Source organism: Ursus arctos, unplaced genomic scaffold (assembly GCF_023065955.2).
Source record: "Ursus arctos isolate Adak ecotype North America unplaced genomic scaffold, UrsArc2.0 scaffold_1, whole genome shotgun sequence".
In the NCBI taxonomy this organism is placed as follows: Eukaryota; Metazoa; Chordata; class Mammalia; order Carnivora; family Ursidae; genus Ursus; species Ursus arctos.
The window spans coordinates 12,606,501-12,749,185 of NW_026622763.1; the positions used below are offsets into that span (position 1 = coordinate 12,606,501).

A 142,685-nucleotide genomic window follows, 5' to 3' on the forward strand; every position below is an offset into this window, starting at 1 on the left:
CAGAGTATGGTGCTTTTGTGCACTTCCCTTTGTCCTTAGTCTTAACTTATTTCCAAAGTTGCTTGAATCAGCGCCTTTCCCCCATCTCTCCAGGGGGATTGTTCATTCATTTGCGATACAGTTAAATTCTCTCCTCACCATCAACATTCTTTCATAGGATCCCCTGTCCTCCTAATTTTTTTTTATGGGGGTGGAAGGGGCAGAGGGAGAGAAAGAGAGAGAGAATCTAAGCAGGCTCCCTGCTTAGCGTGGAGCCCAACATGGGGCTCCATCTCACTACCCTAAAATCTTGACCCAAGCTGAAATCAAGAGTCGGACACGTAACCAGCTGAGCCACTCTGGTGCCCCCGTCCTTCTAAATGGTTTTTAAAAATTTATATATATTAAGGTTCATTCTTTGTGCTGTGAAGTTCTGTGGATTCATTAGATGCATAAGATCGTGTATCCATCATCACGGTATCCCACTTTGAGGTGGCAAAACTCTTTAGTGATAGTTCTGCCACTTATTCAAGGATAGTTTCACCACTCTAAAAAACACCCTCTCCACTTCACCAATCCACCTCTCCCTCCACCGGTCTTTTTATTGTCTTCTAGAGACATTGTTACATATGTATAGAAGAGACAGGTTCTCTTCTATACATATGCTCCCAGAAAGAACTAGAAGCAACCCAAATGTCCACGGACCGGAGGATGGATAAGTACACTGAAGTATATATTCCAATAATGAAGTCTCATACAGCTGTGACCATGACATGAATCTTGTTACAGGTAACATGGGTGAATCTTGGAAAAGTAAGAGTACGTGAACAAACAAGTCCCACAGGACCTCAAATGCAAGCAAAACTAAACAATATAAAATAATAACCAGTGTTTTAAAACACAAACAAAAACACAGAATTTGGGATAATAATTACTCGGGGCAGAGGCAGAAGAAGGAGATGGGGGAGGGGGACAAAGGCGTAGAGGAAAGTAAGCCATGATGCTCTAGTTCTCGGGGGGGGGGGCGGTTCACAGCTATTCATCGTCGTATTATGATTTAAATTTGCACACTTGTGTACACACATATAGTATATGATTATACCATTAGTAAACATTTTTGAACTGACATGATAACACCTAATTCGTGGGATGCTGTGAGGCTTCAAAGAGAGAATGTCTGTGAAGAACTCATTTCCACAAATGATAACAATTGTGCTTATGATAAGCATTGTCACCTCCTCAGAAATCACTGTCAGTCACGTCAGCTCTCTGTTCGGGTCACCCCCCTGACCTTGAGTTAAGCCCAAGCCTGCGCCTTTCTTGGAGGTCACCAGCAGTGAGACGCTCAGTACTCGAAGCTCTCCACCGATGCCTCAAAAGCCAGACTCACGGATTTGGGGAGCCAGCAGTGAGGTTAGAGGTCATCTGCTATCACCTTTTATTTTGCACTTGAGGGAGAAGGGGTCTTAGAGAGGTTGAATGGCCTTCCTAAGACTACTCGAATCTTTTGTGAAGTAAGGTTAGTACGTCTGACCCAATACTGCAGATGTGGCAGAGCTGAATGGAGGTGGAGAGTAAAAAGAGGACAGATTAAGAGGGAAAGACCTCCATCTCCAAGTTTAGGATTTCTGATTTATTGGCTCATTCAGTGTGGGTCACTACAGCGGGGGACCGGGGACTTGCACGCAGCCTGTGGCTGGTGTAGTACGCAGGAGCGGCCACACGATGTCGCGAGAAGCCAGTATTTGGAGACGGGTCCGCTAGGGCTCCCGACCTCGCCAGCCCTCCAGTTCCCATCCCGCAGAAAGGATTTTACTGAGGCTCTGAGCCGCCTCCATTCAGGTCGCTAACAAAAGAAACTAAGGAGCAAATCCCCAAGATAGCTTCAGGAGGGAACGGATTTCCTAGACCAGGACTGCCGGATAGAAATTAAATGTGAGCCCTGTATGCCAGATATAGTCATATCATTTTAAATGTTTTCATAGCCACATTAAAAGAAAATTAAAAAGAAAAAAATGATATGAATTGTAATACTATATTTTATTTAGGCCAATATTCAAAATATTATTATGTCAACATATAATCAATACTTAAAAAGTTAATAAGATACTTTAAGTCTTTGAGACCTGGTGTGTGTCTTACTATGACACCACATCTTGGGTTGGACCAGCCATTTTTCCAGGGGTCAATGGCTACTCTAGGGCAGAGCACAAAGTCACGTGCGCCAGCTCTAGAAGCCCTTTACATATAATGAGGGGATATTGGGACCAAGTGCGAGGATGATTTATCAGCTAGTGCTGAGACAGCCTGGACTCCCCCAGAATCCTTGTCACCTGCTGGATAATGCCTGAAATTCCACCATCAGCTCCCTTTAAGCTTCAGATCCTTTAAACCCTAAATGTGACACACTCTTCTCCTTTTTCACTCACAGGGCAAAGACCTGGGATATGAGTTTACAGAAGGATGTGGGCTACAAGATCCTTCCTCCATGGGAAAGACTAAGAGAACAGAGAAAAAGTTTCTCTGGCCCAACAGAGATTTGTCATAGCAAAGAGAGTTCAAAGCCCTGTAACCCTCTCCCACCTCCCCACCCCCATTAGCCGCCCTGACTCCGCACTGGGAATGCTCAGGACAGCTGAATTTGCCAGGCTTCCCATCAAACTAGCTTCCCTGGGAGACATGCTGGAGGAAGGCCAGTCTACCTGTTCTCCCAGCCCTGGTGCCCTCAGCCCTTGTGTCACCCTGGACCCTCACACCCGGCCGGAGCATCTCATCTAGACATCCTGGAACAGTGTCCCCTGGACAGAAATAGGAATGTCTCCTGGAGCTATTGCCGCCCCCCCACCCCCCACCCCCAGACCCTGCAGGCTTGGAAGCATTTCTGTTTGGTGGTTTCTACAGATCTTTGACCCACTCCACTCTGTGGACTCCTGTGGAGAGGGGGAAGGTGAACCCAAACTCCCAGGCTATTGTGGGACCTGCTAACATGCTATTATCTGGAGAAAATGCTGAACATTTCAGATCTCAGAGCCAAATAGCCTACAGTGTGGAAACATCCGAATTTCTGGAGGGATTGGTTTTCAATGCCTGGCACTGTGTTGACAGCCCATGGAGAAGGTCAGGGAGAAGGTCTTGCCACCTCAGAAGAGAAGCCCCGTTTCCTGAATGGTCTGCTCAAGGCAGAGTGTTTTTGAAACTTAACCAAAATGATGAAATAAAATGCGTGGGGACCCACAGCTCACAGCGAGCACAGCACCCCGCATAGAATTCCAGATGTCAAATAAAGACTGGGAGTCCCGTGTGTGGTGTGTAGTGGTGGAAAGCGCCAGTACAGCTGGCCAAAGCTGCCATGCTCTGGGCAGCCTCCTGGGGCTGGAGCCGGGGGTGTCTTGCCACAGAGCCCCATCCTCTCCTTGCTTCTTCCCTGTAATCTAGAAGGGAGTGGGGGGCCCCCCTTGGTGTCCTCGGCTCCACCCCACACTCCCCTACCACCATCCCAGGGGAGTCAAAATGTCAAAAAAGTAAAACACAAATGTTGGCTATGAGATTCCTGGAGGATGGAATGTTTTCCGGTGAACAATATCTTCATAAAAACACACAGGCTGACTCCACAGCTGTTGTAAAAACTTATCTGCAACATCCAGTGTGTCTCACGGGGTGACTTAATCTGATTTGGAAACAGATTCAAACAGCTTCTTCATGAGGCAGCAGGAATCTCGGGCGGGGCCAAGTCTACCACCACCACCAAAACAAACTTGTTAACACGTTCCAAAGTGACGGTATGCATCTTAACTCAGCCCTTCTCCCCAAAGGTTCTCCCACCACCCAGCTCCCACTCCTGTGCAGGGATGACTGGGGGTGCAACCTCAACCCAGGAAATAAGCCAGGGGGTGGGGAAGGGACGCGGCTGCTCACTGTCCCACTGTCCTGGACGGTAGCTGTACCATCTAGCCTGGAAAGTGCCGCAGGCCTTGGGGGTTGCCTGAGAGGCTGGGAGTGTTCGTGGGAGAATCCTATTTTTGAATTGCCGGAATTGCCCATTCCCAAGGTCACATTTGGGAACCCGAGAGGGGTTTTGCATGCAGATTTTCCTCCTTATCCTAAGAAGCAGCCGGCAAGCTGGCGTGGCAGACGGAGCATTGACCGGAGATCAGTCTGCCTGCCTTGAACCTGAGGTGTGAATCTGCATGTCACACACTCACCATTTCTAGAACATGTATGAGGAAGCTGGGTCCCGTGGCACCAGGCTTCTCATGACACAGAGAAATAAAAAGCAAAGCTGTATTGGGACAGGAAAGAGCAAAATGCAAACTACAGAGTTTCTTTCGACTGTGCGTGTGTGTGTGTGTGTGTGTGTGTGTGTGCGCGCGCGCGCGTCTGACCTCATAAACCTCCTCAAAGTTTGACTGCCTCTCACGTAGCCTAAACCCCAAAGCCTAAGGCTGCCACAGTTGAAAACCATTCCTATGTGAGTGCCTTTTTAAAAAAGGGATTAGCTGGGAAACCACCTGTTTCTATATGATACTTAAAAAGGGTTACTTTTAAAGGCAAGGTGTTTTTGAGTCACTGAAGCCAAACTTAAACAAAACAAAGCATTTTGTTTTTAAAGGCAGACAAGAGGGGCTCCTGGGTGGCTCAGTCAGTTAAGTGTCTGACTCTTGATTTCTGCTCAGGTCCTGATCACAGGACTGTGAGATCGAGCCCCGGGTTAGGCTCATACGCTGCGCTTGGAGCCTGCTTAAGATTCTCTCTCTCCCTCTGCCCCTCTCTAAAAAAATGTAGACAAGAATTTGCTTCTTTTGAATAATAAATTTCAAAAGTCAGCCATACACTTCCCAAATGGGAAGGGGTGTGTCATCATGGAGCAGTAAAAGCCAAACCTCACACCAAATTGAGGAAGACCAGAAAAGGCAGCTGGAGAGACCCTAATTTGTAAGTACTGTCCCAGTCACGAAGAAATGAAATTAGGGCAAGTTCAAGGGTGAGGAGTGTCATTAAAGTATCTAGGTGATTGTACAAAACCCCTAAAAGGCCCAGTGATTTCTGGGGTGGAAATTCCCAAAAGCCTCCATCGTGACTCACTATAATTTGCTGCCCTCAAAGCCCCCACTGGTTTTGGCAAACATCAGGGCCCCAGAGTTCCAGGCCAGCGGTAGTGGTATCGGGGAAGCTTCCGTTGGGAGAAAATGGGGGTGAGGGATGGGTGGTGGCAAAATTGCCTTATAAGGAAACTGTAACTCCTGGGAAGGCCTGGTGTTTCATCAAACTAGAAAAATGTTGAAGGGAAGATCCGAGAGCCCCAGGCGCCTCCCACCCAGAGTTCAGGGAAAGAGGAGAGTGAGGGATGTGCGTCCCTAAGAGAACATTCTTCTCTTTAAATCCACCTAAAGGCTCCGCAGTGATGTCTTCACCAAGCTCTGGAAAACAGAGCACCCAGCTCACAAAGGTCAGACCTGGACATGAATGCAGGGTGGAGCCTCCTGGGGGTGGCCACTACCCCCCCCCCCCGCCCGCCCCGGGAATCTCAAATTCCCCACTTTAAAGGGGAGATGGGGGCTCCCATGTCCGAGAGCGCAGTAACTTAAGGACTCCCGCAGGCATTAACCCTGGTTTACCTCCCAGGTGATGGGGGCGTGGCCTGGAGTTCCCAGCTTCCACCTGGCCTTCTGAGCTGGGGCTCCACAACAGAAAGGATGGGCGTTCCCTGGGATTCTCGTAGACATGCACATTGGGGCTCAGAGCTGGGCTGTCTGGGATGTGCTTCCTGGCACATAATTACCACCATCAAGATTATTATTAGCATTAGGCATTTACATGACACTTAATATTTTCAAAGCATTGTACTGCCGTTTAATTAGTTTTTCCCTGCAACATTCCTGTCGAGTCCGCACTTGATAGCTGGGAGACTGACAGGGGGAAGAGAGAAATGCTGAAGGTTGATGAAGAAGAGGGGATGCTGCATAGTCACTTGCCTTTTATCCTCTCTGGTGACCCAGCCAGAATCGCCACCCCCTACTCCCTGCAAATTCTGCACCCCCACTCCCCAGGGCCCCACTATGAAGGTACCTGTACCCCCCAGGAGTGTGGTGGGGGTGGAATCTCTTGTATTTTGACTCAAGGTCCAGACATCTTTCAAAAAAAAATGCGTCAAGTTCAAGTTCACTCTTACTCAAAACTGCTGACACCCTTAGTCTCATTCCAAACCTCTCCATTAAAGCAAGTATAAAATCCCAAGGTGGTGATTCCCAACCCTAAGGCAGCCCTGATAGGAAGGCTTTTAGTATTTGACAAATCCGAATTCTAATTCGGTCTGTTAAAACAGAGGAGGGGCGCAGGCCGGCAAAGGCTGCCTCTTGATGGCATGGAGGCTTCTTTCCTGGCCCTGAGAGCCCCAGCAGGGCCTTGAGAAGCCATAGGTTCTACTTCAGAGACAATAAGTCCTTTTTTGGTACAAGGCCTCTCGTTCTGCTCTCCTGGTTAAAGGCAAAAGCTCAGGGGAAGTGAAAGGGGAGGGATGCAGCCAGGGTCAACCAAGGAAGGAGGACTGAAATCTCTGGTGCTTAGCTGGGGTTCCCACCACCCTGGGGGTAAGGTCAGCCCCTCCTCTCCGCACACCTGTGCTTTCCTAAAGCAAGCCAGGCATATGTTTCCAGAAGTTGGCCAGCGGGTGACCTGGGGTCAAGATCGGGGTGGAAACATTTATGTCTCCTGGCAATGCTGGTCCTACGTCCCCTCCTTCCTTCCCTAGCCCCACTCCCATCCTGGTCAAAGGTGCTCCATGGGACCTAGTGACGACCCATCCATGGACCGCCAGGACCTGGGAGTGAAGCCATCTCGATGGGTGACCACCCCGGCATGGTTGGGAAGCACTGGGTCCTCGAGGTTTTGCCACGGGCCTCAACCACCCCTGGGGCCCCCCTCTTATCCTCCCAAGACAGTGGAAGCTCGAGTCTGTGGAAGCTCGGAGACTTGTCTTTGTGGGACCCGAGTTCCATGCACATCCCAGCCAGGTCCTCGCCTGCTGCCCAGGGGCAAGTCTGAAAAAGTCTGGGCTTTGGCGACCCCCTAGTAGACGCCTAGACCAGCCCCTGAGCCTGGAAGCCGGCTCCTGGAGGCAGTAGCCGGGGCCTGGGGGCCTACCCAGACCAGCATTTCTGTCCCCGTTGCCCAGCGCAGGCAACCAAGGCCAAGCGGGCTTCTCCGCACTTTCCGCGGTCCCTGCCTTTGGGAGCACGTAGAAAGAATGCGGACAATACCAGCCAGGAGAGGCTGCGGCCTCCACATCGCTCTCCTACCGGGCCTTTCGGCCCGATGGAAGCCAAAGATCGTCTTCCCGAAGAAAGCCGAGGCTTTGGGATTCCAGTTCTATGTCCAGGACTGGGGCCCGCATGCAAGGCATGGGCTGGGGGCTCACCAGACGCAGTCAAACCCCTGCGGCTGGGGAGAGCTCGGCCGACTTCAGGGCTTGGGAGCGCTGTGGCCTCGCGTCTGTGAGATGGAAATTTGAATCCTTGTCCTCCTTGGTGCCTGCAGGGCAACTTCGAGAGGCCCCTGAGCCCCCCTTTCCTCTAGAGCTGGGGACAGATTGGGTTCTCCATTTCCAGCTTGCTAGCCCTTGGGCTAGTTTAGGACGATCTGTGCCTCAGTTTCCTCCTTTGTAAGCTGGAGAAGGTGGTATTACATACCCCAGTAGGTTACAGTAAAGACTGAATGAGCTAACCCAGATGGAGAGCTGACAGCCATGCCCAGAGCAAACCCGATAAATACTGGTTATCTGTTCTATCATCCTTCCCTTGCCTTTTGGAGGAAGTGCTCTTGCTTGCATTCTCTCTCTCTCTCTCTCTCTCCTTCCCTCTTCCCTCTTCCCATCCCTAACTTTTCCCCTCTCCCTCTCTCTCCCCATCTCCCCCCCCTTCCCACAGCTCTCCCCTTTGTAGACCCGTTCCATCAGAATGAAATGTTAGAAATGTTTAAAATAAATCCGTTCATTTTCCTATGTCAGTCCCACCACTGAAATTGGTCAGAGCAGTGCAAATTGGAGCTGACATTCGCCGGCCACTTTGCAGTTGGCTCTGGAAGTTTCCCGCCTCTTGGTCAGCTCCTGGCAACACATTTGCCCCCTGGGGTCTTGACCTTGATTCCTGAAGTCAGGGTTCCCTGGCCACCTGGGAGAGTCTGGAGGAGCTGCAGGATACATACAGAGTCCGCGCTGTTTCCCGGTCCCCACCGAGACAGTGTCCTCGCGCCCACCGCCGCTCAGCCCAGCTTCCCCCCAGGGCTCGCCACAGGCGGGTGTCCCGACTGTGCTAGGCCCGGGCCCGCAGCTCCCGATTTCTGATTTCCGAGGCTGGCCTGGCTTAGTGGGGAGGCAGTTGACCCCAGGACAGCTACACGGAGGCCAGAAGGCGCCAAGTTCGGAATTCCAGGAGTCAAGGCTGAGGGGCTGGGAAAGTGCCGTCACAAACTGTGTGAGTCCCCCAGGCACCAGGAACCAGAATCTCCAAACACCTGGCCACCAGTGGGACTGCAACTTCCCCGAGAGCGGGCGAAAAATCCCGAATCACACAGACCATTGGGACGTCAGGGACAGACCACCAACTAAGGCTTCAGAGCTCGGTTTGCATTCAGACTGCTGGTCACAGGACACATGATCGGACCTCCCGACCTCGATTTTTCCATCTTTAAAGAGGAACACTGACCCCAAGCCTGAATCCCAGTTGTGCAGGGGTTGTCAAGACGCTGAAATTCACCACCTCGAGGAGCCGGCAGTCCCAGAACGATTCCTGGACTCACCGACGGAAAGACCAGAAACGTCCTCTCCACTCGGAAAGCACAGGGTCCAGGGTTCAAAGTGGCAGCTCCTCTGATCGTCCCCGGGCGGGGAAGGGGGGGGGGGAGGACGGTGTTCTTATTCCCAGGGGAAGGGATGCGCGGCCTCCGCCCAGCTGCGGAGCTGCTTCGGGAGCTGAAGACCGGGTTAGCGGCCCGTCTGCTGCTCTGTCAGGCGCGGACCGGTTGGGACTGCCCAACCCGCCTAACTCGGCCCGGCGGCCCCACGCTTGGGCGCCAGGCCTTGCGGAAAGGACCCACCGCACGGAACCCGCGCTTTCCGCCAGCTGCGAAAACGTGAAACTCCGAGCGGAAGTTAGACGCGATCTCCCGGTAACTCGAGCAAAATATTGCCCCCCCCTCCGGTTTCCGCGCTTTATTAATTTCATGGAGAGTTCAAGGAGAAGTGATTTGAGGTTTTAGCTATCCTACATTGGTCGTAACGCTTGCCTTTTCTGCTCTCTGGGTACAGTCCATGAGGGAGCCTCTGGTTAGGGTCCAGTCCACTCGCGGCGGTGGGGGAGGACTCAAGAGTGCCCGTGGCCTCAGCCTTGTTTCCAGCCTCGGTTTTTCTTCGGTCCTCTCTTCCACACTGACCCAGATCCGGGGCCTGGGTCTTCTCTTCTAAGCCTTCCACATCAGCATCCATTACGTTCTCACTGGCCCCATGACACCGGTCCTCCTCATGGGTCCTCCCCAAGGCATTCACACTGCAAAGTGAACAAAGTTTTCTTGTTTTGTTGATTCTTTTTTAAAAAGGATTTTAGTAAATGGGCACTTCTCAAGATAATTCGGGCCAAGAAACATCCCGACCCCCATCAAATGAAATCCTTGGACAACAGAGAAAATAGTAATATAATCAAAGCAGCTATACATTAAATATGTATAAGAGATTAGGGTATAAATGGCGTATAAAGGTCCAGGATCTATTGAGAGTTAGAAATTGAAAGAAGATAAGACACAGGTATCTATCTACATTTACGGCTGAAATTCAATGCTAGACTCAGGGTCAGAGTTGAGAGGGGGTCAATCTAATCTAATTCCCTCAGTTTAGAATAAAGAAACAGGCTCAGAGAGGACGAGGGGCTGCTCAAGGTCACCTAGAAGACAGAGGGGCGAAGGAACCCAGTCCCTGACTCCCAACGCAGAGCCCACCCTACTGTGTGTGTCTCAGGCATTTTCTGCTTGCCGAATCACAGAGCAAAGAGCCCCTCGTGGGTTTTTTCTCTCCAGCTTTGACTTTCAGGAGGCGAAGCGATCCCAAGAAGGATCCCTTCCCGGAATCCCGTTGTCTTTCCTCGGTCAGGCATCGGCTGACAGCAAAGAAGCCAAGTTTCTTCCCCTCGGGTGGGGTACTGCAATCACAAACGTCTCTCTTGAGCACCACACAGCTGCAATTCTCCGAAAGCACCGACAGGTGGCGCGTTCCTCACAGGAAAACTGGCCGGGAATTCGCCAGCGCCTCTTCGACCCTGCTCCTAGCCCTAACCCCTCGCTGGCCTAGGGTCCCTGTCCCTAGAAAGGGGACAGCAAGGGGTGTAGCAGGGGGAGCTCAGGCTGGGTGCCGAGTGGTTTGAAAAGAAAATCCCTAGAAACCGTGATTCTAGCCTTGCGGCTCAGAGAGGCCTCACGCCCTGTCTAGGGGTCAATGAGCATTGGGTACAGAGGGCAAGGCTCTGCCCGCTCCGCCAGAGAAAACACCGGGACCCACTAGGGTCACCTCTAGGGGGCGTCATCCCCCCTCAACAAACTCGTCCATGCACCCGCTCATTCACGCATACTAGGCTGCCGCCTTTCTCAACCACCATCCCCGACTCCTGTCCTTCACCTATTTTTTTCTTTTATATTTGGAGGGTGGTGGGAGAATAGGGGGAAGAGGGGCGCTTTTTCGATTGCGACCATAATTGTCTGGGAGATGGGTTTCTTAATCTGCTCATCCATTATTGACTTCTCTAATATTTGGCTTTGCCCCTTTGATCACCAGAAGATCACATACTTGACTCCTTTGCATAACAATTTTGGGACAGGCGTCCTTAGCGCGGAGGGGAGGGACATGCATGGAATGGCTTTGGGTTAGGTTTTCTACCACCACGCCTCATTCCCCCCCTCCCCCGCAGGAAGTGAGGCCTGCTGAACCCCCATCCCTAACAGTACCATTCAAGCCTGGAAAGTTCTGAAGGTGAGTGGGGGGAAGAGGAAGCTGCTCACCCCTGCGTAGGGGGGTGGGGGGAACCATACGGCCTGGAGTGAGACCCTACCAAAGGAGGGACTGTGATCCTCCCCTTGCGTCCCACTGCATTCTCAACCCCAAGATATCCTGTCTTAGGCCCCCATTCCCCACCCCCCTCAACACACACATATTGGGGAGAGAGTGAACCTTACTTAGAGGTGAATGGAATGGGTTGGCAGCCAGGGAAAGGAGACCACTCTCCCTCATCTCATCCCTGCGCTCTCATCTGGGGTTTAGGCCACAGAACAAAAGTCAAACTTCCATGGCTCTGAGCTGGAATTGTCGAGCTCTGGGACAAGTGACAGCCTCTGCGGGACCTGACCTAGTCTATTCTTTCCTCTGGTTCTCAGTCGCAGCATCTGTGGAGTGGGCTTTGCGTCTATGCACTTCCTGAGGTCTCTTTGATCTTGACTTTGCCACGTGGTGCCCACCTCCCCCCAGTCAGGATTTAGGGCTTAGGACCTGCATAGGTGGGTCTTGGAGGGGAAGAGAAAACCAGTGGCTGTTTTAATCTATGTTTAAACAACAGCCTCCTCTGCCTTTGCATAGTTCCAATATGGGGGGGGGCTGCAGCGGGTGGGGAAGGGGGGTGGAAGGTGAACAGTTGGTTTGGGGTCAGAGCTCTCTGGTCCTTGCGACTTAATACACTGCACTTCCAAAGCCTCAGTAAAGGGAGTTGCTCTCATTCCCAGCTCGCACAAAAAACGCACACACGGAGACTATACGCATGGCCACGTATAGGCACGTACACCGGTGCAGAACCCATGCACACAACACTTGCACACATGAACATAGCGCAAGCACACACATGAGGATTAGCGGGACACTGAAAATGCACACAATCCTTCCGTACACACCCAGACACACATGCACACGCACTCACCTGGAGCCTCACGCACACAGAGTCACGTACAAACACACGCGCGAGCGGCGCACACTCTTCCCTCTCCCCTGTTTCTGCAGGAGCTAGCGGACAGGGAAGGTGGCCCGGGAAGGCCGCGGCATGGCAGTGACCCCTCCCTTCCCGCCTCACCCGCAAGGGATAGGGTCTGGGAAAGAAGGAGGTGGGGTGGGGTGGAGGTGGGGGGAGACACAAGGTTCTCGCCCCATTCCCTCTCCACTCCAGGCTCTTGAGACTTCCCTTCCCCGCCCGCTCCCCTTCCGGACTAAACTTTACCCTCCCTCGCCACCCTGCCAGCCTCCCGAAGCGCCGACCTCGGCTGGAGCCCGGAGCAAGTCCCGCATCCTCCCCGGGATGAGGGTCGGGAGGCTACGTCTCCGAGGACGAAAGGGGGGCGCGGCCTGGCTCGCGCCCTGGGGCCCACGGGAAGGGAGGCAGGAAGGCGCGAGCCAGGAGCCAGAGCAGCGAGAGCTGGGTGCGCGGACTTCTGCTTCCTTTACCCGGGTCGGTGGGAGAAGATCCCAGGGACACCTCTCACCCCTATGGGAGTCAAGGGAAGGAGAAGGAGGACAGTGTACTCGGGCAAACAGAAAGAACACGGTTTTTGGAGCTGCAGGGGTATTCATATGCAAAGGACTTGGATGCTGTGGTTTTTCCTCTTTTTTTCGAATTACTATCATTTTTTTGTCCCCAACTTTGAAGTTGGGTCTGGACCTCCCGGGGAGCATGGACTGAGCCAAGGGAGGGGGGCAGCAGAACCCAGAAGCCGCGCTGGCCCCTCCTCACTCGCTCCCACACTGGTACCCACCGGCGTGCACACGCTCGAGGCCAGTCGGTGTGGACTCCGACCGGCGCCGAGCAGGATCGAGGCGGGAGCCGCCACTTGGAAAGGTGGGGACTGGGGTGGGCTAGGGTCCCCCTCGGCCTGAGGGTGCCTGGGCTCAAGGGAACCTCTTAGGGAGGGGGAGGGGTGAGAGAAGATGAAAAGCAAAATAAAGGAGAGAAGAAAATTCCAGCGTAGACGCTGATTTCACTCCGGGTCTTATTATTTTTGTGGGGGAGGATAAACCATTAGCGTTTCAGTTTTGGTGTTTGGGTGGAATTCGGTGTAAGGAGAAAAGCCGCATGTCCGATTAAAGTGCAGAAAAAATATAGAGAGTGTGTGTGTGGTTGCCTTGTTTTGGGGAGACGTGAGCTCTAAAATCCTCAGCTCCAGGGGCCTGGTTAGCTGTGTGGGACAGCTCCTGAGTGGTTTGGGGATACAAAGGAGAAGGGGAAGGCTTTCCCCGTAGTTGGAGCCTGGGGGTCCTGCAACTCCTTCTCCAACATCGCCGCTCAGCCCTAACCCGGCTCATCAACCCGCCAGCAGCAACCAGTCTGGGGTTTGCGCGCTGGTGTCCAGGATGCCCGGCGCCGGCCCCGCAGGCAGTCGGCAGGGCTCAATAAGGAAACCAGGGCCCGGCGAGCCCTTTCCGAATCCTGACTACCGGTGCAGTTTACGAAATCACCGAAATGTTTCCCCCATTTCCCACAGTCAAGTGAAGAAAGGGCTTAATTTTTTCTTAATTTGATCAGGCTTGAGAGAAAAAAAAAATCCCCTAACAAAAACCCAAACCATTTCTAGAACAAAAACGGTCTGTCCTGTGAACTGCTTCCTCGGATAAAAGGGAGAAAACCCTGTGGGAAGGCAGAATGGTGGGGACATAAATCCAAATATTGAAATCCCCAAAGGGGACAACCTTCAACAGCAGGCACCTACCTTCCTCTCTTCCTTCCTTTTCCCTCCTTCCTTCCTTCCTTCCTTCCTTCCTTCCTTCCTTCCTTCCTTCCTAATTTCTAGGAACCTGGACATTTATGGGTGTATTTCATGCACATAGAAAAAAAATTCTCCCTGATTCCTCCCCCCTCCCCATCTTCTGGGCCATCTACAAACAAAGCTACCGCCCCAATTTCGAGAGTCAACAGAGCATTTTTATATTCCATGGTTTGCCTCCCACGCACCCCCCATCTCAGCTTTTGCCCTTCCCCCGCTTCCCCCAGTCCCACTCCAAGCTTCAGGCAGAACTGCTTAGGATCCCTAACCAATACCCAAGGAATCCCCCTGCACCCCCACCCCCCCCCCACATTATTATCGCTTCCAAATGAAGACCAAAACCAAGAGCGCTAATTGAATTAGTCTATTGAAAGGACTGTCAGGTACAATGACGTGGCTCGAGGCCCCACATTTCCCAAGGTCTATAGGCTTTGGGGACCTGCGATGTATAGTCTGACCTTCTGGCTCATAATAATACCGCGGCACTTGTAGCAGAAATCTCCTCGCATTCACTCCCAACAAAACCGCTGGTCACCCAGTCCCCGTAGGAAGGCTGCATGCTATTGTGTTGCGACAACTCATTCATGTCCCGCGCCACGAGGCCCCACCGCCATCTGATCTACACTCGAAATGCGATTACCACCGTGTGCATGCAACACGCTCGCACTCTCGGCCCATCGCGCACACGCCTGGCCAAGCTGCAAGGGTTTCTTTCACAATTCTCCTCACACCCATCCTCAAAAGAGAGGTGGAAGCAGGCAAGACCATGACATTTGTCTCTTCCTAAACGAAATCCAAAATTCTGCGGAAATGCAGGTTGGCGGGAGATCTCTGTTTTCGGAACAGCATGCACCCAAGCCCTCAGCACACACATTTCTCCGAGCCCAGCCGGCTGGTGGGGCAGACTCGGGCGCACACGCTCAAGTGTGCGTATACCAGCCTCCTTCCAAGCACACAAGTACACAGACACACAATCAGCGCTTTTATAGACTCCCTTTGTGGTTCTCACGTACACAAGCAAATAGACTCAAATACAGGCTTTGGCCCCCACAGCCATGGGCCACTCTGTGAATAGATAAGTGGTTTTGTAAGAATGGGAAGAGGAGGAACAAAGGTATAATTTCTCAGCCTTCACCTTGAAAAGCACTCATCAGTCTTCCTGCTTTAGGACCCTCAGACTTCTCTAGTACCCCCAAACACACAAACCTACTTTCTGTCTGTGTGGCCAGGTGCCTTTTGCTCAGTGGAAGCCTCTGTTAGCCTCGGAGAATGCAGAACATGGAGGAAATAGACTGGGACTGGGAGAAAGGCAATAGGATTGGGGTCTCTCTCTATCCTGTTTCCCCCACCCCCCCCACACCACCACCAGTGAAAGCCTCTTTGGGCCCCTTCCTTCCCTCAAGTGGGGAAATAAGCCATAGGGAATTCCCCCTCTTCGGCATTTAAAACAAAAAAAAAATATTTTTCCTTATTCTCCACTTGAACGTGGGCTGGGAATGGAAGCGGAGCTTGGGGACGATCTATTGCACAGATGTGGCTAGGTCAGGGGCCTTCTGTGGAGCCTCTTGCCCTGGGGAAACTGCACAACTCAGAACTTCAAGGCAATGGAAAGGGGCACTGGGTGTCTCCAAACTTCCATACCTTTGGCCCAGAAGCTAAGGGCGTTTGGAGAAAGGGACTCCATTCACTTCCTTGTAGATTTCCCTACCTGCTTCTGGTCAGTCTACCTCCTTGCCATCCCCACCTGGATATCTAACAAGTTGGAAGAAATTCCTTAATTCTCAAAAGCAGAAAGGAGTACCCCCAAACCCACAGCTGCACGAAGGTATTCAGACGTGCACACACATAGCTACATCCACAACCAACCCCTTTACCCACATACTCACAACTCACCCTGCCGGTAGTTCCTCACCCACACGCCCCGTCCTGAGCCCACTCCGAGTCCTCTGGACCCCCTCACACACCTATCTTGGCCAACATTTTCTCACTCTCAGCATACACACACCTCAGTTCCAGGCATGCTAGGACACCAACCCACTAGCATAGTATGTGCATTTTCAGGATGGAGAGGAGGGCGTGGGCCCGGGTGGGGGTCGTGGAGAGCTGACGGTGCTGGGTGCGGAGCATCCGGGGCGCAGGCCTGGCCTGGGGGAGGTGGGGGGGGGGACCAGGCAGCGCGCGGGAGCGCCGCCTAATCCAGCCGGAGCTCGTGGGCCGCGGGTGCATTTATCATCCCATTACTGTAACAAATCCGGGCTCCACTACATGAAAGGTAAAATGAATTACCGACGTTAAGCCGTCAATAAAGTCATTTCTGTAAATGGTGTCTCCAAAGGGCCGCCGCATTATTCAGCTGGCTTTATCAGCTGGCTGGAAATTACGTGGAAGAGCCGGGCCGCGCGGCGCGCGGGGCCGCTCACTTTGATTAAGCGTCTTGCCAGCGCGATGTGACAGAGCTTTTGACCAGGGTTTTATTCACAGGCCTGTGATGAACGCCAAGCTGATCAGGCGGAATGAAGAGTAATTAAAACCTATAAATTATCTTCCGCAGCCCTTCTCGAGGCGTCTCCTGCAGGCGAGATAAGGCGTCGAGACCCTATTTACGGCGCTGAAAGGGACCGCGGCGCACAAAAGCTACGCGGCTAAATAGGATATTGATAGTGTCCTAATTAGAATTTAATTAAGTACCCACGCTCGCTTGCGGGATAAAGATTTCAATTTTGCGAACTTAAATATAAATAAAATCCCACCCCCATTTCGGGGAGAAACGGTGGGGGCACCGGGAGATTTCGGGGAGCCCTTGGGTGTGGAACTGAAGAGGACCCGGTAGACTCCAAGGTGGGGTTGGGGGGCAGCTTGGGAGGGTTGAGGAGATCACGGTGGGCCTGCTTAGCTCAGCTCTCCCGAAAATGGTTCGGGCAGCCCCCAGGCCGCCGGGCAGGTCTAACCAGGATCTGTGAGAACCCGGGTATAGGAAGACGCTCGGCTGACCCGAAGATGCAGCCCGGAATCCGAACTCTCGCTCTCCACCAGCCCCTCTGAGAAACTTCGGCTTCTGCGGTGGTTTTGCCTTTTGCGGTTTTCGTTTTATTTTCCTCCTAATCCTCTGTGACTTTTCGGGGCACAAGGGAATTTTTTTGTATTGTCCTATAAGGCAATATCCCCGGAGACCCTTTCTCCGCCGTCCCAGTTAAGGATGGCGGTCAGGGAGAACAGGTTCGTTGGAGCTCCAAGCTAACACCCCTAAGAAGGCCTACGTTGCCGGAGCCTTTCTAGCCACTCTCCGGTACCCCAGACTTCAGGACACAGTCTCAGCCTGGTCCTCCCCAACAGCTGGTTAGACAAATCCTGCTGGTGTCCAGCATCTCACCTCCCCTCACCCCATCCTTGGAGACGGGAAAACTTTCAAGGTGCCTCGTCCAGGAAACAGCGAAAAAGAGCCCAGCGGAATGGAGACGGGTCTCCGTGAGCGTGGAATTGGCATGTGCCTCCGCGCTCCCCCAAAGCTTGGGAAGAACATGCAGGGCTAGAGCCAGAGGCCTCCAGGGAGTCGGGAGCAATTCCAGAGAGATCCGGGCAACCGGGATAAACTCGTTATCCACATCGTCAGCTGGCTAGGGCAAACACTTAGGGTGCAGTATTCTCATTTGTTTGATTTCACTTTGCAGGAAAATCTAACCGGAGGTTACCCCGAACCCAAAAGCCGTGCCTCGCGCACATCCGCACTCGGACTTGCTTAGCCCAGGGGCCCGCCCAGGACAACTCTACGATGCCCTGATGGCTTCGACTCTGGCGGCCAGGGAAAGGACAAGCGCCTGGCGCGACCGGCGCTCGGGCTCTCTCGCGCCCTCTGGGCTTGGCTTAATGGCGCCAGGACAGCTCCCGGGGGTTGTCGAAGGTCCGGACAGGGTAGGACAGGAATATGGATACTCCGGAAAGGACATGCAATGCAGCTGGCCGGTATGCAATGCAAAACCTACAAACAGACGGTGCTAGCTAGGCGCAGCTGGCCTCCGGAGTTTGCTGTTTATGAAAAAATAAACCGCTTCTCTGAAAGTAACCAACTCTAGGCTCTAGGTCTATTTCACATCTCTGACCCTCTTCGTCTCATCCCTCTCCCTACACACACACACACACACACACACACACACACACAGACACACACAGTGACATTTCACCCTTCATAGCAACAAGAAAAAGAAAATAAAAGGCTGTTTCTTAGGCATAGGGATGTAAAAGAGTCGAGGACCCTGCCTCCTGACCCTGTGCCCGGCGCGCACGCACCCATAATCCTGCATTTCTCCAACAAGTTGTTTATGGAGTTGCTTCTCTATTTGCCAACACCCCGAAATCCACCCCTCCCTGGTCTCCTTTGCCCCTTCCTCGGTCCTGGCTTGAAAGAGGGGGAGGGGCACGGGCGCGGGTGGGGGAGGGCGGGCCGGACGCGCGGGGCCCTTGCCGCGGCGCCCCCTCTCCGCCAGCGGCCGCCGCCCCCGGATTATTTATCCGCAAAGTCCCGCGCGCGCCCATTGGGCCGAGGCCCGGGTGTCAGCGCGAGTCCTGGCTCGCCATTGGCCCCGCACACGTGCGGCCTGACTCACGTGCTTCCGGTTTGAAGGCAAAAAGTGTGCCTGGGTGATTTTTTTTTTAAGCGAGAGAGTTTGTGCAAAGATCCGAGCTGTCAGAGATTTGAAAAAAAAAAAAAAAAGGCAGCCCCGGCGCTGGCGGAGACGCGCTCTCCCTGCAAAAAAAGCAAAGGCGATTAAAGGCGCTGCCAGCCTCGCGCTCTGGGCACAGCTGAGCGTGACACTCGGGGAAGTCAAACCCCTCACTACTGCCTAGGAAGATGGCTAGACTTTAAAGACTATTTTTTCCCTTTAAGAAAAAAAATTCTTGGAGCTTTTTTTCATTTTTCTTGCTTTCTTTTTTTCTTTTCTTTTTCTTTTTTTTTTCTTTTTGGCGTGGCTTATTCCCCATTTAAAACAAATCATTGAATCTGGTTGCAGAAAGAAAAAAAGAAATAGCCAAGTGTCTCCATATCTGGATGTCTACAAATTAGAGAGAGGGAGAGACAGCGAGATCTATCTGCTCGATAAGAGCGAGCGATCCAGGCCAGACGCCTGGGCTTTTTCTCCCGCACCCGCCCCGTGCCTTCGCTGGGGCTTCGCCGGCCTCCTTCCTCCGCACACCCCCACGGGCCGCTGGCAAAGTGGGGTGGGGAGCGAGGCGGGGGGGGCGGGGGCCGGCGCGGCGGCCGGGGCGGCGGGGCGGCCGAGCATGGAAGAACAGCAGCCGGAACCTAAAAGTCAGCGCGACTCGGGCCTCGGCGCGGCGGCGGTGGCGGCGGCCCCGGGCAGCCTGAGCCTGAGCCTGAGCCCCGGCGCCAGCGGCAGCAGCGGCAGCGATGGAGACAGCGTGCCGGTGTCCCCGCAGCCCGCGCCCCCCTCGCCGCCCGCGGCGCCCTGCCTGCCGCCCCTGGCCCACCACCCGCACCTCCCCCCGCACCCCCCGCCCCCGCCGCCGCCGCCGCCGCAGCATCTCGCGGCGCCTGCTCACCAGCCTCAGCCCGCGGCCCAGCTTCACCGCACCACCAACTTTTTCATCGACAACATCCTGAGGCCGGACTTCGGCTGCAAAAAGGAGCAGCCGCCGCCGCAGCTGCTGGTGGCGGCGGCGGCCGGAGGAGGCGCAGGAGGAGGCCGGGTGGAGCGTGACAGAGGCCAGACCGGCGCAGGTAGAGACCCTGTCCTCCCGCTGGGCACGCGGGCGCCGGGCGCCTCCTCGCTCCTGTGCGCTCCGGACGTGAACTGTGGCCCACCCGACGGCTCTCCGCCAGCCGCGGGCGGCGGTGCCGGTGCGTCTAAAGCCGGGAACCCGGCGGCGGCGGCGGCGGCGGCGGCCGTGGCAGCAGCGGCTGCGGCGGCAGCGGCCAAGCCTTCGGACAGCGGCGGCGGCAGCGGAGGCGGCGTGGGGAGCCCTAGTGCGCAGGGTGCCAAGTACCCGGAGCACGGCAACCCCGCCATCCTGCTTATGGGCTCAGCCAACGGCGGGCCCGTGGTCAAAACTGACTCGCAGCAGCCCCTCGTATGGCCCGCCTGGGTGTACTGCACGCGCTACTCGGATCGTCCGTCCTCCGGTGAGTACCCAACCCCGGGCTCCGCCATGTCTTTCGGCCCCGCGGACGCCCCCAGAACGCTCAGCCGCCGCCGTGCTGGGGAGAGCGGACCCGGCCTCGGATGCTCTCTTCTCTCACGCCGGCTTCCTCGTCCTCCTCCTCACCCCCGTCCCAGTCACAGCCGGGTGGGTCCCCAGTTCTGCGCTCCTGGCCTCCGTGGCTACCACACGAGAGGCTACAGCTCCTGGCACGGGAACCTCGAGTCTGGATCCTTCGGTTTTGAACTCCGAGGCCCTCGGGCCTTCTTTGTGTTTTACCTTTATTATCCTTAGAAAACACACAATCAGCCATTGATTTTTCTTCCAGGGAGAGGGGTGTTTAGAGCCCCGGGGGAAGGTGGGCCTAGTGATATGGGTCTGAAATCCCGCCAGCCAGGTCCTGCGGAGGCCGAAATGGAACAAGGCTCCGATCAGAGAAATAATCGTCACCTTATGTTCTTACAAACACAAACACCACCTCGATATTTTCTGAGGAGAGTTCATTTACAGAGAGATAGATTGGAGGGCACACAGAAAGAGAGAAAAGCCTTTGATCGCTGTGCCTCTTCCCCAGGCCGGGTAAGCTAGAGAGTCTGACCCGGGTGGGTAGAATCCAGGGAAAGATGGTAGCCAAAACTGTCGGTGCCCAGAGCCCCCGGCTCCTGGTTCTCAAGAGCTCACAGACAGTGGGAGTGGAGAGGAGACCGGTCCGGCTCGGGCCAGATCGCGGGGGCACAGGGTATGATCGGCAGCCTCCTCGGCAGCGTCTCCGTCGCAGGGCTTGCACATCCTCCCGGCCCTGCCCCTTCCTTTTCTCGCTCCTTTCTTCCCCGTATCTGCCAGTTAGCAGATTTCTGCCAGCTGTAGATTGTTTTTCTCGACTTCCTTCGGCCCTTTTCCCGCCTGTCCCTCGCGCTTGGAAACCCCGAGGCCGAGAGACCCTCGCTGGGACAGCCCTAGGCCTCAGGAGAGGAGGCTGGGGCCTGCCCTCCTCCCGGGGCGGCAGCGCCAGAGAGGCCGGTGGGCGCGGCGAGGAGGGCGGCAGGGGTTCTGGCCTACAATTGGTGTTCCGGGCACCCGGGTCCGATAGGAGGCCGGGCACAGCGTAGCCATGCGCCGCTCTACTCCGGCTGGTGTCTAGCCTCCCCACGGTTGCCGGCCGGGCGCGGATCGATGCGCGCTATCAGCCCCCGCCATCTCGAGCCCCGTTATTGACACGTCGGGCTCCCTGAACCTCCGAAAAGCTGCTTTGATTGACTCGCCTGATGGATAGAGTGATTGAGCTGTCAGGCTGTGCGGCTCAGGCTGGCCAGGAGGCTACGATTTTATTACAAGTGTCTGTGCCTCTGCACACACATACACAACAACACTCTCACCACGTCCCAGACGCACAACGTACAGCGGGGCCTTTTTGGAGATGTGCACATTTCCTGGGCCATCTCTGCCCGCTCAGCTAGTTACTAATCTAAACCAAGGCCGTCCTTCCTCCCCACCCCACCTCTCAGTCCTCTCTGCACTGAGCTTAGGAGTGGGCCTTGCCTTTGTTCTTGGCCAATTTCCCTCTTATGTGCCTGGGGAGGCAGCGTACTGGCTCCTCCTGCATGGGCAGTTCAGGGAGTTGAACCTCAACCCAGACCTGAGTCGCTGCAGTCAGCCAGGCCTGGGCTCTTTTGTCACAGGACAGCTGGTGACCCCAGGCGCTGGCCTGCCCCTGGAGCCAGCAGCCCAGCTTGTCACCTCTGTTCCTAGGTTTGGAGATGCTGGTGCAGACCCTTCTTTCTAGACAGTTTCAGATATTAAAAGGCCCGACAGGGACTTAACTTAGCTCAGGAATCTCCCATAACCACGACAGGGCCCACCAAGTAAATGCCGGAATACTTGGGTGTGAGGCTTACCGACAGAGCTGCAGGCTTTAAAGGCTGCCTCCTTTTTCCCCCTCCTCACCCCAGGGCTGGGCTCCATAGCTGCTCTCTTCCCAGACTAGGTTTTGGGAGAGACTTCACTTTCCTGGGGAGGTTTGCTGGGGCCTCTTCCCATATCCATCCTAGAGGCAAAGCACAGATTTCTGTCAGTATTGTCCCTCTGTCTCTCTCCCTCTGCTCATATTTTGCTCATGAATGGGGGAAGGATGGATGTAGTCTCCTTGCAAATGTCATAGATGGGCAGGGGAAGCAGGATCTGGCCTGTTTTTGTTATACAGGACTTTTCAATCCTGAAACTGTGGGTGATGTGTTCAAAAGAGAGAGAAGGGAGACCTTGCCTGTACAGCTGGGTGGAGGAATGGGAAGGGTCCTCTCTTTCTTACTGGCACCATCCAAGGAGCAAAGCAGAGAACCCTGGGGGCCAGGGTTATGCGGGTAAGGTGTGCGACTGGGTGAAAGCCTTGTTCCCCCTTCAGAGAAGGGGGTGGTCATTGTTTCCCTGGGACTCTAAAAAGGGCTTCGTGAAGCCAAAGAGAAGGGAGGAACAGAGAGAACATACACCAAAGACTTTGGATCTAGGCAAGCCCCTCACCATCCTCTCCCTATCCCCTTGTTTTCTGGGGTCAATAGCTACAAGCAGATGGGGTCTTATCGTAAGTGCTGGGTGTAGGAGCGCTTCTTGGGGTGGAAGGGAGGATGAGTTTGCGGCTGGCAATTCCCTCAGGGCAGTTCCACCCGGTGTCTTCACTGGGCCAGTCCTGAGCCTCTTTTTATTCCAGGGCCCTGAAGACAGCAGGCCCCTGACCTCCAACTCTGGGATCCACCGGATGGGGCTCCAAATGTCTCTCCATCTTGGATTATGGGATTTAAGCGTGGCACGCGGCTCTCTGGTTCCGAATTGGTGTGTGGGGTGCACGGACAACCTCGGCCAGTTTTCCTCCGCGGTCCTTCTGGCCCCCCAGAAGGGAAGTCTGCGACCCCAGCAGCCAGGCGATTGATCTCGGGGCTAGCCGGTGGGAGGGAGCCAGGGGCGCAGCAGGGCCTCCGCTATTGCCCCCGAAGCTCGGGGCGCGATCCCCGCTCGGCTCTGCAATTCTCACGGCTTCCTCTGCCCTCTCCCCCCGCCCCTCTGCCCTCCGTCCCCACCCCCACCCGGCCCTCTCCGCCGCTGCAGGTCCGCGCACCAGGAAGCTGAAGAAGAAGAAGAACGAGAAGGAGGACAAGCGGCCGCGGACGGCGTTCACGGCCGAGCAGCTGCAGAGACTCAAGGCGGAGTTCCAGGCGAACCGCTACATCACGGAGCAGCGGCGGCAGACCCTGGCCCAGGAGCTCAGCCTCAACGAGTCCCAGATCAAGATCTGGTTCCAGAACAAGCGCGCCAAGATCAAGAAAGCCACGGGCATCAAGAACGGCCTGGCGCTGCACCTCATGGCGCAGGGACTGTACAACCACTCCACCACCACGGTCCAGGACAAAGACGAGAGCGAGTAGCCGCCCGCCGGCTGGGGCCGCGCGGTCCGGCCGCCGCGCCCGCGCCCCCTCCTGGCATCGCCACCGCCGCCGCCGCCTGGCCGGCCCCACGCCAGGGGAGAAAGAATCCGCGCACAGGAGGGAGGGAGCAACAGGGAAGAGAGAGAGAGATTCTCAGAATGGAGAGTCACGTTTGAAGGAAACATTTTTAAAAAGGGAGAAAGACTCGGACAGGTGCTATCGAAAAATAAGATCTATTCTCTATTCACAGTATAAGGGGCGAAACTGCGAACTCCTTAAAGCTCTATCTAGCCAAACCGCTTACGACCTTGTATATATTTAATTTCAGGTAAGGAAAAGAAATATGTGTAGCGATCTCTATTTGCTGGACTTTTTATTAATCTCCTTTATTATTATTGTTATAATTATTATAATTATTATAATTATTTTATCCCCCACCTCCGCCTCGCTGCCCCCGGCCCAGTTTCGTTTTCGTTGCCTTTTTCTTTTGAATGTTGTTGCTTCTCCGGTGCCTCCCGCCCCGCATTGCTGGCCCTCCTTTCTCTGGGACTTTTCTTTGTGTGCGTGAGAGTGTGTTTCCTCGCGTGTCTGCCCTTCGCCTCTCCCCCACCTCCCAAGCCCCTTCTGTCGGTCTGTCTGTCCTGCTCCCCTTTCGTTTTCCGGAGACTTGTTGAGAAATACGACCCCACAGACTGCGAGACTGAACCGCCGCTACAAGCCAAAGATTTTATTATGTTCAGAAACCTGTAGTCTGAAATAAAGTGTACACTGTGCTCACGAGCCGCTGGCGGCCCTCCTCCTTGCGGGCTCGGGAAGGGCGTGGGCGCAGGGCACACGAGGGCCCCGCGCGCACCGCGCACGCACCGGGCGGCGAGCCCCGGGCTGCCCGGCCGGCCTTCCGATCACCGCACAACGAATACCCGGGGCAAGACGAGCGCGCGGCGGTAGAGGCGGCCCAGAGCCGGCTAGGCCCGGCTTTGGAGCGTGCGGAGGCCCACGCCTGGTCTCCGGTGGCGTCCCAAGGAGCCCAAAGGCAAAGAAAAAAAACAAAACCCAGTCCTGACTTCGGAAACACTGCCGGGGCTGTCCGGCTGCTCCCTGTGCCCGGCCAGGCCCAGCCTGGCTTTGGCCTCCTCTGGTTCAACCTGCTTCGCTCCTCGCTTCGGCCTGCACCTTTCCCTTTTCTTTCCTTCCTCCTCTCACAACCCAGTGCGGGGTTTGCTTGCGGTTTTCCCCTCCAGAAGCGGAAGGCCTTCCCAAGGCCGGGCGGAGGTGAGGGGCTGCCTCCAGTTCAGAGCTGCCCACTCCGGCGAGGGCGCTCTACAGCGGGCCTCTGGGCCTGGCCCCTCGGCCGCCTGGACTTCACCGCTCTTGGTTCGGAGAAGTGATTCCGTTGGCGAAGCGCAGGTGGAGGGTGGCACGGGGAGCCTCTCCCGGCCGGGATCTCCTGGTTCCGCATAAGGGAGAAGAGGCCCGGATGCTGGGAAGCGATGCAAAGCGGCAGCTCGGTCTGCTGCTGGGATCATTTGGGGGCCGGAATTCCCACGTGGGCGCAGGCCTGCCTCATCCAGAACCTAAACCTAAGCGGGGTCACTCTCGGAATGCCAACAAAGCCTTGCTTCCTGATTGAGGGGGGAGGGGGCACAGACACAAGTCTTCGGAACCCTCAGGACACGTGGACTTCCCCGAGGGAAATGTATGCACTCTAGCCCCTGACCCTGAGGCCTTCCCCCTCCTGGGCAGGCCCCGGGCCCCCTACTTTCAGGGACTAGGAGGAGGAACGGGAGGTCCCTCCTCAAGAGGTATCACCTCCCTTTTGTTCAGGTTTTGTTTTTTCATGGTAAATCCTCCTTTCCTCCTTTCTTCCTGTCTTCTGAAAAATGTGTGTATGTTCCTGTCCGTGTGTGGCTAGATATGTAGGTGTCCTTGCACACTTGTGTGCATATGTGATCACGTGCAAATGTACATGCATCTGAGGAGCTACCTGGTTTTGTGTGTCCCTGCATGTGTGAGTATTGTGCTCACTGGGTGTTCCTTTCTCTGTAATTAGATGCACACTTGGATGTTTGTGAGCTCGCGGTGTGTGTACATGTGTTCATTGGTGTTTGCACACCAGAATGCTTGCAGGTGTGTTTGTGGGGCTCACGCATGCATGGGAACTCTGTTTCTGTGTTCTTCCCTTGAGCTTCTCTCCTGTTGTTTTTGCAGGATTGACTTTGTGAGAAGTGAGAATGGTCATTCTGCCTCTTTCCTAGAAAAAACTTCTGGCTGATTTGGGGCCTCTATCTGGGGAAGTGACAGGGCTAGTACGCTCTGAGTCCCTGCTCAAAAGTTTGGGGGGCTGAGGTTCAATGGCCTGGAGTCGGAGAGTGTATTTGAGATTGCCATGGGTTCCCAACTTTATTGCAGTAAATCTTTTTCCTCCCCTTCATGCTTTCTTGGGGTGCATAGACTAACCTCTGCACACGATGGGTGCTTAACCACTCTGAGTGAAGAGTGGGAAGCAGAGGCCAGGGCTCTTCCCTGGGTTGGCCCCAATGAATGGTTTTCTTGTGGTTGGAAGTACATCCTTTGCCTTCCTTGGTGGGGGAAGGGGGGCCGGGATCTTCAAGCTCTCCAGGGCTTCAAGTTAGAGGGTTTGATACTTGGAGCCCAGAGTCCTCTTCTCCTCATCCACTTAGCTCAGAACATCAGGAAGGGTCCTGGCCACATCCAGATGTGGTGTTGGGGGCACTCTGCTCTACAGAGAACCTGATCATTTGAGTGCCTGGAAATGGGGCTACCCTTTCTTTGCCCTTCTTCACTGTGGCCCTTAGGGTCCCTAAGCCCCTCAAGACCACCAGATCTAGAGGCTGGGGCAGGGGCCAAGGCGAGCAGCGACTCCAGGAGCCATCCTGTTCCTTAAAGCTCTTCTTCACCACTCTCAGGAGGTCAAAGCAAGAGCTCTTCCCCTCAACCCTGGGGGAGAAAGAGGAGGTGATTACCCATCCCCAAGATTCTATTAGTGAAGCTTATAGATGTATCATTACTATGTAATTTGATTTCTTCCCCATATCTCCGTTTATCTTCCAACCACTACGGGCGAAGAGAATTTTCTTCTTTGTTCAGAGGAGGAAACTGAAGCTCGAAGACTTACGTATTTGGTCCACGCCTCTTCTGTGGCCGCGTGTCACCTCTACTCTTAACAACTGCCTCGACCTCAGGAATCTGGCCCAGGCCCTGACTTTCCTACCTTCTTGCTTTCATCCCCATTTTCCCTTCTTCCTGATTGGGGCTGAGGAGAGAGGAAGAGGACTCTGGTCAAACCTCTTTCTTGTTCCCCCTCTAAAAAAAGAAAGTAGTAATAATCATACACAGGCATTGATTTCTCTGATTTATGGGGCTGGCTTAGTGAGCCGCCTGTGTATTAAAAAGTCTGAGGTTGCACTGAAATAAATAGTGGAGTGTGCTATCCCAACTTCCTCATTTTCTACCTTTAAAAGAAAAAAAAAAAAGGTCGGATTGAACCATAAACTTAAATCTTCCTCAGCCCAGAAGGAAATACACACTAGCTGAGTCTAAACAGTATCGATCCCTGGCTCTTTCTGAGGGCAAAGGTCTCTGTTTCCTTGCTCAAAATTCTTGCTCCTTCAGTAGGGTCAGGGGTAGGCTGCAGATGGAGGAGGAGATATTGGGGTGTGTGGGGCTGCCTGGTATGTCTGTACAAGCTTCTGTGTTTGTGGGTTGTACTGTGAGGGAGCATTTATATAGGGGTGGCATTAAGCCCTTTCCCACCAGGCTTGGGAGGTGGAAGTGTGTGCTCGGTGTGTGTGGATGCCAATAGTGACTGGTGTTTGTGTGTGCACATATGGCCAATCCTCAGGCCCCCTAGGCTGGGCTGCCCAGGGCACACAGAGGGAGTGGCCTGCTACCCTGCCCCCTACCTGGCTCCCACTGCCCCTGGTGACCTATGGCAGGATTTTCAGAGATGATCTCACCAGGGAGGTCGCTGTGTCCCAGTCTCCCCCTACCCTAACTCCCCCATCCAATGCCCTCAGTAAAAGGCCTACTTGCAGGGGCAGGGGTGAGCCTTGGCTGACTCCTAGAGGCCAGAGGCCATGGCCAGGGGTGGAGAGGCCCTGGCCAGACTCCTTACCCCGGATGAAGGTGTCCGCTGTGGTTCTCTAGAGGGGTCATCAGCTCCTTCAATGGTTAGCCCAGATTTTCCTTTTTGTGCTGGAGAAAACCCATTCCTCTGGCACTTGAGGCTGCCTTCCGCTAAGCACAGACACAGGCAGGGGGCGGGGAGGGGCAGGGAGGCCTGGCAGCCGCCCTCTCTTAGCCTCTCCTCACCTCAGGGTGGGTTCAGAATGGAGTGTTCCCTCTGGGGGAGGCAGCAGTGTATGCTCCATCCCTCTGCACCCCGCCAGGACTTTGCTCTTCTCCCACTTTGAGCTCAGGTGAGAGGGCTACTCTCCTGTGGCAACTTGTGGAAAGGGACAGGGCTGGAGACTCTTCCAACCCCCACTCCTCCCCCAAATGCTTTAGGCCAGTCTTTTAATGAAGTCCCATTGTTGGAGGGGGTCCTCAGGGATTCTGGAATAAAAAGGTTTCATTTCACAGGCGGGTTGGGGGGGTTGGGGGAGGGTGCGGGGGGGGGGGGAGAGTCCAGAGAGAGCAAGTACCTCATTCAAAAGCACACAGCAAGTGAGAGGCCACCCCCACCCCCAGCTTTCCTAGGAGTCCAGTGTCCTGCCTAGTGAGCCGCTGAGTGGGTAGAGTTACTGCACAGCTGGCCACGCCGCACACGTGCACATGCTTCGCACATCAGAGAGCACAAGCGTGCATTCACCCGTGTGTGTGCATGTACACTCACGTAGAATCTGTGACCATATACAAATAAATGTGCATGAGCTGATGCATGGAGGTGTGTTCCCAGTGAGCACAGGGACATTGCCTGTGTAGAAGCTTCTGGCACACATTTATGCATGGTCCAGGAATACACATACTGGTATCCAACACATATCTTCCTGCCCCTTCCATGGAGGCCACCAGGGAGAACTGGGATGGAGGTGGGTGGGTTGTTTGGGTCAGGGCCAGGAAGGCTGGAATCAGGGCAGCCAGGGGAGTGATGGGGTAGCCCCTTCTCTCTCCCAGGAGGCAGTTGGGTCCAGGTGACTCTAAGCTCAGACACAAGACACACAGGTCCAGCTCTCTCCGGCTTTACAGTGTACCCTGCACCTTCCCAGGTTCACCTCCTGGGGGAATAGCAGGCCTGGAGCAGGAGGGGCCAAAGTTCCTAAAAACTGATTTCTCAGAGAGCTTGGTAAGTCCTGGGCCATTACAATTTGCTCCTTGGATTTGCTTCTAAATGCAGTCCAGGCTGAGGTGTCACTGGAGGTGGAACTCTGGAATTCTCGCCACAGATAGGCGGGTGGGTTGCTTTGGGGACATTTGCGAAGATTTCAGGCCACAGTAATGGAAGACTCTGGGTATAGGTGGGTCTGAAGAAAAGCTGGGATTTTCTGCGGGTGTGTAGGCACACACATCTTATCCTGAAAAGAGAACTAGTATCAATCACTCCAGACTGGGCTCTTGGTGGTAGGAAGGAGGTGGGTACTAGGAAGGAGGGAGAGTGGGGGTGGGATGGGAGGAGGGGGTAGGAGTGCTGTGTAGAGTTGGTGGTGAGCACAAGCATCCCCCCTCCTCCACTTTGCTGGGGGATGGGGTAAAACTCAGGAAGGCTTTTAGGGACTAACCAGCACCGGCAGATTTCTCCCTGCGCCCCTGCCAGCACGCAAGCGCACTGGAGAGTGTTTGGAAGCGCCCTCAGGGGTGCACTCATCCTCCCCAGGCCTGAGGACCCTACAGCCAGCGCCAGAGGAACACAATTACAGCGCAGAGGGAGAGGGAGACCCCTGCAGGCAAGACGGAAGGAGTCCCAGGAAGAGAGGGACCCACAAGTATTTAAAATTTGGCCACAAGGGCTGCAAGAGTGGGTAGGGCCCTGACGGAGACCAACCAAGTCAGGCAGAAAGACTCCCAGTTCTGCCATCTGATAAGGCTGACACAATGGGAAACTTGACCGATAAAGCTCTGCAGCTGCTTGGCAGCCTGGACAGCCTGGGGAGAAGCCACCATGAGTAGTCCCCATGTCTCCAAGCTGAAGGTAATTAGATGCTGAAGAAAACAAAGCAAGTCCCAGAAGCCACCTCAGCAGATCTCTCCCTGTCCGCTCCCCTTCACTTCCAATGAGCAGGACTTGTCCATTGGACAGGATGGAGACAGTTCAGAAGGGACTTCCAGAAATGTAAAACTAATAATAACATAATCATTATTTATTGCTAGCTCACACTGAGAGCTATTTGGCATAATTTACCTCATTCGACCTCATACGTTTTTTTGAGTTGGATAGTATCACTCCCATTTTACAGATAAGAAAAGTGAGGTCCAGGGTCGTCTTGCCAAGGTCACACCAAACCGCATTAAAACTTACACTGTAATAATGCATCGTGAGACTACCAGACTGATTCGCCTTGGCACCTGGCAGTATCAAGTCTCCACCATACGGAGACTTTGGCACAGGGTAGGGAGACGTAGAGGCTTGGGTTCAGGGATAGTGTCTGTCTTTTGAAATCTCAAGTAGGAGTGGTCCTCAACCCCCACCTCCCCACCCTGCACTCCTCCCCACTCCAAGCTGGTAAGTCAGGGCTGAACTCTTGCTCTCGCACCCCACTCCACCCAGGGCTGAGATTAGGTTCCCGGCGGTTCTGTCTTCTCCCCATTCAGAGGACCCCCTCCCTCCACAGTCGGCAGTGTCTGCCTGCCTCCTTCCTTTCCCACCTGCGCCCGGGCGGGTGGGGGCGGAAGCAGCCCGCCCCAGCCAGGCGTCTCCGACTTTGGCCTTGCTCCCCCCGGGCGGAGCGGCCTGCGCCCTGAGCGCAGGGCGCCTCGCAGATGCACTTCCGGTCAGCGCGGCCCAGGCCACAGGCCCCGAACGCCCCGAGCCCCCTCTGTCGAGTGGCGTGTTGGAGGTGGGAACGTATCTGGGGCTCGCCTTCCCTCCAGGCACTGCGAAACCCTAATTCTGCTCTCCCGGCTCGGACCGCGGCTCCTGAACCTCCGCTCGTTGGAGACGCGAAGGGAAGGGTCACTCCGGCCACGTCCTCGCCTCCGACCTCCGTGCAGGCGACAGGGACCCGCGCTCCTGCCGCGGCCTCTCCCCCGCCCCACTGGGTTCCCCCAAGCGACTGTTCTTTGTGCAGTTTCGATTTGCGTCTAGGCCGGGTTCGCGTTCCTTTCTGTCGTTTTCTATGGGCTTCCCAGCCCGAGTTCCTCCGCGTCCTTTGCTCCAAGGTTTCCGTTTTCCGCTCCGGAGGCCACCCTCTTGCGGCCACCCTCTCCGGCCTCCGCTGCGGGTGTGCCCGGGCGTCCCCGGGCTCCCCGCCTTCATTCTCCTCTCTCTCGCCCTGCTCAGCTTCCAAGTTCGCTCCCCGCTGCTGCGAGGGAGGCCGGCGCGTTCCGACCTTCCTGTCCTCCTCCCCCGGCCGGCGCGAGGGACCAGCACTGACCTTGCAGGCGGCCACGCTGCCCCCCCCCATATTCTCCTGTCACCCTCGCCCCTCCCTGACTCGATGGCTCCCAAGTCGTGGCCACTGGTGGCAGGGGAGTGGGGATGGCGCCCTTCCCCCGGCAGTAACGCGCAACGGCTAGCAATCTTGGCTGCACACGCCGTGGCTCCGAGCGGCCGGGCCTGGGGTCAAACCAGGGAGGAGGAGGGGTGGACCTCCAGGCTGGGAGATCCGACTTTATTTTTGTTGCTTCAACTTGTCCTGAACGGTTAGACGAGGCGCGCTCGCGCGCACACACACCGCGGGGAGTCCAAACCTCGCTGGCTCCACTAGCTGGCTGGACCCGCCCGCTCAGCGCCTTGCGCGCCCTTGGCCCGCCAGAAGGCCCCGGCGTCAGAGGGCTCCGGCGCCTGCCTCCGCCGTGCGTACTCGGGGTGGCCCTGGCCCCAGAAGGGCCGTCAGCTGAATTTTCCTGGACTAGGTGAGCGCCTTCCGAAATCCGCCAGGCGGGATCCTTTTTAGGGCCGAGAAAAAGTTGCAAGTAGCAGCCCAATTCCCTGCTGCCTCTTTCTTCAGTAAAGCTAGCACCTTCAGGGCCCAGACATTTGCCCACCTTCCCTCTCCTCTTCTGGAGATAATTTGGCCAAGTCACTTCCCTATGCACAGCTGCGGTTTCCCGCTCGGGTTCACTGTTTATTTGGAATTTCTTTAAAACCAGCGGCGCCAAATTGCCCTCGCTCTGCGTCTTCTCTGGGCGGGCCTCCGCCCAGGCCTTTCGGAGCTTCCAGAAGGGCGCGGTCGGGCAAGGAAGGCGCGCGCGAGAGGCCTGGGCCTAGCTGGGACGCGTCCTTCGATCCTTCGCTCGATTTCCCACGCCTGGTTCCCCCCACTGATTGAGCTCCGGCCTTCACCGCGGGCCACCTCACTTCGGGCTCCGACCCAGTGGCGTCTCATTAGGCGGAAGCCAGGGGGAATCGGGATGTAGATCCCCCGGAGAGGACGTCTGGACCCATTTCCACCCTCATCAGACCTCGAGTTCCTTATCTATTGTCTGAAATGCCCTCACAGGCCCGAGCTCATTGGCGGTGCGTATCTAGTGTGTCGTGGTTTGGCAATGGCAGGGAAGTGAGGGGCCCAGGGTGCTGGGTGAGTGTTGGGGGAGGGGAGAATTTGAAGGCTATAGTTTCCCCGAGGCCAGTTTCATTCAGTTAAAGTAAAGGAAGTTCCCTTTGCGGAATAAAACTTTTGGGGCTCTCCAACCCGGCAGGACCTGGGGGTGCGGTATGGGGAAAGGAGGCACTGTGTGTTGTGCACCCTGCGTGCAAACTTTGGCCCCAAACAGAAGCAGCCACCAAGTGAAAGTAGGCAGAGATGTCCGGGGCCAGAGAAGGCACCACCACGGCTGACGTTCCGGCGTCCAGTGCGGGGGAAGAAGCCACCGCTGCTCGCAACCGTGACCTGGGCGAGGCGGAGGTCTCATCGAATCTGCTCATTTGCCTTTGTCCGGGACAAGCCTCGATCTCTTCCTCCCTGGACTCCCGCAGCCCCTCAGTTACCCCGGGGAGCGTTGTTTGTACCACTGCCCTCCTCTTCGGAGAGCTGCCCGCATTTGGATTTGGCCCACCAATCCGAGCAGTTCAAGGCCCGCCTGGCGAGGCGCTGCGCGCGGTCCTCCCTCTAGCTTCCTGGGCTGGGGTGGGGGACCCCCTTCTCCCCTAGAGACCCTCTAGAGCCAGAGTGTTGATGATCATTACTTTAAATTAAAAGTCCCTTTTTTCCTTCCCGTCTAAGCCTCAACTTAGTTTCAGAGAATGAAGCGTGAAAGCTCTTTTATGGAGATTACCGATGCTTCATTTATTCCCGCAAATGGCAAACACGGCCCGGGAAAAACCGAGCGAGCGAGCTCCTTGTCTCGGATCCCCAGCCGTCTCCGTGTTCACAAGCTCACTTGGCTGTGAGACGGGCTTCGGGGAAAGCCCCTGCAGTGGGCTTACCTGGGGAAGGGAAGAGCTCCTCTGCTGGGTCTGTGGCAGCCGTCTCCCGCTGATGGGATAAGGACCTAGCTACAAACCCCTGACTTGAGAGCTGAGGGATTTGGGACCAGGGAAAGTGTGTGTGTGTGTGTGTGTGTGTGTGTGTGTGTGAGGTGTCCAGTGTGTTACCCCTGAGGATCCCTGAGGTATGGAATTTATGCCTGATCCGGAGGTGCTGCTTGTCCTGCCTGCCTGGATTTCTCTTCCATTTCCTTTTGACAGTAGGATTGGGGGTGCATTGCAGGAGAGAACCAGGAGACCCATGTGCTGCTTCCTGACCTCATTTCTCGTTCCCATTCCAACCCTACACCAGCCTTTGTGACCTTCTCCATGCTGGGCCAAGTGGTTGTGTCCATAGTGACAGCTCTCTGGCCACAGTTTTATTTTGGTACATATGCACAGCCCCAAGGGCAGGCAGTCCCTTCTGGAAAGGGTGGGTCATTGTGGAAATGGATCCAGAGCCTTTTAACCTTTGATTATACAAAACTCACCTAGTGACCTGGTGGTTGTGTCCTCCCTAATCAGGAGTCCTTTGGTCATTTCACAAAGGACAGTTGGAAAGAAGGAAGGAGAAAGCCTCCAGGAGAAAAACGACAGCGAGTTCTTATTTTGAGACAGAACAGGAAAGTTTGAAGAGGGAAAAGTATATGCTCCTGGAAGGAGAATTTCCCGAGTTCAGGCTGAAATTCCTTTGTGACACAGTGTTATTAACTCCAGCACAGTGGCGTCTCCACATTCCGGCTAGCCCATGCTGGGAGCCCCTCTGACACAAAAGCTATTGTTTGTGGGGGGGAGGTGTGGACAACCAGGAGGGGCCATCAGCCCTTCCTCCTCTCACCTTACCCAGCTCACAGGTTGCAAGGAAAGTGACAGTGCTGCTTTTGTTTTAGAAGGGCTTGGTTTTTTGTTTTTTGTTTTTGTTTTTTCAAGAAGGTAGCCTATGGAAGTGGGAGAGTGGGAGCTGCCCTTCAGTGTCAGTGGACCAGGCTGAAAAAAAAAATGCACTTTTCCTTAGCTCGTAACTTGTCTATAGCTTGCCTGGGAGTCAGGCCTATGTAGGTGCCTTTTCTGCGCTTAGTGGATGATGGCTTTTATACCACAGAGGTCCTCAGTGGCCGAGAGGGGCAGTCTAAATGGGTTTTGAGAGCAAGGTCACCCCACAGAGCCTACGGAGTTTCCATGCAGAGGGGGAAGGCGAGGCTCCCTAGGTGGGGCCGAGGTGCCACATGAAATGTATGTGAACACACCACACTGAGGCGGGAAAGGAGGAAAGAGGGCTTGCTGCTTGCATGAACAGTTGCCAACTTTCATTAATTGCTCAGTCACTTTAATGTGAAAGCACATACCAAAATGCTCTAGTGCCCATTCTGGATTAATGGCCTGCAAAATTAGACGAGGAGGGGGCCAAAGTGAAAGTGGAGGTGTTCAGGACTATTCAACCCTTCTTTCACATCCAGAGGGCTTTTTGGGTGGTTTTGGTTTTTCTCCCCCCTGCAGAAAAATGCCTGAGGTGGTGGTCAGTAAATTGAAAACTTAAAACAAAAGGTATTCCTTCGTGAACAGAGGTGGAAGTCTAATGATGACAAGCATCAGAGGGAAAACCTTCTGTTGTGTCCTGATCAATTATTCAGTCACTCAGCCTGGCCTCCACCGAGTGCCCGTGATACACAGAAGTGGGCACCAGTAGGGACGGCTGCCTTATGTTCTAGGTGCTAGTTTTGGTGTGCAATAGCCCAGGTTTTCCCGTTAGCCAAATGGGTTCCGGAAGGCTATGCCTGGGTGTTTGGAATATTGTAAACAGAATCGGAGCCCATCTCTTAACTTCAGGAATGTCAGAGACAATACCTCTGGGATCGTTTTTAAACTTACAACCTGTGAAATAGAAAACAAAGTCAAGGGGAGCCTACCTTAGTTTTCGATGTCCGTAGCTTCAGGGGGGAAAAAATGCTTCCCTACTTCTCCCACATCGAATCTGTTCAGGATAGTAGAATATACCACAGATTTACAGAATTGAGAAGTTATGTTTGCTTTTCCTTGATACTTTTTCTTCTTATCCTTGTATTTGTTCGTGGGTGCTGTCGATACATGTGTCGGCATTTTGGATGGGTTTGCCTGGGAATTGTGTTTGCATGGAGCAGTGTCAACGAGCCTTTTAGGCTTTGGGTTTGGAATGGGGTAGTTAGGGCTGGAATGCAGGGTGACTCTGCATTCTGGTTGTCAAATGAAGTAGAGAAACCCGGAGGGGCATCCCTGAAACGGCTCCGGGTCTATTTTGGGGTACTGTTCCTCAGAGTGATTACCAAGGCACATATTTTCATCATCATAAACATCACATTTCCAAATGGGCAAAACTGGGGCAGAAATTTGAAACATCTTGCTGGGGCCATTCTATGCTTAAGAGCTTGCCGTGAGTTCACTGTTGCAGGCCTAGCCCTTGAAGTATACATTCTTGGGATTCTAGGGCTCTTTCTGGGATTCTTTTAGGCACAGTCTATACATGTAAACCAGTTTGAGTAAAAATGACGCAGTGAAATAGGAGTTGGTTGAACAAACAGCAGTGGGGTTCTTTAAACTGCTTCCCCTGCCCCCTTGCCCAGGCTGAGCTGTGGGTGAAGAGCAGGCCTGTGGCCAGTCTTCCTACCAAGTGTACCGTGTGCCCCCAACTTCCCGGGGTTTAATAGGGTGTAGGTAGGGGATAGACTGGGGGGACTACACCCAGAATTAATTCCCTTTTGAAATCAAGTGAATTTACCCCAAGTAAATACCTTTCATACAATCAGAGGATGATGAATCCCAGGGGCAGGAATTCAGAGCTGGCCTTTGAGTCAAAAGATGACGCACGTCTCCTTGGTGTTCAGGTTTGGAACTCAAATCCTAGGCCCTTGAAAAGTGTGTGTGTGTTTCCTCCAAGAGGTTGTGGGACCTACACAGAGGCTGCCCTTGAGTACTTCCACGTCAAGGAAGGTCCCTTTTTTTTCTTATTAATTTCTATAGTTAAGGACCTTAGAAAAGAGATGGCTCTGTGTACTTTTCCTCGGGAACACTAGACAGTGAGCTGTCAGCCTCTCTGTGGGGCAAAGGATTTAATATGCACCGAGGTGGGACGCCAACGATCAAACAGAGTGAGTTCCAGAACCACCCAGGATCAAGACGCAAAAAGGCTCCCTTGGATGTCTGACTCCTTATCTTTGGCGTCAGGACGAACGAGTCATCCCAAGTTTTCCCAAACTTACCTGGAGTCTCATCTCTGACATTGTGACAGGCAGATGCCAGAGTGGAAATGGAAGTTGAGGCCACTGTTTGACCATCTCAGCTGTTGTTTATTTATTTTCCTGTGTGGGAGGGAGTGAAGAGATTACAAGAGGAGAGGATTTCTGGAAATCTTTAACGGTAGACATAAGGCTGATCTTTTTTTAAAAAATGGAGTTTGCCGTTTAATAAATAAAACTGCACGTGTCAATCTGGGAAATGTGACGTGTGTTTGAGTGGATAAAAGATTCATGAGGCGTCAAATCATGGGATGTGCTGGCTGCAGCTTCGTTCCGTGTCTTGAGTCACATTCCGAAGAAGGCAGGTCTCTCCCCTCAGGTAACTCCGGGGCAGGCCTCAGCCTCCTAGGCCTTCGTGAGGGGGAGGAGCCGGCCAGACTCCTGGGTCCACGGTCACGTTTGTCTACCAAGTGCCTGTCCTTACTCCCCAGTCCAAGTAGTAGGAAACGCAGCCTAATGACTTCATGGGGAAAAGAGTGGAGGGGTGCCCTTGGGCTTTTGGCACTCGATTTTCTTTCTATCGCGACGTGTGTCTGAATGGTGGGAACTTTCTATCTGGAAGAGAATTATTTCCGTGCACAATTGTCTGTCCTGCTAGGAAAGTTATGGCTGCCCTATAAAAGGGGACTGCCGGTCTTCCTTTGTCCTAGGTTGGGAAGGCCTCCTGGTCAATAAATACATATTAATCATGTAAAAGGATTGACATGCAAATGAAGGGCACCATTGACAGGCCCTGGATGGAAGAGGGGAAGCCCTTCCGCAGCTGTGGTCCTGGCCGAGGAAGCCAGGGCTGCACCAGGCTCTTTGCTGGGCGTTTTCTAGAGGGTGAAACACCCTTTGCTAATAGTTACGTGAAAGAGTTAATTGAGCTGGAGATTGCTTTAGGATCTTTTGCTCGCATCCTTCTTAGTTTTGCCAAATCTCCAGGTTTGTGTTTTTTATTGTTTTGTTTTGTGCGTGGTTTTTTGTTTTGTTTTGTTTTGTAATTTAAGTCTGGCAGTGGGCAGGCCACCCTTTGGATCGCTGTGTCTCTGGGCCCAACTGGAAGTCTCCAAAGGTACTTTGTTCTTCTGATCAAAGAAAAGTTCAACCCAACAGAGAAGCGGTTAAAAGCTTAGCTGATTTTTTTGAGGAATGCTTGATATTGCAGGAATAATTATTAGTTGTCATTATGAATTACGGCTTATAAAATAGCATGTTGTACATTGTGTAGGTTTCTTCACAGAGCACAAAAGACAGTACAAAATAACCTTGCTACAGGCAGGACTAAGCTTTGATTCAGATTTTCCTACGTGCATGACACCTGTGGGCATGTTCAGTTCACAGCGATGATTTTCAGGATACATATGACCACTAAAGAATATGATTTGGTGTCAGGATAGGTACAGAAAATCTTTTGCTCTAAAGACAAAACAAAAGGCAGTATGATATACTAGCAAGTCTTTGAGGTGCATATAATTGCTTTATCCCTTATGAATTATTAGAATATAAGAAAATATCTTAGCTCCTCTGAAAGACTCAGTTATTCTATACACTGAAAGCGAAGTGAAGAGTATTCGAACAAATGGATGGTCTCACTTTGATTTTCCTCCTTTAAGGGTGCGGGATGTTTAAGGAGTGGGCAATTGAAATTTATATGATTTAGGCTCAGAGTTATGCCTAGAAGCACTTGTCAGCCAAAATGTACGTGTTCAGTAACTTTGGAATTGGACCACAAAGCAGATTTTGCTGATATTCCTGCTCAGGCCATAGGTGTCAAAATGGGCCTTAGTTTGGTAAAGACAGTGGATGTCTGCGGGTTTTGGCAAGTCAGGGCCTGGGAATCGTTCCCGGGGAGCCATGTGCATGGGCCTGCTTGCTGTCTTTCTTTTGTGGTCTGTGTCTAGTCTTATCTGGCGCTCTGCAACGGAGTAACAGGTCTCGCCACACCAACTGGAGGAAACAAGTGGGAATTAGATGGTCTTCCTCTCCTGGTGGGAAGCACTCGCCTCCCTGTCTTGTGGATTACATGTATCTGAGGATGACTGGGGGACCCAGCTCCTTCTGTGTTTTGGGGCTTTATGAGTACTCAGACTAGGATACTGACTTGTCAAAAACATTTGCGTTTTCTTCTTTAAATAAATTCACGAAACTGTTTTGTGAGGGGGCTTGTCAGCTCTGAAAATCCACACCCAGTTTAAAATCAAGCACCAAGTCTCCACAATTCTCACTATGGACATAATATGCTCTAGTGTGCCCTGCTAATGTTTATCTAGATTCTGGAAGAATCGAACGTTACCTAGAATTCGAACCTGGCGAACATGTTGTCTGTTGAATTACTGCGTGCGTGCGTGTTTGCGTGTGTGTAAAAAAAGTAGCTACCGCCAGAGATAAATTATTTAACATGATTTTCCTGTATTGTGGAGAGGCAGGCTGAGCCTCCGTTTTTGGATTATGATTTGTATTATGAAATGCTTATCAAATGTTTTCCAAAGATTAGTTTAATTTTAATTAAATAAACCTTTCTCAAGAGGAGGCTCCCAACTATTTCTTGTACCCAGAGGCTAACGTACTTGTTGGTTTTAATTATTTTCTGCTGTTACCCAAACTGCTTTGGGTACTCCCGCCCAATTAAATCAAAGGCGCAGGTTCCTTATACACAATATGTTTAATATTTAATTTTAATTAAATTAATTAAATTGTTTATTTAATTTTATGTGCATTATTGTGCATAGAATGATGCAAAATTCATGATAGGAAGAGTTAGGGTGGGGAGGTGAATCAGAGAGCTTTCAAACAAGCTAATTACGGAGCTTAAAGGAAACTTCCCTTCATTTCCAGGGAAACATCCTTCCCAGAACCTGAACTCTCTCTCCCAACGGTCCATGACTGCGGCCACGGTGGATGCGGGTCTGTTGGCCTCTTTCATCCCTTGGAGCTCGCCTTGCAATTTGCAGCTGCGGCAGCTGCTCGGCAGAGGACAGGGTATGTGCGGGCATGGACACGCTGCTGTCTCACGGCTCATGCTCGAGTGACATTTCTTCCTTTGCTCAATAAGGGGCCACCAGCACCGTGCTCCTGGAAAGGACCATTTTCTCCCAAAGACACAGGCAAAACTTCCAGAAATGTCTTCCCACTCAGGAAGGGCCCGTTCGCATGGCTTGAGCTGCCGGATCCAGGCCAGTGCTTCCAAGCGTGGAGGCCTGCGAGGGGGCTCACCTTAAGCTTGGGAGCAGTTCCTTTAAGGGAGGGGGCCGTTGGGGCTTGGCTCAGTTGCATCTTTAGGGCATGGTTTTTCAGGAATGTTTCCGCCTGCACTGTGCTAGGCTTAACTGTCTCTCGCTGGAGTGCTTAGTTCCCAGGAAATCTGATTTAACAGACGGAGAAAATAGAGACCCCGAAGCCCCCAGATTTCTCTCTCGTCTGAGTCGTTTCTAAAACAAGGGGTTCTGGAATAAAAAGTTTGAAGTGCCGGAGTTAAAGGAGCCCGCTGAATTTTGAGGCATTTTATTATCTCTTTTTCCTATTTCGCCGACTTAACAAATAATGACATTATCACCATCGTGGCCTGGCCCTTGGGGCACCTGAGCCAAATTTTCCAAACTTGACCTCACGAGGTGACGCATTCACTGAACGTCTTTTCACTTTGGGATTTTGCACATCTGGGCCACGGTTGACTATTTATATTTACAGAATTCCTCACTCTATAGATTTTTTTTTTTTTTGGGTGGAAGGGGATGGTTTCTTTTTTTGGAGCCTTCTGTTCATTGAGACTCATTAGCGGTATGTAGTGAAATATAACCTTTAACGTAATTTGCTCAGCCACTGGGAGAAAAAAAGGAGAGGAAAAAATAAATGGAAAGAAGGAAGAAAGTGAGAAAGGAGAAAGAGAGAACTGGTCCTCATAGGTGAAGCTGTTTCGATTCTAACTAACCACCTTACTTGAGAGTGGGGTGCTAAAAATAAACTCTCTTTCTCTTCTTTGCTATTGTTTGTTTGCCCCCCCTCCCCCAAGGCTGGTTTTGTTTCAGCAGATTAAATATTATCATAAAAGTAGCTGATGATGCAGGAAATTAAAAATCAGGTTGTGGAATATTTCGCAGAAGCCTTTTTATATGTACGGCACCTACCCAGATGGGGCAAACATTCGTTTTAAACCGAAAGCATTTGTCAGGATGAATTTTTGCTTCAAATTCGGGAACTACTGAGGAGCGCAGTTAGCCTGAATGGAAAATAAAAGTGGAAAAAAGAGTAAAAAAAAAAAAGTAAAATGTGAGTTTAGAGGGAAATTAACATCGGCTCACTGGGCATAGAAAAAAGAACGTCCTCACTCTCCATTTATGCTGCACATCTGTAAGCTTCAAGACATTTTTAGTGTAAAGCACAAACCTGTGTGGTTACAAGGCTGGTATCTGAGGGCAGACGCCATCGAATTTGTGGGACGCTGCCGTGTCACCACGTTTCGCATCAAATTATGAATTAAACAAGAAGAATGAATAACAAATTAGGATTCGCCTAAGCTTAGCTTTGTGCAGTGGGACAATGAAAATTTATTTGAATTCTATTCCTTGATGAGGTTACAGATTTTCTCCCAACAGAAGATACCCATTAATGCTGTGGAGACAATTATTGGAAGTTCATTTTCTGCGCCCATCTTAGAAACCTCTTCATGCAGGCAGGAAAGTCCTGTGCAGATTTCGATTTTGGATAAGCCCCTGCCCTGTGGAACTTTTCCTTTGCACCTCTTGATGAGGAAGCATTTGTTAGAAATATTTTGGAGGCGATAGCAGAATGAACAGCGCTGTGTTGTGTGTCTGTGTGGGAACGCCAGCGTGTAGGGAAACAATTGTTAAAGACGTTGGCTTTTAAGAGCCCTACGCCAGGCTAAGAAATGATAGGCTTCTGACAGCTGGACCGTTTGTGAAAAAAGAAAGAAAGAAAGAGAGACCATAATTTCCAAAGCTGACTGCGCTTTTAAAAGTACAGTCAACTCTCTTCCTCCTCACCTAACTGGAACGGGGAAATAATGTGTTGTGACCCTGGCTAATGCCTTCACCACATGCTGAAATTGGGGCGAAGAAAGGGAAGGTGGCTGGAATGCTCACGAGGGAGCAGACACGCAGACAAGTGAGATATAGTGGGAGCAATGTCTTGTGTTGCTGGATGTGAGAAAACTTTTCAAGCCCTTAATGGAACCCATATGCATCATCATTCCAAGCTGATTAAAGAGGCTAAATAGATAGACATATAAGATAGACATAAAAATATCAGCTGCTCACATACCGAGGGTATTTGGGGTGACCGCTGGTTCTTTGCTGCCTGAGCGGATGTTACACCTAAGGGATGTTGCCTTATTATTATTATTATTATTTTTATTTTTTTATTTTTTTATTTTTAAGCAACTTTTTTTACCTTTGAAGAGTTTTGGGTTCGCAGGAAAGGGATTAGAGACTATTGCCTCTTTGTATGGTTCTTGTAATCATTACAAGTTTGCCTCTTACTGAGTTCATTCTCAAGAGCCAGGTTTCTTGCTGAGGTTAGAGCTGATGCGGTTTGTGCGCCTCCGTTACAGCTCCCGTCTCCCTTGAAGAAGGTGCACCGGGCTTCTTTGCACGCAACATGTGTGTAGAAAATAAAATGACAGTGAAGCGTGTGCAAATAGCCGGTGGCTTAAAACAATAGCCAGGTTTCATCAAAGGAACAGCTTTGCCTGGACTGTTTTCAAGGAAGTGCCCCTGTGGTCTCACCTCTCCTCCCTTCCAGCCCGTCTGCTTCTGTAGACACGGTCCCTGCTAGCTTGCTGTGTCTTTCTCTGTGTCACCTTTGAGATCTGACCATAACTGGGGCAGAAGCTGACGGCTCCCCTCTTCCCCCCGCCGCCCGCTACCTTCCCTTCCAAGTCCAAGGCCTATCTGATGCCCCTACCCTCGTATTTCTGCTCTGGGGCCTCGAGCAGTAAGCAGGTAATTTATTATGTTAGGTTTTGTCTCTTAATTTCAAAAGTGGGGGGCCAGGGAGGTAGGGAGTGAGTGAGTGGTGTGTAACCCCTCTTGGAAATCAATCACCAAAGTCCCACCTCAGAGGTCTTAAAAATCTCCTATTGACTCCCTCCTCCCGCTGACTGCCTCACCCTCTCCCTGCCGCCATCCCAACGTGCTAATCACATTCAGGCCAAAGGCAGGACTGGGCTACCTGGCCGCAGCCCAGAGGACATTTTATTTTATTTACAGATGAGCTGTTAACCCCTGAAATATGGATTCATCTGGAAGCCGTGTCACAAGGAAGGCTAGCCCGCTAGGGCAGCTCCAGCCCAGAGCTGCGGCCGTACTCACCCTAATTAGCTGTGTCATTCAGAACAGAGCCCACAAGCCAGCAGGCCAGGAGGGCTGGGGGGCGCCTGGACCCCTCCCAGCCTTGCCACCTGAGGCAACATGGAAACATGTGTGCAGCCCAAGGCCTGGCCTCGGAGTGGGTTCCACTCAGGCTCTGGTGGGATCTCTGCTTTCGTTCACCAAGTGGGTTCCAAGGTGATGATCTCACCCCTGGGTTTATATGCTTCCGTGTATTTATAAATAACAGTTGACGTCTCTGAAGCACGACTTTGAACGGATATGTCCTTCTCCCCACAATAGTGTGACCGCTCATAATCTTTGAAGAGCATCTCTTTCAGAATGACCTTTATGAGTTAGTGTACAAATCACATATTCACACACATGCCCTGTCACAGACAAATACAAACAGTTTTGTGATTTTATATCCAGACCTCACTCTTGCTCAAAATGGCTTTTCCCAGCCTGATCACTCACCTTATTCATCAGACTTGGCTCAACAGGACTTTTGACTCTTTACCAAACTCACATCTTCCTCGAAGCAAGAAACTTCTCTATCACTGGGGATTTTCGAAAGAGTGTGCCACGTGCCCCGACACACTTCCAGAAGAGTTCTTAGGGGTTTTAAGCATGGCAGTTGTAATTGGAATAAACTTACGAGTCCCTGGGTATCTCTTGGAAGGTGGCAAAATACACACTGGATGTGAACGTTTTGGGTTGGTGACAATTCCATTCCCAAAACTATGTAACCAGCAGAACGGCCGTACTTCAACCCACCCCACCCCACCCCACCAAGCCAGCCTGGACCTTGCTCCACTGGTCGCTGGAGAACTATTAAATATTTGTTTGAATTTCAAGCAGGGTAGGACTGGTTCTTCAGATCTGAGGCCTAGTTTTAAAGACACAGTAAAATGTTTGGTGTAGGAGAACCTGGTAATGGTATGTCTTTAGCAAACTCTATTTGCATCTTTAAGACTTTTCTCCGGTAATATAGATGTGCGGATAACAATGACGTATAAAAATTCATTAGCCATGAAGCATGTTCTGAGACTGCGTTGTTGGTGAGGGAAGACCTAATCTTTAGCAAGTATGTTTCTTTGTTTCCATTCATTTCTTTTTTTTTTTTAAAGATTTTATTTATTTATTTGACACAGAGAGAGACAGCCAGGGAGAGAGGGAACACAAGCAGGGGGAGTGGGAGAGGAAGAAGCAGGCTCCCAGCGGAGGAGCCTGATGTGGGGCTCGATCCCATAACACCGGGATCACGCCCTGAGCCGAAGGCAGATGCCCAACCGCTGTGCCACCCAGGCGCCCCTGTTTCCATTCATTTCTTACATATATATGTTATATGCCTATATTTTGTATGTAATATGTATCTATTGTACGCAGCCCTGGGATGCCCCACCCTTTCTCCTAGGACACCGGAAGAGGGCTAATTAGGAGGGCATCTACGCTGGTAGATCTGAACCTGTGGCATAGATAAAGCAAAGGCTCCTAAAACAATTTGAGAGGAGGTAATTTGATATTTGACATTTCCTGATAACTAAATTCCCGCTTAGGCCATTTTATTTTGGATTATGTTTGTGGGCACTCTAACCCAGCCAGCGCATGATGGAGCCCGATGCTCAGCGCCTATAGGGGGGCATCCGGAGTCAAAGAGAGCCCCAGGGGCCGAGGGGAAGGGCGGGAGTGCCTGCGTAGAAAGGCTGAGGCTTGGCGTCAAGGACTCCCTGCAGGAGGCGTGGAGCATGGGGCAACTTCTCTGGCAGTCTTGACCACTACCCCCAGGAGGCCAGGCTTTGCTTTCCAGCACAGAACACAGTGCTGGGGTCAGGAGGCCAGCTTCGGCCTCCAGCTGTGCGATCTTAAGTAGGACTCTTGTCATCTCTGGATGGGAGCCTAGCATTTGCAAGATAAAATGATCCGATTAGCTCAGCAGCTCCCTACTTGAGGTCTTTGACAGGTGTATCCTGGGGTAGTGGGACCTATAGTAAGTCCCGGTGTTTTCGGTGTTTTCAGGCGGCTGCTGGAAGAACTTCCGTCCTCCACTTGCTAAGGCTGCTTTGGCCAACCACACTTGACATTTCCTAGCTTTGGGCTGGAGGTAGGGCAGCTCCTTCTGCTCACAGATGCTGTTTCATGCTGACCCGGAGCTCTGGCTGCCAGTTACATGTGTCTTTGGTTAATAAAAATGGGAAAATAAATGTATGGTTATTCAATAAATATTCAAAAATCAATAACACTTATACCTGGGATATTGTTGGCTCTTAATAAATGGTAGTCATCATCATTATTAATATTATTCTAGCTTACCTGGTTGGCAAGAGCTTTTAAAATGCAGACCCTAACAGGGACATTCATGGGGAGACAGTTGGGAGCCCAGGGGGCTGGCTTCCAGACCTTTCCAGGAAATAAAATGGGCTCAGGTTCTGCTGGCTGCAGGCTCCTGGTGTAGGAGGGTAGGGTGAGCACACGAGGCCTGGCGATCCCAAGGCACCGAATCCCAAGGAACAAAGTCTCCAGCCCTGTTTCACATAGAACCCACCCTTTTCCCCAGCTCCTTCTTAGTCCTGAGCTGACCCCGACTGCTGCGTGGACCGGCAGTCCAGCTCCGGGGGGCAGAGTCTCGAGACTGAACCTCAACAGTCTTTGAGGCTGGCTGCCTGACCCTTTGCTAACTACGGGTTACATGCTCTGATGAGAATAGGGATGGGGTCAGGGAGAGACAAGATTTACAAGGGGCGGTTTTCTTCCTCGGCGGTTTTCTTCCTCAGCGAGTTTCACATCTCCTTCTTGTCGAGGTGATGCAATTCAGAGTACAATTGCTAAACTGCTTTCATAGAATTTTATGCCACACATTATAATAACTACAATTTATTGACTGCTTCCTATATGCCCAAGCCTCTCTGGGATATTTGCATATATATTATCTCACTGACTTTTTAGACCAGCCTTTAGGGTGTATCAGTATTTCCATTTGACAATTTCAGACACTGAGGCTCGGAGAGGTTAAGTGATTTGCCCAAGATTACACAGCTCGACAGTGGCAGGGCTGGGACTTAAAGCCCAAGCTCTTTCCAAATATTAGACATTTGTTGCAATCTGATGAAATATCCCACAGTGTGAAGGAGACAAACATTAGCAAGTTTCTGAAGAGTCACAGAGTGAGAGGTAATCCAGAAATGCTTCCGGGGTGAAGAGAGTTGCTTTTGTTTTTGTTTTTTAGAAGAGAGTTTTGAGTTGGCTCTTGAAGGAGAAAGGGAACAGGGAACAGGGAATGGAAGGGTAGACTGAGCTGGGGGCCGCGTGTGTGTAGGAGAGACGGGGGAGCTGGGATGCTGGTTTTGAGGTGATGGCAGAAGGCTGAGCCTCTCTGAGGGTCAGATTGAGAGTGATGCCACCATGGTTGCCGATTTGGGGACAGGTGACATGGTTGGACACCTGTCTCTTTCCCACGACTTTGGCTCTGCCTCTCTCTCTGGCGACCAGGGACCTCTCTGCCCACTGGTGGCAAGGGCTTCTCTGGCACTCCTGCTCTGCGGACAGCAGGCAGATTCCAGGAAAAATTGGCCAGGGATTTACTTTTCTGCCCCCTTCCCTTCTCCCTTCCACCCTTCCTCCTCTTCTCCCTCTCTTTTCTCCTCCCTCTTTCCGTCCCTCCCTTCCCTCCTCCCTTCCTCTCTCCCTCCCTTTTTTTTCTCTTTCCCTCTTAATATTTACTTTTTAAGACCAGCATTTAAGCAAGAATAAAACTTAATGAGAACGACCACTCATAGCGTAGCTCTACCACCCCACCACTCCAAACCGCAATTTTTTACTTTTCTCCAGCGCTTTCTAGCTCCTCTCCATTTGTTCCCATCATACTGACAGTAGTAAACACTGGGTAGATACAAGCTTTTATTTCGTTTGATGTTGATATCAGAATCTTTTTTTCCCTATATTGTCTTTGTGATCACAAAATTATCAATGGTTGCCTGTATCCCACGGACCCAGGGGTGCCCTGATGGACGGAAGCCTCTCACCATGGCTGCATTTCTAGTTGTTTCTTTTTTGGGGGGGCTCCTTTATTGCTGCTCTTGTCACCGAGGGACCCATGAGGTGGGCAGGGACTGTGGGAGCAGAACACAGAGGGGTTGGGCTGCCAGCAGGGGTGGGGGGGGCAGGACAGGCAATAAGTCAACTGACAGAGATTCCTTGGGGGTACATGTGGCTGGGGGAAGGCAGGAGAATGGGGTGGCTCTGCCAGGGTGGCTGATGTTTATTTCTTGCAACTACTATGAGGATTGAACGTATGCATGTTTGCAAAGTGTTTAGCATTCAGTAAACATTAGTTCCCTTACTGCTGTTTCCTTCCCTTCTCCTTCAGATGGTTTTGAACAACTCGGTGGTGTTGATGATGGACAGCTATCTCTGTATAAGGAGGCTTTGGCTGTGGGCCTGGCAAAATGATGGTCAACCCATTCATTCAACAGATGTTTGCAGAGCACCTGCTATGCTCCAGAATGTGGGCCTGAATGAGACGGGCAAGACCTCTGCCAACATAGACCTTACAGCCTCGTCGGAGAGACAACCAATGAACAGGTAAACACAAAGATAAGCATTTCCCAGAATGTTTACATTCGAAGGTCAGTGGTGGCAGCTGAATTTTATATGGAAGGGTCTGGAGGGCTATTTGGTTGGAAAGCAGGGCTAGAGGGTCTGCCTCAAAATGGTTTATTCTTAAGTTGGGAGTTTATTTGGATGCGTCTTTGGGAGTGAGCCATTTAGGATTTTACGGGAGGAAGAAGCTGGTGTAGGCTTTCCCCAAAGCCCATCCTCTTGTGCCAACACTGTTGAGGGGATAATTAATGTTTGAGCCAAATTCTGCACAATGAGAAGGAATCAGCACATGAAGTTCTGGGGGAAGAGGTGTGTGGCCCAGGCCAGCACTCAGGGAGGTGTGGGAAGAGGGGGCAGGGTATGCGGGGTGGGGGGACGGCTCCGGGAGGCTGAGCAGGCAAGGCCTGTGGACCAAGGCACAGGTTGCTAGGGTTTGATTTCCAGTGCCGGAAGTCACTGCAAGGCTCTCAGCAGGGCTGGGGTGCCCTGGTCGGATGCAGGGAGTAGACATTTAGACATTAAAAAATATTGTAGATGAAGCGGTAAGTATGAACGGCAGACCCAGGCGTGATCAGGCCTATCTGGGCATGTGACACGTGCTGGGTCCTGCCGGCTGAAATAGAAGGTGAACTGGGTGCTGTGGCCAACGAGACGCTCAGAAGAGCCGCCACAGTTGCGATGTTTCTGTGACTGTGAGGCCAAGGGGAGGCCTGGGGAGGAATCTGGAAGAAGTCTGGGTGGGGGACAGTGTCCACGGTGTGGGGGATAGGAAGGCTGGGGCCATGGTGCGTGGGGGGTCCGCTGGGTATCGGATGCCTCCCCTTTTCCTCCTGATGTGGCTCCCCTGATCAATGACTGTGTTCATGGACCCGCCAGGCCTCAGGCTGGCTCAGCTTCTCCCTGGGCATTCGTGAGCTTCCTTGGGTTCCGAGGGCCTGGCCGCGTTTGCTTCTCTCAGGAGTCCTCTCTATCCCCTGCTGCCGCCAACTGTAGACCCATGTCTACGGGGAACACGGATCGTTGTGATTCTCATGATTTTTCCGGAGCGAGTGCATGTCTATCAGCTCCCCTGTGTACACGTATCCAGACATTTCTGATCACACCCACTTGTGTGGCTTCTTGGAGCCACACAGATCCTCTGACGTGTATCACCCCACACGTGGGCCCGATCCGCCAGGCCCTAGCAACCCACAGATGTTTGTGGACATTCGTGGACCTGCCACACAGCAACCCACCTCATCTGTTGGATTCACACCCAAACTCCCAGCACAAAAGCTGCACCAGCAGAAGATTCTTGGTAGGAGCAGGTCTGGGTATCATGCGCCGTCCGCGAGGCTCAAAATGCAAATTCCGTAGACAGGTGACTCTGAAACTGCTTCAGGACCCCTTAGTGAGTCATGAAATCAATTCACAGGGTTGCAACTAACTTCCAGAAAAAGTGCAGTAGATAAATTTGAGTGGAATAGGATGGGAAATAGGTGTCGGTCTGTCCTACGTAGTGTAATGTAATGTGAGCTTTTTTTCAAATGTGTATTAGGTGCATGGATTGCAGTGTAATTTTTTGTTTGTACTGTGACTTGTGGCAGAAAACGGTTGAAAGGCTCTACGAAACTTTCTTTCTTCGTCTAGCACTGTGATGGGCAGTACAAGAAGCCCTTTCCCCTCCCCTGCCCTCCGGAGATGCTGGCTAGTGGGATCCTGAGCCCCCGCAGGGCTCGGTGATGTGGCCTAGTTGTGCCCTGACCCAGCGTGGGTAGAGGGGTGAGGCTGGGAGCTGAGATGTTGTCTGGTGGGTTGGCTGAGAAAGAAGCCAGGAGATGCTTAGAAACCTGAATGGGCAGGACGAGTGGAGGGGTTGGTGGTGGCAGAGGGGTCAGCAGTGACAGAGGCTGAGGCTCCAGCCAGGTGTGGGTGTGGGGTGGTTGGGGTTGGGAATGCAGGTGGAGGACAGACTTGTCTTCTGTGAAGGTGGGTAGTGAGATTTGTCACCATTCTATTGAGTATGGGTGGCAAGGGAGACTTTCAGTCGGCCACAGCCATGGCGGTCCTGGGTAGGGCCTGGGAGACAGTATGGGTCAGAGGTGCAGGTTTGGGGTCTGTTGCACGGGTGGGAGCAAAAGTGGGCTCCAGGGGTGCAGGGGGTCAAGAAGAGGCCCAGGAGAGAGCCCTGAGAACCACTTCCATGCAAGGAAGGACCAGAGGCAGGGACACTTTGATGGGGGTGGGGTAGGGAGAGGCCATTCTAGAAGCCACGGGGCAAGTTCCAGGGAAGAGGCACGGCCCGCTGTGTCCCAGGCATCACTGAGCAGAGGATCTAACCAGAGTGGAGACCTGAAACAACCAGAGAGCTGCTGGGGGCTGAACTTCATGCTGCCAGCTCAGTGAGCCAGTGGTCCCTGAGGCCTGCCAGAACTTTTCTCAATGTGTCGTCATGAAGAGCCGGAGAGGAAGAGAGTGAGGTTGGGACAGGGTGCAGGTAGAGCTGCACTGTCAAGCTGGCCACGCCACTGGCCTCCCTTCCTCTTGGCCGCTGAGTGACACAGTCTCCTACAGCAGCAAGGGACTTCGGGAGACATGAGTTCTAACTCTGGCCATCAGGAGCTCCCCTCACTCTCCATAGGCCTCATTTCTTTTTTTTTTTTTTTAAAGATTTTATTTATTTATTCGACAGAGATAGAGACAGCCAGTGAGAGAGGGAACACAAGCAGGGGGAGTGGGAGAGGAAGAAGCAGGCTCCCAGCAGAAGAGCCTGATGTGGGGCTCGATCCCCCAACGCCGGGATCACGCCCTGAGCTGAAGGCAGACGCTTAACTGCTGTGCCACCCAGGCGCCCCTATAGGCCTCATTTCTTGACTGAAAAATGAATGGGATATCACCAGAATCAGCTCTGACTTCTCTAAAATTCTTTAAGGCCATCTGTGCAATGGGGTCGATCATCCTTGCCCTTCCTCCTTCACAGGAGGAATGCTTTTGAGAATCGTCAAGAACCACCAGAGCAAGGGTGTTAAGACTATAGTCATCATTCTGGATATTTACCCAAAGAAAATGCATACACTAATTTGAAAAGATACACGCACCTCTGTGTTTTCAGCAGCATTATGTATAATAGACAAGATACGGAAGCAGCCCAAGTATCCATCACTAGGTGAATGGATTAAGAAAGATGTGGTATATATACACAATGGAATATTACTCAGCCATAAAAAAGAATGAAATCTTGCCATTTGCAAAACACGGACGGATCTACAGGGTATTATGGTAAGAGAAGTAAGTCAGACGGGGCGCCTGGGTGGCACAGTCAGGTGAGCATCCGACTCTTGGTTTCAGCTCGGGTCGTGATCTTGGGGTCATGGGATTAAGTCAGGCTCTGTGCTCAGCCTGGAGTCTGCTTGCGACTCTCTCTCTCTCTCCCTCTCTGCCCTGCCCCCTGCACGCATGCTCTCTCTCTCTCTCCCAAATAAATAAATCTTTAAAAAAAAGGAAATAAGTCAGACAGAGAAAGACAAACATCATATGATTTCACTTATAGTGAAGCCTAAAAAGCAAAACAAATGAATAAGTACACAAACAAACAACGAAAATAGAAACAGACTCGTAACTATAGAGAACACACCAATGGTTGCCGGAGGGGAGGGGTGTTGGGCATGCGGAAAATAGGTGAAGAGGATTAACAGATCCAGACTTTTAATTATGAAATAAATAAGCCACAATGATGAGAAGCACAGCGTAGGGAATACCGCCTATAATATTGTTGTAACTTTGTGTGGTGACGGATGGTAACTAGACTTACGGTGCTGAGCATTTCATAACGTATGTAAGTATTGAATCAGTATGTGGTATGCCTGTATATTTGATATCATATATCAACTATACTTCAATTAGAGATTTTGAAAAGGGTTACGGTTGTTAACAATTAGATTTAAAAGGGCCCTCAGCGGCCTGAGGTCGCCAAGTAACTGTCAGATCCCTCAATTTCTTTCTCCTTCCTCTCCATCTCCCTACCTGTTTGACGCTGTATTCTCAAAATTGTGCACAGTGGTTGGTAAAAATGGGGGGATAGGAGGAACTGAGGCAGGAACTTATTAACCTAGTGAGTAATTGTTGGGCATGGACTGGGTGCAGGTCTCTGTTAGATGCTGGGGTTACCATGGAGACCAGGATACAGGACTGGCCGCGAAGGCTTCCCGCTGCTTGCACTGTAGCTTTTCAAACCCGGATTCCATGCGTCCCATGCTAGACCCACCTCTCTCAAAGCTTCACGGAGGCCACCTGGGCATGTGTCTGTTCAAAAAACTCCATAGGGGATTTAGTTGCACTTGGAAAGGTGAGGACCAACCACTGAGTTGGGAAGTCGCGAAGCAGCTCCCTGAGATGGAGTGGTAAGTGCTAGAAGAGAGTGGGGTCGTGAGTGCTGGGACAGAGTGCTAAGGAACCCCAGAGCAGGGGTATGTGAACATAGTTGTAGTCAGGGAAGACTCCCTGAAGGAGATGCTGCCAGGAAGAGGGAATAGCAGGCGCGAAGGCACGGAAGCTTTAAATGGATGGCCATATGCTGCCTTAAAGGTTTCTTCACATAAACGGCACAGTCTAGCTTACAGGTATACCTCATAGGCAAGCCCACCTGTGACCCTGAGAAAGTCCCATTGCAGACCCTTTCCTTTTCACAACTCGGGCTGGCTTCCGTCGTGAGGCTGGATGTGTTCGCTGGGGGAGCCCGTTCCTGTTAATAATGGGTTTATGCAAATAAGGGTAGCAGCCATATTAAACCCCACCAGGGTGAGAGGCTTTGCTCAGATTTCACCAGGATCAGGCAGGAACAAATGGGTGGATTTACCAAGGCCTCATTATGCGTAGGTCTGTTCTCCATTGTTGCTAGCTATGGTAAAGAAAACATTATTCCCGTCATCTTAACAGTTCAGAGAGATGGAGTGACTTGCCCAAGGTCACACAGCAAGCGAGTGCAGCATGAGGATTTGGGTCTAATCCTATTTGGGCACACAGTGAGGTGGCTAAGAGTGTGGTAGCTAGATTGCCTGGGCTTGAATCCTCATCCGTGTTTCTGTGGGATCTCAGGGCAATTTCCTTCAGCTCTGGGCTCAGTTTCCTCATCTTTAAGAAGGCGAGGCTGACAGAGCCTTCTGGTAGGGCTGTGGTGAGGACTGAATGAGCAGCCCCTGCACATAGCGGGTGCCCAGTCAGTGGTACTGAGAATGCCCCAATGCTGGTGGCAGTCACGCCCACTCTCAAGTCTGGGCTCCTGTCCCATCACACCCAGGGAACAGGTACGAGGGACTCAGATTTGGCAGTGCCCAGACTGCCTACCAGATCTGACATTCCGGAATGGGTTGTGAGGCTCAGTTTCTGGAAACCCAGCTGAAGTCCTTGGATAACGTGCCTGGAGGCAGGTGGATTGCCCCTTTCGACCTTCCTGAGCACCCAGTTTGCTCGACTTGGCAGAGGCCGGTGCAGGGACAGAAGCCTCCCTGTCTCGTCTGGGATGGTGTTGGTCAGCTCCTGTCGGGAGGCTGGGCTGCCTTTTAGGGCTCTGGGGCAAACTATGCATGTCAGAGTAAAATGGGTTGTTCTGGAGAGGGCTCTGGCCTACCTGCGCCAGCAGCAGCCAGGAGAGAGAGAGAGCAAGAGAAAACTCTGGAAGTAGCCGATTTTCCGCAAGTACTCGGCTTTAATGCCCTTTGGATGAAATTTCTAAAGGGCCTGTGTGCAGGGGCAGGCACCGTGGCAGGGCGCAGGGCTGTCAGAGGCTGCCAGGGCATGGCTGCGGGGCAGGTGGAGGCCTGCCAAGCAGGACTGCAGCCCAGGCCAGGGCCGGGGGGGGGGGTGCTGGGGAGGAATTTCTATGCAAATGAGCCTGACAGATGCAGATGCAGGTGGGGTGTGTGTGTGTGTGTGTGTGCACGCACCATGATGGTGACCACACTCAGAAGGGCGCATCCTGGAAGCCTCATGAAGCTGTGCGAGAAGAAAGCCAGAGACAAAGGGCTGGGAGGAACAATGCCAGTGCAGATGGGCAAGAGTCCGAGCCCAGGCCTGGGGCCTGCTGCTTCCAAGACCCCCAGCTCGGGGCCCACTGGAGGTGGGAGGGGGCGGTGGCCCCAGGGCAGGATGGCCATCAGGGTTGGGACACTCCTGACAGGGCTTCTATGCCGTGGCAGAAGTGAAAGACGCCGCCTGCATCTCTCCTGTTGGTCGACTGAGGTGGAGAGTTGGGGCAGTTATCTAGAAAATGTTATCTGAATCCATTGTGAAAGTCAAGGGGCTTCCCAAGTAGGCCCAAGTCATCCTGGCGGTGTGGCCGCAATGATTATTTTCCTCAGCCAATTCAAAATAGTAATGGTTTGCCGTCAGGCCCTGTGGGGGCCTTGAGTATCTTCAGGACCTGCTGACGTAGGGGAGGCACTCAGGGAGAGGATATTGAAGAGAAAAAAGAGGAACTTGAGTGCCAGGCGGGCTGAAGAACCTTCCACGTGCTATGAGGAACACCAAGCCACATAGCAGATGAGGGCCTCACGGCCAGAGAGCCAGAGCTCACCCAAGCACCCCAACACAGCCGTGATGATTTTCCATGATCAATAAGGACGATGGCCACCGTTAATAGTTGTGAGCATCTGCTATGTGCAAGACTGTCCTCGGTTCCTTACACAGATTAAGTCATTTAACTCCTGTGAGAATATGAGGTAGGTGGAATTGTGAAGCCCCTTTGACTAACCTGACAACCGAGGCACGGGAGTTCAAATTATGAGTGTGAGATCCCAGAGTGAGGGTTGATCCTGTCGGGAAGATATGATGGGCGCCATTTTGTAGCTGAGGAAAATGAAGCCCAGAGAGGCCAAGGTATCCAGGATCACTCAGATGTATGCAGGACCCCACACTTGGCTGGCCGGTACCTGCACGGGCAGAGGCCTGCCTGTGGCATGTGTAGACCTTTGGCTGCATTCATGCTGTGTGCGAGCTGTTGCCCCAACCCAGGCCTTTTGACCTGAAATAGGCATTTTCTTCTGGTCCTTCATGCCTGGGGACCCTCAGATACCCTGAATGCCCCCAGGTCCTCCGGACCTCCTGGGCTGCTGGCAGGCTGGGGCCTGCCCTGCCTGCACAGGAGCACATTTGCCCAGCCATTCAACTTTCTCAAGTGCTCCCGGGCTGAGGGTGGAGCTGGACTTCAGGGCTTCCCGGGAGAGACCTGGGGTCTGCACTCAGCACAGCACAAGCCTCCACAGCTAGAGCAGCTGGACTGTCTGATATCCTCTTGCTGGACCCTGTTGAGGGCCTCAGACATCATCAGTGGCTTGTAAACATTTGGGGCCAAGATCCCTTTGTTTAAATAACACTTATTCAAAAGTTTCATAAGACAACGGTGGCGCTGGGCTGGCTGAGGATGGTGAGCCCCCTGCAGCCTGGAGGCTGGCCTTGTCTGGACGCTGTGCAGGCCATGCCTCAGGGCCCCCTGGGTTCCTTGGAGCACATGGGAACCCCCGTGAAACAGGCGCTTTCTGACGTCCCGTCTAGTCCTAACTCTGCCCTTGTGGAGAAGCTTGAACGTGCAGCAAGACCATCTCTTTGGGGTCCAGGCCTGTTTCTGGTCTGTGTTGGTGAGTGGACAAGGCAGGAAGCAGAGAGAAAGGACAAAGGCTTCTGGGTCCCTCTGGCCTTCATCCCACTCAGCTAGTGCAGTTGTGGGTTTGGGGTGAACACACTCGCGTTTTCATCTCATCACTTACAGTTCCTAGCTGGGTGACCTCGGATAAATCATTCCATGCATGCAAGCCTGTTTCCTCTCCCTCGAATGGGTGCTGGGTTTGAGTCATGCAACGCCCGCGATCCCTTGGCCTGGCTTGCGTGGCTACAGCGCGGCTCTCCAGGGGTGTTTGGGTCCGGCTCTGGCAGGCACGCGATGTCAAGCCTGGACCCAGGTTTTACTTCTGGCAAAACTGGGAGGTGCTCTGGGCTCCTCCCTTCTTTCAGCTGCCCCTCTTCTTCCTGCTCCCCTTTGATGCCACCAGCAAAGCTGTCTTGGTTGTGACATTCCCTGGCCCGACAGCTTGTCTTGTCAAGGTCACGCACTCTTTGGGTCTCCCAAGGTGAACATCAGCAAGCCTGCTACACCGGGCTCTTCTCCCAGGCAGCACCGTGAATTTTGTCCACTAGAACTTGGCTGTGTTCTCCTGGCTGCCTGCCTGGGGGCACGGGCCTGCTCATTTCTCTGCCCTCAGCACCCAGCCCCAGCCCAGGGCATTTCAAACAGTCCATTTTAATGGAGTATTGGGCTAGAATGGTCTTCCTTCTTTCTGATCCAAAAGCGTGATCCTAAAGATAGAAATGACTGGCCAGCTCTGGGGGTGTAAAAGAAGGTTCCCTTTTGCAAAGACCCTAACGCCCTTTAAATTATGTAAAAGGTCTATGTGACAGGCCTTTGCTGTGAGGCCCGAGGGGGAGGATTTGCTGTTTTGTTGGGGAGGCACGTTTTCGACCTCAGAAAATGTCAGTCGAAGCTGTGGATTAGGGCAGGAGGGAGAAAAGGACTTGTTAGACCCAGACCAGGACCTTCTTTGAGAGACTGGAGAGGAATTCTTTGACTAAAACAAGCCATTCTCAATGCCAGGGAAGGAGTTCTTTGTCTCCGTGGTAGCCAGAGAAGATGTAGGATGGATGCCAGGAAGAAATACAAATTTCCCAGGGGAGGACGCAGACCAGCTGAAGGAAATCAGCATTTGTCCAGAAAGCCATGCTGGCAGTACCCAAGGCCAGCCCGGCTGCCACCGTCCGGATCCTTTGGAGCCTCTTACCTGGCCCAACGCCCCTGAGTCTGGGGTGCTTGTATTATCCCGGTAGTGGAACATAAACGTGTGTGTTTTCCTGCACAATGACAGTTCTCGCAGTGTGGGTCTAAATAGTGGCTCCAAAGGCAGAGCCAGGGGGCTTCAGGGATATCCATGTGGAAGGTGATGTTTCGGAGGCTTTGGCAGGAAGGCTGAAGTTAAATGCTGCTTGCGGTAACCCAGACTCCCGTCTGCTTTGTGCCGTCAAGGCCACAGGGTGTTGGGTCTGAATTCGTCCCCCTGCCTGGTTGCCCTGTGGAGGTGGTGGGAGAGGCTCCCCCAAAAGGTGGGGGACAAGAATCTGTGGCTCGGGGCAGTCAAGACCCTTGTGCCAAGGGGAAGCTTCTCACATCTGCTTCCAGAAGCAGTGCCCGCTAGGAGAGTGGACAGCAAGACCCTTGGCCCAGGGGCATCTCTGATTCAGAAGCCAGAGCTGAACAGAGTTTATACAGCAACTAGTCTAACCCCTTCATCCTACAGGCCAGGAAAGCGATCTGGAGGTGCTGAATGACTGGCCATTGGAATTTCAGTGGGCGTTGTGAACCTCTCCCATCCCTTAGAATAGCGCCAGCATCCCCACGCATCACCGTGTTTATTAAGTAACCATAGTTTGGGACAGGGTTGGAACGAGAATCCAGGCCATAAAGAAAAGGCCACTAAGGAAAAACAAACAAACAAACAACAACAAAACTAATGCCATAAGCAAAATGAAGTGAAAAACTGGGGGGATGGGGCGCCTGGGTGGCGCAGTCCTTGGGCGTCTGCCTTCGGCTCAGGGCGTGATCCCGGCGCTCTGGGATCGAGCCCCACATCAGGCTCCTCCGCTGGGAGCCTGCTTCTTCCTCTCCCACTCCCCCTGTTTGTGTTCCCTCTCTCGCTGGCTGTCTCTCTCTCTGTCAAATAAATAAATAAAATATTAAAAAAAAAAAAAGAAAGAAAAACTGGGGGGAATGTTTGCAACTCATCATACGAGGAAAGAGTGAGTTTCTTTATTATGTAAGGAGCCATTCTAAATTAGTAAGAAAAGAACCAACAACTCAACAGAAAATTTATCTGGGCATAGACATCATTTACAGTAAGGAGGTTCAAATGGCTCTTAAAACGTTTGCAGAGTTGCTCTACTTGGTGCATAATAGCAGAAAGGTACATTTAAAATATGAGATACTGCTTTTTTACCCATCCAGTTGGCAAAGATCGAAAAGGTCCGCATCACCTAGTGCCGGCCTGGGCTGTGGGGAAAGAGACAACTGTTGTATGATGTTGTTGGCAGTATAAATTGATAAAATTTCTGTGAGCAGTAATTTGATAATAACTCTCAAAATGAAAAATGCACTGTCCCTTTCACCTCCAGGGGTCTTTCCTAGAAATGCGTTAGCACACGTGCTAAGTGAACAGACACAAGGCCTATCGGTGAAATGCTGGCAACAGCTCTAACAAAGGAGTTAGAGTCAAATAATTAAGAACCACAGAGGACTTCTTAGATACATTACGGTATATCCAGTTAATAAAATATTACACAGCCATTTAAAAAAAATGAACCAGTGCTCTGGTTGGAGATGGAATAATCCCAAATGCATATTGTTATGTGAAAAAAGTAATGCTGGAATACGTGCAACCATTGCATGAATGGTAATATGTGTGTACGTGTGTGCGCGCCCACGTAGGTGCCTACGTATTTGAAACTACTGTGTGAATCACAGATTCTCTTTGGAAGGATACACACACAAAACAGCAGTGGTGACCTCTGGGAAGGGCAAGTGCCTGGCTCTCAGCACAGGTCTTGGCTGAGCACGAGTCTGGAAGAGGGTGGAGGGATATTTTACGCTCTTTTGTCTCTTTTGAATTTCATATCACGTGCGTCTATTCCTGGTTTAAAAAACCACGACAAACATTTAATTCAGCTATGGAAGATTCGGAAAGGAGGGTCTCGGGGCCAGTGTTACCTATCATGGCAATTGCACCTGGCTGACTGTGGCCTTGGCGAGGCACAGGCTGGAGAATGAGGCTGTGTCGGGGACAGATTCAGCTGTGGGCCAGAGGAGGCCTGGGGTGGGGCGGAACGAGACTCTCTCAGAAGGTCTGGGGACCCCCCCAATACACTGGAATCAAAATGGAGTGTTTGAAATGCCAGTGATCTTGCAAACAAATGGCTAGTTGGGTCAAATGGCAGGCCCATTTCCAAGTGTCTGTCTGACTTTTGTTCCTCCCCGTCCCGGCGGGGTAAGGTCTGCGAGGATAGGGACGGTTGGGTAGCCTTTTGCAGGGCCTGGGGTGACCTGCAGGGACCTGCCTGAGTAGTGTTGAGTGCCAGTCTGCAGATACAAGACCGGTGATGAAGTCAGCAGGCTTTTGAGCTCAGTGGGTATTATCTGTATTCTCTGAGGTAAGATCTGCCCTGGGAACAGGTGGCAGAGCAGAAAGAACACGGCATTTGGAATCACACTGACCTGGCTTTGGGTGTGGACTCTACGAACATGAGGATTATAGTGTTAACTTAATTAAACAAGGGGACTCTAATGGCATTGCGACCTACAGAAGGAAACGAACATCTAAGCCTGTAAATGTCTCAAGGTTACGAAATCAAAACGCGAAGGACAACCAATCAGAGACAGCCAACGAGGTGTTTGGCTCTAGCCAATCAAAGAGTTTCCTTTCTTTGTTCTGGCGTTTTCTCTTGATCAATCTTTCTCCGAGCTCCTGGAGACAGAGCACTCCTAACCACTTTTGGTTTTGGTGCTGCCCCATGTGAATCCATTGTCGCTCTAATCATCTGTTAGACATTTTAATGTGCCTTGGTTTATCTTCTAACAATAGATCAGAGCACGAGCCTGAAGCTTTCTGGGTCTCCGCTGCTCCTCAGCAAAGTGGGGATGACCTCCCCTCCGCAGGGCTGTCATTAAGTCTGATGTGAGTGAGAATGCAGCACGGAGTCTCAACGCCTCCCAGAGCCCCATGTGACCCTAGTGCAGGTGACACTCTCAGACCATGGCAGATGGCTACATTAATTCATGGGCTCTAGGCAGGTGTCCTAGGTTTAGATCCTGGTTGTGCAAATTATAAGCTGTGAGATTTCGGATAAATTACTTAACCTCTCTGTGTTGCATAACCTGTAAAATTGGGATAATAATCGTACCTAGTTCATCTAGAGTTGTTGTCAGCATAAAAAGTGAGAGATAACTTGTGCCATAAAGCACATAACACCGAGCCTGACTTGGAGTCAACAGTCAAGACTAGTAGCAATCATTCTTATTATTAGTGTTATTTAGGAACAACTGGATACATCTAGTCAGTCAATGACTGATCTTAAAAGTTTAGCTATCAGGGGAGCCTGGGTGGCTCAGTCAGTTAGGCATCTGACTCTTGATTTCGGCTCAGGTTAAGATTTCATGGGTTGGATTATCAGGTTGAACTTTCTCTGTTTTTGAACACACAGTGGGGATGCTGGAATTGGCATCTCCAGTGTGGGCAGCTTACATTTTCCAGAGAGATACAGATCAGGCAAATGGACAAAACACACCCAGTTAGACTCACCATGAAACTGCTTCCCATCTGGCAGGGCCCATGTGGGACCAGGTCAGGGAGGAGTCACGAAGGGGCTTATTTCAAAGAAATAAAAAATGCGGAGCCCAGCCATGTAGTTCCGGGAGAAACGGGAGCGTTTGGAGGGGTCTTTGGAAACGGAAGTGAAATTCACAAGACCTTGGTGGAGGGTAGAGGCAGTGTCTGCATCATGAGGGAAGCCGGATTTTTTCTGAGGTTCTGAGTACAAGGAAAAGGGTGGCCATGTTTGGGAAGCTGCAGTGTTTCTGTCTGTCTTTCCAGGAAAGAAACCTTATGGGGGGTGGTGGTGGTGAGGGAAGGCTAGTAGAGGCAGGAAACCACTAGACAGAACGAGAAGGCTAGTAGAGGCAGGAAACCACTAGCCTACACTGGAAAGATGTAGGCTATCGCACAGGTTCGAGAAACTGGCTTTGAGGGGGCTTAGCATAGCGAGGAACTCCAAAGCGGTACAAGGACACAGTGGAACCGATTATTGAAGTCATGTCAGAATGGAGATTTGTTAGAGGGATTTAATAGCAACAATAATTCACGAGGCGCCTCCTCCCACATTAGATGACACATCCCAGCAGCACCAGTAATGAGAAGCACCAGTGATCGGGAGGTGAGGCTAGTGGGAGGGAAGAGGGCTCAATGCAGGGTACACATATTAACTTATAAAATAAGCCAAGCAACACATCCTACAGAAAGGATACCTGGACCTCGCTAGGGCCTCCTGCTTCCCCAACATTTTATTAGAAGTTTGTGTAATTGACTGCTTTTTGATTCAGGAGTTTAAGGTAGTGTTTTTCCATCCTATGGCTGGGCCAAGCTGAAACTCAAGGTGGGGGGAGACTGCTGCTCTCCACCGCTTCGAATGGAATGTTTTTGAGAGAGAAGCATGCCCCCCCCCCCCCCCCGCCCCGTCGGGTTTTACGCTGATCTCACTTAGGAGATCACTTCCACCATGATGTGTTTGCTAGGATAGCATATGGGGCTCTGAAACAGGCTTACCCCAGCGTCTGATTGCTCCCTGGCTATGCTCTACTGAATGAGAGTATAATCCCAGGCCACTTTGGGGGAGCTGCGCTGGGCCCCACCTCCGGTCCACAGGAAAACCTAGGACAGGGGATATCCCGCCAAAGCCCTCCCTGGCCACCTTCAATCATTCCAGAAGCACCATGGAATCTCAGCGCCCTTAGCACAACGAGAGAAGAAATCGAAACAGGATCTAGGTCCAAGCTGTTACTTAATTACGATTATTATTTTTCATTTCACCACCAGGAAATTTCAACCCCAGGATGGCCGAAAGCAGAAGGCCGCACACCCTGGAGTCGGAAACCTATTTTGTAAGCACTTCCTCACAGCCTCCCAAAGTTTAAATATTAATTTGCCTGTAATTGGCGGAGAAAACAAACAGGCAAATTAAAAACGCGACAAAGCTGACTTTCTCCTTCCTCTGAGCTCCCTCCCTTTTCATTTCACTGCCGCCTAGAACGGGATATAAAACAATGGGACCCCGAGCTGGGTGGAATTCTAAGCCCGGGCTTGCCTTAAAGCTACAATATGGATTTAATTTATATGCAAATGCAAGCAATAAAAAGGCAGACACTGTAGAAATTATAGGGTTCCCCCCCTCCTTTTCTTAGGAGATGCTCAAACCCTTTCTCTCCTCTTCCCACTAAGACCTAATTATTATTGGTTCCTGCTCCCTTCCCCTCTCCTCCTGCCCACTCTGGGTAAACTGGGCCTTTTAAGAAAAGCAATGGAAGATTGGGAATAAGAGAAGGAGCATCAGGATAATTTCACAGTCTGATTCCCCACCCCCACTTGGGTTTTTTTTTTTTTTTTTTTTTTTTTTTTGGCCTGCCGGGCCCTCCTGTTGGCCAGTAGGACGCAAAACTGATCAAAGCCAGCCGGAAGCCTTAAGTAGGCCAAAATGGGGCTAAAGTATGCTAATAGAGGAGCTAAATATACTTTAATCCTGTTATAATACAAGGTAACTTGGAGGCAGGGAAAGGCCCCGATGGCTTTGGCAGGGGGCGGAGGGGGGCTGGGGACCCCTGTGAACCCTGAATAGAAGTTGCTTCCTATTCTTTCTCTGGCTGGGGGTGGGGCGGGGGCCTTCTTCCTCAGATGCCCACAGCAGCCCCGCCTGTCCCGTTTACTGAGTGTCAACAGTTGGGTGAGCAAGACTTCCCAGCCCTTAGATCAGTACTCTGTGACCCTCCACATGGAGACCGCACCATTCAGCCAAGCCTTCCAGCTGTTGCCTGAAGGATGAAGGGTTTTGTTTTGTTTTTTTTTTCAAAGTAGGGCATGGCTTAGGAGAACACTAGGCAACAGTTTTAAATTATGTCCTTACCACCACCCAGCTTGCCCTGCAGATCTGGGGCGGGGGGTGGGTCGGTGCAAGGCCCGGCGTGTTTAGCCTGGTGAAGAGCGACACCGACACCCAAATACAGTTTGGGCAGCGCGGAGCAGGCCTGGGACGGGAACCAGGCTCTCTGGCCACCTTCAGAGCCGGCTTCCACCAGACTAGCCTTGATTTTACAGAGGAGACCGGGAGTGGAAGTTGCTTTGGTAACACTCGCTGCAGAGCGAGCTTGTGGTACTCTGTTTCCCATCTCTCCCTGGGCCCTGGGCCTTGGGGGCTCATTCCAGAATCAGGGATGCATTTCCTGGGCCGGGTCTCCCTTTGGAAGAAATGGGGTCCAGGGCCCCCCCACTCCCAAGGATCTCAGAGGACACCGATGCAGTTTTGTGGCCTCTAACTGCCGCCTGGTATCAGAAGATTGAAAACAAAGGTCGCATTGAGGCCTACCTCCCACCGTGCGGCTGGGAGCCTGAAGGGTGGGCTGGGGAGGAGGCCAACGGTCCCAGATACCTCTCTGTTAAGTACAAATTACCTAGTGGATATATTAAGTCATAATGGTGTATTTTGTGTCTGACTTAGTTTCGTGAGACCGCCAGGGCATCCTCCCAAATGCTGAGTGCGTGACACGTGCAGACAAAAAGAATTCAGTCCCGACAGAGTATATTTGGTTTGAATTCAGGCCCAGCTTCCCCTTTTCTTTCTTTCTTTCTTTCTTCCTTTCTTTCTTTCTTTCTTTCTTTCTTTCTTTCTTTCTTTCTTTCTTTCTTTCTTTCTTTCTTCCTCTCTCTTCCTCTCTCTCCCTCCCTCCTTTCTTCCTTCCTTCTTCTTTCTTTTCTTTTTATTCCTTCTCTTTTTCACTCAGTCGCTCTTAGTCTCCGCCTTCCTCCCTGCACCCCGCCCCTCCTCAAGTCCCCACCTCCATGCTGTAAGCGGCAGAACGCTTCTGACACACTGTGCCTTGGGAGCATTGGCTTATGAAGTCGGCCAGGACATGTATGAATGATTCTGTCCTGAAAACCTGGCCCTGAACAAAGAGATCATTTCTATACCCGCCCCTCCCCCAACCCTGCCCCCACCAGGACTCCATATCCTGGTCTGTAAGGTGAGGGGTTGTACCAGGTGTTCCCTGAGCTTCCTGAAGCCTCTGACAGTCCAGGAGGCTATGGGTCCCCAATCCCTGCTGCACGTGTACCAGAGTCTGGAATGGCTGGTGACACAGGAGGTGCAGAGTGTGCGTGCAGGGTTGACACTTCGAATGCATCAGCCGGATGTTGCAGGAAGGGCCTTGTGCACCAGGGTCGCCCAGTGCAAAGAGAACCCACAGACAACTTAAGAGAGACTAATTTTTGATCCTGGCTGAACCACTTCCTGGCATTGAGATTTGGGGCAAATTCTTAAACTCTCCACACTTGAGTTTCTTAATCTTCAAAATGTGGGTAAGACTCTCTATTTCTTGGGGTTTTGAGGATCTCATGAGCTGATACCTGTGACATGATAAATAGGGGCCTTAGAACATGGTAAGTACCTCTTGAAAGTTACCTCTTACTACTCCAAGATGTAGAATGTCGCTACTCCCGTGTTACCAGAGGAAAAGTCCCTTTTTGCCCTTTTAAGGTTTCAGCAAGGGTCAAATGCATAATCTGCCTGGAGCTAGTTCGGTTGTGCTCCCATCGTGTTTTCCTGCCAAGTGCAAGGGCTTCAGTGTTGCTCAGATCTGGCTTCAGGGTGCACGCTGAGGTCCTTGGTCCTGAGGTGGGTCTAAGGCTCTCCTCTCACATTCTCCTTCTCTTTGGTTCTGCTTTTCCTCTCACATATCTTCCTGGAGTCCTGGCGTATGGCCTCGATGAGCATACAGAGAAAATACAAACTATTTGCAAATGTCCCATCTGGCCAATACTTTCTATTTCTCGCTTGAGTAGAACCCCCGCCCCCACCCCCAACAACGAATTTTGAGGCCTGAGTCATCACTTCTGTTTTTGCAACAACTCATACACTGGTTTTAATTATACGGTGCTTGTCCAAATAAACAACCCTGCCGAAAGAGAAAACAACCTCTGATTTTTGTTGAATTAAGTGAGTCCAATCCCAGCACCATGATCGCTGACGAGTCAGTGACCGAAGGCTTCTAGTGCTGTCCTTGTGCTCCTACCTGCCCTCCCTGCACGGTAGCAACCAGGACATAGGGAACCAGCCCAGGGGGATGACAAGAAAAACCCCAAAACGGAACTTCAAGATGGGGCTCCAGATGCCAGCTGAAATTCAGGAGTTATTTTGGTAGCAGTTTTGCCAGGGGAAAAATATGCAAAGATCTCTGTCTCCATCATAAACAAGCACAATATTATTCTGACTACAGTATGACCCACGAAACGTCCTCCTTTCGACTTCCAGATGGAACGCTGTCGCCCGTGTACGAATAGTGGCAGCCGATTTCTGAGCAATTCCTCTTCTTCCTTTATTTAAACGCTTTATGTCCCACACATTCATTAACATTTCCCTGCATGTCTCATTATTATCTCATCAAACATTTATTATTACTTCAAGATAGATAATTAAAATTTTATACAGTTATTCTCTCTGTGTGACAATCCCATGGATTTCGGATCTCCCCACCCTCCCCAGAACTCATCTGCACCCTCACAATCGGGTCGTAAAACTCATGAACTTTCAATTCACTGTGCAGAAAGCAGGGGAACAAAATCTAAAATTCATTTTGAATGGGAGTTTCGTTTCCTGAATAATGACTCAGTTACGGCAGTTGTGAAGAAATCAGAGAAAGGTCTCTCAGGACAGTCCTCGCTCTTCATCAAATAAATAACCGGTCTCCATCGATAACAATACGAGGTAGACAAACAATGTCCGTGAGTGATTTTTAAGGCCAGAAGTGGATTTGGTAGAAGCGAGGACTCCCAGACAGCAAATGCAATAAACTCCCAAAGATTAGCAAAGAATTACTGTCTTTCCAGGATGCATATTACATTTAGGATTAAGAAATTTTGGTATGGATTATATATTACACATATTGCCCAGAGCACAGAAGTATCGAATTCATTGCAACCAGGGTGAGATATTTTTTTTCACTGGAATTTAAGAATGTAGGTTGGGTTTTCGGCTACTTACAGCTCGGAAGAGAATTTCCGGGTGGGAGGAACGTCCAGCCTTAACAAGCCCTTGGCCTCTTGCTTTTCATGTGCCGTTTCCCTGCCTAGACCCGAGCCCAGGCAGAAAAGTCATCTGAGACCAAACCCGGCCCTGAGGGGCTTGACATGCAATTTCTGAAATTGCTTGAATTTGGTTTTGGAGCTATAAATCTTACTGTTGTACCGAAAAATAATCAGTGCCAACCTCCAGGAAATTCAAACTGTCTCGCATTTCTTCTTTAAATATGCAATCCGGGAAGATGTCGGTTTAGTCTGTCCAGTTAATTAAACAGGTTTGCACTACTTAATTTGGGAAAAACACGAAGGCTCTTCTTTCATTGCCTATCACCCCGATCCAAAGAAGGAGGACTGAATGGGTTGGGGACCCATCTCCTCTAAACTTTTTAAAAGCGTGGTTTGAAAAGCATCCCTTGGCAAGCAACCATTTTCCCCACTTTGGGGCTTTTCACACATAGCTGCTTCATATTTCAGCATCGCTCACAGGAGATCGTTCGCTCTGCTCTCCTGCGGCTTGGTGGCAGAGCAGACGGGGCAGGGCAACCCAAGGTTCTGAGTTGGGGAGTAAGCCGGAGGGCTCGTCTTTTTAATAGGCACTCAGGCTATTTAGCCCTTGTGTGTGGATACGTAGGTCTGCCCTGGGACGCATGCCCTGGGACACACGGCCAATGCCATTGCTGGCCTCCCATCGATGCCCACGTACTGACGCTAAGTCTCTTCCTTCTCCCCGGCCGTCCACATGTTCCTAGTCAGTGGCAACCGCACAACTCAGCTGCAAGAATTTATTAACGCATAAAACAGGCCTGGCATGTAGAGAAAGAATGGTCCTTGCCTTCAGGGAACTTTAATTCATTAATTTTTGTTGTGCTTTTCCCGTGTGCTGAGCAAATAAAAACAGTTAGTGCACAATACGGACCCTCCCTGACTTATGATGGTTCAGTTTAAGATTTTTAAACTTTCTGATGGTGTGAAAGTGAGACCCATCCAAGCAGAAGCTGTATTTTGAATTTCAATCTTTTCCGGGGTGAGGCGGTGCTCTCTTGTGGGGCTGGGCAGGGCAGGGCAGCGAGCCTCAGCTCCCGCGCAGCCAGGCGATCCCCAGGACAAACAACAGATACACTTACAACTACTCTGGACCCCGAGATAGCCATTCTGTTTCTCACTTTCAGTAAGGTATCCAATCAATTACGTGGGATGTTCAGGCCTTTTTTAGAAAATAAGCTATGTGTTAGATGATTTTGCCCTGCAGAAGGCTAACATAAGTGTTCCGAGCACACTTAAGCTGGGTGAGACTAAGCTGTGATGTTTGGTAGGTGAGGTATAGAAATATGTTTTCGACTTAACAGTATTTTCAGCTCGGGAGGGGTTTATTGGGATGTAACTACACTGTAAGATCGAGGAAGCTCTGTACAGGCAGAATACAATTTGGTCTCACACTTTGGGTAGCGATGGTGATCCTAAGAGGTCTGAGGAAGGGTTTGGGGTGGCTTCGGGATGGGGTCTTGTGTATTATCTGAGTGTCCCTTGGGTTGCCCAAGGTGTGAGGCTTCTTTGGGTGGGTGGGTGGGGAGGCACAAGGGAGGTATCTGCCCTCAAAATCTTGATTTTTGATTAGGAAGGTAAGCACGAAAATTTGTTAGTGTCTCGTGAGGTCATTGTCACAGTGTACCTGTGAGGTTGGGTGTTGCCTTGTCACTGTCTCGGAGAGGGGGACAGTGAGTCCCAGGATGGTTTTTAGGCTGTGGCTAAAACTGAGTGACCCAACTCCCTCCTTCAGAGCTTGGGAGGGGCACGCAGAGCACTGTGTTTCGGGTCTGTCTGGGGCAAGGATCATGTTTAGTTGGTCTGCGCACACCTGCACATGACTTCAGTAAGGATGGGTCGACTGGAAGAACAGCTCTCTCATTAGGATGGGGGCTGGCGGAGCAGCGTGCAGCGTCATCTGTGACAAGGACAGACCAGCAAACAGCAGGATAACCTAACACCAGCCCCGTGCGCAGTTTTTATTCTGCGTTTCTCCTTCATTGTCTCCCAGCTGAGGCAGTATTGACCAGTCAGTGAGAAATGCGCTCCTTTGCGTGCCCAGACACAACCTAACATCAAGCAAATCTGAGCTCACCCTCACCCCTAGCCCCGTTAAATTGGTTTGATCAGCCTGGTGGCCTGGAATGTCTGAAGTCTTGCAAAAGACACAGGCATGTTTGTTGGTGGGTCTCACATACACTCCCAAATTTGACATAACTCAACAGTTGCAAGCCTATCTCTGTCTGCTTCTTGCGCCGCCCCTGTCCCGCTGCCCAGCCCCCACCATCCTTGCCACCAGCATAGCAGAGGGAATATATCAGATTGACCCTTTTATTTGTTATTTGTTATTTTTAAGGTTTTATTTGTTTATTTGAGAGAGAGAGAGAGAGAGAGAACCCAAGCAGGGAGGAGGGGCAGAGGGTGAGGAGAAGCAGACTCCCCGCTGAGCAGGGAGCCTGACTGGGACAGGGGGTGGGGGGGCTCGATCCCAGGATCCTGGGACTGTGACCTGAGCCTAAGGCAGATGCTTAACCAACTGAGCCACGCAGGCGCCCCAGATTGACTCTTTTAAACATCATTTAATCCCGAACAAAATCCTGATTTTAATGGTGGACTGAGCGTCTGCGTCTTAGACAAGTCAAGAGTGCTACAGAAAGGCAAGTTGGGGTCGAGGGGCAGTCTGTCTTAGGAGCAAGTAGGGCTGGTCTGGACTCAAAAACCCAAAGGTGTGACTTTGGACAAGTCATTGAACCGCTCTTGAATTTCTGTGTCCTTTTTGGAAACGAAGGCTAATAGGGGTTGCCATGGGGGCAAAGTGAATTAGTCTGTGCAGAGCAGTTTGCTTGGTGCTTGGGATGGAGGGGGCGCCCCATTGAGGGTAGCTATTACTATTTGGATTTCCAGCTCCTACATACATCCAATGCATGTTCATCCAGCATTCTCGACCAAGAACACCTCACCGTCCCATTACTTACTAGATCCTGACATCCTCTGGCACCGTGACAAAGGTCTGGAAGAGGGGTGAAGGTTGTCTCAAACAAGGCCAGGCAAGTATTTCCAAAGATTGAAGGGGCCAGGTCAGGAGGCAGTAGAGAGCGGTGGGGTCTGTGGCAAGCCTCAAAGGGTGGTTGTGACTCTGCTCTAGCCAATGCCAGGTATAAATGTGGGCCAAAGCCCCAGAGTTTTCAAAGAAGGCCAGCTTTTTTTTTTCTTTTAGTGTGAAATTAGTTGGTAACTGCTTAACATCTTTTGAAAATATGGTTCAGGCCAACTCTGCGTGGGCCAAACCAAACAAGCCGGTGGGCCAGATGCAGGCCTGCAGGGTGTGATGTCTGGCTCAGAAAGCCTGCCTTCTTCTGGAGAGGCTTGAGGCAAGGTGGAGCCCAGAAAGGCAGAAGCTACTAGACACTTCATCTTGTGTGAAGTGCTGTGAAAGTCTAGGCCAGCTCTCCTAAGAACGTGGAGACCGTTAAATGAGTGTCTAGCACAGTGTGTGGCAGCTGATAGGATTCCATGTTGTTAGGGTTATATGTTCTATGGAGCATATTTCCCCAGGGTCACTTAGATGCGTGATAGCTTTGGGGGCTGTGTCAATTCAATTTTCAGCCCCCGTTTCAGAGTTAATGTCATTTATACAATCTTAGGGGTATCATTATGGTTTTCTGGGTACAATCCATCTCTCTTAATACATTTTGCATTCTTATTTGCTGTTGATATAATTATCCCTGAGGCATTTTAGTACTAGAGGGGCCTTTAGAAATAACCTAGTTCCACCTCCCTATGTCACAGAAAAGGAGCCCCGACATTCCAGAGAAGTTGAGTGGCTTACCCGAGGTGCCACCAGAAGGCTCTTGGATTTCTGCCTTGGTTCTGGATGGATCTGAGATTCCAGTTCTATCTTTGCCTAGTCCGGGGCCAGGCCAAGCGCTTGTCCGACAACGACCAGATGGGAAACATCACCCTGTCTGGGTCTGGGGACCCAGTGGGTGGTTCACACTACTAGTCATGACCTGAGTAATGGGGCCTGACCCACGGGGGGATTAGAAATTGGGGGTGAGAGGGAAGGAAGGGGAGCTGGTAGAAAGGGTATGGAGGGGAATTGCAGCCCTGGAAAGAAAGGGTCTCTGACTCTTGAAAGTCCCCAACTCCCTGACCCAGCTTGATTTTTCTCCACCTCCTCATATTCCACACCGTGTGACGATGTATTATCTGCATTGTCCGTCTCCTTCCAGTAGAATGTAAGGTCCATGAGGGAAGAGTGCTTTATTTTGGTTGCTGCTTATCCTCCATGTTCAGCACAGGGCCTGGAGCAGAGCTGGCACCTACGGTGTTTGTTGAATGAATAATAGTGGCAATGTGCACACACACGAGAGTGGTCATATGTGTCTCCATCCTTCATGCATGGAAGGGAAGGGAGAAGTCACAGCTCCATGTATCCCTGAGGTGGCTTAGGCAACTTGCTCGCAGTGACACTGCTAGGAAGTTCTTGGTAGCCCAGACCCAGAAATCAGTCCCCCGATTTGAAGCTTGGGGTTCCGTCCCCTCATCACTGCGTGTATAAATTCCACAGTCTGGACAATACAACTCTGACCGCCGCTTCTGTGCTTCTGGGTGGAAAGGAAGCTTTGAGCTAAAAGCTTGCAATTTAAGAAAAAAAAATCATCAGAGATTCATGGATAGAGTATCATATTGCTCTGGCTTGGAGTAGCTGATACCGAGACGGAGCTTCTCATGTCGAAATAAAAACGATCCCACTTTTATCCCCAAAACTTTGTCTGAGGTCACGCTCCAGATGGAAGGCAGGAAGTGTTTTCTGAATTGAGGAAATGAGGTGAAAGCCTGAATCCCAAACCTGGCACCCAGACTTGGAGAGCTCCCAGGAAATCAGAGGGCTCATCCCATTCATAGAATTATGGACTCACAGGGCTTAGAACTGAATGGACCTTAGAAATACCATCTGGCCCTATGTTTCCCAAAGAGTGGTGCATATAGTCCTGCTAACAAGAACATAAGCATTTTGAATTTTAATAGTTACATTTTTATTTTAATGTGCAGTAGACAGAAATAACTATTTCATCCGTACCTGATTTCAGAGGACTGTTTAGGATAAAGCTGGTAGAAAAGTGAGTTATTAAAAAAGAAGTATTAGGTTTACTTTTGAAAAAATGGCAAAAATCCTGTTGGCATGTGAATGCCTGAAGCTTGGGAAACTTAATTTTGTAGTGAAGGAACAAAGACCCGGTAATATCCTTCACAAGGTCATTAAACAAACTGGTGGTGAAGCCATGATTTGAGTCCGGCTCCCCGGCCAATGGCATTCTCCGGAGGGGTAGCATCTACCCAGGCTCCCCAACTACCATATTCATCCTTTCCTGTCTACTGCGGCTCCGTCATCCTTCCACTCAACAAATGTTTCCTGGGCAGCCACGACCAGATACTGGGTGGGATAGAGAAGCCGTGGGAGGATTACGTCATTCTCTCTGTCCCCACGGAGCTTTCTGTCTGTCCGTCCGTGCAGCGGGGCACTCACGTGAATCAGGAGTGAATGCCATGCACTTTTGATCATACATCCTCAGTCCTCCGTTATGATCACTTATTTATCAACCAGATGCATCTCTTTCTGAACTAGTGTTACATTCAGGATACAACCTACACAAAAGAAACTGTAAGTGTGCTAAAAATAGCACGAGTGGCACTTTAATATTTTAAGTTATTTGATTTATCAGAAGGACAAAAGAAACTAAATATAAAAAAAAGGAATACAAAGGACACCACTATAGAAGCAGAAGTGGATGAGATAAAGGTATATTAAATAAGACTTCTTGTTTTTCAAAAAATTATTTTTATTTGTTAGTGTCAAGGAAGACTTCTGTCTTCACTCAGAATTGTTATTAGCTTTAGCAAAATATATTTGAATATGTTTTAATGTTGGTTTAACCCTTTATAAGGGACCATTGGATTCAAAGTTCTGGTTCGAAGTTCAGTTTTATTTTATTTCTTTATTTTTTTAAGGCTTAGTCTTAATGATTGTCAGGCTGAAAAAAAGAATCTTTACAAAGACGCAGAGATCCAAATGGAAGAAATGCAATGCTGGCTGTGCTTACTAAATCAAGATGCTCATTTAAAAAAAATTCCACCCAGCAATTACACAAAGGTTTTTATCGAAATTCATCTAGTCAGCTAGTCAGTTTCCATCTTCCTTAATGTCAATTCTTGTAAGCTAATCAAAAGTTATATTTTTAACAAATGGGTTCAAGATCCACTGATGCTCCTCTTTGGGAAAATTTTTAAGTAGGTTAGGAATTGTTTCCAAGTTTTTAAAGAGTGCAGATATGAGGGCTTTTTCACGAAAAGGTATTATGTGTATTATCTCAGAGAAAAAAATCACAAAATGATGGAAACATTTTCAAACATCCGTGCGCACTAGACCTTGACAAAACAGCTATTTATCACTTGTTTAAAAATACTACTTCTACCTGGAAAGGATATGTTTTTAAAAAACTAAGAATATTCCAGCTGTTATACTACAATAGCTAGTTTTATTACGGAAAACTCCAGCGAATTTAGAACACGTATTATTCTGTACAAGAAAAATGCATTACTCGTGTTAAAATTGATGACCTTGTAAAAAAAGATTTACTTATTTATTAGAGAGAGAGAGAGAGCGAGCACAAGCGGGGGAGGGGCACATGGAAAAGGAGAGAGAGAATCTCAAGCAGACTCCTCGCCAAGCACAGAGCCCAACCTGGGGGCTCGATCCCACGACCCTGAGATCATGACTTGAGCCAAAATCAAGAGTCAGAAGCTTAATCGACTTGAGCCACCTAGATGCCCCAAAATCGATCATCTTTTAAAAAAATAGTTTGCCGTGACAAAACCTACAGTCCTTGTACGGTACAAGAGATTTTCATGGTCACTCCACATCATATTACAAAGTGTTGTAAACATTCTACTACTTAAGTTAATGTAATCCATAGCTCCCACATGAACTGCATGTGTCAGGAGATTCTGAGACAGTCAGAGGAGTGAGAAGGCCACTCTCATCCCTATCATATTGCAGACCAGCCACAGTCCCCTCTAAGTTCCCCACCTACCACGTGACTTATGAGGCTCTGACTTAATGACCCGGCGAGGGGAATGGATGCGAAATTCTGAATTCTGTATTTGTAAATTTGTGCTACTTTTTAGACACATAATAAACACAAGTAGAATTTCTTACTTGTTCTCCACACATCCTACACTGGAGGTGACTAAATTGGAGAAAGATCCAGAATGGTCCGCATTACACAATTACGTGGCATAGACTTTAAGGCAGGTGGGCTGAGATGTCAGGTAGGCATCATCGAGGGGGTTGGCACAGGCTGGGCACTGGATGAGTGAGGTGACTTGGAAGTGGGAGAGGAGCTGATCGGGGTCCACGTGGCAGGCAGGACACCCCGGGCAGCCTTCTGCGAAGGTGTGGGCTCCCCTTTGCGCTTGCCTCTTAGCAGAGACTGACAGGCTGACCCGAAGCCAGGAAGCTGGCCTCCTCTGAACGAGAGTAAGCTGGAGCAGCACGATATGGGGTTGGGGGGTTGGTGGCTGGGGTTGGTGCTCCTCTGATTCCTGGTGGAACCACAGGGTCCAGTCTGTCTGCCCGCCACTGCCCATCCCCATCCATGTTCACTGTATCGTGGCTTCTTGGGAACAGTCCAGCCACCCTGACCAGGCCAATGCATAATTCCTTCAGAAGCCATCGCTCTGAGACTCTTTTGTCCACATTTGGCACCTTAAGGTTGGCCAACCCTGAACACAGCAGCTCCCAAAGATATCAGCCCTTAAAGTGAAGGATCTGAAATGGTAGGGCACAGTAACGTAAAGACATTTCCTGCCATGCTTCCTAAAAACCACGGCCAGATGCTCCGCCGTTGGCCATGGAGGGACTCCCTCCATATGGGTGGCTGTAGAGGGGCCAAGAACTCTGTCCCTTGTCCGGGCCCTGGGACTCAGCGTGCCCTCGAGCCCTCCTGCTAATTCCCACCACCACTTTGGGTTTAGGGGGTACTGCTCCTCCTTCTTTCATTCTTTGACCCAAACTTAGAAAATACCTTCCTTTCCTGATCCCCTAACAAGGTCAGAAGGTTCAAGGTTCAAGGCTCTGTAAGTTTCACGTAGCCAATTTAAATCCCTCCTCTGTTTGCAGGTCTGAGGAATAAACTTCAGAGGACCTGGCTCATAGGTGTAATTATCTTCATGGGTGCATAACTCCTTAGCACTCACCACCCAGGAAATACGTCTAGACTCCTCGATTCCTCAAAGTCCAAGTTCAAGGCAGTGAATGAAGCCCTAGAGGTTGAGAAAGACACATGGCCAGTCTTGTTGGTCTCATGCCAGCCTTCTGGGTTTTTGTTTTCTCTCTGGGGTTCCTTGTCTTTCTTGAAAGACGATGCCATTTCCCCATGCTGAGCGTGGCCATCCATAAAGATTTTGCTTATCTCTTTGAGCTTGTAGACCATTAACTAATTAATTCAGCTAACAAATATTTATTTTCTACCGTGTGCCTGGCTCTGGGAGAAATGCTGAATATCCCACGGTGGGGGACACTGGCATGGTCTCTGTTCTCCATGAGCTTACAGGCCAGTGGGGCGCGGGGTGAGGGGAGCTCATGTGAAACACATGACCATACAAATGAGTGTATGGGGGCGCCTGGGTGGCACAGCGGTTAAGCGTCTGCCTTCAGCTCAGGGCGTAATCCCGGCGTTATGGGATTGAGCCCCACGTCAGGCTCCTTTGCTATGAGCCTGCTTCTTCCTCTCCCACTCCCCCTGCTTCTGTTCCCTCTCTCACGGGCAGGCTGTCTCTCTCTCTGTCAAATAAATAAATAAAAAATAAAAAAGCCAAAAAAAAATGAGTGTATGATTACCAGTAGGATCAGAGCTACAAATGAAAAATCTGGGATCTACAGCAGAGGATAATAGCTGTAATGGGTGGGGACTGACGTTAGGAGGGCTTTGAGCTGAGGCTGGAAGGAGACAGTGGAGGAGGAAGAAGGTAGCGGACAGAGGGAAAATGTGTGAGAGAATCTGCAGTCAGAGAAGTTTGGCTCAGTCAGAGACTCAGCAGCCGATCCGTGTGGCTGAGCCAGGAGTGGTTCCCCAGGAAGCTGGAGAGGCGGGCAGGGGCAAAATCACAACTGGTCTTGTGGGCGGTGGCAGTGACTCTGGACCTCATCTTAAAAGTGGAGAGCCACTAAAAGTCTTAAGCCCAGGGAATGCCATGATCTGACTATGTTAAGAAGTTTACCCCGGCCAGCTGGATCGAGGGGAAGAAATAAGACAAGGTTAAGAGACCGGAGGCTGTTGAAAGCTATTGATAATGGTAGATAAGATCATGGAGGATCTTAGAATAAGATGAAGACAATGGGAGAAGGGCATCTCAGTGGTATCCTGAAACCAGCTAAGGTGACTGTATTTACACCATAGAAATTAGTGAATGATATGAACCAGGGCTTTCTTTTCCCTGGAGAACTGGTTGTTAAACTTTTACCAGTACACCACTGCTTATGAATAACCTCTGTTTTACTAGCAAGTGGCTAAGGACTCAATCCCTGAGCGTGTCATGTGGCTGCCCGCCAGACAGCCTCCTGGCCTCCGCTGGCAATGAGTCAGTCCTTGAGCTGCCATCATCCTGGGCTGCATGTGGCCAGGCAGTGCACACGCATTTTGAATACACTGTGATTCAAATTCAGCCAACATTAATAAGCTCCCCTATCCGCCAGGGACAGTGATTAGCACAGAGGGCCACGGAGATGAACTTCACTCTTTCTTCCCTAAATGAGGAGAGATGATCCTGTCCTTAGGAAACAGAGTGTCAGGCCTGCATGGTAAATTCAGAAATGAAGTGCGAGTAGTATTCTCTGGAAGGTCTGGGAGAAGAAGGATTCATTCCAACTGAGGGGATATAGCAATGAGAGTGAGGCACTCGGGATGGGCCTTGAAGAATGAATAGGTTTTCAGCAAGAAGAGGAAGAGAGAGGAGAATTCCTGCCTGGGAATCAGCATAAGCAAAGGCCCAGAAGCAGGGAAGTGTGAGGTATATTTAGGGACTAACAACGTGTCAGTATTAAACGGGAACATTCAATGTGTGGGTGTGTGTGTGTATGTGTGTGTGTGTGAGTGTGTTGGTGGGAGGGAGTCTTAAATGTCATGGCGAGGCATTCTGATGTTGTTTGCAGGCAGTGGGGAAGCAGAGAAGGTTCTGGGCATTGACTCAGGCAGGCAGCAGTATGGCTGGGGGGTGAGGGGTGGACCTCCATCAGGGAGACTGTTCCGTAATGCCATTTGGTTCCCGCATCCCCATCTGTGCTCCAGCATTCCACAATGTGCTGGGGACCTTCTGTTCTGCCAGTCTCAATGCCGTTCTGGTCTCCGTTAATGGCCCTGACACACATACCATGCTCAGGCCCACCTGGCTGGCTCCAGTCAACACTGCACCGATGCCAAACTCAGATGGTGGACCTCTGGGTCACAACCTCGGGACCCCCAGAAGGTGGCGCTGTTCAGGCCTTCTGGTGCCTTGGACCACCGTGATGCCACACCATGACATGCAATGACATAGATCCCTGGTAGGCTGTCCCAAATGACCATTTTTCAATGTCCCTCCTCTCTGATTCCCAGAGAGGCAGAGGACTCAGTGTACCTACCAGCCACACAGACGCAGGAGAAAGAGCTCGGCGAACTGGGCTGGTTATTTCACCTCTGTGAGCATCAGTGTTGTCAACCATGAAAAGGAGGGTAGTAACACCAACCACAGACTTGTGAGGACTGAGGGTCACAGCATCTGGAAATGAGGTTGAGAGTTTATTGTTGGGCCGACCCAGGTGCGAACCCAGCTGTGTGACTTGGCCACACTGTTTTGCACCCTTAGACTCCAGTTTCCTTAAACAATGGCAGTGATCACTTTCTTATAAGATGGTTTTAAAGATCCAATGTGTGGGGCACCTGGGTGGCTCAGTCATTAAGCATCTGCCTTTGGCTCAGGGCATGATCCTGGAGTCCTGGGATTGAGTCCCACATCGGGCTCCTCTGCTGAGAGCCTGCTTCTTCCTCTCCCACTCCCCCTGCCTGTGTTCCCTCTCTTGCTGGCTGTCTCTCTCTGTCAAATAAATAAATAAAATCTTTAAAAAAATAAAAATAAAATAAAGATCCAATGCGATACTGTTTGTAAGTGCTGGGTACATAGTGGTCAATCAATGGTGGCTGCCATCGTGGTGTTGTTTGTGTTAAAGGGCTTCATCGAGTGGCCTGGCATGGAGCAGGTGCTTAGTGGACAGAAATTCTGGCCTGGCCTATCAGACCACCAGAGTCCAGATCCTTCACTTGGCTAATGTTTGACACTGGTCCCCGCAGATGGGACAGGCCACGTGGAGTGGCAGCAGACGGAAGGGGGAGGCTGGGGTACTGGTGTTGCTTTCCTTGGGAGCTCTGCCTCCTGGAGGCATGGAGAGGGTGTGATGCCTGGGCTGGTTCCTTGAGGCTGGATGGGACTGCGTTCAGCATGGCACATGCGTTTGGCATAGAGAAGGACACTCAGTGCACCCCAGACAATGAAATGCTCCAGAGCATCCTGGGAGCACTGGCCCCACCTTGTCATGTTCCCGCCAACAGTGAGGAAACCGCATGGTCTGTTGGACAGATCCTCCTTCCCATATAATGGCAAAGACCCTCCCCTTGACCAGACTTTAGTCAGGCTCCTTGAGCCATCTTTTTGACTAGGCCTTGTCCTCAGGCCCTGTCTTTGGCCTGCTAAGTGTCATTGTAGCAAGACTCCTTCCAGGTTAGTTGAGAGGGAATACCCCACCCTCGAAATCTGGTCAGACTCCTCATCACCACCCCCAACCCCCTGATATGTGATCCCCGTGGCCTCTGACCAGGCTCTGACCTCACCCATCCACCCAAAGTGATTGCTGAAAGGTGGTTGGCGGGATCCTGGCCGAGCCTGGTTCTCATCATGGCCTGGCCTGGGTTCTGTGGATGGGCCCACATGGCCCTGGTGCAAGCAGCTTCTAGGCTCTCTTGTGGGATCCAGTGTTGTTATGTTCAGTTCCCACTGGCTGGGACTGTGGGATGGTCTTCTCCGGTGTTAACACTCTGACCCCAGACCCTTGAAGATCTAGCTTCTGCCCAACACTCGTCTCCACCAGGCCCCAAACCATCCCCAGGCTCATTGCACCACCCCCCCCATGCTGAATAAGACTGCAGTCCCCTACACTTTATGCTTTCATCTGTGCCGTCGGCCTGAATTGTTCTTCCTCCTCTTTGTCTGGCTAAATCCTACCTACCCTTCAATCTTCAACCAAGGGACCACCTCCATTAGGCCTCTCTCCTGACCCCATTCTCTTTCTACCTAGCCCAGGCTAGCACAGGCACACCCTCGCAGGTCCCCAGTACCTGGACTCCCTCTACTGAGACACGGATTTTGTTGTAGTGTCCTCATCTTCACATGAACTATTGCCCAGAGAACACCTCGGACCCTGCCCAGGTGCATAGCTCAGGTCTGTTGAATGAATGGAAGTGCCCAGCTGACCCTGAGATGCCTTCTTTTCTTCCTTCTCTGCTTATGTTTCATAGTCCCAGACACCTGCCTTTCTATTCTATTTCTGGAGCCTTGAGTCTACCTGTGAACCCATGAGGCTGATTGGCCTTGAACTTAGCAGGAAAGAGGGAGGGAGAGGCAGTGCGCCAAGTCTAACTTCTTGCCTTCATGTTGGCTAATGTCCAAGCCACCCAGGCAGATGGTCCCCTTATCTCATTTTAAACAAGGAGAAGGCACCTCATTCCCTCCTCTGCAATAATCATCCTTGACATAAATCCAAGCCACTATTGCTCTTACTTAACATGCCCACTTACTCTTTTTGTTCCAGCTCCAAACTCCTTCGCCAGGCTCCCAGGACTTCCCAGTCTGCCTAACCCTGACTAACCCTTCTCTCATCCACCGTGTACTCCCCTGACCCCCAGTTCACCTCTTCCCCCACATTTCCTGGGACTTTGCACATACTGTTCCTTTCACAAGGAATGCCCTTCCCTCTCTTCCCTGACGCGTCCTCCTCCCCAAGACCTGGTTTGTTTGATGCTTCCTCTAGTTCCCATGAAATTAGCCACTCCCTCTTCAGGGTCCCCGTAAAACCCCGAGTCATAGGCTGAAGACCCCAGTGCCTGAATTTTGCTTTAGTTGTTTGCCCCTACTTTACTCTCACTAGAGACTATGACGATGCCTGACTTTTACTTGCTCCCTCTTGCCTCTCCCATCCCTCCAGCCTCGGAGACATGTCTGATCCACAGTAGGTCCTTCATCAGCACTTGGTCTGATGGGAATTTCTTTGCTAGTTCCATCTGGCCACCCAGGTCCTTGTTCCATAACGACGTGCTCCCCAGTGTGCTGCCCACAGCCCAGCAGCATAGACATCATCCATCACTCAGGATCTGCGTTGAATGAGATCCTCAGGGATGCACCCACACCCTTAAACTTGAGAACCACTAGCCGAACGTTCGGAGTTCCTTGTGTCTGACCCACATCTTCACTGCTTGGAGCTGACCGCCGGGCCAAAACCCCACGGCGTTGGCCCTCTCTCTTCCCAGGGGCTTGAGAATGTTGCCTTGCACCTTTGCATGTCCTCAAGCAGAATAAATGAGAGCAGCGCTCCTAATGTGCCAACCAGCAGGTTCCTCTCTTCTAATCCAGTCCAGATGGTTTTGGTGACTCCCTTTCTGGAATGTAAAAATAACACTATTACCAACCCCTCCTCCTAGTAGCCTTTTCTCTGTAGCCAAGTTAATTCCAAATAGAACATCTGGAAATTCTATTTTGTTGCCTAATTTAAACCAGACTAAAACCAATCTGCATAAAAGTTTATGAACTTTCTGGGGCCTCACACCTTATATTTCCCCATCTGCAGAAGCCTGTAATTTGGAGGCCAGAAATAGGAAGGATTTGGGCTATCTCTTTCTCTAGCCCTGGGGGAGAGGGTTTGCGGCTTTGTGTATTAGGGTGGAGAGGCGGGCTGGAGGTGCAGTGGGTGGGGTAGAGGGAGAGGCCGAGGAGGGAAATGGATAGAGCTGTGCTTTCTTGGGCAAAAATAAATCTGCATGTAGATTAAAGGCCCTTTAACTTTATGCTGAGGTGGTGGGTGGCAGGAGGGACTGGGGGAGGAGGGGATGCCAGGTGGGGGAAGAAAAATGGAGTGTCAGGCAATGTGAGAGGGGAACGGGGAAGGAGGCATGCATCACCGAGAATAAACTTCGAGGAGAATTTCAGCAGCTGCCCATTGGAGCCAAAGGCCCAGGACTTGAGACGAGGCTAATAGGGTTCTGGAGTTTGTTATTAGTTTGACTGGGGACCCACAGGCTGACTGAGTGGAGGGGGCAGCCCAGAACTGCAGGCAGGGAGGAGCCTTCATCAGTCTGGATAGGGAGTGGGCAGTAAAATCAACTCTTGATATTTTAAGCAAGAGTCAATAGAATCCCCACATGCTGGCATACTTTTTTTTTTTTTCGGTAGAAATTGACCAGATGACTCTAAAAATTTATGTGGGATAGCAAAGCATCCATACTAGCCCAACAATTTTTATTTATTTATATATTTTTAAAGATTTTATTTATTTAAGAGAGAGAGAACATGAGCAGGGGGGAGGGGCAGTGGGAGAGGGAGCAGCAGACTCCCCATTGAGAAGGGAGCCCATGCAGGGATTGATCCCAGGACACTGGGATCATGATCTGAGCCGAAGGCAGCCGCTTAACCGACTGAGCTCCCCAGGCGCCCCTAGCCTAACAATTTTTAAAAAGCAGAAAGAAGTTAGAGGACTCCTGTAACTCAATTTCAAGATTTACTGTAAATCTACAGGAATCAAGGCAGTGTGGTGTTAAAGAAGGGATAGACGTATTGATGATTTGAGTGGGAAGAAACCTAATGGAGGGAATTAGATGCTTACAAAAGTGTTGCAAGGGCAGGGGGAGTAGGCAGGGTCTAGGCTGGGCGTCCAGGATCAAGTCCCAGAATATGGTTCTGCACAACCCATCCCCGGGAAAGTGATGACCTCGGAGGCCACCACGGGGTCCCTGTGATCCAGGAGTCAGGAAGCTGGGCTCAGGGGGCTGCCTCTGCCACCCCACGTTCTCTTGAGACCCAGAAACCTGAAAAGGGGACGCTGGAATGCTGCTGGAGAAATTCCTTGCTCGTCATGATTTTTCTTGTTGGCAGGCGAGACAGGGAAGGGGAGAGAAAAAATACCCAAAGGAGACTCCATTTCATGCCTGCCTTCCAGACCTTGGCGGTGCCCCATCGCATCGAGCACGCTGGCTGTAAAGGACTCTGGGAAATGTATTTCTATGCTTTCCAGTCTCTGTAGTCTTGCGAGTTGCTCAAGAAGTGGGAAGCAAAGGGGATTGAGAAACTAACCCGTAGCAGCCACCTCCCTTCTGGGTGCTAGAGCTCCTGCTGACGCTGTTCACGCGTACGTTCTCCAGCCGTCATCTGATCTTCTGATGGGCAGAGCTTCGTGCTAGTGCCGGAGCTGCAGGATTGTACAGAACAGAGATCCGAGAAACGTCTTAGCTAACACGCACCGGCACGATGATGGAAGCTTGCATGGATTACCTGGTCAATCTTTATGAAGCCCTGGTGAGATAGACTCTCTTAATTCTCCTTACCCCCCGCCCATTATAGATGGAGAAACTGAGGCTAGAACAGACACATGACTCACAAAATGTCACAGAGCTAGTCAGTGGCAGACTAGGGGTTTGAACTCAGCTCATCTAATCCTGAAGCTCTTTCCTTTCTGTACCTTTCCCACTGAGCTGCCTCAAAAATATACATCTGCAAGACCTTACAAAGGTTGGAAGGAAAAGAATGCCCAGCACCCATGGGTGAGACCTGTTGTAGGTGAGACCTGTCCCAACAGGTCTCACCCTGACTGAAGTTCCAAAGGATGGAATGGGGAGGCCACAGGAATTGCCCTTCACGTCCTGCTTCCCACTGAGGAGGAGGAGGAAGAGGAGGTCCCTGCCCTCCTCTGTGAGGTCATTAACCTTTCCTGAAACTGCTTTATAGGTCTGGTTGCTATACAGTCACTTGGGTGTTACGGGTGCAATTAACTGTTCAACATGGCGGGTGCACTGAGTTAAACTGCATTTCCCCCAATGATGTGTCCGAGTCCTAAACTCTGGTAGCTGTGAACGTCATGTGTTTGGAAACAGGGTCTTTGCAGATGTACTTAAGGTACGATCTCAGGATGAGATCATCCTGGGTTAGAGTGGGTCCTAAATCCAATGACCAGTGTCCTGATAAGAGACCGTTTGTGAGGAGACACAGGAAGAAGGCCACGTGAAGATGGAAGCAGAGGTTGGAGGGATATGGCCACAAGCCTTGGACACCAGCAGCCACTGGAAGCTAGAGGAGGCTGGGAAGGATTGTGCCCTGAGCCTTTGGACGGGGTGTGGCCCTGCGGACACCTTGACTTCAGATTCCACCCTCCAGAGCCATGAGAAAATAAATTTGTTGTTTTAACCCCTCAGTTGTGATTATTTGTTACGACAGTCTGAGGATGTTAATACGACAGGTAAAGTAAAGCTCCCTTTCATGGGAGAAATTCCCGACCTTCAATTGGGTCTTCCTTCTAGAATTTACAGTTGGTTTGCAGACACTCTGACTTTCATCTTTACAGACTGAGCATTCATTTGCTTTTCAAGTGTGTATGTGTCTATGTTTTTTTAACAATCTTTTCTCTCTGTCTTTGAACTTCTTTCTAAATCTCTCTTGTTATGCCAGGTCCTATACTTTCTAGGGGCTGCGAGGAAGAATGGCAAAGCATGGGCTTTCGAGTCAGACAGCTGTGGGTTTAAGTGCTGACTTTGCTGGGGGACCTTGGGCAAGGTGCTTAACCTCTCTGGGCTTTATTTACCTCACTGTAAAATATCACACCTCACCTCATAAGATGGGCGGATGAGGTCATGTGCCTGACATGGTGTTCTGCAAATAGAAGTTCTCATTCTTTTCCCTTTTCCTTTAAGACCAAAGAAAGTCAAGACCCTCTTTGAGGCAGCTTTCTCTGAGAAACCTTAGCCCCAGAGTCCTAGCCCAGCCATGAGGTGCGGCGTCCTTGCTGACTGTATCATCAATCCGGCCTCGTGTATATACCGCGTGTGCTGTCCCCTCAGGTACACAGACCTCCCCCCCCACCCCTCCTGTCCCTGGGCGAGCCGTCCTAGGGCTTCCACCTCTGCCTCCTCTCTCGTGGCTTCCGTCAGCATCTCGCACAGGGCAGGCCACACAGAAGGAGCCACGTGGAAGTTTTACCCCGGAGTGGATGCCGGGGAACCTCTGCCCAGCCATTGGGAATGCTGTATCTTTATCCTCCTGAACCGTTTCCTGAGAGTGACCGTGTGAAAACTCCACCTGGAAATAATTAAGTAGAAACGGGGTGCCCTGGGGAGTGGCACAGCATCGAAATGGGGAAGGTCGTCTCTAAATGGAGTAGAAGCTCATTAGTTCTTCTCTCTCTTGCAAACACAATAATTCCTAAAAAAAAAAAAGGGCAAAAGAAAAAACCTGTCACTTTTGCCCCATTTCTCAGTGGCTTCTGCACAGCCTCACTGAAGGGAAGCCTCATTACGAAGACTTTATTAAGCTTGCAAAACAGACGAGGAAGTGCAGCGAGAAGCATACAGAGCTAAACTTGCCAAAATAAATGAACAAAGCACATCCTGATGCCTGGGCCCCTCGGGAACGTAAGCCCAGGAGACCTCACAGACTATTAGGATGCAACTTTATTAACTTCACTCGGGCATGTGGCAGTTAGCCCGGGGGCAGCTCCAGCAGCTCGTGGCCGCAGTGCTGGCTCCAAGTTCACGTCCTCCTAGGTCCTGGCCGGCCACTGGCTGCCCGTTCTTGAGACTGGTGGGCCGCTGCAGCCCTCTTGCTCCTCTTGCTGCGAGGCCCCGGGGTCAGCGGCTCTGTCCTGGGGCATCCTTTGCTAAGAGAAGCTTCTCAGTAGCCAATGCATCTCTAGCCAAGGAGATAAGAAGGAGGAGAGTGGCTGGGAGAAGCGGGAGGAGGGAAGCTGGCCAGGGATGACCATAGTTTGCCCAGTTACAATGGGCATATTCCTGTCACACCAGATTGCTCACCCATTACGCCACCCCACCCCAAACTTCTCCCTCTTTGCAAACAGATGGACAGGTGTGTGACCCTAGGACCCCTTTCCCTGTGGGAGAGTCCCTGGGGAAGTCACTTCAGCTCTGAGCCCCAAGGTTCTCATCTGTGAAATGGGGTTGAGAGCACTACCCACCTGGCGGGATGGTCCTAACTTCGAGGATGTGCATGAATGCCAGCCCCGCAGCTAGTAAGTAGTGGGCACCTGCCTGTCCCTTCTCCTCCCCTCCTCCTGTCCCATAAGGATGACAGAAGTGCTCTTCCAGGAGCTGCTTTGGGCAGGGGGAACATGGTGCACAGATGGGGATCTGGCTGGATGAGGCATTGTTGGCCTTGACCTCTCTCTATAGGCTGGCCAGCCCTGAGTTCATCTAAACCCTTTTCAAAGCATCTTCTAGCTTTAGCTTGTGTTTCTTGGGAGGATTGTGTGGTCCCTGTTGTCCTGAAACACACTTGTTCTTGCCTTTAGGATTCCCTCCTTTGTGGGAAGATGCCAGTGTGGGAAGAGGACTAGAAGGTCCTGAAACTTCCAGCCCCTGAAGCCTCCTGTGTCTCTCTGGAACCCTTGGATTTGGGCTGCAATGGACCAAAGACAGTCGAAAGAGGGCCATAGATCAATCCCACCAGGGCAAGCTGGCAGGAGGAGGTTCCCCACAACCACCCATCTGGGTGGGCAGAGTTAGGGGGTCCATAGAGGTAGCTAACATGGAGGTTAAGAGGGGCTTTTGCTCTCCAAATGGTGGAGGGTCAGCTCCCAGCTTCAATTATTTCTTTTGGGAGATTCATGGCAAGTCCCTTCATTCTCTAAGCTTCAGTTGCTCCATTGGTAACATGGAAATAGTGATGCAATCCAATGAGATAGAGTGCCCAGCGCTACACACTTTGCTGTTTTAGTTTTAGTGTTTATTTTTTAATCAGGAGGAAGACATAGTGGTTTGCTGATGTGATCTTGCTCTGGTTGGCTCTGCCGACTGGGGGGCAGTTGACACGAATAAGAGATTTCTACGACAGGAAGGCTAGTAGGGAGAGAGACAGATCATTAGTAACATACACTGGGTGATGCGTGAGTAAGGAAGCACGATTAACATGCAGGGGGAGGGGGTGTGTGATTCTGTCTTATGGACGAGGGTTTGGAGATGGCTTGACAAAGGGGGCAGCAGGTGTGTTGAGCCCAGCCGGGTGGTGGCAGACCAGACAGGGGAAGCACATTCCATGATATCTTGCCACTGTTTGCACAATGCCCCCTGCCCGTGGGAGCCTCCAGTCTAGGCGAGGAGAGAGTAAGGCAGGGATGGGGCTGGGGGATCATGGAGAGGGAACACTACGTCTGGCCTTGCCTGGGTGCTCAGTGACTTGGCTCCAGTCTCAGGTTCCTGGGAGAAGTCTCGTTCTGCCTAAGGTCTTGTTTCCTTATCTAAGGGAAGGGCTGAGCTTCATTCTAGTTCTGAAGTTCTAGGTCCAAGGGGTCATTAGTTCCCAGAAATAAATTCAGGGAGTGGTCACAATCTCAGAACGAAGAGGGGGCAGGTGAGGACATCACCACCAGGGGTGGAAAAGTGAGGGCTTTGGGTCCTCCAGAGGACAGGGGTGCCTGGAAGCTGCAGGCAGATGGCAAATCTGGGGCTGCTGTCCAGGACTCCTGATTCAATGGCTCATTTCTCTTTATGACACATTAGCTACCTTTAGGCATATGATATGGCTTCGTCACTCCAGATTTTCTGAAAAAAATATTTCAACTCCTATTCACCTCTTTGATGGGTGTCATCTCACACCATATAAAACCACAGAGTGAGATGTGTGCTGGGGCGTGGGACAATCAGGGCAGGCCTGGGCAAGGCATTTTAGAGCAAGCGATTGGAGATGGGGGAGGGGTGGGTAGTTAAAGCTCGAAGAACCGTCAGGTCAGTCTAAAAACGGGAGGATGATTTCTCGCTGGGTCCTGACAAAGGCTTCACAGAATGCTACATTGGTGGGATGTAAACTTGGGAGGCCCTGAACTCATTCACCTCAAGGATGGCAAATCCGTGGCACCCAATTCACAACTGCTATTTGCACCCATGGCAGGCATCATTAATCGATCACAGCACTCTTTCCTAGTGAGCCAGGATGCAACCTCAGAATCCCTTTCCACGTAGTGTCTGGGTAGCCACTGTCAGCCTTTAAGTTGGTTCATGGCAGTCCTGGGGTTAGAACTCTGTTCTCTGATCTCATCACCTGCCAGCTGTCACCTGGCAGTTGAGTACCAGCCGTGTATTCTTTCCCATGTCATTCGTTCTTGTTCTGCCTTCATGGACGGCTGGTTTCACTGATGGCTTCCCAAGCGCCTTTAAGCCCAATTTTGGGGAATTTGCTCTCACCCCCACGCTTTTCTGCTACCAAGTCTGGGGGACCGAGCAGGCCAAAGGGGGTTCTCAGGGAGGATGATGGAAGAAGGGAAAGAACATTTTCTAGTACCATTTCCATAGATGGGAAATCTAAAACTAGAAGGGTCCTGAGAGGGCATTTTCATAAATCATCATCATCATCATCATCATCATCATCATCATCATCATCATCACATGACCTCCAGCACAGCTGCACATCCTCATGAAGAAGTGATCTTTTTGTCTCATGGAAAATCGGGTCATTAACCCATCTTATTGTTACCTCTGCTCAGGTTCCTTCCAGAGATCATTTTCTTTTAGAAGACATCAGCCGATTGCTGAACAGGGGAGGGTCTTTAAATGGACCTTCTATCTGAATGGTGTGAGTGTGTGCCTCTGAGAGAGCGCTGTGACTCCCAGTTCCCCTGAGATCGGCTGGTCCCCAGAGAGCAGGCTGCATTCGGGAAACCAAGGACTCACCGTGTCTTTCCTCCAGCCAGGTTCAAACCAGCAGCTCTGTCCAACTCCGCAGCCTCTTACTGAGCAGAGAGTGCCTTCAGGGAAGCCTACTTCCACGGTAATGACTCCCCATGTTGTCTTAGAGCTCTGTTATTTTCCAGCGTCATATCTGACCCTAACTTACGACAGTTCTTGTGGGCAGCCCATTTGGCCAGTGGATCTGTCTGGTGCCACCTCGCAGGTTGGGGTCAGACACAAGACAAGGGCCTGGGTCTCCTGGCTGTGAGCACAGGGCACACTCACCACCCAAGATTGCCCATGTCACCAGACATAGGCAGGCTCAGCCCAGCGTGGACCGCTTGTCCCTGCCAAGTTTCATATGTGCTAAATTGAACAGAAGGCGACCGACCTTTCCAATGGCTGCAGAACATCATTGCCATGCTCGTTGAGCTTGGTTAATCAGGACTTTGTTCCTAAAGATGTTATGTCGGCGGTAGTTGGTGCTGCTAGATCCACTTCAAGCATCATGGCAGGGAGAAGTATGCACTGAGGCAGAGTATAATTTTCTAAGCGTGTGGCAGTTCTTTCTGGAATAGTCCCCGCTCCCCAGACGCATGTAAAATGACACACACATATATATGTGGATGTGAGGGTTCAAAGGCCATCTGTTATATCCCCCTGCTGCAAGGCAGTGTTCACCTAAGTTGTTCAAGACAGAAGTGTCTCTTTCATTCATTTTCCCTCTCAAAGAGTGTCAGCGAAGGAGAGTCCCTAACATCTGTGGCTCAACCACTTTAACATTTACCGACTCTCATGGTCAGGAAATTAATCCTGACATTTAACCTAAATTCTTCTTGTTGACTGTTTCCTCCATTCCAGACTCAGTGGGGCGAAAGCACAGCTGCTCACCAGTCTTCTCTGCCCTACTTGCTCACAGAGGACAAGTCCCACAATGCCACTCTCTATCCGTCTCTTCAGGTTCAAGAGGAGCAATTCACTTGAGGGTTTTACCTTTTTTCAGAGAACCTGTTTGCAAATGTATTCTAAATCCTTTCCGTCTTTCCCACATCGCTCTTGAGTTGTGGTAGTTCGGGGCAATTCTGATTAAGTGGTTCTGTTTTATGTCAGACCATGTGTGCTGTGTACCTTTCTCTTCCCCTCCCATGCAACCCTCTCCGTTAAAAACATGCCACACAGGGGCGCCTGGGTGGCTCAGTCAGTTAAGTGTCTGACTCTTGATGTTGGCTCAGGTCATGATCTCAGGGCTGTGAGATCAAGCTGCTTGAGATTTCCTCTCTGTCTCTCTCTCTCTCTCCAAAATAAACCACAAAAAACTAAGTCACACAACAACCACAGCCCTACCTAAATGACTTGTTTATACTTTTATACTTGTGGTCTACTATGGTTCTCCACTTTTTTTTTTTTTTGGTGCTCTTAGTATATATTCTCTACCTATTATTCCTTTATCCTGAGTTTGGATCATTTTTATTTTTAGAAGAATCCTGCTTAACACATTTCCTTGTTGAATCAGATTTTGAAGATGACGGCCGTGCCTTCAATATGGCCTACTGATGTGGGGTGTTACAGAGGGTTCTCTTATACTTTCTTCTTATAGATAACTTGCATGCGTATACTCTTGTGGCTTCAAAATTGAAAAACAAAAATCAAAAAAAAATAATATTGAGCATTTGATGTCTACCCAGAGGGGGCACAGATCTAAGTTCTTGTTCTCGAAGGTCAGGACTGTTTTGATAATACAAGATGTTTACACGTGATCTTTGAAGAGCACAGTTTAAGACAGAATATATTCAGGGATGGAATGTGTGGTAACAATGATAACACCGGGCCCAAGCATATCCTAAGCACATTATGTAAATCATTTGAAATGGGTCATTAATGAAAGAAAAATGTCAAGAAAGGGTAGTTTAGTGAGCGATAGAGAAGTCAGAACAGTATTCTGGAAGAGGAAGGACTTGGGTTGGGCCTAGGTTTCTTTGCTCCTTGTCCTTTGCCTTTTCAATACACAGTGCTTGCAAGGTTTATGAAGGCTAACATTTTTGGGGACAAGAAAGTTGATAGACATTCTTAGGTTGAGAAGTCTCGTTCATTTTATAATGGAATGTTATTTTACAGATGACCCTGTCTTTAGGAGGGGCCATTAGCCCCGGTAAATTTGAGGCAAGCGGTGGTTTAACAAGGATGTGGGCCAGATTTTGCAAAAATGATTTGCCATTGACAAGAAGGTTAACAGGCAAGTGGTCGTAGATAAAAGTCTGTTCTCTGAAGACTGCACATACCTGGATCTGTAGCCATCCGTGCCTGTACTCCCAGCCGAGTTAAGAGTGAGAATGTCTGTATTTTTATTGAAAATTAGAAAGCGATACTTGAAGGAATCAAATGTCAGGTCTCCAGATTCAGCCTCCGGCTCTGAGAGCAGAATTGGAGCAAAAACCCTCCAACTAATTCGGTGGGAAAAAGAGGACCTGCGTTGAGTGGGCGCTGTTCCCTGATTTACTCCCCTTCTAAAAGGGAGACGTTCGCACACATTTCCTCCAGCAAGTCAGACGTGCTCTGCCAGCAATAACCGCATTCTGGAACATCATCTATTTAAGCCACTTTTCTGTGCAAGGCAGGGAAGTAAGGTGGACCCTCAATGTACAGCGAGGGACCCCAAAGAGGAGGGGGTGACTCTGCTGCTGCTGAGTTTGGGGCCAGTGGAAGACTTGGGTGTGGAAATCAGGAACCAGCTGTGCTGGGGGAAGGGTGTTAAAATCAGGGTCCTCCATCTGATAATGTTCTTTCCATCTCATGGTCCCAGCAGAAGGCAACTTTTCTCTCCTCTGAACAACTCCTGAGCCACATGACGACCCCTACCTGGCATTGTTATGGTTATACATGCATATATAGTACATGTCTGATGCCCTCTGACTGACTGCAGAGTCCTAGAGGGCAGGTCTGTCTCCCTGGCCTTTTTAGCATTTCCCACAGTTCCTTGCACCACGGGCAGACCATATTTGTTGACAGACGAGAGAATGAATGAATGGCATCAGTGTGACGAGGGCTGTAGATGCCAGAGAGGGGAAAGCTTAATTAATTTAAATTTATTTATCAAACTGGTATTAATTGAGCACCTACTGTATGTAGGCACTCTCCCAAGGGCTGGGGATATAGCCATGAATAAGATGGACAAAAACTCTGCCCCCAGGGTGTTTCCATTCACATTGGGAACATCGCATCCCACTTGAAAATATGAGCAGGTTTCACAGTAGAGCCGGCTGTGACCTTGGCCTTGGAATACAGAAGCAATTTTGGTGGGTGGAAAAAGAGTAGGGAGATCATTCCAGATGCAGGGTGTGAGCAAAAACCTCAAGTAAACCAGGTACCAGATTCTATTTTCTCCCCCTGAGTACACCTTGCTAGCAGAAAACATTTGTGGGGTCTGCTGCACTGATTCCAAATTGAGAGAGAGGTGAAAAAGGAAGAGAACTATTTATCAGGCGGGACATTATTCCATTTACTCTGCACAGCGGTGCTACAAGCTGGTTGCCATCTCTGTTTTGCAGAGGATACTGTTCCCCTGGAAGGATGCATGACTCGCTCCAGGTCACACAGGAGGATTTAAACCCAGTCTATCTGACTCCCAAACCCAACCTCTTGACACTTTACCACCAAAGCGAGGGTGCAAACAAACAAACAAGCAAGTCAGCTAACAAGCCAGGTGTTCCCTGGTGAATCTCTTCGCTCCTGTTGTGTACACGGGTCCTCCCAACATTTCAGTTCTGGCCATGCCATGCTGAAAGCATCATGACTCTTTTGGGGTCTCAGGCTTGTTCTTGAATGTCATGGCAGTGAGGCTCATGGGAGCACTTCCACATTGGTGGGGGGTGGGGGCATGGGGGGAGGGTCCCTCACCTGATAATGGCTGTAGGGGATATTAAGTGGGAGAGACAGGAAATAAGACACGAGACCCACAGCAAAGTCAAGGGGCAGTGGGAAGAGTTCTGTTCAAGTTTCTTGGAACGTTTGGATGAAATCACAGGCCTTCCCTTGGATTTCCCCATGGCCAAGCCTCATGAGATGCTTCTTGTTTTCCTCTGACCCTTGATTTGCTCTGGTTTTCTGTTCTCTTTCTAGAAGCCTTGACCCGCTCCATCTCTTTAATTTCATTACGCTCAAGACTGGCCGAAAAGTTGGACACTGTTTACCTAGCCCCGAGGTTTTTAGCCTTCCTGGAAATAAGCATTCAGCCTCTTTTTAAAATAGGCTGAATTTAATCATTGGGGATGGATCGCTAGCTGTCCTCCAGCTGCACCATGTTTCCCATCCCCCATTGCAGCTACACAGATTGTAAGACAAAATGAGGGGTAAGGTTGGTATACAGAAATCCCACCATAAATCCTGTGCCGTTTTAGAGGTCTTCTTGAGCATCCGGGTAGCCGAAGCAAAAAGTAAGCAAGGCAAGTGATTGATTATGAAAATGAGCAGGTTATTCCTTAAGAGAAGCCTGGCTTTCCTGGCAAGGAGGCCTGAACCTTGTATCTCCTAAGATCCTCAATGAAATTCATATACAAAATATAGCAGTGATTGTACAGCGTGACTTTTAACATAGGCAAATTCCATTTTTACTTATTTCCTTTTACTTCGTTATTTGACATGATGCATATGATACTCATTATCAGATGTCATTAGGAATTTGCAAATTACAACAACAACAAGATTCCACCACATACCTATGGCCAAAATCCAAAATACTGACCTCACCAAATGCTGGTGAGGACGTGGAAGAACAGGAACTCTCATTCGTTGCTGGTGCAAATAGAAAATGGTAAAGCTACTTTGGAAGACAACCCGACAGTTTCTTACAAGATTAAACATACGTTTGTCATATGATCTAGCAGTCGTGTTCTTTGGTGTTTACCCAAATGAGGTGAAAACTTACATCCATAGAAAAACCTGCACACAAATGTCGATAGTAGCCTTACCCATAATCGCCAGAACTTAGAAGCAACCAAGATACCTTTAAACGAATGAAGAGATAAATGGACTCTAGCACATTCCGACCATGGAATATCATTCAACAATAAAAAGAAATGAGCTTTCAAGCCACAAAAGCACATGAAGGAACCTTCAATGAACATTGCTAAGTGAAAGAGGCCAATCTGAAAAAGCTACACCCTATGTGCTTCTAACTATATAACGTTCCAGAAAAGGTGAAACAATGGAGATGGTACAAAGATCAATGGTTGTCAGGGGTCAGGTGCACGGAGGAGGGAGAGGAAGGGAGGGATGAATAGATGGACATGGGATTTTTAGGACAGTGGAGTTATTTTTCTGTATGATACTGTAAGGGTGGATACATGTCATTATACCTTTGTCAAAACCCCTAGAATGCGCAACACAAAAAGGGAGTCCTAATGTAAACTACAGAGTTTAGTTAATAATAATGTTTCAAGATCGGCTCATCAATTGTAACACATGTACCTCTCTAGTCTAAGGTGTTAAATAGTAGGGGATATCGGGGTTTGTGCAGGTGGATATGGGAACTCATATTTTTCACCCAATTATTTTCTGTAAATCCTAAAACTGTTCAATAAACAGACCATTACTAATAAATAAATAAATAATAAATAAATAAAAGTGATGCACGTCTAGGTGCTCCTGGAATTGCCAGCCACTAGGAACGGACTCAGCACCCCCAGGCAGTGCCAAAGTCTTCCCTTCCTTACACCCTTCTCATAGAGCCTGCAGGCTTCCAGAAAAGCCTTCTTCACTTACCTCCAGCAAGGGAGCCAGATTCCCTGAGGAGGGCAAGCCTGGGGGTGGGGGACCTAGCAGAGAGGAAAGCGGTCCTCTTACCCCCTTCTCACCACCGCACATGGGTTTATTCTCAGGTAGGTCCCTTTAACTGCTTCTCAGCTGGGGCGTAGTCATTGTCAAGCCAACGTGTTACCTAAAATGTATTGAAAAGGCACCACTTTTAGAGAAAGCATTGAAGGCAAACCTCTTCTCGCATTGTTTAGATGTCTACTCTGACTTTTATTCGGTATATCGGTAAACTGAGGCTCAGAGGCCAAGTCCCACAGCACTAGATGGCAGAGGGAGGATCGATTCCGGTGCTAAGGATGAGCCCTCATCAGCATACCCATCTGCTCCGCTGGGTAGAGAGGCCTCCCGCCCACCCTGCCCCCCCCAACCCCCCCCCCCGACTCCGTGTGCGCATGTCCAGCCCTCTGTCCCTGGAAGCCCAGCCCAGTGGTCAGCTCCACCTGCACCTCGCCCCGCCCCTGGCCCGTGTCTGCTGTCTGGACTTTCCCACCCTCCTGCGCAAAGCCACGTGTTTGAGAGGTAGGAGTTCCCATTTACGTCGCAGCAGAAAAATGAGGGAAAAAATTTAATCTTAGATGTTTATTTAAAAAAAAAGAGATCCAAAGACTTGTCTCTGAAAGTGTACGTACAATAGCAGATGTTGTTTAACAGGCTTGTAGGACATTCCCAGAAAGTTATAAACATATCTTTCAGTGGTTACTTAAGATAAACAGATACAAGTCACATATTTTTTGGTACAAGAGACAGCTTGCTGTTTGGAAGCCAAATAAAGATTCCTGAGTGTGAGATGCACCTGAAAAAGATTAGGAGATCGTATCAAGGACATTAAACTGGGGCCAAATCTAACATGCTTTTCTTGGAGTTGTGTCTCTGAAAAAAAAAAAAAAAAGAAAAGAAAAAAGGGTTCCATCTCCATGCAGGAAACTTAGGGCTGAAAGGGTCTTAGGGGACCTTTCTCTGCACTTCTGCTGTGTTTCCCTTCTCTGACCTCTGGCGCCAGGCCACAGCCACCCAGACAGCCGGCACGGCTCACTAACAGCCAATGTTAGCTGAGCGCTTCCTGGGTGCTGGGCGCTGACCAGGAGCCAGGCACACAGACTTGACATGAACAGCCGATGTATAAATGGATACTTTAATCCAATGCAATCACTTGTGGAAGCATCCTGTGATGCTTAATCGTTTGGGCTCTGGGAGCCAGACTCCCTGGGTTCAAATCCTGACTCTGACCCTTTCTTGCCCTATGTCCTGCGGTAAGTTAATTTATCTCTCTGTGCTTCAGTTTTATCATCTATGGAATGAAAATAATAGTAGTACCTGCCTGTATAATGCATTGCCTTTTTTTTTTTTTAAAGATTTTATTTATTTATTTGCCAGAGAGAGAGCAAGAGGGGGGCAAGGGGGCAGAGGAAGAGGGAGAAGCCGACTCCCCACTGAGCGGAGAGCCTGATGTGGGGCTTGATCCCAGGATCCCAAGATCATGACCAGAGCCAAAGGCAGACCCTTAACCAACTGAGCCGCTCAGGCACCCCAATGTATTGACTTCTGTGTAAAAAATTACCCAAAGCTTAGTAGCTTAAAAATCAACTTTTCTGGGGCGCCTGGGTGGCACAGCGGTTAAGCGTCTGCCTTCGGCTCAGGGCGTGATCCCGGTGTTATGGGATCGAGCCCCACATCAGGCTTCTCCGCTATGAGCCTGCTTCTTCCTCTCCCACTCCCCCTGCTTGTGTTCCCTCTCTCGCTGGCTGTCTCTATCTCTGTCAAATAAATAAATAAAATCTTTAAAAAAAATCAACTTTTCGAATGTCACAGTTTCTGTGGGTCAGGAACACTGGGTGTTATACTTAACTAATGAATCATTGAACATTATATCAAAAACTAATGATATGTAGGCTAATCGAATTTAAATTGAAAAAAAAAAAAGGAATATGAGTGTTGCTATTGGGTACCTGGGACTCTGACTCTCTCACGAGAATGTAACCAAGGTGCAGGCTGGGCTGTGGTCTTCTTGGGGCTCCACTGGGGGAGAGTCTGCCTCCAAATTCATTCACACTCATGAAGGTGCTGGTGGCCTCAGGTTCTCGCTGGCTGGTGGCTTGCCACACGGATTTATAGGGCTGCTCACAACCTGCAGTTTGCTCCTCCCAGAGTGCAGCCAAAGACGGAGGGAGAGAATGGGAGACAATATTGTTGCTATCTAGTTTCTGATATATATAATATATATAAATATACATATATTTTAAAGATTTTATTTATTTGACAGAGAGAGAGAGAGCACAAGCAGGGGGAGCAGCAGGCAGCGGGAGAGGGAGAAGCAGGCTCCCCGCTGAACAAGGAGCCCGACACAGGACTCGATCCGAGGACCCCAGGATCATGACCCGAGCCAAAGGCAGTCATTCAACAAACTGAGCCATTCAGCCTCCCTTGTCATATATATTTTTAAAGACTTTATTTATTTATTTATTTGAAAGGGAGAGAGCATGAGCCAGGGGCGGGGAGAGGGAGAAGAAGGCTCCCTGGTGAGCAGGGAGCCCGATGTGGGGCTTGATCCCAGGACCCCAGGATCCTGACCGGAGCTGAAGGCAGATGCTTAACTGACTGAGCCACCCAGGCACCTCCCTTTTGCCATATTTTTTTTCTAAAGATTTTATTTATTTGACAGAGAGAGACACAGCGAGAGAGGGAACACAAGCAGAGGGAGAGGGAGAGGGAGAGGGAGAAGCAGGCTTCCCACTGAGCAGGGAGTCCGACACGGGGCTTGATCCCAGGACCCTGGGATCATGACCTGAGCTGAAGGCAGACACTTAACAACTGAGCCACCCAGGCGCCCCCCTTTTGTTTACTAGAAGCCAGTAACCAGGTGCAGCTCCCACTGAAGGGGAGGGGTTTGCACAGGGCCCTGAACTGGGGGTCACTGGGGCCACCCTCGGGGCCACCCGACCTCATAGGATTGTTGTGAGGATCGGAAGAGTTAATCTGTGCAAAATGCTTAGCCCAGAACTGAGTTCTCCTCTCTCCTGTTTTAAGATGTAACTGCTCAGATGATTAGAATTCTCACCTCAAAACACACAGGCACATGTGCACGCACCATTTCCTATCCTCCCATCCTCTTTTTGCTTGTTTCCCTGTCTGTTTCCCTGCCCTCGTCGATAAGCCTCATGGCGGTGTGGGTTTTGTCTGTTGTCTCACACCTAGAGTCAGTGGCTGGTGTATAGCATTTTCTCTGATGAATCATTATCGGATTGATTGGCGGTTTCGAGCTGCGCCCCCTTGGGGGAGGCAGAGCTGCATTGCTGTGATCCCAGTACCGCAATGGGGATAGCCCCACGTCCTGTTGAGCTTTCTCACTCTTCTCTGTAGCACACACCGTCCTTTGTGTTGGACCATCTCCAGCACCCCAGAGGGTCCCTGAGTGCCTCTCGGAGCTCAGGACCATCTTTGATGTCAGAATACTTCCCGCCACGGCTAACTCGCCCCCCTCCCACTGCGGCTGAGCCGGGCTGTGATGCGGCCCCCGGACGGCACTTCATATGGAGGGCGGTCGTGCCTTCACTCCCAGGACCCTGAGCCCTTCTTCGCTCTGACCTCTTCAGAGAGTGGCCCCTGGCTGAATCGGTCATGCCATGGGAGAAGCTGAGCAGTCTGGGGAAGGGACCGGGGGGTGGGCTTAGGGGTGAGTCCCTGATCTGCCATTGAGCCTAGCTTTGACTTGCAATTCCTCAACTTGGCCATGGCCTCTCAAACTCTAAAGTGAGACTGTTCACCTGGGAGATCTTGTTAAAATAAAAATCGGATTAAGCAGTGTGGGGTGGGGTCAGAGATTATGCCTTTCTAGCAAACTCCCAGGCAGTGCCAAAGTGGCTGATTTGTGGGCCCCACCATGGTTGGCAGCAAGGAACCAGGCAACAGGTCTTTCTGCAGCAGCTCCTCTGTGCAGAGATGCAAAAAAGCCAGGGTTTCCACTCCTTTTGTGCGGATTCCAACTGGGCGGTAAAGCCATAAGCAAGGGAGGGGGGAAAGATGCAGAATCAGATGTGACTAGAGGTGTGGGAAGACAGGGAACACTCTTTGGATGATGTATAATTAATACGAGTCTGCAGGGTAGGTCCACTCTAGAAGGATAGAGAGCAGCGACTTTAGGTTGGCTGGAAAGAGAAACTGGGGGTCAGTTTGCAGAAGGCTTTGAATGCTAAGCTCACATCTCTGGATTTGGTTCTGAGGTCTAGAGTTGCCAAATGCAAAATCCCAGCAAACATTCTTACGAGACAGTAAGGAGTGGTAGGGCCTGTGGTCAACCGGCGAGAGCATGTCTGTCCAAGGGGGCCGTTCCTACTCAGCTCCAGCTGACAGTTGCCGCAGGAGATTGTAGTCGGATCTTCCGATTTTTCAAGCAAAGTCACATATTTGGAATTTTATGTAAAGCCTTCCAATTTTTAGAAGTTGTGAGGCCGGATGAAATCTATTTGCGATCATATCTGGCTTGAGAGCCTGCAATTCATGGCCCCAGATGGAGGCAAAAGGCAACCAGTAAAGGTTTAGGTCAGGAAGTTGCCTCTTGGAAGGAACAAGGGCCTGGATAAAGTCCACAGCCACTGAGAACCTTGGTCAGGAGAGAGTGCGTTTCCTGCTCACCTGTGATCTTCGAAGTCTTCCTAAACAGTCATGCTTCTGGGTAAGGGGTCTCTCAAGGCCTGAAGGAAGGTGTTACCTGGACTGGAGATAATCACCTGCTTAAACATGAGAACCAAATGTGCCTCCACCTCTTCCATCACGCCCCAAGGCTGGCCACCTCCGGCTTCGTTAGAGGGTGTCATGCAATGTGAGGTCACGTAGCAGAGTAGAGTCAGGGGATGTTGGTTCACACCTCAATCCTGTCACTTCTTAGCTCGTTGACCACTGGCAAGTCAGCTAACCTCTCTTGCCTCTGTTCCATTTATTTATTTATTTATTTATTTATTTATTTATTTATTTAAGATTTTATTTATTTATTTGATGGAGAGAGAGACAAGCAGGGGGAGTGGGAGAGGAAGAAGCAGGCTCCCAGCGGAGCAGGGAGCCTGATGCAGGGCTCAATCCCAGGACCCTGGGATCATGCCCTGAGCCAAAGGCAAATGCTTAATGACTGAGCCTCCCAGGCACCCCAACAGTTCCCCTTATTTAGAATCACCTTGCCTCTCTCACAAGGTAGTTGAGGATCAAATGAGCTAATATAGGGAAATAGCATAGTGTCTTGTACAGACTAAGTGATCAATTGATAATTGATCAGTTTAGGGGCAATGAAATACATTATCTTTGGAAGGGTTATTAGGGATCACTCAACCTCATCACTTCATAGGGGGAAACTGAGGCTCAGAGCAGGTAGGTGGTTTGGTCAAGGCCCCACGGTAAGGTGGAGTCATCAAGATCCACCAGCTCCCACCCCCTGTGCTACATGTTTCTCCCCAGCAATGAACACAGGGCCTGGCACATGGTGTGTTTGTGGAATGAATGAATGAGCCAAGAATCATGGAAGAACCAGCCATTCCTCTCATTTTCTCTCTGTGTTTGTAGCATTTCATTCTTGATTCACTTGCAGGTACGTGGAGAAGAGAGAAGGGATTTACGTACGATTCACGGATCCGGGGATGCAGAAACGGTGAAGAATTCACATTGTGTTGGAGCTGGTTGTTATTGTCTCTCCAGCCAGCCAGCCCCTTTCTCACCCTCCCTCTCATTCTTCCTTCCATCTCTCCTGCTTCCTGCCTGGCAGTCTGTCAATTATTCTTACATTCAGTCCATTTTTATTGAGCACCTACTACATGCCAGGTTCTTCAGGCACTGGGGATGCAAGATTGAGCAGAGCTGGCCTTGTCCCCTCCCTTAAAGAATTTAGATTCTAGAAGGAAATCCCCATATAATCAAATGATCTCACAAATGGGGCCATGCTTTCAAGGGCACCACGGGGGCTGCTATAGGGTTATGGACGTGTGTGGAGGTGAGGGCTGAGATCTGATCTGGTCACGAGCTGTCAAGAAGGGCGTTCCTGAGGACATGGCATTGGAGCTGGGAGCTGAAGGGCTAGCAGGAGTTCACAGGGTGAAGGCAGGTTGGGGGTGCATGCCCTAAGAAGAGGGAACAGACCCTGAGCAAACGTAGGAAAGCTACTACGGGGCGGGGGAGCCCAGAAAGGGTGGCTCACATGAGCCTAGGGCTCTGTCACCTCATACCTAGAAGGTTCCCGTGGGTGTTTGACCTTGACCCTTAATGCTGTAGGAAGGCACTGCGGGTCTTTAAGCAGATCCACGTCATAAAGAGATTGTTCTAGCTGTTTCTTAAGGAAAGGCCCTGCATAGAGCCAGGTGGGGGTTATAGGTGCCAGTGGCGTGGAGGCTGCGAGGCATGTATCAAGAGAAATTTGGGAGGTAAAACTGTCAGGATACACGCAGTTAAATGGTTGTAAATACTTACAGGATTTCCTTCACTGAGAAATCCCCAGGCTCAAGGAGGCAGCTGCTCAGTCCACCAAACAGGGCACATCAAACCCCAAGCACGGTCCCCAGGAAGCCACCGTCTATGTGCAAACACCGATTTGCCACAAGCCACTGCATCACCAAGGATTTATTGCGCGCCTACGGTGGGCCAGCGCTGGGCTAGGCACTCTGGAGCTCTGCTTCCCGCTGAAGGGGGTGTGGGATGAGTTCCAAAGCTGCTGCTTCCTGCACGAGCCCTGGATGCTGCCTCGACAGCACCAAATATCTGGGGGACAAGCAGAGCAGAACGTACGTGTCCCGATGTCTCCAGAGATGCCGAGGTTGCTGTTTCCATAAAGATAGCTGGGTTTCCTGTGGATGAAGGAGGCTTCTTCATCCTTTAAGAAGTTTGTTGGTAATATGGCCAGTCAGCATCAGTGAAAATAAAACTGGGCTTTCGTTCGAATGACATGGAACGTCTCTATGCAAGTGGTGAGAATTTCAGATATTTTCAAATAGAAAAAGAGTTGCCTGGAAGTATGTGGAAGTCATGTCGCTTGCAGACTGAATTTTTCAGGTTTTAGCCAGATAGTGGGGTTTGGAGGCCTCTGATTTAGCCCTCTCCACACAGCTATTCTGGAAATCTGGAAAGACAGCTTCTCTTTAGGCAGCCAACCAAGATTGCTGAAATGGTAAAAAATACTTTTTTTCCTTTGCTTCACTGCAGGTGTTTCGGTCCTCATTAGCTGCATCAAGGGTCTGTCTTCTCTGTGGCCTGGGAGCCCAGCTCTCTGGAGAGTGAGGGGACTGACAACTTCTTCCAATTCTGGGCCGAACCCTAGCCTCAACCATCTCACATGGCGCGGCAGACCCACCCACTGGTTGAACAGAAGGCTGTGAGGAGGGAAAAAAGACAATCTGTCGAAGTGCTTCAAGTACAAGTGCTGGACCCCGTGTGTTCTCTTCAAACAAAGGCCGGCAGATAAGAAGTGAAGCTCCCAGTGATTTGTTGGTCTGACTTTACCTATTTGAAAAATGCCTTCCATGCTGCAAACGACACTCTCGGGCGTTTTCTATCCTCGCTACAGACCCCAGAAAATTCACAAAGCTGTGGACATTATTGCCCGAGATAACTGGGAAGTGGTGTATTCGTGGTGGCACAAATAGGGAAAGAAAATGAATTGTTTGTAAAAAAAAAAATAATGCATGGGTACATAGGAAGACATTTATGCACAGATTTACAAGTTCCTATAAATGCCACTTCTAGACTATTCATCTCAATCCAGGACTATTTCTTTTTCTGAAAAGTAATTATTTTTTTTAAAAGATTGTATTTATTTATTTGACAGAAAGATACAGCCAGTGAGAGAGGGAACACAAGCAGGGGGAGTGGGAGAGGAAGAAGCAGGCTCCCAGCGGAGGAGCTTGATATGGGGCTCGATCCCAGGACTCTGGGATCACGCCCTGAGCCGAAGGCAGACGCTTAAGGACTAAGCCACCCAGGTGCCCCTGAAAAGTAATTCTTAATAAAGATTCCTGCACCCTCAGTAAACCTTTCCATTCAAGTATTTCTTTCATATCTTACACGAGAGGATGCTTCTTTCTCAGTTCGGACTGCTGGTGTCTTGGTCCCCTGCTGGAGGGATGAAATTTACTGCTTACTCCTTTTGTGTGAAGGGAAAATAAAAGAGGGATTCTCTTTCTTCTGGTTTGTTTTCTTGAGCTTGCAATTTTAAAATATCTTCTTTCAGGGCCCCTTAAACATTGACTACCGCGGCACGGAAGTTAAGCAGAGGGGACTCTGTCACCTGACAAGCCTGCCCCCCGCTGAGACACCAGGCAGGGCTATCTGGGTAAAAATCTCAGGCTCGAACGCAGTTGTGTGATTTCCTATGATAAATAGCTTGGACGAACACTAATCAAAATTACTTTCTGGTTCTACCTTATTCAGCAAGACGAATGCATGACATGGCCCCAGAGGCTGGGATTTGTTAATTTGCAGATGTCTTTGCTCACATCTGTCTGACCACGGTGGCAGCTCCCCTCCTCTCTGCGCACACAGGGTGGAGCGTGGGCCCCTCTGTCGTGGGCCCCTCGTCTTCTCACCTGCTCTCCGGGTTCTGCCACCCGGGCACCATCCACGCTGCCCACTCAGGGAAGCAACTCTGGATCTTTCACGTGCACAAAATGTACACTGCAGACCGCAAAAGGGATCCTGGGGATTTGAAGACTGAGACACTGATGGCGCGCATTACGGTCCTCCTCTCTAGGACGCACCTCTTCCAGCAGGCTGGTGGACATATGTAATCAAATGGGCAGGAAGGAATGAGAGATTTTCTTTTTTTCTTTTTTTTTTTTTCCCAATCGGATATTTGGATCGCAAGATGCAATCTCAAGAGACTAACAGCTTGAGCAACCACTATGCATATGGATTGAAGGGCTTCTGGAAGAGTCCCCAGCAGGGCAACCCGATCAGTGAAGATGATGTCACCGCAGTTTTAAGGCTCCGCTAGTGACGTCAGGGAAAAGCAAAGGCTCATTTCAACTGTGTGAAACGGTGCCTATGTGAATAGAGATCGACGCGCTCAGACCACCGCAGGCTGCCTTCTGTGTTTGCTGCCTTCGGTTTCTGCAGCTTTGTGGGAAGGACCAGTTAAAACCACCCAAAGACCAACTTTATGAATGTCTATTTGATGGGGCCGAGTTTCTTGGACTCAAGCCTTGCGCCATCCCCACACAGGGACCCCATCTGAGAGGGACGTGTTGGCCTGGTGTGAGAGTGATGCCGTTTCCCTCCCAGGTCTTAACCTTTCCTAGCAAGACGGACAACCAGGAAAGTAGGAAATCGAAACAAGCTATGTTTAGCCGAATCTTACATACCATAATCTCTTTACCATGGTCCAGCAAGGCAGGAATGCTCGGGCCGATCAGTTCTGGTACAAATCCATTCCAGAGAGGAGTGATTTACAACTTAGCACCATTCTCGACTCTTCCCTGAGAGCAGAGTTAAAAGACCCAAGAATAACAGGACTCCGCACCAGAACTAGTGGGAATGGCTTTCTAAAGGGTGGTCTCGGGAGTAGCCTTTCACCTGCAGAAACGCAGGCGCGGGCATCGCTCTGAAGTCCTGGTCAGGGTCAAGTCTCCTTCCTATTTTGAGAGGTCGGCGGTGTGGTGAGTTACGAGGTCTGAGGGAGAAGTGGGCCTGGCCTAGGGGCCTTCTTACTAAGGAATCTTGAGTTGATCCAGGCCAGGGATACATGGCTCCTTCCTCCCTCCTCCTGATGCCAAGCCTGGTCGCTGCTGACCGGCCCCATGGAAAGATGGAAAGGCCCTTCTGCCCCCAGCGGGATGTCAAAAGACCCACCCCAGTGGTGTTGGAAGGCAGGTTGAAGGGGTGGGCCCTGGCAGAGAAAGAAACAAGGGCGAAGGTTTGAAACTCCATCGGTTAGAATACCTCGATGTAAAAACAAGCCCCACGAACGCGTCTGCGAGGGTCCAAACACCCATCTGACAGGGCTTATAAATAGACAAGTGAGATGTTGAAATTATTTTAAGACAGATGCCTTTTTAAACTGTATTGGGAGCACCTTTCGGGGCTCCTCGTGGCACAGTTCCTCGAGCAGGAGGTATTTCATCTTCGGAACATCTGGAACTGTCAAGGAGGTAGCCCTGCAGACCCCGGCAGATGCAGGCACTTCCACATAAAAGTGCGCCAACAAATCACGCCTGCGACTGCCGAGCGGCACAAGTGGTCCGCAGCAGTGACGGAGGAAGTGGGGCTCGGCCGGGGAGCACAGCTCACTGGAGCCCCCGCCCCCCTCCACTCTTACTGCTGAAATTGACTCCGAAAAAAACCACTCTGCTGCAATTCTTTTTTTTTTTTTTTTAGATTTCCTTATTTGAGAAAGAGAGAGTACATGCAAAGTGGGGGAGACGGGCAGAAGGAGGGGGAGAGAATTTCTCTCCACTGAGCATGGAGCTGCCCGACATGGGGGCTCGATCCCATGACCCTAAGATCATGACCGGAGCCGAAACCAAGAGTCGGACGCTTAACCGACTGAGCCAACCAGGTGCCCCCTTTTCTTGCAGTTCTTTACCAAGTGGCTAACCAGCTGCAAGCCAGTTTGTTGCCTCGGCTTACAGGAAGTGATTGACAAGAAAGTCTTTTTTTTTTTTTTTCCCTTGGGGATAACATTTTCTCCATCCCATAAATCCATAGGTTTGACCGAGTAGGGTCAATTTGTGCTGTTACGCAAAGGATCCCCATGCTTACCTGTTTTGGGGTTTCCACTGGCCTTGTGGGTGCGTGGGCACGCAGGGCGGGGGGACGGTCATGGCCCCTTTCACATGAAGGGGGCCAGTGTGGCCCCACACTGCCTTCTCACGGCAGGTAAAGCCGTGTGGCAAAGTCAGACCTGGCCAGACGCCGAGCACTCGGCCCCGGAAGGGCCTTGTTCCGTTAAACCCCCAGACAGAATGGATGATACTTTATCTTTTTAGGGGCGAAGGCTCACGTGTGCCTTTAAAACCTGTGGCTCGATGCATCACTTGATTTTTTTTTTTCTGTTTTCTTTTTTTCTTTTTTTTTTTTTTTGTGGCTGCATGGCAAAGTGCTATAGGAAAAATAAAAGCAGGAGAACCCCACAAAGGACCAAGCTGGAACTTTATACAACTTTTCTATAAATTATAACAATAAAACGAATACTGCTGATAATACTACTAAATAATAATCATAATAAATGCCTTGATCAGTTTTACGAAAGCATTTGGACCTTGCGGGACAGAGGAGGAAATGAAACTGGATGTTGGAAGCTCTGGGATTGATAAGAACCTCTTTGGCCGACGTAATAAAGACAGAACCTTCCAGAGTGAAGGGAACGCTGGTGTTATAATGAAATCTCCACCGCTGTCACTGTTTTCGCTCTGCTATAGTGGCAAACCAGCCACCACCCTGGTCATCAAGAACATCCTTGAAATTAATTTCCTGGCAAATGAAGTGATGCTCTCCGCGACTTAGTGATGTGGGCTGCCTGGCCCATATTAAACCGAGCCAGGCATGGGGAGGGGTGGCGATGATTTCAGGGTCAAACGTTGCAACATCTGGTACCTCCATAGAGCCACCGTCGGCTCAGACACCTCCGTTTGGGCGGGAGGGGCAGGAAACCCCTGGCTGCCATTCTGTGCATCGGAGTGCTTGGTTTCTTTCCCCCCCTGCTTCTCAGGGAAGAATGCCCGAGTGAGGACAGGGAGCTGCACAACTTCTACCACCCTGTGGTAACTTCATGCCATGACATACACTCCCCAGATGGGCCTTCGTTGCCATTCTTGTGAGAAGCGGCACCCTGGGTGCCTGGGCACCCCATTTCATCCTGCGGTCCACGGGGGCACCTTTAGCGGAGCCTTGGAGGTCAAGGGCAGCACGTCTTTGCAAATTTTGAAAGCTCTCAGAATCACCAACACTGGCTCTCCGTGGTAGAGGAACGGCCACGAGACGGAACCAGAACCGGCTTCAGCCAGAACCAATGGCCGTGTCCCACGTCTAACACTCTCTCAGGAGCCGGGCATCCAGAAAGGAAAGCGGTCTGCCCACCGAAGCTGCTGAAAGCGCGCTCGGCTTTCGCATTTTCTCCCAGCCTGTACATCTCCCAAATGTTCCTTTTCCACAGCGTGCCCCCACCCCCAATTTTATATGTAGCAGATGGCCTTCAAACAAATCAAGGACAGAAGCTGCAAAAGCCTTAAAGAAAAAAGACAGTGAAACTCATATATTTCTTCAAACGATAAGATGAAGTACAGATGTTTGCTGAAGGGTGATGCTGCCGCCTATAACTTAAGACTCAACTTAAAAGAAGATTCCACTTGTGTTTAGCGTTGGACAAGCCCGGTAGCTGTCAGGGTGTGATTTATGGAGGTTGTTTGTGAGATTTGATGTCACCGGGGACATGGCAATTAAAACGCTCTGCCGTTGGGCCCACCAAGCAGCCGTCTCTGCGGACCCAGGCCCGGAGGACTGGTGGGTAGGCCCGAGGATGGGTGCGGCCATCCCTGGGGTACCCTCTCGCTCCTGAGCCTCCCTCCCTCCCCTTCTGCAGAGTTCTTGGTCCTCTTGGACAAAGTCCCGTTCTTACCTGACACCTGCAGTCAGATGAGTCTCAAAAGAAGCTTGACAAAGTCACTGAAAGAGAACCAGTGGTCTATGGCAGGATAGAGTGGCATGTAGGAGAGCTGCTTGCTAGGCTCGGTTTGTAAAGAAGGCACACGTGTTTAAAAACGCACAGAAAGCATATATTGGAAAGGCCAGGGGAGGCCTGTAATGAACACAACGCGAAGGATCTGTGTTTCTATTAAAAGCTGCCTTTTCCAGGACTTGTTGTAACTTGGACATAAATGTTTATTACGAACTGAAACCGAAGGTACGAGCGAGGCCTTAGCTGGATGCTGTGTCCCCTCAGGTCCCTTGCCTTTCTAAGCAGAGATTCTTAATAATGCAAAGAGAGCGAGGGGTTTTGGAGGCACACGACCACTCCAGGCATCAGCCGCCGTCTGCATCCGTGCGGAGGCCGACACCGACGCCCATCGCACATGCGCCCCGGGCCCTGCGGCAGCGGCTCGGCCCTGGGTTGATGGCAGAGGCCGCAGAGCCCTGGGTAACAGCAGCGGGAGGAAGCCCCAGCCCGCCTGTGGCCTCTGGAACAGAAATGTGGGGAGCCTTTGAAGTTCCCACAACTCAGGTGGAAGCCCCTCCGAGCGGCCCTGAGAGGAAGTCATTCGTTTTCACACAAAGGAGAACATTCCTCAGGACCCTGGTGTTTCCACTCAAACAAACCTTTGCAAAGTTGTTCTCCAGAGGATCAAGGACCAGCTGTTCTCCATCTCCGTGAGGTGGTGGAGAGAGGAGCTGGGCTGGCCAGACTACAGCATGAGAGACGCCAGCTAGACAGGAGGAAGCACCGTCAGGCAGGCCCGCTCCTTGGCGCGATAACCGGGAAGCTGGCACGTGGTTTGGCACTGGGAGGGAGGAGGATGCCCGGCTTGAGCGTTTCAAGATCTGTTCTGTGTCCATGAAGAAGAGAGCAGCCCATGGCCTTTTTTACCTGCCACTGAGTTCACTAGGGGGCATGCCGCACACAGGACCCACAGACTGAAATCTGCTGACGGCCCTTGGGCGTACCTCAACTCACACCCAGAAGCTTCCATGGAGATGAGAATGCTGCTTATTTTTAAAAAGACCTCCAATGACTTGGTAGTGGACATTCGTCTTTTTTTTTTTTTTCTATTTTTTTGATCACACCACCTCTTCCTCTCGTTTCTTGTGTGGAAGTCTCATCCTGTGAATCAGAGCTGGAGGCAGAAACTTCCTCTCATTTCGGAGGCTGAGAAGTCAAAGCCTTGCCTTCTCTGCTCCCTTTGCAGGCTGGACCGCCGGTCTCCTGCCGTGGACGAAGCATGTCTCGGCTCTGTGCTGGTTCACCCCACCAAAGGTAAGCTGCAGGAGGCACGTGCATTGTGCAGTTTGACCTGTTAACCACCTCTGCGCAGACAGACCAAGTAATAATGTCCTGAACAAATCCCGCGGGGCAGGGGGCTCTGGTGGAGGGAGGCAGGGCCTGTGCTCTTTTATGAAACCGTGGAGTCTCGTGTCGCAGGGCCGTAGGCTTCACAGTCAGAGCCAGATTCGGATCCTGACTGAGTGAACTTGGGCAAGACTCTCATTTTTCTGAGCCTTGCTTTCCTAACCCTCAAGACACAGGTCCTTATAGGATCGTTGTAAGGATCCCGCGAGGCTCAGGGCTTGGCACATAGTAGGTGCTCAAAGATGGTAAGCTTTCTGCCATCAGAGGGAAATCCTTAGGAAAGAGCAGACGTGGATTAAGGCTTGTGGGGAACATATTACTATACTGGGCTGTTACAGCATAGCCACTACAAAAGACCCTCAAATGGAAAATGTAAATGTCTCAAGTAGCAGATTCCTCCCTAGTTATCTATTTGCTGGACCTGATGGGGAAGCTGGAATGACAGGGTGTGCTTTCTTTTCCATTCATGCCCCTACCCCAGATCATTCCCTTCCCTTCCCCGTCCTGTGCTCTGGGGCCACGGGGACTGACCTGCATGCAATCCGTCTCCTGGGCTTCCAGTCCTCTGGTTTCTGCCTGGGTTTGGCCGATTCCAGCCTGCCTCCAGCTCCCACCAGGTTCTGAGAACACCATTCCATTGAGGCCAAGGTTTCTCGCCATTGCTAATCTCTAGGGCTTTGCTTTCCCATGGTGCTTCTTTAAGCCATATCCCTATTTCTGTAAATGGTCCCTTTATTAAATTCCCTTTGCAATCTCATCTGAATGTGCTTTTTCTTTCCTGCCAAGAGACTGAAAAGGAGCGTGACTGGACACAGGCAGAGTCAATCTAGGAAGACTTCTTGAAGGAGGGTGTCTCTTCCCCAGATTTTTGGAGGAGAACCACAGTAACTTGATAAGGACATCGAATAGAAGGCTGATGTTCCCGTGAGGGAGGTGGGAGTCAACGAAGACTTAGGAGTTGGACTCTGCATGGACTCTTCATGGACAATGGCGAAGGTCCTTATCAACAGGACATCCCTGCACACTCAGAAAGGGAGAGAATCATGGCGCTAAAACTAGAAAACCGTGTCATTTACTTATTGTCTACTGTGTGACAAGCACTCACAACTATGCGATAGGTCTTATTATCATTTTATGGATGAGAAATGGGAGCTCAGAGAGGGTAAGTAACTTGCCCAAGGCAACAGTACATAGTGGATGGAGTTGGAATTCATAAAGCGTGGAATTCATAAAGCCCAGGCAAGGCTGTGCAACGGTCCCTGCTCTGCCTGGGACTGAGGGGTTCCTGAGACATGGAACTCTCAGTGCTGGTTTTTTTGTTAATGGCAGGATCTGTTGGGTGGTTGTGGAGGTAGTGAAAGTGGATACTAATAATCATGCCTATAATAAATAAAGTTAATTTCCTTGCCTCAAAGGACCCCCTAGAGTTGATTGGTAAAAGTGGAAGCACGAAGGGAGAGAAGGAAGGAAGGAAGGAAGGAAGGAAGGAAGGAAGGAAGGAAGGAAGGAAGGAAGGAAGGAAGGAAGGAAGGAGAGGAAAGGAAGGAAGTAACTATTAGCTCAGAACATTCCACATAGCAGCAGAGAGGTGGTGCCGTCAGTCCAAACAGCAAACAACAACATTTCTGTTTGTTTCAGGACTGCGATAGCATTTTTCCCTCCGACAGACTTTCCTTTGCCATTCTTTTTTGGTTCTAATTAATAATAAATGGAGGGTGTGTTCTTTAAGCACAGGGAACCAGAGAAGAGAAAAGGTGGTGTCCAGATTCGGGGAGTATCAAGAGGTAAGCCTCATGACAAGGCAGAGCGTAGCCTTAGGGGTCTTTGGAGGTACGAACACTGTCACCCAGTTGACCGGCTGTTAACCCGAATCGGCAGGCGAGTGTGTGACAGGTGATGTTGTCTGTGTGGCTTCAGGATCAGTCCAGGCCCAGCTGGGATTCCCTGAAATAACAACAGCAGCAAAGCTGCCATTGTGGACCTCCTGCTACCTTTGCTCCAGGTGTTTTGTAGACATTATTTTAAATGCCTAGAATAGTCCTTCAGAGCAGGTGTTATTAATCCCATTTTTGAGATGAAGAAACAGGAAGAGCAGTCTCTGGGGACCTCTTGTGTGAAACCAGCAGGTCTGGGCTCCCCAGTGACATTCCTTGGGCATCAAGTCACAAACCAGGGGACAGCTGCATGGTACCTGAGTGCCCAAGGCTCTGGCGATGGCTGGTCCCATTCAATAAACATTCATGGGGGCCTGGCATACACTGCCAGAAGGGGGTGGGTTCATGGAGTTGGCCTTGAGGAACTCGGATGGATCTTTTATGCTCCCCACCACTGTCGTGATAGCTGCCTATGTTCCTCCAACTTCACTCATTTGCACATGCTGTGTCCCCTGCAGGAGTGGTCTTCTGCCGTTTGACCATCTGGAGAGCCTCTAGCCATCCTTCAAGACTCAGTTCAAGCACCACTTCCATGGATAAGTCTTTCCTACCCCCCAGCCATAATCTGGGTGAGGTCCCCTCTTCTGGGGTCTCCTCCCATGCCATATGGATGGTGACCTCAACACTGATTGTTCTGTATATAATCATCTGGTGACTTGCCCGTCACCCTCCTTCTCACTGCCAGCCCCAGACTGGGAGCTCCTTCAGGGGAGTGATAGCAGTTCCTTTGGTTGGTGCAAGGCAGATCCTCAATGCTGTTGAATGAGTAAGGGACGGGCCAGAGTGTCTCGGGAGCTCTGGCTGGGGCACACTGGTTTCCATTGCTTCTGGGAATGGCCGGTGGGCCCTGCTCGGCATCTTTAGTTGCTTCACGCTAGATTTCCCCCACACGTGCTTCTGGGGAGTGTGCCTTGGGGACCCTCAGTGAGCTGCTTTCTCTCCTCGGGTGCGGCTCTTCACCAGTCCGTGCAAGACTGGGTGCCGCCCACAGTGTGCTCTTAATTAACAGAGGGGCCACCATAATTTATATCGGAGGGTTGCCTTCTCATTTTCTCAATCTCCTAAGGTTTGATTAACGAGACCTCTAAGGACAAGGACAGATTAGATGCAAGCTTCGCTAGAGAAAGCATTTTTCACAAGACTCTTCTCTGGAGAAGAGCTCCATAAATATGCAGCGTGCCAAGTCTGAAGGCAAGAGTTGGTTCACAAATTTCCGCTTGGTCCAAAGTGGGTCATTCGCTTGTTTAGACAGGACTTTCTGCCTGGATCCCTCCTGGCAGTTGGCATCTCTGGTTCAGGGAGGGAGGGATCAGAAGGCCGGGCTTCTGGAGTTCTCTACCATTTGCCATGGGGGGTTCGGTGAGATCATAATCCTTCTGACGCTGGTATCTCTAAGATGGTGGTGATGGTGATGATGGTGATGGTGATGGTGATGATGATGGTGATGATGGTGATGATGGTGATGGTGATGATGGTGATGATGATGGTAGTAAGTCCTCACCAGCCTTCCTTCTAGAGCTGCCATTTGGGTGGAAAGAGCTCACACCTACTTCTCAAATGTAAATGAACACATTTTCATTTTGCTTCCGTTTTGCATTCTGAGTAAGGTCCAGGGAAACACAGTTCACAGAGATGATCATTGTTCTCTCTGGGCCACAGACACCCCCCAGGTGCTGAGTCCGCACCTTTGAGGGATGTCCCAGAGAAGGACCAAGCCCCAGCCAGGCTGAGGTGAACCACTGCACCCCCTCGGCAAGCTGCGTGTTCGACTTCAATGACATGAGTTGTGTTAGGTGTTTGTTGGGCTTTGCCTCTCGATCAGGAACATTCCCTTGTGAAAGCGCTGCTCGATTTTGGCTGGCTGATGTCGGCAGTGTAAATATGATTTAATTGATTAATAGGCATTGACTGGTAATTAAGGCATAACCTGTTAGCTGGAAAGAGCTCACAAGCATGCCCATAAGCGGGAGGGTGGCCTCGCTTCTGCATGTTCTCCTTTGCCTGTGGACAGTGGCCCCATCGTGGGGTCCATTGCCTTCTGCCATATGGGTTATACATAAAATAAAATGCATGTATTATTATATTTCGTAGAATCCATTGACTGGACTTTCAGCCACTGAAAAATACCCGCGTTTTGTCCATATGAAATGAGTCTTTAATCTCTGATCTGAAGGTCCTGTGTTGAGGAAGCCCTCTGCTGCGGTTGGTGCAGGTGCTCTCCACCAGCAGGTTTCACTCTCTATAAAATCCTGGGCTTCTACCGCATTCATCCCTCTTTGATTATCGCAAACTTTCCTCTGCTGTTAACACTCAGGAACAATGTAATAAGTAACTTCCAATTAAAGTTTTCCATATGTGGCAAAAATTGTAATGAATGAAGAAGTGAAGACCGCATAATGGAAGCCTATTAGCCAAGTGAATATACTCTTTTAAGTCAAATTTCTATAGCACTTTTGTATTATCTCCCATCAGAAGAGAACGTGCAATTACCAATTTTATCTTATCTCGGGCTTATTATTAAAGAGTAGTAAAGGAAACTTCATTCCAGGAGCCATAATGTGATTTTTGATTAATAGAGGGATTCTTATGTGACAAGAATATTTCTCCTAGGCAAAGTACGCACATGGGTTTCTGCCTGAGCTCACTCGTAACTGGAGGCTGCGTCTCAGGTGGAGAGGCTTTTCAACAATGGAGCGTATGTTTCTACACGGGCTCGGATTCTTAAGGTACTCTGAAGCGTGAGAAGGGCAGGGCAAAGTTGACATTGGCTTTGCCAGAGACCGGTGTTTATTTAGTCACTTCCAATCAGTGTATCAAACCCAACACTCATTCGTGGGCAAAGGAGTGAGATGAGAAGCCCACAGCTCGTGGTTTTTCGTCATTCCTCCCCCCGTCCCCCTTGGAAGTTCTGCTACCACCTGCCACAGTCTCTTGTGGGGTCCAGGCATGTTCCGGGCACACAAGGGATATCTGAGAGGCGATGGCCCACTGCCTCGCACCTCCAACTGCACGTGGAAATGGTTTGAATTTGAGTGCCAGTCCTCCAAGCCAGCTTTTCACAGAGAACTGTTCTAGGGAAGTTATCTGGAAACTTGCCCTTGGCTCTCAGCGGCCTATATTTCTGCCAGTGACCTGGGGAGCATTTGTTAGGGGACAAGGCGCGGCTGTCCCAGTTGCCCTGCAGCAGCCCTGTTTGAGCAGAAGTCTGAGCCGTCCCCTTCACAGCGTGGGGCAGGGCCCGTCCCTCAGAGCCTGGAAGGTTCCCTTGGATCTGGCTCTGCTCTTGCCAGCTCCATGACACTGAGCAAATGCCCTCAGAGCCTGTTTCCTCAGCTGGCAGCAGGAATCCTACCTATTCAGGGACTTATCGTGAGGGTTGAGGTAGGCAGTATTTTAACACGGAGGCATCACCATAATGAACGAGGCTACCGCCTGTTGACCTAATGGCTTGTGTGCCTAATATGGCTTCATTCCTGTGGCTCTCTGTCTCTCCTTGAGGACGTTCTGCTGGTCATTGTCGTCTCCCATCCCCAGGGTAGGTATGCTCCGTGCAGGGGACCCACACCTTTGACAAGCTGCCGACAGGGGATTTAATCCTGTGGAGAAAATGGATTTTTCTATCATTTGGCAGAATAACACAGATGCCGAAGACGGCACATTTCCTTCTAGAAGTTTATTATAAAGAGAGTGATTGAGCAAGTGTGAAAGTTATAGGCATACAAATGTTCACTGAAGCACTGTCTACATGGGCCAAAATATTGGAATGCAAGAAGAATGGGAGGTGGTGTTGGTTATATCCACTGTGGGGCATCGAAACCTTCAAGTCCTACGTAGCCTAACCGAGATACCGCGGTAGAAGACGATCTAATGTCTTAGAAAGATGGTTATGACTCAGGAAGTAGACAATCAGGTTAAAAAACAAAGTATGCCATATGATTCTATTTCTGAGAAAAAAGATTAAGGAATATAAATCAACAGAATAAATGTCAGTTATTTTAGGATATTCAGGTTGTAGGTTATGTTATAACCCCCCCTCTCTCTTTTGCTTATTTCTATATGCTGATTTAAACATTAATCAACATAGACCACCTATGTAATTTTTTTTTAAAGTGAGAAAATAGTTACCTTGTAAAGTCTTTCTTTTAAATTGAGCCTCTAGAACAGTAAAGCCCCCATCAGCGGGCCAGAGCTGGGGTGCGAGGTGGGATTTTAGGGGTCCCAAGGCCCTTTCTGAATCCCTGCTTCCTCCTCCTTGATGTCCCGGCCGGTGCGCAGGTTCCCTGTGTGGGAGAGAAACACGGCTCACTGATGCTTCCGGTCACTGGCCCCTTGGTGGGGCAGAGCAGACAGGCCATCTGGCTGTCCCAGGCACTCTTGTGGTCAGGGATAATTCATGTCTGGGGCCAGATATGATGGGAAGGGAAGAGCAGACAGAAAATGTGAGAAGAACATTCTGGAAGGAGGGGGAGGAGGGCAAGGAGAGTCTCAGAGCCTGAGGGGTGGGGCTCCTGGACAGCTGGCTACCTTCCAGCCTTGCCACACAATTTAGTGCCTTCCAGAACCAGAAGATGCCTGGGTCACCAAGAGGAAGGGGCCGGAAGGGTTGCACACAGCGGGGACTGGCTCAGCCAGGCCCGGCTCATGCCCTGGGGGCGCCACCCAGTGCCCACTGTGGACGGGTGCTTGGAAGGAGGAGGGATAAATACAGCTGTCTCCAAGGGGCAGAGGTAATTGGCTTCTTCCTCAGGAGCATTTCCTTTTTAAGGCAGAATGCTATAACTGGCAGGCCGCAAACACCGGCGTGTGAAGGTAAAGCCACCAAAAGGAGGGCATTTTGGTCCCTGGCGCTTGGGCCTTTTCATTAACCCCCTGGGCTGTGGTTTGGCCAGGCCTGGCTTCCTCAAACCCAGCTGAACACAGACCAGGACGCTGCCCTGCCTCAAACCCACCTGTAGCTCCCCATAGCCTGTGGGGTAGGGCCTGAGCTCTTTGTGGTAACTGGGCCCCAGCTGACCTCTCCGGTCCAGCCCCACCCCCTCCGAGCATACGCCTCCTCCCGCTTCTAGGAATTTAGCTCGGTGCATTCACAGTGTGTTTTGATAATGCTGAGGCTTTAGGCACATGCTGGGCCCTTGGCCTGGAAACCCCTCCTCCTTCTCCATACACTGAGCTCTTGTTCGGCTTTCAAGAACCACATGGAATTTTCTATCAAGAAACCTTCCCTGATTCACTCCATCCCATGGAAGCCATTCCCATGTTCTGTTCTTTTCTTTTCTTTTCTTTTCTTTTCTTTTCTTTTCTTTAAGATTTTATTTATTTATTTGAGAGAGAGAGAGCACAAGCAGGGGGGTGAGGGAGAGGAAGAAGCAGGCTCCTCACTGAACAGGGAGCCCAATGCGGGGCTTGATCCCAGCACCCTGGGATCATGACCTGAGCCTAAGGCAGACGCTTAACCGGCTGAGCCACCCAGGCGCCCCCATTCCCATGTGTTTCTCAAACACTTAGGTCATTAGCCACACGAAGGAAAAGCTGAAGGAATAAATGTGTTGACATATTTTTTCCTTTGAGATTCCAGGCTGTGTATGAACTCTGAATACAAACCTCAGCCCTGCAAATTACTTTTTTTAATAACAATGTTTTTACTTTATTTTCATATAAGTGATAGAGTCACCTGGTTCAAAAGTATAATATGAACATATGCTAATCCAATATGATATTCAGCAGAAAGTCAACCCCTAGACCTACCCGTCCAGTTCTCACCCGGACAGAGAAGCAATGTTACCAATTTCTTGGCAATCCTTCTAGACACATGAGAGCAAACACACACACACCACGCTGACATTTCCCCAGGTCTTAAGCAAATGGAGCCATGCTGTATGCCCTCCCCTGCACTTTGCTTTTTCCACTCCACACAGTAGATGGGTTCATGTCAGTCCATAAAGAAGGTTGGCTTTTTTTGTTTTTTGTTTTCTTCATTTTTTCTTATTGTTTCTAGGATTCGTTTGAATCCCTGTGTCATACTTTCCTTAACTTGTCCTCCCCTGCTGGGCATTTAGGTGGTTTCCAGTCTCTCACTCTTACAAAGTGCACTGCAATACATGGTATTCTATGGAGTCATTTCTCAGAACTACCTGCGTCTGAGTATATTCATAGGATAAATTCAGAAGTGGAATTGTTGGGTCAAAATCCAGAGCACTTTGTGGGGTGCTCTTTTAATTTAGATAGGTTAATTTAGATAGTTTCTAATTCTTTAGTTTAGATAGCTATTGCCGCATCACCCTTCGGGAGAGCTGTGTGAATTTACACTCCCCACAGCAATACTTCATGTGGCCAATGAATGTCCATTTCGGAGCACACTGTTAGGAGCAACCCAGAACGCATCCACAGGTGACTTTCTGCAAAGGGTGCCAGTTTGAAAACCCAGTTCCATTTTCTGTTGAAACTTGGAGTTTTGGTCAATGGTTTCAGCCTCAACATCTCTACCTTTAGGAAACCGCCGTTCCTCCTGGGTGGAGCTCCTCCAAGTTCACTCCTTGCTGTTACTCTCTTCCTTCCCACCAAGGGCGGGCATGTGGCCGGTCTTGGCCACAGAGATGATTGATTTAGGGCTGATGTGTGAGCCAAGCTGGACCAACCAGAGACGTTCCCAGGATTGCTATAGGGACCATCACTAGATCAATCACCCTTGCACTACAGGGATCACGAGCAATCAGGACCACGTGGGTTTGGGGCCTCTGGGGGCCAGGGAGGCACTACATGGAGAAAGGCTCTCTGCAAAGGACTACAAGCCAAGGACGATAGAGCTGAGTGGTGGGGAGAAAGCCTGAGGCCTGGTCCTATCTTTGGTGCTCCTAGATCCAGCACTGCCTGAAGCTGGCCTTCTGGGTTATATAACCTAATACATTTCCTTTGGGGCTTACTTTCTGTCATTTGCAATGGAAGGTATTCTGATTAATACAATGCTTTACATGCATGATTTCATTTAATTCTGATAACAGCCTTGTGAAACAGGATTTTCTTTTTCCATTTTAGGGATGAGGGTCTTGACATTCAGTGAATCTAAGAAATTGTCCAAAGCTCACATAACACACAAATAACAGAAATGGATTTGAATTCAGTTTGTCCAGCTCCAATATATGTGCTAAAATTTTTCTGCACTTATTTCAATAGTACTGACTAGTTTGGTCTATGTGTTCATTCATTCATTCATTCATTCATTCATTCGACAGAGAGAGAGAGCACAAGCAGGGGGAGCGGCAGGCAGAGGGAGAAGGAGAAGCAGGCTCCCCAGTGAGCAGGGAGCCCAATGCGGGACTCGATCCCAGGACCCTAAGATCATGACCTGAGCTGAAGACAGACACTTAACCGACTGAGCCACCCAGGTGCCAGGGCTAATGTGTTCTTTTCGATCCCTTCACGTTTTGACTTCTGTTCATGCCCGTGTATCCAAGCCACGCCTTTGGAACTGCAGCAAGGAGAAGGCTCCAGAAGCCTGCCTACTGGAGTTCACAATTGCTTCTGGGAGGCCAGCTGGGAAGGTGAGGCAGGAGAGGATGCCCAACGGCTCTTTTTGAGGGAGGGGCAGACGAACATGCAGCTGAACAGGGAGCTGTCGAGGAGCCTGTTCTGGTAGTGGTCAACCCTGGACCCAAGCCCTTCCCCTGGCACTACAGTGGAGTCACCCTGAAACCCACGGCATGCCAAAGGGCCTTCCGCCGGCTGGCTCTGTGCCAGTCACAGAGGAGACAGATGGGCAGGCCTGTGTGGCCCCTGCCGTGTGTTTTAAAATAAAGTATATTAATAGAAAATTTGCGGTACAGTAAGGTGAACAGGCGCAGGAGATGACTGCCATTGAAAAGATTGTTACCCACGGTTTCCAAGAGAAGGGGGCACTCAGGGAAGCATCAATGCTGGTCAGGGGGCAGAGGGACCAAGGGGAAAACGTGTGCAAGAGCCTTTCCTGTGATTTCCCCGGGAAGGAACAGGCGAGGCGGGATTAACGGAATTAGGATTGGCTAGTTGAAATAATCTCAGTGGGCTCTGGGGTGTAGGGACTGTCCCTAGTTGCTGGGAACCTGGCCCTGGGGTATTTAGGGCAGCAAGCCGTGGATCAGAGCGTGAGAGACTCTCGAGGTGGTGTTTGGGGTGTGGGCTCTGAATTGGTTGATTCCTATTTGGAATGGGTGAGTCCTTGACTATCGCTAGAAATTGGTTAACCCTGGGAGGGGCAGTCACTGCAAAGGTGGCAAGACCCCTGACGTCACCAGAATACAGAAAAGAAAAGCCATGGTCAATACTCAGTGTGACTAGGAATTGGGGCTGTCGATAGGGGTTTGGTCAGCCAACCAACAGTGTCCACTTAGTATATACCATCCAACACGTGTACCTTTCTGAGGAAATAATTGGGCAAATGGCAAAGACCTTTATCAGGATGATGTTTACAATAGAAAATGAAAAAAAACCCCTAACTGTACAACAATTAGTATCCGGCTAAATAGTTTCTCACTCATTCCACACAATGAATCACCTGCGTGGTAATCAAGAGTATCCATGTAGAGACATATTGTCTGATGTCAACACACGATGAGAATATGCTATTGAGCAAAAGCATGAGTTACAATCAATAAATATGTGTAATCCTACTCTTCTTAAAAAGGCATATCATTAAATGTTCACTTATATTTACAGAGTATTTCTACTTCTTTGGAAAAAGATCGGAAGGAAATGTACCAAATTGTTAACAATGGCGGTGTCTCAGGAATGGGATTGCTGGTGATGAAAACGCATCTTTTTCTTTTTTTCCATCTGTGTTTCTGTGTATTACATAATGGGTGTTTATTACTTGTGTAATGAGTGATGGAAGTTTGTAATAAAGATACATAAAATATCATCGCTGTTTGCCCGTGACTCTGTGGAGGTCACTCCCCCGGTTATGAAACATTCACTTGCAGATTTCATCGAATGAAAACAGTTCCACATGGGGAAGAAGTAGCAGCAGTGTGAATACAGACAGTCCCTCATTTGTCCCTGGGACAATGTGGACGCGTGGAGCACCTGTTCATGGTCCTTTAGGTGCAGTTCTTGTTTGCTCCTTCTATCATGTTCTAGCCATGACCGGGAAACCACCATCCAAACCAAGGCTGGAAATTCATCTGATGCTCACAGAGGGAGGACGGCAGATTCAGCGCAAACTTTTTGCTTCCTTAGGTTTGAAGTAAAAGTGAACAGCGAGGTTGCCAGAGCTGGTAACAATCGAGAGAAATTTATCCTCAGGCATTTCTATTGGATCGAACCATATGGAACTGCCAATAAAATGACAATTTCTATAAGTTAGGCAAGGCCTTTCTGAACTAGATGATGAAGGAAGCCAGAGAACATCTGTTGGGGGCATTTGAATAATATTTTATTTGAAGTTGTTTCATGCAAATCAAAAACTATACTAAAAATCCTGGAGTGGAAGAGCTCTATGGTCCTTTTTAAGTAAAAAATATTGCCCTCTGGGGTGTGTGGGTGGCTCAGTTGTTAAGTGTCTGCCTTTGGCTCAGGTCACGATCCCAGGGTCCTGGGATCGAGCCCCGCATTGGGCTCCCTGCTCAGCGGGAAGCCTGCTTCTCCCTCTGCCTGCTTCTCCCCTGGCTTGTGTTCCCTCTCTCTCTGTCTCTCTCTGTCAAAAAAAAAAAAAAAAAAAAAAAAAAAAAATATATATATATATATATATATATATATATATATATTGCCCTCTCCTTCCCCATCCCGCCTGACTCATGCCCTGGCAGCCCATTCACCATTCATATCAGTCCCAAAGAAGATGTGTAAATCCCAGCTAACCTTCCCAGAAATGGCTAAAGGTCCTGCCCACCTGCCTCATCTCTGGAGCTCAACCATTGGCTCCCTGACTTCAGTTTTGACCCTTGCCTCAGACTTCCCAAATTAGTTATCTATCTACATTTCTCTTGGACATCGGGACCAAACTCTCCCTTTTTATAAACTGGATTCAGCCACTCCTATGGTCTAAAGTATGTGGAGCAAGACTGGAATACAAACTCTGTTCCAATATGGCCCCATGGAAAGCCAACCCAGTGGCTACCTGGTGATTCAGTGACCTGGCGGGGAGGCACATGCAGACAGATTCATGGTGCTGGGGCTCTCTGGGAGCTGCTATGCAGTCACAGGCCAGCTGGGGCTCAGTGTACATGCTTATGAGGTCCTTAGAGGCTGGGGGTTGGAGGGAGTTTCACACATGGTGGGAGGTCCTGACAGACATCATTTTCATCATCACCATCACCATCACCATGATCAAAGCTTCTTGGAGGAGGGACATTGGGGGCTGTCCAAATCTAGAAGGAGGCAACAGACAAAGCTTGGAGGAGCACGATGTGAGGGAGCCCCAGGGTGGAAGCCCACAGCTTACCCACGGATGCAATCATCAACCAAGCGACGTGTTGGTGTACAAAGGAGCCTCCATCGTAAGCAAGTTCAAAGGCTGAGGAGGAAGCACCTGCCACTTGCCTCAACTCAAAGAACCTACTGGGAGAGGAAGAGAGTGAAAGAACACAGAGGATGGGGGTGGCCAGGGGGTGCGACAGGCCAAAACAGAAGGGCCAAGGGTGTGACGGAGAAGAGAATGTGAATCTCAGACAGAAGGAAGATTGTTGGGGTGGGAGGGGGAGGGGCGATGCTAGGAAGGAGGGATGAGATTGGGGAAGGGCGAGCCTTGCGAGGTGGATTTTCAAAGGCACCTGCCGAGGTTGGCGACTCTCTGCCTTGCATGCTCGGCAGGACCCACCATGGCCGATCCTGCCGCCTCTTGGAAAGCCCCACGGGAAAAGCTGTGCTGTGATTAAGATCTTTTAATTAAGGAAGCCGTTTGCACAGGAAGCAACAAGAGGCTGATGGAGAGTTTGCTTAAATTGGATTTTTTTTGGTTAACTGGAAAAATAATAAGAGGACCTCGTCTCTGTATAAGTAAGAGGGATGTGTCATTTTGAAGGTGCCGGCTAGCGATCTGTGAATGAATTCATCGGCTCGTATTGTAACCGCTGGAAAATAAACATTTGTTGAATGCTTCCTCTGTGCCAGGCGTTGTGCTAGCGGCTTTCTGTGAACTCGGTCCCTTACCCCACGCGGCCACCCCACGAGGCTCATGCACTCCCTTTCCTGCGCCTCTTTGTGTGGAAGACGCCTCCTCTTCCCTTGAGGATAAAGCTAATCATGAGAGGGGAGGCAGGACGGGGGTCATTCTGAGCCCTAGTTTCCTCCTTTCTTACGGTTTCTGGGGCTTTCTCTTTTTGTTTCAAGGCCCCTGGCCACGTCCTTTCTGACCACACCCATCTGTCTCAGGCTCCCTTCTTTCCTGCCTCGACTGTCCCCAGGGACACACTGCAGAATGCCCTGAGGACTTCAGCAGCTGACTTCCAGGTCCTGAACCCAGGCAGGCGACAAGGCGCTCATGCTGGTCACCTGTCTGACCCTTCCTTCAATGGCCCTGCAGCCCTGGACTTGATGACACAGCAGACAGTCCCCGGGCACTGGAGCTGACCTTGAGTCAAAGCTCCTGCCTCCCCCACGGAACCACTGCTGCTGGCTCATTTCTGGGACTGAATTTCTCTTGGTTCTGAGTGGTACAGTAACCTTGTTTTTGGCCTGAGTCACCCAATAGCATCCAGGATTGACTGAAGGACATGTTTGAGCTCTATACTCTTTGGATAAGACCCTCCTTGCCAGGCCTGTCCCGAGAGCCAGTTTCCTGACCTCTGTCCCTCTCTGGTCTGCGGTCAGAAGCCAGGTCCCAGCCCCAAGCCCCATTCCAGTGTCCAGTGTGTGGCCCAGCATCTCTTTCTTTGGGGGAAAACTCCTTCTACGGTTCCACAATATTCCTGCTCAGTTCATAGGCTTTGGATTGGGGAGACTACAGCTGCCACTCAGGCCAGCCAGAGGACTCCACCTTGTTGGCCCCAGTGATTGGTGCCAGAAGGGCATGTGACCCACGCCAGGCCAGAGTCCTCAGGGCTTTCTGACCGTGCTAGCAGGAATGGTAGGGCACATCCCTCTAGGGCCAAGAGAGCCTGCAACAGCACAGAGCCCTCCTGAGGGGGAAGCAAGGCCAGCGAAGTGGCTCTGCGAGAGGCCATGGCCTGGAGACCCTGTTTCAATTGCCCTGGATCCCACTGTACCTGAAGGAAGCTTACCCCTTGGATTTTTCAGCTTTGGGAGCCATACATTTTGTTTTGTTCTTCTCTAATGAGTCTAAATTTATGTTTTGACACTTGTCATTGAAAGAGTCCCTCCTATCACACTTCTTTTCCTTGATATGATCTTCATTTCTAAACCTAGCTTCAGGTTCTGGCAGAAGACACAGGAGAGCAGGTGTGGAGCGAGTCTGCGATTTGCCCTGGTAGCTACTCCTGGCTTTTGTTTGCTTGTTTTTTGCTTGAAATGGCTTTATTTTGCTTTTACACCCTAATAGTAGGTTGGCTATGGATGGAATTAAAAAAAAACAAACTGATTTTTTAAGAAAAATTTCAAACACATGTAAAAATAGAATAACATAATAAACTCTCCCTTACCCATGGGTCTTTTAAAGTATTTCTAGCAGCATAGAATTCTAGAATTTGTTTGAGAAATATCGACTGGGCTCTTGCGTGGCGGGGGATGGGGGTGCTGTTCTAGGCCCTGGAGGCCCAGCAGTGACGAGCCCCAGTGTTTCCTCTGCTGGAGCTTGGACATCGGTGGGGAGTGTGGCCACAGCAAGTTCACAAATGCACACACACGGTCATTTCAGAGAACAGGAAATGGTGGGAAGAGGGTAAGTCAGGGCCTGGAGTGAATGGTGAAGGAAAGCTTTCAAGAAAGGCTATCGGAACTGATGTCTGAATTATGAGCCGGAGTCCCTGCCGTGATGACCTGTAGGAAGGTTCTTGGCAGTTTGAGCCATGTGTCCAAAATACCAGATGAGAAAGGAGGCTTGCAACTGAGGAGGACTGATAGGTATTGGCCTAAGCAGTAGGAGCATAATGTGGCTACCAACCAGGAGCTGGGACTACAATATTGGGCCAAGGCTGCTGTGTTTGGTGGTATAGGTTGTGCACTGCACAATTCTAAGGAGAGCCATTCACACACACCAGGGGTTGGCCGACATTTTCTGTAAAGGGCCAGATTGTAAATATCTCTGCCTTGTGGGCCAGATGGTCTCTGTCACAACTACTCAATTCTGCCATTGTAACACCAAAGCAACCACAGACAATATATAAATGAATGGGCATGGCTATGTTCCAATAAAATGTTATAGAACTGAATTGCAACTTCAAAATTAAAATGAAAATAATTAAGATGAATCTTTTGATTTTTCCCCCAACATATAAAAATGTAAAACCCACTCTTCGCTTGTGGGCTGTATGGCAGACAGCAGACTGCATTTGGGCCATGGGTTAGAATCTGCTGACATAAACCTCATAGGCAGTGGCCTGGTCATCTGAACGTCCCTGCGTCCTTCACTCTCTGTGGTCTCACCGTTACTCCCACCGGGAAGCTCTGCTGTCTCCCACATCCTGCGCCCACCGGGCAGCAGGTGCAAACCAGGCATGGGAGCTACAGAGATGAGAGAGATGCTTTCCTTGCTTGAAGGAGGCTCCCAGATGGTTCAAGCCTCCAGGATGAAGCAGAGCCCTGCTGGGGGTGAACACACTAGGTGGCCCTGCCCAACCATGCTTCCCCCTCCTCCCACTTCCTCCCCAAAACTCTTGGAGTTTTTCCTGTCCGCTTGGCACTTATTTCCACACTATGCCTTTAGCTGGTTGTGAGTATGCCTCGCTTTCCTCCTGGAGCGGGGTGGTCGTGCTTTTGGAGCAGGAGCCCTGGTAGATTCCCAGCTGGCCCTCGCTGAGTGTGCTGCTGGTCTGTACATGTTGAATTGGTTTAAAAGATCCTGATCCTATCTGGAAGGGTTGGCCTCCTGTGATGGGTGGGGTTCGGGAAGCAGGAGGAGAGGGGGTGGGGAGTTGGGAGAGGGGTGTGCCCAGCTACTCAGGCTGGATTTAATTGGGATTAATTAGTGCTAATTCTCCTGTCTCATTTGCCTGCACTGGGCTGCCCCGTAAATGGATTTTATAATGTTCTAATGATGAAAGGATGGCCATTTATAGAAATAAGCACCCAGCTACTCTGCTGTCTCCTTCCCGGCTCCCTCTGCAGTTACCTCTCAGTGACCTCTACAGGCTTCCGTCTCTCGGTGACTTCTCACCCATGGCCTTGTCACCCTTCATTCAGTAGTTTCTATTGGAGCTGGGAAAAATAAAAATACCACCCTAAGCTAAGCCCACCATCACCCGTTGCTTGGATGATTGCAGGAGTTTGCTAACTGGTCTCCTTGCTTGGGTTCAAAATATACTCTCAACTTGGGAGTCACTCTGATCCTGTTACCAAATCCATGCCGCCTATCCCTGTGGGGGCCCCTTTCCCAACTGTAATAAAAGTGCCTTTTCTCATGATGACTCAAAAGACCTCGTGGCAGGGGTTCTTCAGCTTTATTGTGCCCTGGAACTCTCTGGAAATACAGTGAAGCCCCTAGATCCCATCTCAGGATGTTTTGAAACACATGAAATAAAATTCACAGAATTTCAAAGGAAACCAATTGTCTTAGTCTGCTCAGACTGCTGTAAAAGGAATTCCATAGATGGAGAGGTTTGAATTCCCAAAATTTGTTTTCTCACAGTTTTGGTCACTGGACGAACGTTCTGTTGAAGGCTCTCTTCCTGGATTTCAGATTTTGTGTGTTCTCCCATGGTCTTCCCTTGGTGAATGGCCATGGAGAGAGAGAGAGGTGGGGGGGGGGGAGAGAGGTGGAGGGGAGAGAAATCTTTCCTTTTGTCTTCTTCTAGAGGCCCTAATTCCAACCTGAGGACCCCACCCTCATGACCTAATCACCTCTCGAAGGTCTCATCTCCAAATACCACCACAGTGGGGGTTAGGGTTCAACATAGGGATTTTAGGAGGACACAAACATTCAGTCCGTAGTGCCACTTAGATCAGGACATAGTTATCAAGCTACTAGAAAACAAAATTGAGATATAGTAATTGATGCACTTCTTTATAATGCCATATACAGTAAATATAGTTTAAACATATCAACAAGTCAAAGCTTATTTTTGAAAGACCTATTAGGGTGAAGGTTATAGTGGCTTAGCTTAAATGAGAACATTCAACCATGGGGTCGTCTTTGGTGAGACAATACGCATGGAATGTTGGATATGAAAGTGCCGTTATGATTCTTTTCTCAGCCTAGTTCATGGACACACTGAATGCTCTCCATGGACCCTGCCCGATATGATGTAACCCTCTAGTCTTAACCTCTCAGACCTCATTCCTCTCCTGCTCTTCTCTAGCCACAATGGCCTTGTCATTGTTTCTCCAACACTCTGGTCCATTTCTGCCCCAGGACCTTTGAGCCTGCCATTGTCGCTACCTGGACTGGGTTTTTTTTTTGCCAATATCTATATGGCTCTTTCCCTCACTTATTGCAGATCTTTTCTCCAATACCAACTTATCAACAAGTCCTTCTTCGAATATTTCAACCAACACTGTGCTCCCCATTTGCCTTCTGTACTTTATTTTTCATATTTCCCACTAATCTGCTCCATATTTTCCTAACCACCGCCTCTATTTTCTGTGTCCCCCAAATGGAACATAAGACCCATGTGGGTGGTGATGAATCCGTTTTGTTCACTGCTGTGTCCCCAGTGCTGGGCATAGGGCAGGTACTCAATAAGAATTTACTGATCGGATGCACAAACCAGCATTGCTCACATCCTGAGCAAAACACAGTCAGAGTGGCAAGTCTGCCTATTAATTTTCTACCGAATTTTGATACAGAGAATCCCATTTTCTCTTTGGTCTTCACTGCTACGTTGGAAACGTGCTCCTAAGTGCTAATAAAACCAGCTTTAAGAATTCAGTGGATTTAGGGGAAAACACCTATTTAAAGGAAGGAAAGGAAGGAAAAATAAATTAAGATGAAAACAGAGAGGGAGACAAACCAGAAGAGACTCTTATTCACAGGAAACAAACTGAGGGTTGCTGGAGAGGAGGGGTCGTGGGGGGATGGGGTAACTGGATGATGGACATTAAGGAGGGCACGTGATGTAATGAGCACTGGGTGTTATTACAACTGATGGATCACTAAATTCTACCTCTGAAACTAATAATACTCTATATGTTAGTTAAATTAAATTTAAATAAAAAAATTTAAAAATAAAGGTAAAATTTGACTATCGAGATGCTATGTGAGGGGCAGGGGTGGCAAAGGGGGCTAATCCTAGTCCACCTACCAGCTGTGCAAACCTGGGGGGACCCTCACCTTCCCGAACCTCCCTTCCTCATTTGCAAGAGGAGAGAGAATCTCTCTCCTGCTCTCAGAGGGTGGTGCTGAGCTTTTAAATGAGATACTTCACAGGCACCGCAAAACCAGGTTCTAGAAATAAACGACACCTGTCGGCCGCACTTGTGATCAGTCAAAGAAGAAGAAAGCAGATAGTTCTTGGAAGTTTTCTGCTCTGCTGGAGACCTTCAAGATCCTGGGGGAAAGCCACGGTCTTGCTGAAGGGAACATATCATTCTGCCTCTCAGTATGTGCTCCTGCAGCCTTTCCCATCAGGAGAACGTCGTGCTCAGAGCCTGCCCCAGCTCTGGCCGCCTGCGGATGCCTCTGGCCTTGAGAAAAGGTCCTGTAAATCAGAGCTGAAGGGACGGGATGGAGCCACTCAGGTCAGGCCGGGATTCAAAAGGCGGCAGGAAATGAATGCATCTGTTGGAACACATGGCAAAGGGGACCTCAAACGCCTGAGGAGTGAGTCATCAGGTACGTTGAGCTCGCGAGCTGTCCCTGGCTCCCAGACCGATTGTCATTATTGGGGGATCAAGCTACGGATCCTAGGCTACACATTCCAGCCAATGGCAATGATCTTCAGATTAGCTTCTGCTTCAGATTATCTGTTGCCTGCCTCCCATTTATTAATGCAGACGATTGAATATTGACTGACTATAAATTCATTATGCTTGATTTTATTCATTCATTCACTGGATTTATTAATCACCAATTATATGTAAAGTACTGAGGTCAACGCTGGGGGCCTACAAAGATGGTCAACATCTGAAAATGATAAAGAATGTCAGAGTTTACAAAAACAACCTCATGTTATCCTTAGAAGAGCTGGAAGCTGACTTATTTTCATGATTGATTTGTTGAATGATTGATTGATTCATGAAATCATGCAATAAACACTGAGCACCTACCATGTGCCAGGTACGGTGCTAGCTACTAGGGAGTGGACATAAACAAAGCAAAGACCTGTCGCCCTTGAACTTACCTTCGGGAGGAGAGACGGAACAGGAATAAGGAAGCAAAGAAACATGTAATGTCCGGAAGTGCTGGTGCCCTGAAGATCAGTGAGGCTGGGCGGGGCGTGCTTGTTCTGGAAGTCTTGGTAGACGCGAGGTGGCTTTGAGGCTGAGAACTGAAGGAAGCGAGAGTCGGCGGGGCACTCGTGTGAGGGAGGAATGGTGCTTCTGGATTCGTCTGTGGAAAACTGAACCACAGAAAAATGAAGTGCATTTCTCAGGGTCACACAACCAGATGGTGGCTGAGCTGGGGCACTGTTCTGGCCTCAACACTGTAACCTGTGCCAGCCGGTTTAAAAACACTGCTCCTGCCTTCAAGGAAGCCTGTAGCCCAGGAGTTAAATACAGCCGCCAGCCTGCTCTGACTCCATAAAGAGCACGCAGCGTCCCAGAGCAAAGAGCACATGCGCACACACACCTGAGATGGGTAGGTAGCTATCTTAGGTGGGTAGATATGCACCCCAGAGCAGGGGCAGGAGAGAGAATGAAATCGTGGATTAAGACCCTGTTGGTTTACAGTTTTGTTTTGTTTTTAAAGATTATTTGACAGAGAGAGAGACAGCCAGCGGGAGAGGGAACACAAGCAGGGGGAGTGGGAGAGGAAGAAGCAGGCTCTCAACAGAGCAGGGAGCCTGATGCGGGGCTCGATCCCAGGACTCTAGGATCAGGCCCTGGGCCAAAGGCAGATGCTTAATGACTAAGCCACCCAGGCGCCCCTACAATTCTTTCTTTAAGATGGTTGGCTGTTTCGGCTCTTTCCTCTGGAGATTAGTGTGTGCAAGTGTTTGCTGAATTTTATATCTTGAGGTGAGTGAATGCAAAACTCACCAAAAGAAAATGTGTGTCTTCCACAAATTCTCTATTATGTAAAGGCAGAAGCAGTTTTCAGTCACATTGTCTTCAGAAATGGAACTGAACACTTTTGTCTATTGCAAGAATTTGCTCTCCATTCTTCCTTGCAAGCTCGGGAGCTGGCAATGCATGTTGAAGACCCAGCCTCTAAGGGAGATGGGCATTTATAAGCTCCCCACCCTGACTCCTACCTGTTGCCTGGTTAAGAGAACTTGGCTGCAATTTCCCCCCAGACCCCCCCAGAACCCAGAGAATCAAAGAACCAAAAAGCCAAAAACCAAAACCAAACCAAACCAAAACAAAACCCAGCAGAGAGACCCTAAAGACCGGGGAAGGAACTAAACACATTTTTACTTTCCTCTGTACTTTTGAAAGGTTTATTTGATACTTGAGAGTCTGGACGGTTTTTTCCCCTCCCTCTTAAATGTCATTTTTTCTTCTTCTGTGTTTAAAAGTGATGCATATTTATGATAGGAAGTTAGAAAACACAGAAAAATAAAAAGAGTAAACGTTTCATGCATAATCTCACCACCTGGAGAAAACAGCAAAATTGTTTTGTTTTCAGATCTTTTTGTACTGGGCTTGTATTTTTTTTTTCATGATTGATATCCGATTGTATTTATAACTGAGTTTCTTGTGTTTAAATTAGCTAGACGATATTACAAATATATTACTTCATATTATTAAATACTTTTCAGAAACGTCATTTCGAGTTTTTAAAGTTTTCCCCTCTGTTTTGAAAATGCTGCATGCTTATTGTAGCAACTTTGGAATACACACGTACACCACTATTTTGTATGTGCCAAAGCATGTCAACAGCAGGGCAAGAAGTCAACCCTATGAACTGGAGAAAATGTTTGCAAGCTATCTGACAAGGGAGTGATATTCAGAGTACATTTAAGAACTGCTAGAACTCAGAATAATCACAACAAAAACCAAACAACCCCATTAAAAATGGGCAAAAGAAGGGCGCCTGGGTGGCGCCGTCAGTTAAGCATCTGACTCTTGATTTTGGCTCAGGTCATGGTCTTAAGGTCGTGACATCGAGCCCTGCATTGGGCTCCGTGCTCAGCATGGAGTCTGTTTGAGATGCTCTCCCTCCCTCTCCCTCTGCCCCTTCCCTGCTAAAATAAAAAAATAAATCTTTTAAAAAATGGGCAAAAGTTTGAATAGGTATTTCTCCAAAGTAGATACTCAGAGGACCCAGAAGTACGTGAACAGATGCTCAACATGAGTAATTTTAGGGAAATGCAAATCAAAGCTACAGGGCGATACTACTTCTCCACAGCCCTTAGCATGGCTCTTATCAAAAAAGGAGACAATAATAATATGAAGTGTTGGGGAGGATGTGGAAAAATTGGGACTCTGGTGCCGTGCTGCTGGGGATGTGCAATAGGGCACATTCCGTCATTTTTCTCTGGAAAAATTCAACACGGAATTCCCATATGATCCAGGAATTGTACTTCTGGGTAGGTACCCACAGGAACTGAAAGCAGGGAGTTGAACAGGTATTTGGCACACCCATCTTCATACCAACATTGCTCCCAAGAGCTGAAAGGTAGGGGCACCTGGGCGGCTCAGTCGGCTGAGCGTCCGACTCCTGGTTTTGGCTCAGGTCTGTGATCTCAGGGTCATGGGACTGATCGTGGAATTGAGATTCTCTCTCTCCCTCTCCCTCTGTCTCTCCCATCCCCCGACCACATACTCTCTTTCTTAAAAAAAAGAGCCAAAGGTAGGAATGGTCCAAATGTCCTTCAATGGATGGAGGCATAAACAAAATGTGATATATATATATACACATATATATGATAGAATATTATTCAGCCTTAAAAAGGAATAAAATTTTGACTGTTAAAAACTTATTCTGACCCTTATTAAAGCAGTACAAGAGACTTTTTCAGGACCATTGCAGTTGGTGTCAAGACTATCCCTAGAGGGGAGAGAAAGTGGACTTGATTCCAAATACAACAAAGACAGCTGGGGATTTGCAGCCAGGGAGCAGAGCAAGGGGGTCAGTGGCTGGGAAAGTACCAAGAGGAGACATCAAGGGTAGGGGGCTTCTTGCTAAATGGACTTAACAGGATTCTTGCTGACAACAGGCCAGTGCGTTGCAGGATACTTGCTAGGATGAGGTGATGTGGGCCCAGCAAGGATGGAGACCAAGGTTGAGGCCTCGTTGAGTAGAGGGCTTGGGAAAAGCCTGAGTCATGTTGGTTAAAAAGACAGCCTTTGCAATAGCACATGCTGCACTGTGGCTTGACCTCGAAGACATCCCGCTGACTGAAATAAGCCAGACCAGAAAGGACAAATACTGCACGATCCCACTCACATGAGGTCCCTAACGTGTCACATTCATAGACACAGAAAATGGAATGATGGTGGCCAGGGGCTGCAGGAGGGGGCAAGGGGAAGTTATCACTAATGTATAGACTGACAATTTGGGAAGTTGGAAAGTTCCGGAAAGCTCTGGAAAGTTCCATCCATGATGGTGGTGATGGTTGAACAACAGTGTGAATTGTACTTGATTCCACTAAACTGTACACTGAAAATGGTTAAATGGTAAATTTTATGTTTTGTTTATTGTACCATAATTAAAAAACAATCTCATTAAAAATGGTGTCTTTCTAGTACCCAAAGATAATCTCCATTAACATAGTGATATGTTCCCTTCTCCTCCTGTCTATATGGATCTCTATCCATATGTAGCTAGCTATTTGCATATAGATATGCATATCTGTAGCATATCTGTACATATATAAGGATGGCATAGTCAAACTTATACTAAATACAGTATTTTATATATTTAATAAGCGTTATCACATTACACATTTACTGGTCCATAAGTAACCTCTTTAAACATCATTTAAAATCGTTCCATTCCATTCCATCATATAACTTTTACGATAGATCTATTGTTGACATTTATGTTACTTCTATTTCTTCATGTTATAAATAATTCTACAATGAACATCTTCATTTATAAGACTCTTTTCCCCTGCGTTTCAGATTCTTTCTTTAGTTCAGCTTCCCTAGCATGAAATCCTCCGTCAGACCGTGTGAATATTTGGAAGCCCTACGTCAAATTAGCAGGGGGCCTCCCTCCCTCCTTCCCTCACACCTTCCTTCCATCCTTCCTTCCTTCCTTCCTTCCTTCCTTCCTTCCTTCCTTCCTTCTTTCCTACCTTCCTTCCCTCCTTCCTTCCCTTCCCTCCCTCCTTCCCTTCTTCTTTCCTCTTCCTCCTTTTCATCTACTTTTTGAGGAGCGTGGCAGGCAGAATTTTAGACCGGCCCCAAGATCCTTGTCGCCTGGTATACATACGACTTCTCCCAGGTTTTCAACAGAACACTAATCTAGATCCTGCTGTGAAGAGATTTTGCAAGAGTCATTAAGGTCCCAGGTCAGTTGACCTTAAAATAGAGAGATTATTTGGGTGGGCCTGACCTGATCGCATGGCCCTTTCAATGTAGGCCTGAGGTCAGAGCTGGGGGAGCCCAAGGGTACTCAGAAGTACTTCACCGCTGGTTGGAAGATGGAGGGGACAGGTGGCAGAGAATGCAGGCGGCTTCCAGAGCTAGGAGCAGCCCCCAGAGGACAGCCAGCAAGGAAACACAGACTCAGGCTCACAACTGCAGCCACCTGAACTCTGCCAACGACCTGCATGAGCTCGGACAGTCCTCCAGAGCCTCAGATGGGAACTCGGTCCGCTGACACATAGATTTAGCCTTGTGGTGGCACCAGCCGTGCCGTCCCAGTCTGCTGACCCACGAACTGTCATCTAACAAACGCGGGACGATTTAAGCCATCAGATCTGTGGTAATTAGCTATGAAAAATGGAAAACCAATACAGGGATGTAGTTGTATTTGTAAGGTATGTGGCTGTATTTGCCTGTGTGTGTGTGTGTGTGTGTGTGTGTGAGACAGAGAGAGACAGACATTCGGACAGACAGACAAACTGAGGGAGAGATGCACAGCGGGTTCAATGAAGGGTAGATTTCACACAGCCTACTATGACTTTATGGGCCACTCATCTCTCTGCCAAGCTCTTTCCAGGGGCACTTTACATACAGTTGTTTGTTTAATACCTCTGTCAGGTATAGGATTAGCGCCATTTTACGAATGGGGAAACTGAGGCACAGAGAGGCAAAATGACTTTGCCATGGCGATGCAGTTAGTGAATGTCAGAGATGGTACTGGAAAGCAGACCTCTGTATGCTGACACCCTCACGTTCTTCTGGGCCACACATTTAAGGCAATCTCAAAAGACCTCACTGCTCGATGACAATTTGGGTAGAGGACTTTGCTTACCAATCCAGTGAGGCCAGAGCGGAGGCCACAGATCAAGAAAGGAAGCACGAGGCCTCTAAACACTAGTCTCTTTCAAAGCCCATGTTGTGTCCTGCCTCCTTTGGGGAGTACCGGCCCCTAACCTCAGCCTCCTGTGGGGTCCCTGTCATTCCTTTGCTGTGGGTCCTCCCTCTTGGCTCCAGTTCCTGTTCTCTTGCTCTGTGGGTGTCCTGCTCCCACATGCCTGAGCGGGCCACAAGTTCTTCTGGGGTCTGGACTAGGTCCAGTACTCCTTTGAATCCAAAGCACCCCAGCCCCTCACCAGCACAGCCTAGTGTGGTCCTATGGCAAAGGATGACCAGTAGGATTTTGTTGAAGAAGTAAATAGGGCAATGGATCCTTCTAGAATCCTTAACTCCTGCCCTTGTAAGGAAGTGCCACCCTCCTTAATGAAAACAACCATCACCATTTACAGGGGGCTCAACCTTTGTTTGGGGTCTTGAAGGCCTTGGGGAATGCTGTTACTTACTAGGGACAGGATTCTGTGGCATTGTGTCCCCTTTGCCGTCCCCCTTTGTGTAGGGCAGAGCTGTCTGTCTGTTCCAGCTTCTCTCTTCTAGGCCAGGGGGCAGGAAAGGGGGGACTGGCTTGCTCTTCGTTTGGTCATTCTGCTCTAAGTCATGCGGGACGGCAATGGGGACATAATTCCAGATAGAACCAAGCATCTGGGTCATCTGGTTCACCACTCCTCTGCAACTTGTCATCAAGTCTAGAGATTTCTGCCCACCATCCAGGAGCACATGCAAGGCCCTGCTACACCAGGCCAAGAAAGAGAGGCTGATTCCTAAGTCCTGAGTCTTGCTGACTTAGGGCCTGTTCTTATCATCTGGTTTCCCATCTGAGGACCAATGCCTTTTCCTGCGACCCCAAGAATGCCTTCCCCACCTCCTGGCAGGTTAACGTCCACCCTTCATATGCTGCCCTGCAGCTCTCTTTCCAGCCTGCATGGTGTGTCCCTATATACCCATCAGTCCCACAAAAAGAACCCCATCCAGTAGAGGGGGGTTGCTCCCTGGCTAGCAGCCTCAAGTCCAGTGGAGGGCTTTGTCTTACAGAGTGGTCAGGGCGACATGGAGGGGAGGCCCGGTGACTGGGGTGTCTCCAGGGTCCTCCAGACTGGAGTGACGTCCTGGACAGGGGACCTCTTCAAACAGGAGCAACCAAGACTGGTGAGAAGGGCTGGCGCCATGCCCCCCCACCCCCCGAGCCTCAGGGTCTGTATTGTCTCAGCGGCAGAGCCAGCAGGAGGCTTTGGGGAAAGCAAGAGGAAACCATAGTCTGGCATTTCTGAGGGGGCGAGGAGAAAGAGGCAGAGGGAAGAAGATTTAGCAGCGCAGAGGCAGGACAAAGCGGGTAAGGGGGACTTGCCCAGGGGAGCCGATACGGAATCTTCACTTTGTTTGCGGAGCTAGAGTCCAGGAGAGACACAACCCATGCTGGGGAACCCTGACGTGGGGATGGGTTTGTCTAACATCTTGATCTACTTTCTGAAACTTTCTGGATGGAGAAAACCCCCAAGCCCCTGTGCCAAGCCATTTCTCCCCCTCTATTTGTTAAACCCATCTGTAGTTCAAGAGAAATCAGATTCATGTGTTTTCAATTCATTTACACTTAACTTATTAAAATATTGCTTTGTAAGAGCTATTTGATGTCCAGGAAGCCATTTGTGTCTCTTAAATAAATCTTTAAAGTCCCTTTTTCTTAGAAACAGGAAATTGCATTTTGCCAAATGCAAATTAACTTGCACCTCATAAAGTTCAAGTTGAGCTCAAAACATTCACGGCGCGAGGGTCGGGTGGGTTTCAAACTTGGCAAGCTCTCTCAAAGTTTAATCTAAGCCAAAAGCCAGCAATTGGAGGCTCCAGGCACATTTCAGGGGGTGGGATTACTGCAAGCTGCCAGCAGAAAGTCAAATTCGTATTTTGCTTCTCTCTCGGTTATCCGGCAGTTCTTTATCAGTACTCCCTCCCTGCCCCTTGTTTCTAGGTCAGCCCTCTTTGCCCCATGCCAGATCAAGAAGACAAAATTAAGGTGCAGGTTTCCCCCCACCGCCTTTGTCAAGACACTGGGGGAGGTTGGGGGAAGGTCTAAAGAGCTGAGCCTGTGGCATCAGGTTTTATCTTTCTTTGTTCCATATGAACCCCAGAAGCAAAGGGCATTATCCTCACAGTGCCTGGCCTTGGAATCAGACACACTCATCCTCTCCTCGCATGTGTGGAGTGGTGAGTGTGTTGCACATGTGCACGGGCCCCTAACCCGAAGCTTTTCAGACCCATTATTCCATCTGTCTGCACTGTCAGGGTGGGACAGGGCGGGCGGGACTATTAGCTTCAGGAGAAAGGGAGGGTCATGAGGAGGTGAGCTGATTCACCCAAGGTCATGAGTGGAGCCAGGCTATCTCCCTCCAGAACCCTAAGAAACCATCCCTGGCCCTTTACCTGGGCCAGGCAGAGGGAAGAGTTCCTAGAATGGTGTGGCCAGGCAAGTATGATGTTGAATGCTGACGTGAATGAGCCAATAGCTGGACCAGTGATCTGGGTGGTGTTCCGCTGGGTTCCATAAATGTTTCTCGAACACCCATCCTATGCTTGGCCTGGAATGAGATCCAGGAAATGCAGACATGAACAGCATGTGTTCTCTGCCCCCAAGGCACCCCAACCCAGCGGGGAAACAGGTGCATGAATCGATGGCTAGAACAGATTATGGTCAGCATCATCACTAAGGCATGCACAGGGCATTCTAGAAGAACACAGGGGAGGTGCTTAGCCCAGTCTGAGCATTCTGGAAGGCTCTCTTTGGGCGACGGGGACTACCTGTACTGAGCCTTTAAGGATGAGCAAGAGGCAGCCAGGAGAAGAAAGGAGGAAGGACATTCCAGCCAGAAAGAGCAGTGGGAGTGAGGGGGTGGGGGCGTAGAAACAGCATGGTGGAAGTGGAGAATCCTAAGCACCTGTAGCCTGGAATTGTTAGAGCAAAAAAGTATGAAGAGGGAAGTGGTGGGCGAGCAGCAACCAGCCTTTACTGACTTTTATTTGTCACACTATGGAGCTTGGGCTTTATCTTGACTCCAGGGGTTCTCAACCTTTTCTTGATGGATCCCTTGGAAATCAGATGACGTCTATGGACCCTCTCCTAAGAACACTGCACTTAGTGTCATGCACACAAAATTACAAGTCTCCTCTACCTTCGAAGCTAGGTTAAGGAAACCTTGCTTAGGCAATAGAGAGTCCCCGACAAATGTTAAGCAGGAGAGTCACGTGATCAGACTTGCACTTCAGAGTGATGTTCCGCTGCAACATGGAGAACAGACTGGAAGGAAAGTGGAACTACACGTAGGGAGATTGGCTAGTGATCTAACAGTTGAAGTGGGGGACAGTGAAGACTCAGCAAGGACACATGCCTCCCTGGAGAGAAGCCAGAGCAGTGTATGTGGTCTTGATCGCAGAGCAGACTTCTTGCAGATGGAGACCTTGGTCCTGAGGACAAGTCTGGAATGACATCTGAAGTTACCAGTGGGACCAGTAAGAGCTGGAGGTTCCCAAAGATGCAGGAGGAAAAGGGTAGAAGAGATGAAGAAAAGATAATGTTAATTTCAGATTTGGGTCCTGTTTTTCTCAATGAGTGGTGATATGCTTGGATTTACTCATGGCTCCAAATTCTGGGAGAAATGCTAACTTTATCCATTATTGTGCCAATCAGATGACATCTATAGAACTTCTGTATGCAGTGTGTATATTTTATTATTAAAAGTCAGCTTTTGACTTGGGATTTCAAAACAAATTTAGTAAGGTTAAAATAAACATTTAATTTAAACATAGATTTAAATTTCCAGTAATTTTTAGTGGGGAGGAAGAGTTCTTCCATGGTGCTGTTCGAAGGCTATGGAAACGTGCCATTCAGATCTCCCACTGCCCAGAGCATAATTGACAGCAGGCTCTAAATACTGCCCTTCAAAATCTTCCATCACATTGGTGGAGAGACCATGCTGTGCCCAGCCAATGACAGTGCATGGCAGGCTACCATTCCAGCAGCCCCATTCCAGTGAGACAAGATAGTTTGCCAATTGTCCCAATAATGTTCTTTATGGCAAAAGGACTCAGCACAGAACCACGGTTGCGTTTAATTGTCGCGCGCACGCGCGCGCGTGCGCGTGCGTGTGTGTGTGTGTTTTCTCAGTCTCCTCCAGTTTGGAAAAGTTCCTCAGTCTTTCCTTGATGTTCACAGTCTTGGTACTGTGAAAGAGGATGGTTCATTTATTTAATAGAATGACCAATAATTTGGGTTTGGACGAGTCCTCAACTATGCAACTTTAGCAGCAGTATCCCAGAAGTGATGCTGGGTAATTTTTAGTACATTCTATCAGAGAGTACACAATTTTAATTTTTCCTGTCACCAATGATGTTAATTTTCATCACTTGATCGAGATAGTGTCTGCTAGACTTCTCTACTTTACATTTTTTTCTCTTTGTAATGGATAAACATTTTGTGGCGAGGTACTTTGAGTATATATACCTATTCCATTTCTCATCAACATTTTAATGTATTTATAGATATTTATAGAGTGTGAACTCATAGATTCTTATTTTATTGAATAGGTTATGATTATCTATATGTAATATATAATACATAAAATAGGTTTCTATCCTCTCTCTTTCTATCAGCTACCTGATCTACGTTTATCTATGTATCTATCCATCTATCTCTATTGCTAGATCTATCAATCTATTGATCTATCTATATTGATGACCAAATTACCCTAAGTTTGGCCATTGGGAGCACCTTCAAACTGCTTTCTGTGCCCTTTAGTTATGACTCCATTAATCTTTGAGCAATTCTTTACTTTCTGGGACAAAAAGACATCTCGGGCTCATTTTGTTCTTTCCCACCCCAGTCCTGAAATCAGCCGTTTCTCTAAAGAACTCAGCTTCTTTTTAGTAGAAACTGGTATGTAGAAGCCACAATTGGGTCTTTCAGAGTGCTCACAGTTCTTGAGGTGTTGCTGCCCTCCTGGTCTCAGTGGACAGAACTTGAGAATAGATACATGTTTATTTTTAGAAATCATGAGCTCACCTCTGATTTCAATCTAGCACCTTCTCTGATGTGAGAAATCTCTCTCCCATTATCTTTATACTATTTACTTATTTGACAAATCCCTCTCTGTGTAACCAACCTCCTGTCGCTGTTGCTCCTGCGCCCTAGTGTGGACACTCTCACATCCCCACTTGGGCTCCGTCACCTGCACTGTGTAGCATCCTGCACAGATGCTGACCTTAATCTCTCAGACTCCAACACTTCATGTGGGACCACCAAAACCACCTCCCCTCCCTGAGAATGTTCTCTTCATACTATTCAAGCCCCTCCCTCATGGACATTGTATGAATTTTCCTTTGCTGTTGTAACAAGTCACCATACACTTAGTGACTTAAAAGAACACAAATTTGTTATTGTACAGTTCTGGAGGTCAAAGTATAAAATGGATTCACAAGATTATGTTCCTTCTGGAGACTCTAGGGGAGAATTCTTTTTTTTTTTTTTTCCCCTAGCTTTTGGAGGTTGCACACATTTCTGGGTTCATGGTCTCTTTCTCCATTTTTGAAATCAACAGTGTAGCATTTTCTCTCCTCTCTGATCTCTGCTGCTGTCCTCACATCCCCTCTTTCTCTATCTCACCCTTCTCCCTCCCTCCCTCTTGTAAGAACCCTTGAGATTACATTGGGCCACCTTGATAATCCACAATAATCTCCCCATGTCATGATCCTTAATTTAATCACATCTGTGAAGTCCTTTTTACCACACAGTAAAGGTAACATATTCAGAGGTTTTGGGGCTTGAGATGTGGACACCTTCAGAGGAGCTATTATTCAGCTAACTTCAGACCTTTTTCAGTCCAACTTAATGGTTTAGGAGCGAATTATTTAAGGAGGGAAGGGAAGAGATAATAAAGGGAAGAGAAAGAGGAAGAGCGGATCACTTCAACCGTATTTATAGGTAACTCTGAGAGGTTTCATATTACCCAAGACCTCATAGTTTATGTCAGGGCTGAGACCCAGATCCAGATGTCTTGATTCCTAAGACACTTGGACTTCTTTTTTCCCTCACTGTGTCCTGGATTGTCACTTTCCAAATTGCATTCCCTCACCTGACACCGCAGACCACCAGGGAGCTGGGCGCTCTCTACCATAATCATAGATCCTGACTGCATTTTTCTAGAAGGTTTATCAGGAGGCGAGGCATAGTTATGCCCCATCATTTGGGTGTTCAGTTGTGCTGTGGTGATAGATAATAGTTTTTCTGGAGAAAAAGAGGAAAAAAATCATCTCTAATTATTGACCCTCTTCTGCTCACCTTATCCATCCCCCAACAAGACAAAGAAGTGACATGTGTCACTAACTCAGTAATCAGGCTATGATTTTTTTTTTTTAAACCTCTGTGGGAGCAGAAGAGAGGTCAGAGTCTAGAATTGAACAGTTGGTCCATGTTATATACTATTTCCTTGTAGAGATAGTATAAGCAAAATCCACAGTGCCTCACATATTAGTTAAAATAAACAAAACACCAGCTTCCCTGATGCCTCCATGGGGTCAATGTGGCCCACCCTACTTGCCACATTAGGGAAATCCACATTATCAGAGCACGTCAACTCTTGTATCCTGAGGATACGCACCCCATCTGCTGTCCTGGAATTCTGGGGTGTTTTCAGCATTGAGGGTATCTGTGGCTGGAACAAGACCTTCTGTCATTTGGTTTCACCAGGAAGGACGTGATTGGCTAAGGTAAGGAAGGAGATGTAGGAGGTGAAAAACACTTTCCTGAAACAGTGCAGAAAAAAAATGCCTTTCCTCCTATAACCATATAAGTTCTTGCTTTATTCCCCACCCCCCTTATACAAGTGTCCTTGATATTTTGGGGGATTGCATTTGTAATTTAATCTTTTATCTACTCATCTCACCCACTCATTCAGTGATGTTTATGAAAGATTAACTCTGAGCCAGGCACTGCGCATGGGATCAAGGGCTCTAAGGCGAGCTAGACTCAGACCTTCTTTCCAGGAGCTCACAGAGCTTGGTCAAGGAGGACCTTGGTGAGCCAATCTAAATGTCTGGTGCCACTGCACATTCCGAGCTGAATTCAGAATTCTGGTCACATGGCTGATGCTCCACGAGTGTTTGTTGAACAAAAAGACCCCGTTTTTGCCCCGAGGACCTAGAATCTGCATGGTCACTGTTATGTTCATTTTCACAGATGGTAATAACACAGGCTCAGAGAGGCTATGACTTGCCTAAGGTAGCACCGTCAGTAGATGGCAGAATCAGGATTTGAACCCACATTCCCCAACTCCGGTCCTCTCTGACTCAGAGTGTGTCCCAGGCTCACGCACAACAAGGCTTGTAAAATGAAGCAGGGCAGAGTTCACAGGCATGGTTGCTGACCATGTGGTTTTCAACCCACTAGAAATTTGAATTGCTCTCAACTCACTCTTTTCTGAGCATCCCGGAACTTAGGGAGGTTTCTGCTCCTTCTCCCAACCCAAGCCTCCTGCTCTCACCTTGACACGCTTTCCTGATATCTTGATGAAGGGCTCCCTCCTTCTCCTGGTGGAACGCTTCTTCATCCCCCCTTCCCCCCAGGGTAAAGGCCTGGGGAGCAGCCCAGATCCTCTGTCCTTTGTCAACTGAGGCCCTTGGGGCTGGGCCATCTTACTTGTCTGCAGGGACCATCACTGCAGAGCAGAGGTTTTTAAATGTATTGTAAAGCGTGGGTGCGGCCCTTTGTTCAAACCAAAGCTTCCATGGAAGCCCAGAATGTGAAATGGGTCAAATGTAGGAGATGGTCTAGCAGGCATGGAGTTGGGGGCCCCACCCTGCTTTCTTCCTGCTCTCCTCTCCCCTAAACAGCTGCTCCTGGAGGGGTTCGTGGGGCGTTTGGAGTTCTGCCATTCAGCTTGAGGACACTATCTCGGTGACTACAACCCTCTCCCAGGCCAGGACTGGGAACTCAGCATCCCGCTCATGATCTGAGGTTTTTGGGAGCAGCAGACTGGGCTGTAGGAGACCCAGGCCCATGTGTTTGAGGATCCCTGCACCAGTTTTTAAAGAAGACACACACATTTTCCTACTGTCGCATCTTCCCCCTTCCCCATGACCATTCCCCTTAAGGTGCTCAGACCCCTGACATGTCACCGGATTGGTGACCAGTAGAGGCAAATGCAGACAATTCCCTGCCCCATCCTTCTCCTTCTTGATGGACCTGCTTCTGTTTGATGCCACTGTGCTCTGTCCCCAGACCTCTGACCTTGACCACTGAACTTGCTTGTCCTTGGCGCGATTGTGGATACTTGGCGCTTTTTTACTTACGCACTCCCCAAACTTGGCTGCCTCAAATAAGAGACTCTGTTTTATTTCTGGTCACTTGGCTCCAAATCCCACCCCACTCGACACTGCTCAGCAAGAAAAGAAACCCATTGCTTCCCAGCTCAGCTCTGAGGAAGGCTGGAATTGTCAAAGGGAGCTTTACTAAGATGCTACAGCAAACAAAAAGGAAACAAAGAAATCACAGTGGCACAAAATGATTGACTTCTGCAAACTCAAATTCCTTCTTCTAATTCTTCCCACAGAGTAGCTCGGCCGGCGCCAATTCCGGGCATGCTGCCCTGGGCTCCTTCCCCCCTGTTCAATCCTGAGATGGCTTGGGCATTGCTGGAAGGCTTGGTGGCATTCTCTTCTGGAAGTGATTTCTTCATCTTCTTTCTACTCTTGCCCCCGGTCATCATCCCCTGGCTCCGGGCCAAGCTGCGTGTAGGCTCGAAGTTGCCCTGATCGTCCTGGATTCCTCTTTCTGGAAGGCATCTCCCTTCTGGGGCTCCAAGTGTTCTTTTCCCGGCTTCTGCCGACCCGCAGTTGTCCCCTCCACCCTCCCGATGGGCAGGTGGTCTCCCTGCCTCCCCGAGTTCATCCTCCTCCCCACTCCATTTCCTATAAAAGTTTCTCCTTTAAAGAATATTAGCTCCCAAGCTTGATGGGCTGTTTTAACCCACTGGGTCTATAATTATTGCCCTTTCAAACATTAAGAAAATTCATATATACGTTTAGGGGATCCTGGGTGGCACAGTCGTTAAGCATCTGCCTTTGGCTCAGGGTGTGATCCTGGCATTCTAGGATCGAGCCCCACATCAGGCTCCTCCGCTATGAGCCTGCTTCTTCCTCTCCCACTCCCCCTGCTTGTGTTCCCTCTCTCGCTGGCTGTCTCTCTCTGTCAAATAAATAAATAAAATCTTTAAAAAAGAAAAAAGAAAAAAAGAAAATTCATACATACGTTTAGAATTATGTTACACAAAACAAAGTTGAGTACACTTTAAAAATCAGTCAATAAAAAAATAACAAAATTTGACCACCTTGAAGCAAGGGACGGTACTTCCTGGTATCCCCTTTCTCCAGCTCACATGCACGCACACACAAATAAGATTCCTTTTCTAAAAATCTGAGATTATACTCCACATACTCTGTAACTTGCTTCTTTCATTTAGCTTTTCTTGCTTTGTACAGTTGATACATTGGTGGACTTCTGTCCCCTCACTGTGTTCTAAGCCAGAAGTTCCCAGTCATGCTTCTGCAGCACATGGGGTTCCCCTAAGTCGAATCAGGGTGCGGAGCTGTCAAAATCCAGTTATAACCAATTTTTGATTCAGTGTGTAGCAAATTAAATGAATAGGTCCAATTTTCACCATTTTGATGTTCTGCCATGATTTTTATTAGAACATTGGCTCTACTACCACTTGGGCATACTATATTCTTATCCCAAATGATTTCTAGATTGACACAAAGTTATACTTAGTTATCTTCAGTTTAATCTGCCAATATTTCATAAGGTCACACCAAGAACCCTGTGACCTCCAGGGACCCTGCTGTCCGCCCACATCTGGGATGCGCTGTGGGTCTAGAATGCAACTCTGACCTAAAGCCGCAGTTTTAACTTGACCTAGCCATCGGGGAGTGTGTGCCCAGTCAGAGGAGGTAGGGGGATAAAGTGCTGTGTAGAAGCTTGCCTAACTCTGTTGAGGGACGTCTCCAGAAAAGAGGGACACAGAGAAGGGGAGGTATTTCTCTACCTGCAGGACAGACGTAAGTCCAGGAGTCCGGACGAGCAGGGAGCCCTGGGAGAATTGGCAATGCTGAAGTATATCTGCTAGGGGAGTCTCTGAAGGGCAGCCGAGGGCATGGGGCCCAGAAGAGCATTGAGGTTGGTTCCGTGGAAGGAGTGATGGTGGAGTTCCAGGCGGGGGCTGGATCAAAGTAGCTACACAACAACATCGGAGAGTTCCTTTCCAGAAAGATCCAGGAGGGGATGAAAACTTTGAGGGGAAGTTGGGATTCTGCAAGGGTGCTATCATGCAGTGACTTATTGGCACCTCTGTGCTATGGGAGAGATTTGCGTCAGGGGCAGAACGTCTAACTCAGAGTGGCATAAGCCAAAAGGGAAGAGCAGAGAGGTCTTGGAGCAGCTGCCTGTAGGAGCTCAGGTAAGATCACCAGCACCTGGCCTTCTCTCAGTTCCTCTCCTCTGTGTTGGTTCCATACTCACCTGAGCCAGGCTCTCCTTTGGCCCCAGAGATGATGGCAGGAGCTCCAGACTTGACATCATCCTGCCTCAAGCCCAGCGTGAGGACACCTGCTGTTCTCCCAGCCAGCCCAGCAGCCTCATCACTGAATCGATCACCCCACCAGCGAGCGGGTCACACTGACTGCCGCAGTTCGGGACCATGTGTTCCTTTCCTGGACCCTGGGCGTGGGCCCACCCATCCCCAAATGCCAGGCCGTTGAGGGGTGAGTCCATGAGAAAAATCAAGAATCCTAAGGAATGTGTGTGGGAAGAGCAGATGCTCGGAGGCCAAAAAACAATGCCCCAAAGTATTAAGTAAGTATTTAAGTTGGATTGTTGCATGTGCGTGAGAAACTCAGGAAGAAGAGAAAACTGAGGGAGGGTAAGGTAAGCATTTTTATGTGCGCAGAGGTCTTCTCAAAGAAGCCCGCAGAGGTTTATTCCAGTGGTTCAGGAGTGCAGTGGCCCCAGCGCCCCCCTGAGCCCCCATCTCTGGTAGTGGGACTGATATTCTCGACCGTAAGATTCCATATCTCCCCAACAGTCACCGGTTGTGTAAAATATCTTTGCCTAATGCATAATCATGGTTTTCTCACTAAGACAAATATGGTAAAGGGGGTCATGTCTAGCAGGGCTTAGACACAGCAATCCTTTTCAGCCATGAAGATTTATGAGAAACAGAAAACAAGTTGGCTGAGTCTTGTGTGTGCATATGTGTGTGTGCACGTGTGTGTGTATGTGTGTACGTGTGTGTGGGCGCGTGCATGCCTGCGCACTAGGGGAGGGTGGGGGGGTGGAATGAAAGTTGCCATGGAGACCTGAAGTGGCTCATCCCCTATCCTGATCATAAAGGGGGGGCTGGTGTTCGGATGAATGATGGATTTGCCTTGAGCCTCTCAGAGCAGAGGAGCGCAGCAGGACCAATCAAGCAGTGTGCTCTCCGTAGAAACAGCTGGGGCAGGGAGGGGACCCGGTCCCTTCTCTCCCAGTCTGGAAGTCCAGCCGGCCTCCTCCTTCTCCTGTTTCTGCAGGAAATCTCTGCTGAGGCTGTGGAAGCTGTCATACACAGCTCCCTCCTGAGTGGGGGAAATGAGACACAGTAACAGGTTAGATATTCATCTTGTCTCCTATCCGGTAACCCTCCTGGTCCTCCCAGGGCTCACTCATGTCTCTCCCTCTCTCTCGGTCTCTCTCTCTGTCTCTCTCTCAATCTCCTCAAATCCCCTGTATTAAATTACTGTTGAAATGTTTCGAACTCTCAGCACCAGGATCATATGACAGAATGCATGGGGGTTTGCTTTTTAATCTTGCCCAAGAGAGAGAAATGAAAATGACTTGCAGGATTTTGACACAACGATCAGACAAAAAAGATTTTTATCCCCCACCCCTCGAATAAATAGGAACTTGTCAGATGCCATTATCAAATCATATAGATCAGAATTCGTCTCAGTTTTTTTTTTGTGGGCCTAAAAGCAATAAAGAGTTATAACTGCATTCCAAGTTATGTTTGGATTATTGACGACTCCATGACCAAAGATTTGTCTGTCCTGAAGGCTGATGGAGTTTGAGCTGATTTATCTCCTAGAGCTGGAAGCCCGATCCCTCACTGAGCCATAAAACACGGCCTTGAGCTCTGCCTCTGACCACTTTGTTTCAACCACTGGACTTGGATTTTCTGAGATGACCAGCTCTGAGGCTAAACCCTC

At 49.9% G+C, this 142,685-nt stretch overlaps 1 protein-coding gene and 1 long non-coding RNA gene across 7 annotated transcripts; one reads left to right on the forward strand and one right to left on the reverse strand.

Annotated features, from left to right (window-relative positions):
- Positions 1-5,806: 5,806 nt before the first annotated feature.
- LOC130544643 (uncharacterized) lies at positions 5,807-19,533 on the reverse strand. The gene is made up of 2 exons (XR_008961069.1): positions 19,309-19,533; positions 5,807-9,518 (listed from the first exon to the last, which is right to left on the reverse strand). It is a non-coding gene; the product is annotated as an uncharacterized LOC130544643 (long non-coding RNA).
- Positions 18,445-99,989, forward strand: EN1 (engrailed homeobox 1). 6 transcript variants are annotated; one of them, XM_057317285.1, is made up of 6 exons: positions 18,445-19,888; positions 23,002-23,646; positions 38,991-39,134; positions 46,845-47,059; positions 97,411-97,470; positions 99,012-99,989. In XM_057317285.1, the coding sequence occupies exons 1-2, from the start codon at positions 19,030-19,032 to the stop codon at positions 23,316-23,318; spliced, it is 1,176 nt and encodes a 391-aa protein (XP_057173268.1). In that variant the 5' UTR covers positions 18,445-19,029; the 3' UTR covers positions 23,319-23,646; positions 38,991-39,134; positions 46,845-47,059; positions 97,411-97,470; positions 99,012-99,989. The 6 variants fall into 6 exon arrangements, with proteins under 6 accessions (XP_057173268.1, XP_057173266.1, XP_057173260.1 ...); XM_057317283.1 differs by lacking the exons at positions 97,411-97,470; positions 99,012-99,989 and adding exons at positions 82,050-82,196; positions 83,660-91,644; XM_057317277.1 differs by lacking the exon at positions 97,411-97,470.
- The last annotated feature ends 42,696 nt before the right edge of the window (positions 99,990-142,685 follow it).

Bases quoted from the DNA above. Each gene is read 5' to 3' on its own strand.
- EN1 (XM_057317285.1), top strand. From the start codon at position 19,030: ATGGAAGAACAGCAGCCGGAACCTAAAAGTCAGCGCGACTCGGGCCTC. The intron at 19,889-23,001 runs GTGAGTACCCAA...CCGCCGCTGCAG, and splicing joins CTCGGATCGTCCGTCCTCCG to GTCCGCGCACCAGGAAGCTG.